Genomic DNA, 144,179 nt, shown 5'->3' with positions numbered 1-144,179 from the left:
AAGTATTTTTATGAGAAACCATCGATATTCAAGCTGTTGCAATTGTTTAATAATGAAAATTCGAAAGATATGTGTAACCTCGGCAAAATTTACTATAGTATGAAATTAAGAAACGATATAATGTAATTAACTTTAGATGTTATTCTTTTGATTCTTTTCCCCTTTACTTACATGTATGTCATTTTTCATATATATATGTATGTACTACGGTCTCCTTTAAAATACCCTCTTCTGTACTTTACTGCATGTATGTTTAATTTGTATAATATGATGAGCTGCAAAGCTTAAAGAAATAAAGAATGAATGACTTCAAATGACGTGTCTTTTATGTAATTAGCAGACATAACCTATCAAATTCAAGGTCTAATTTATAGTTCAAGCTAAGAAAATGGTGATCAGTGTTTTAGTTACATTATAAAGTCTAAGTTTGGTATAAAATGAACTGCAAAAATCAAACATTACTGATATTCCGACCAAAGTAGATAAAACAACTGGTCTATGATAAACTTGTAAACCATCTGTTATTTCCTGAGAAGGTAAGTGAAAATTCATAATCTACAAAATTGACAACACTGCTTTTAAAAAGGTATTGGATCGTCAAGTCTTATTATTTGATATTTCCTACCACTAAGCATTTAGTTGAATAAGGATCAAGAAAAGAAGACAACCAAGGGACCTCATCGCTCAACTGAGCAACAAAAGCCATAGCTAAAACAAATCAGCTTAATGGTATCAAATACAAATAATGAAAATATTGGGTCCATGATTTGAGCAAATTTGAATCGTTTTATTACCCGAGGATGCTTCTATACAAGTTACAGCTTGTCTGGCAAATTCTGGTGTTTTTTTTTTCAGAAGAATATCTAAAAAGTTTTTCTCTTTTTCTTACTAAGAACAATTTCAACAAACTGTTGTTGAGAAAAAGATTTAAATCTTTTTATTCCGGTTTTTCTATTGTATAAAAATTCAGCCCCTCCATATTGCAGCTCCATCCCAACCTTGAGGATTATGATTTGAATAGACGTAGACCTTCACTACCTTAAAATCACCTTTACCAAAGGATACTTTGTGCCAAGTTTGGTTGAAATTTGCTCAGAGCTTCTGGAAAAGAAGTCGACATTTCAAACATTTTAAAGACAGACGGAGAGAAGGGCGGACAACTGACAACTGGTGATCAGAAAAGCTCACCTATACTTCAAGTGAGTATAAAAAATGGAATATTGCTTGCATTTCAACACTTCAATATTTTTTAGAAACATTCAATGATTAGATTGAATAAAGACATAAATGATGATCGAAGACACAATAAGATATTACAGAAACATTTTAAAGATAAGTTTAAACAACTTAATCTTGAACTTAGATATGTATTGTTACCAAAGTTACACTGTGTCTATAGATGTAGAGTAACGCTGCTTTATGAAGCAAATAATCAAACGCTAAATGCATATTTATCAGACGGTTAATATTAAAAATCTTTTCTTTGCCTGGACTGGTAGCAAAAGTCATAGTTCGGATTGGCAACTGATAGGCAATTGTTATCTAAAGATGCTGCTATGCTATCGTCCTTGTTATCGCGATCTGGAACATACTTCCTGCTTTTTCTAACTGTAGAATAAGAAACATCTTCCAGCTTTGTAGACGTTGCATATCTTTCATCTTCCCTTTCTGATACACCTTGTTTTGGACGACTGCAATGTAAATGGTCATACACTCCCTCTTCATTTTCTACATAGATATCATCATTACGAACATCGTTCGTTGTAGTTGTGAAGGTGACGTCATTTTGTGTCTGGTTAGCCCCAAATACAACCATCATATCAGTATAGGTATTACTGACGGTCTGGGACGTTTGTGGTAGCTGAAGATCTATCTGGGAATCACGATACTTCCTTTCACAAAAAGTAGGATAACATTAAATATGCAGGATTATGGCTACAAATCAATGTTCAGTATATATACAAATCAATGTTCAGTATATATATATATATATATATATATATATATATATATATATATATATATATAACACATCAAATTATGAGGACATTTAATGAATAACAATTAGATACGATTTTAAGTGTAAAAAATATCCAAAGGGCTGTAAGTAGCAACAGTCACCATGTTAAACATTGAACTAATGCAACCATACAAAAGTACTTATTTCAAAGGTGTTTCTAGATTTAAAAATCTAATGCTTTTTTTTCAATGAACGAAGGTCTGATAGAAATATTGATATAGATATTATAAATATCGATATAACTCACCCTTTGTGCTTATTTTTGTAGAACCAGAGGAAAAGAACAAGAGAAGACAATGCAAATACGGGAATCAACAAACCGACAATGGGTCCAACAGTATCTAAAGAGTATTCAGTTCTGATAACAATGTTTGATAACATGCAAATATTTAGCTCACGTACACAAACATTCATCATCTTATTAAAATATCATTAAATTAATCCAGATTTAGAAGTTTTTTGTCTCGGTATAAATATTTGAATAAGATCGATAACGTTTTCAATGAAAATGCAATCTTGAATTGATTTATCAAACGAGACATTTATTCTGAAAATTTTAAATATATTTTAAGATTTTAAATTCTATAATAATTCTGATTTTTTATTTGGTATACTGTCATTGCTAACTCTCATCTCTATCAGTTAACTGATATAAAATTAATATAACTAAAATGTATTTCTTGCTTTATAACTGATAAAAATAGATTTGAAAATGGATGATTTTTTTAATAATAATTTTTTTGGAGTTATATAACATGTGGAATCTCATAAGTGAATCAATAAAAGAAACCCACGCATACTGTTATTACCGGTACTTGACGCCGTTGCTTTGTCAACTGATGAAGGCGAATGAGAAGAATGTTGAAATGGAATTAACGACGAAACCTCATGAGGATATTTTGAGCTGAGTTCAGATGATTGGACTGAAGTAGTCGAGGTGTCTTCAGATGAATGGACTATTTCTTCAGATGAAAGGACTATTTCTTCAGATGAAAGGACTTCAGATGTTAAGGTGACTTCAGATGATTGTTCCAATGTGGTGGATGTGACCTCTGATTCGTTATAAATAGTGATCATCTCTGTAGAAGTTTTAGTTGGGTTGACACGGGAAAACATTTTATTTCCTGTGTGTTTGTTAATACGAGAATCAAATCCAAAAAACCCTCAAAAACCACCAAAAAAACCCTAACAAAAACATAAAAGTAGTACCATTTTCCCAAAGTTTATTTCATAAGGCAATGATATATTAAGTGTAATTCAGTTGATTTTTTAAAATATATTTCACTGTGTTAATATCAGGGATAAAAACAACAGTAACGGATAATTATGCCAGTGCCAAAGTGGCGTTTTTGCAATCGCTTAAGAAGAAGTGTCATAAAAATCTATAAATTTCAAATGATGCAAAATTCATAATATTATATTCTTCGTTATCATGACCCGCAAAAGGTATTGTACTGAGTCGTTGTATACATGCATAGACAGTAGCAATGTTTATTATTTCCTTGCAAAAGTCCATTGTCTAGAGAGCATATAATCATTTTTGTTTTTAGTGTATGTCACCTGACAGGTAAGATGTATACTTTTAAAAATTAATATCCCATAGGAAAATAATTCCTATAAGAGAAATATTTTTTCAACAGGAAATATTGAAAATCTTAGGATTTTCTGAAAATCTTATAGGAATTTTATTTCTTATAAGAGAAAAGTATTTCCTGTCAGAATTTGATTAAGGTAGGTAGTTTTCCTAAAGGAAATTAAGATTTCCTATCGTATTTCAAAATCCTGTGGGAATGTTGTTCAAATTCTATAGGAATTATAATTCCTAGAGGAAGTAATCTTATTCCAGTAAGAAATTCCAAATATCCGAAAGGAAAATTGTTTTTGCTATGGGAAAAATATTTTCCCTGTAGGAATTTATTTCTTAAAGATAAATTTCTCACCTGACAGGTGATATACCTAAAAGGTGGTTATGCACTCTTTAAGCAATGGTCTATCATATAGCATATTTGAATTTTGCGATACATGCAGCTTTGACGGGTGCAAAATGCCACCTTGGCACTGGCATATTAGACCAATCCACACTTTACAAAAGTGTTGTCCTTTGGCCGCTATCTTTGGGGAAAACCCATAGGTTTCTCATATTAGCCTTTGTAGTCTAGAGGTTTGTAACGTTGTGACTTGGCAATAAAATTCCGTTTCCGTTGTGTATTTTGAATGCCCCAGGATGGGGCAACCCACACATCGAAAGAATAAATTTAATTCAACAAGATTTTATTACAGGACGCCCAAATATTTGGTAGCATAAAGAAGGAAAAAGTTTGGTTTTTCCCTTTTGACCTTTGGGTTGACCCCGCAAAGGGAAACAACCAAAATGGGGATTGGACTATTTTCCGGCACAGTGTTCAATGAAACTGCTCCACACAATGTGTTAAAAACTGATCTGGAATCTTTACGGTATGTGGACAAGTTACTTTGCATTCCAGTTATTATTTTGTCGTAAGAGGATACGCCTGTAAAAAAAAACTAATTCACATTTTTTCAAAGTTATATATTCAATAACAAAGGACTATATGCAGTATTATGCGTTTCTCGTCCACAAAAAATAAGGTTGAAGATAGTTGAAATATTGAAAATCGGTACGTAAAAACGTATTACCCCAGTGACGTCATAATGTAGAAATGACGTCAAAAAGATTGTCTTAAAGTACCTTTTTTTTTTTTTACTATGTCGTGTATGATTATATGAACAAATCGCACTTGAGCAAACATGCGCTCTATAGTTCCAAAGGCACATTATGATAGAAATGGCTATTACAATATTTTCGTTGGTTTGCTAACTTGCGGGAATTAGCCAACATAAGTTACGTCATAGACAAATAGCTTCTTCATATTGAGGACTTCAGTTCACTGGGATATGAAGTTGGTTGGTCACATGATCAAATCCTGTGAAGCCCGAAGGGCTCTCAGTAGACTTGATCACGTACCAACCAACTTCATATCCTGCGGAACTTTTAAACAATGCTGTTTATTACTTATATTTACGTTTGAAAAAGACAAATCGTTCAAAACTGTTAAAATAACCGAGATTTTTTGTTTACAATAATCCAAGCGACAAGCGATAAGCGCATGCTATGATCATTGTGACGTCACGAAAACGTTCATACAGAATTGAACGTTTTCGCGTTTCTATAGGCCCATATCCAAATGTAAATAGATCAAGATAAATGTGAGACATCCTCTGTACATTCAAAATACACGGATACTGTCTTGAAATATCAGCTATATTTCGGAGAGGGTAAGAAAACGTGACAGAGGGCGAGGCTTGTAGCTTTTATTTTAAGACAGTTATCATGTATTTTGTTTATCCTGCTACATGCGCAGCCTGTGCGTCTGTCTTTTTGAAAACACCCTGGAAAAAAATACACGAAATATACTGTTTTGTTTAATTAAAAAGCTTGATGTTCTTGAAATTACACAATTTATCTGTTTTTCAAAAGTTTTACTTTGATTCTCGCGAGAAGGTATCCAGTTTAGTGAGATCGAACGCCATTGATGAATTGCATTGAGGGGTAAATTAACTGACGCTGAAAAATTCTGTCGGATCAATGTGTAAGAAATCCACTGTGACGTCATTCGAAAGGACGATAACTCTGTTAGTCTTATGTAATGGAATTATGTTGTGTCAGCAGTATATTTACAGTGCATATACATAGCTTTTTATCTTGTTTTCGTGAGAGTGTGAAAAAGGACACCACATTTACAGGGAACCGCTGATCCGATAAAACATTGCATTACTGTTCCGAGTAACTGACGCCAACAAAATCTGTTGAATCAATGTACATCTAGTCCGAATTTTCTATTCACACGTGCCTTGCCGGTAGAGCTCGCTTTGCTCGCCGGCACTTTGCTATAATATCACATTTTGCGTCTCAAAATACTTTTCCTATTTAGCCTTATGGATTTTTGATATGGTTGACAGTTTGTTAATGTCATTTTTTATTAGACAAATTTTGCTGCATATATGCAGTTGAAACCCTGACGCCATTGCCTAAACGATTCAAAAAGAATGTACTAGGTTAATGGTATATTGGCGCATTGACAGAATATAGTTTTGGTTTATCGGGTTACCTTCATTAAATTGATTAAAAGAGTAGTTGCAAGATAAATATAAAAACATGGTTACTGTCTTGAGATGTAAGCTATATTTGGGCGAGGGTAGGAAAACGTGACAGAAGGCGAGGCTTGCCCAGCCCTCTTCAAGTTTTCGACCCGAGCCCAAATATCGTTTAAATTTCAAGACAGTTATCATGTATATTATTTATCCTGCAACATCACATTTTGCGTCCCAAACGAGCTTTATTAGACAAATTTTGCTGATGTCTGCAGTTAAAACCATTACGCTTTGGCGTAAACGAAGCAAGAAAGATGACGTTACAATGCATTTGAACGTCGGTTAATGCAAGAGGCTATATTGGGGCATTGACCGAATATAGCTTTGGTTATTGGGTTACCTTTATTCGGTAAATGCAAGGGGTAGTTGCAGGATAAAATGTTTTATGAACTTTTGATTCTGATACGATACAATTAAAAATTTGGTTAAAATGGGGGGAGGGGGGGGGGGCAAATTTTTAACAATATCATTTAGATCTGGTTCAGTTTTACGCATGAATCTAGTTTAATGATTGTTACTTGTCCTTTTACAATTATTCAGTACCTAATGGTTAAATTTTACTGGTACATATACAAACATGGATCTCTAATTGTGAATACAAACCATTGTATTTTTGACAAATGATCGGGAGGTGTTGCTCACAGTCTGTATTACTGAAGGTCAAATTGCCGTTATCCTCTTTCATCTCATAACAATTATCTTCCATCGCAACTTGGAAAAAAAGTTTCGATTTAATGATTTTCAGCAAAAATCCTACCAGATATATGTTTTACAAATGAAACAAAAGACTTTTCTCAAAAAGTCTTTAACTTAGGCTATGTTGTCTGTGTCAAAGCAGAATTGTTTTACACACTGTATTATTTGTGAACTAGTTATTGAGAAAACGAATGAAAAATGTTGAATTTACCACACATTCCTAAGGGTTCTCCATCACAGCCAAAATCACTTACGTTTGCATCGGGGATTTTATCTCTGTTTGAACAAATCAAACAAAATCCATCTGATCCTTTATTTTCAATCGCATCTACAGTAAAGGAGAAGTAAATGAGTTATTATACCCGAAGCATCTTGTTCTGTGTTCTTATTATTTGATGGTTATTTCTACTTATATATTCAGTAAAATACACAATTGTTTACCTTTCTAAGTTTAAGATGAACAGACTCGGTAGTATTTATTAACAGCGTGATATATCTTTAAAACATTTAAATATAGAACTTATTTTACACACGAGGATGATCCTAACAGGTCGAATATATTTGAAGTATTTGAAAAAAAATCTTTCCATATTCATAAGCAGACAAAACTAGCCGTGTCCTGATGTGAGAAACTATGTAAAACATTTTAATGCGGAATACAATAAAACAAGCTTATAACGAAGTGCCAGGGACGGGCAATTTAACTTCGTTATAATCGTAATTCGATATATCCGTCAAGTTTACAACATGAAATGGAGACTTGGGGATGAAATCCACTTCGCTGTAAGCGTCAATTCATTATAAGCGTGTTCGCTATAACCGTGTTTTACTGTATATGCTACACTAAATATTCTAAATACTCTCGGTGATCTGTTTGAAGTTCTTTTGCGTGCATTTACTAGTTATTACGCAAAGGTTATTTCGCGTACCAAATGCACAGGTTAAGCAACATATATTTAAATAACATTTCCTTGTTTTAAAGGTAACATTCCCTCGAAACAAAATATTAATTTTAAAGGGTCTCTAAATAAACTTTCTATATCTCGAACAATGTGTATTTATTTGAGGTTAGTTTGACGTTCCAAGCGTTTTCGGTTACAGATAATATTCCAGTTTAAGATATCATTTTCAAACAATTATGACTGGCTCATCATTAGGATTGCCTTAAGAATTGTTAAACAGATACTGAGTTGATACAAATACAATCAAAACTCTAAATGCAATTTTCTAAACGGATATAGCTTAAATATAAGACGACGACAAAGTTTGCTCTCATTCAGGAAAGAGTTGTACTGTTTCTCCAAGTAGAGGAGATCCTTCCAAGGGGAATCATTTGACAAGGGGGAGGGGGGGATTGAATGAGAGAAAATCCTATGTTGTAACATAGGAATCTGAAAACTTGGTGCTATTTTAGTGTCGATGTAAAAAGAAGGCCTATAAAACAACAAGTAGGATTATCTTAAAACAGACTCCAATTGAAAACTAAATATTAAAGTAAACTGTAAGAGGGCTAGATGGTCATGGCCATTTCTAGATAATATTTATCTCCTTAAAAAGAAGAGCTCTAAATTAAGATATAGCAAAATATTAAAATTTACTAAATGATAATGTAAAGCTGAACAAATCAAATCTAAAAATGTAATTAAAATTTGATAGTTAATTTGTAGACCACCTAGCCTCTTATAAGAATAAACAAAATTACAATACTTGCATTCTGTGTATACGCTGTAAAAATATTCGCTTCTGCATTGTTGATCTAAAGAGCACGACTCATCGCACTCAATACTATACGAGATAAATTCTTGAATATTGCAGAAGCAGAAACAGACACTCCGAGATTCCTTAAAATATATAACGTACATGTAGTTACATGTATATACTGTATATAAATGCACCGATAAAATGTGTGTCCTTATATTCCAATGTACAAATGACTTATCTTTTGAGTCATTATTTTTTTTAAATATATAGTCTCATAACTGCAGATTAAGGTTCTCCGATCTTCAGCCTCAAAGTATTTTTTCATCATAACATTTTATTTACCCTTTAAACTTTATAAATGATTAATGAATGAATTAAATATTTATTTGTTTTATACGATATAAAATGGTTTGGGACAGTTTACCCTTTATAAACCTAGAAGCGGTTTATAAAAAAGCGTTAACTGTTTCAAACCATTTTATATCGTATAAAACTAATAAATATTGAATTCATTGCTTATAATTTAATTTTTTTACTCTTCATTGTTGATAGAAACGGTCATTTGACTTTTAAAATGACGTAAAATTGTACAAAATTCAAACGTAACGTCAGGCGTTTTGATACGTTTTTGACGTTAGTCTTACTATGACGTAGGCAACATTCTTTATACGATATAATATATTTTTTTAGCCAATCAGAAAGTGCGTTACAGCCAGAATTAAATTATAATAAATTAAAAAGAAATGTGTTGATGGTATCCATGCATTTAACGAAGTAATTGCAATTTTGGCCACGATACAAATGTAAATATGTAAATGTAAATAGATGTAAATATTTAATGTAATAAATAACGTATACAAGTTTTGATCAAATTAGAACAAAACAAAACGGTTGTACTGGTGCATCGATGGCTCGAACCCCTTTACCTCTAGGTAGTTGGTCTCCTTGGAGCCAGTAAGCCAAGCAGTTCGTTGAATGGCTTCGTGTAATATTAACACTTCGAGACTAATTTTTTCTATATAAAAGGCAGATTAAGACGAGTCGAGAAAACAAATGCTGGTTGATAAGCAGATAGAATTTTTCAATATTTTTAGGTGTTAAATATTTAAGCATTAAATCGTTATTTTGGAAAGATATAGTCTCATAACTGCAGCGGTGTTTGCATACAAATTGAGTAACGCGCGTTATGATTTAATTCTAACATTTTTCTAAAAAAAAACTTTTTCTCTTGTCTGCAAATGCGATTTATAATTTTAAAATCCTATTTCATCCTTAGGGTAAGTTCATATAAAAGAAAGAGCCACATGCATGAACTTTGATTTTCGCATGTTGCTTTGCTTTTACAGCGTTCGACGTGTGTGACGTCATAATAATGTCACAGGGATGCAATTGAATATAACTTAGTATTTAGTAAATTATTTATTTATTCATTCATCCATCCATACATTTCATTATTAACTCATTCATGGTTTACTCGTGATAGACTGGTATTCGTGTTCTGTCACGTGATTGTGTTATTTTGGGTTGTGATTCACCATATACGGTAATAGCTACAATATGTCTATAGGCCTATTTGGAAGTAGTAAAACATGTTTTTATGGGTGTGTTTGGTCAGTGGGCAAGTGTGAGTGATAGCACTTAATTTATAATGTTTTGCACCATGATTCTAGAACATTACTCGTTTGCCATCAGACAGCGACAGTTTTACGACTTGTCTGTTTAAATAGTTTGAAACTGTCATTATAGTTTCATCATATTACGTTTAAGTTCTATTGAAGGCAAATTTGGTAAGAAATACTTTCTTTTATTATAAAAATGCATGCGTCAATTGTATGAATGTTTTCATTTCAGGTCACCTTCTCATCATTATCATTGTCATTCATCATAATAAAGTAACGTTGAAAAACTGAGCCATGCATTCTTTTATTTATTTTTTACGAGGAGTAACGACCCCGTGACAATGAAACAGTTTTTAAAACCTTTCAGTACCCTGTGTTTGGTACAGTGTTATCAATGCAGTAGCTTTCCATACATTTTTCATGCAAAAAATATATGGAATGTTAATATTTATATTTATTATATCAGTTTTATTTGATAAGAATTTCTGAATAAAGTCGTTTCAGGATGATTTGATATTAACGTACGTTACCTTAAGAGCAAAATATATTGATTCGTTTTTTCCACAATTGATATAATCCTTACGACACTCCAGGTAACATCCTTCTATAGTGTTATTGGCAATTTGCGTCGGTGGTTGTCTGTGGTTTTGGGGTGCAATTTTAATGTCATAACAGCCTATAAAACAAAATTTCTACTCTTAAAATGCTTATAATGATATTGCTTAATATTGCTGTTTGAATTCGATATAAAATTGTAAACTAGACATTGTATTAATCATTTTTTTTTATATTCATCATTCTTAATGCAAGGTACCATAACAATCATGCATGCCATTTATATTGTTTGATCAACAGTTCCCTAAATCAATTTTAGTCAGCCTGCCTTCATACAATATGTCGCTGATACAACACTAATATCTTATACATGTTTTGAGCAGAAATTTTGCATCTCGTCGTCTAGATTATTTCTCTGTCAATTTAGACCGATATAATAATTAAAAAAATTACCTGGATTCTTCCTAAAGTTTGCCTATACTAGACAAAGAGGGTGTTGCAGAAAGGCGGGGTTTTTCCCTAAGCGAGAGAAGGACATTTTAATACCCGTAACGCATTAAAAGTCCACAGCTTTGCAGACTAATATATTTACACTGCGGGTAGGCCATATAAGAATGCAACATACACAGTATTTCATGCGCATTTTTTATTGAACACGGCTACCGCCAATCGATCTTTACAGATACCTTTAGAAATATTACTTTAATTTCTCTATTTTGATGTTAAATATATCTATGGGCCAGCGTGTTGAAAAATTCTTTGGAGCTAAATGAATAAATCAGATTCCTACTCTTCAAAAACATTTGAGTTTGCTCCTGATTGTTATTTAAACATTGCATGTTTAAAGTATGAAGATAAAATCTTAGTCTATAGATTAACACGTGGAACAAACTTATCCGTACATATTGTTATCTACATATTTATTCAAGGCTGATTAATACATTTTTGTATTTTTTTTTTACTTTAAACCTGTGCATATATTTTTAAAACCGGTATATTTGTACAGGTACATTTAAACATGGCATATTGTTCTAAAGCAAATACAAAAAAAAGATTCTTCGCTTTGAAATCTCGCGTTTTGTGGTAGATCTATACGGTATAACAATAAAAAAATAAGTACACATGTTATATATTACATTGGCAAACGTTTTATTAACTCTATTTCGAAATTAATCGATATCACAGTATTACCTTTTTATAATATTTTCTTTAAAAAAAACCCCACAAAAACAACGATTCCAGAATTCGAACTCAAACAAAAATGTTCGTCTATGGCAGAATTCGGCCATCCTGCGTAACCACTCGACTAATCCATACCTGATGTAATTGGCAAAAAGTTAATACACCTTTCTTGAATTTCGTAAGTATTCATGTGTTTTTCAAAAAGTTAGATTGTTTAAAAAATATGCCTTTTTGAAACAAAAATCGGAAATGGCAGTTTTCAAGAAAAAGTCTTGTTCTTGATGTTCACGTCATATTAATTTTGGTACAAGGAGGCAGTTTTTCACAGTAATGAGGATTCCCGTTTTAAAAAGCATCCAATATTTGACATTTTTCTGCGGAGCCATTTTATTGATCATTATTTATTGATCTTATAAAAATTGGTTCCAAGTCTACAGAACTATTTCTACATATCTTCATAGATAACGTAGCATGTTAATAGTGATTTACATTGAATTCCATTACTTTAATTTTGTCATTATATCTGCAACACCTTAGGGAAACTAGCATAGGAAATGAAACACTCTCTTTATTAAACTTAGTCAAAATGGTCTTAAGACTAGAATATGTTTCATGGCATTCAGAAAAAAAGAATAATCATAATGTTTTCAACAGCATAATTTTCAATAAACTTTTCAGGCACTGTCCTCATTTACCTATATCTGCAATCCATGGAGTATCATTTCCATATACGGACGACCACATCGGTCGTGTGAGTAATTTTATTCGTGATCCGGAATCATTTAAATTGTTTAGTCTTATGAGAGAACCGTTGCCAGTAAGGCAGTGCTCTTGAAGGGTTGCCCGAGTTAGATTTGATGTACTAGGTTGACTATCTGTAAAAATGTTAAAAACTTAATTAAACGGTGATGATGCCTAAATATTTAAAAATTTCTTTTAAATTATATTTACTTGAAGTTTGAAATATAGAATTCCAAAAAAAAATCTGGAAAAAATGAACTTACTTGTCAACTGAAATATTAAAAATATCGTGGTAAATATCAAAATGTTCCATTCTCCAGTCATATTCACGTGCATATAAGAATTATTCATTTCCTAGTAAAAGGCAGCTGTTCACTAAGTTTATAGCATATATTGTTCAATTCTACTGAAACATTTCCTGTTAGATGTGTGTTATCGCTACAAAGTAAAAACAGGCGACACCAAATGATTAACAACAAACAGAAGTAACGACACCCCCGCCAACTGGAATAATGTTTTAACAATATACTTATTGTACCAAGACTCGCGATCGATGACTTCAATTTCCTAACCCTGATTACATGTACATGCATACCCACTTGATTTGGGCTTCAATTTCCTGTTAATTTAGTTACGATTCTTTCTTTGTCGCTTGGGCTTCAATTGTTTTGGGGTGTTTTGTTGTTGTGTTGTTGCTGCTGGTGTTAAAGAAATGAATATGCTTAGAATTTGGCCAGATATGCAACAATTGGTAGTGGGTATCTTACAAAAGACGGTATACAAATAAAAAAATGTTGTCAATATTGAACATGACTGTTGTACACATTGCTTGACAAAATTTGTAACCCAAACATCGAACACGTTTATATTATATACAAATAAATGTATTCGTATTATAAAGGTAAATGGCAAATACAGTCACGGTTAACACGCTTACCAAAATGAACATCCCATGACACTGGTGATTCTGACAAAAATCACACCAGGCCACAACAACCAATTATAATATGGAAGATAAATCGCATTTTTTAAATCATATACGGAAGTATTTTCATTACATAGTTATATACGGATGTATTTTCATTACATAATTATAGTATTAAAAGAGATTAAATCTGTTCTAATGATGGCAACCGAAACTTTTAGGGAAACAATGAAAATTTATTGAAGAAAAAAGGTAGTTACCGACAAATTTATTCATAACTTGGTTAATTTTTCCGACGAAAAGCGAGCTAAAGTTCAAAAAGTTTATTTCCTTGAATCACAATATTTTATCGTACCATCACAACACCTTAACATAAGCTGCATGTGATTGGCAGCTTCTTTAGACATTTTAATTATTGAAAACTTTACTGATCTATTCAAGAATCTTTTTTGTATGATAAATACATGATGATTTTTTTTACCTTTCCATTGATTGAAGGAAAATAATAAACTATCTATATAAATTCAACCTTCCCTGATTCATTTAGATATACAAAATTTGATCCATAATTGAATATAATGATATAATATATTGCTTATCTTTGCCGCTGTATTTTAGGAAAAAATGACAAAAATGTCCATATTTGCATATAATTATAAATTTTAAATTAAAAAAAAGATAAAACTTAAAATCCAATAATGCAGTTTTTTTTATTTCAATTTTGAAGAATATGTTAAGGAAAAAATAAGACAAAGTATATACAAAAAAATGAAAAAAAAAATGGTTCAACATTACATCATATTAATGTTTAAAGTGTTAATTTCCGCGTTTGCGCGGGGTATCATCTAGTAATTGAAAAAGAATCACATTTGTCTAATGTCATAGAACTTTTTGATATTGATATTAATTATTGATATTCAGTTTTTTTGTCCTAAATGTTTAATACGGTCGTACTAGTGATAAGCTTCTGGATTACAATTGTTTTCTGTTGTAGGTTCTATGATATGATAAACATTTTGTAGATTGGAATCGATGGATGTATATTGCTCTGACGTAAATTCCTCCAAATGAGTTTCATATTTATCGTTTTCTCTGTGTGATTTTGCATGCATTTGACATCTAAAATAAAACGAAATTAAGACCATTTTATAAAAATAACACTTTAAAATATCGATATAAGGATTGTTTAAACTGTTTTGCTCAGAACACGACTTTCAAAAATACAATGACGAAATAAGAATTTAATCGTATATCTAGGCATGACATAAAGATAAACGAGGGATGCTTAATTGAAGGAAAAGAAATTTGAAAGAATAAATCTATTAACGTAACGTATTTTTGAGATCCACCTTTTACGCATTACTCCATAGTACACCACAAAGAAATACACAACACTTGTTGCGATGCTGAGACTGGAAGCTCCAGTGATGATTAATACATTGGCATCTGAGAGAATAAAACATATTTATGAGCATGCTATTTTTCTGTACATACAAGATTATTTTTAAAGATATAGTGACAAAATTTAAAGTAATAGTAACTTGTTATATGAAGATCATATAAAGTGAATGTTTAGCGATTAAGAATAAGGGAGTTATCTAGGGAGTTAAATATCCCTTTTTTAATTGCTAAAACTGTATATCAATATAGTCTTAATTTAGCGATTAAGAATAAGGGAGTTATCTAGGGAGTTAAATAACCCTTTTTTAATTGCTAAAACTGTATATCAATATAGTCATAATTAACCGTTTTTTCATTAGATTATCAAAACTTCTGCACCAATCAAATGTTTTAATATTCTTTTGTTTGTTTTTATTTCTCAAAGCTATCGATCAAAAATCTAACGTCACAGAAAACACAGAAAAAGCTTAATGATAAAGAGAATCGCTCTATGTTATATTAATCAACTGCTTATTGGATGAAAAGGAGTTATGTTCTTTACATAGCTGATATAGTACAATAAGACTAAAGATGAAAGATTCACTTACTGGTTATAATTACAGGTCTAGGGTTGCAGGTGGAGAAATTTGCTGCAACCGTTGTGATGTTTGTCATTCGATCGTTGGTGTCTGATAATATATGTAAAGTATTCAACCAAGCATTTTTGTCTTTAAAATGCCAAATATTGAGTTTCTTCACAAATCATATATTTAAAAAAACGCATTTGCATAAGAAATCAATTAACAAGATGCCCATGGGCCACATCGCTCACCTGAGCAGCAATGGCGAACTACATTGACTTAACACACTTTACGGTCAGACTCGACCTATCTTCCATTATTTTCTATTTTTTCCTATCTCCACAATGTGTAGATTTCCACCAAGTAATTCCATAATTATATTTTCCTGTTATGTGATACTTTATTTATTTAGATATAAAGTGTTCAATTGAAAATATATACTATGACTTTATTTATAAGCATTCAAATGCATTTTGCATGCTATTTTAAGGAAATTCTAAATATTATAGCTCTAAAAATAGCCTGGTAATAAACCTTAAATTTTTTGGAATTAACAGGTTTAAATGTTAATAAATAAGGAATAATTTATCAAGGAAAATAATATTAAATTGAAGAACGTCTCGTGTGTCCTTAAATAATTATGAACTGTAAAATTTAATATTTAGCAAAGTTAAGTACCATGATAATTTTCTGATCTAAAACTCAATATCTTATAAAGGGGTAGGGGTAAAAATATATTGTGATATATTAATTATATATAACACCGGTATATTATTTCCTACAGTTTTTGCACATATGTGAACAGTATTAGCTCATTTAAGATTTAAAAAAATCATACATTTCCTAAGACGTATATCAGTTAAAAAATCAGCGCCTACCTTATTGTGTGTAATCATAATTTGAACGTTTTGAATCTACACAATTAAAGGATGCCAACATTTTATTTCATTAATATGTTGTCTTAGAGGCTATGCTATGAATATTTATTTTATATGATGAAAATACTGGAAAAGGTAGTTACCATTTACCTGCAAGATTTCTTGTTTGGTATATTGGTATTTATGAAAAAAAATATCGAAATTAAATTAGTGTAATTATCATTTTCCACATCTAAGTGAATATTTTGTGTGTGTTTATTTAAGATGCCAAACTCTATGAATATACCATGCAGATGAGATACATTTCGTTTTCACAGCTGATATATCATATGTGAAAGTTAACAAAGATTGACGGACAGAGAATCGCCAGCTAGTCTGGAAAGCAGTACGCAGTGTTTGAACTCTGTGGCAAAAGTTGCTAAGACTACATTAAAAAACTTAATTGGTCTTCTCTTAAATAATTGTTTACCTGATGTAAACTTGTGTGACGTTTAATATCCTTACTCACTTGATCGATGAAAACATTTGACTGGAAAATGTTGTCACATGATGTGTTAAAAAGCTATATAATTTAATGTATTGTCAGGCATACAGGTATCAGTTCTGTACTAAGGCCCATTAATTATTTCATATTCCCTCAAAAACAACAAACGGCTACAAACCAAGATGATTTTCTGCTGCAATATTTTCTTTAAAATAATGATAATGCACGGATATCCTCATAATTATAATGTGTCAGAACTGTTAAAAAGTTTTTATTTACTCGTTTGAAAAATACCAAAATTGTTGCAGATTTCAAATAATTTATCAAATGAGAAAGGACCCCAGAAAGTAGTTATAGCACATCATCCCTTTGATTTTTCTGTACACACGTATATAATGTTTACCAAGACAATTCCAATGATCAACAAACATTTCAGCGTCAGTCGTAGAATGATAGGCAACTTTTAAAAACTTATCCAATTTGTTAAATTTCATTTTATTTAATGCATTCATACATTATATAGATAAATGTTTTGTAATTGAGTAAGCCAGGTGACACAAAATCAGTTTATGCACTGTGTATTTTGGAAAAATTAGTCCTACCCTATGACAACAGTTTTTAGTTTTGAAGATAACTGTAAACAAACGGTTTTGCATTAATTTGGCAGAGTTATTAAATAATTACAAGTTACCTTCTTATTGTAGTATCATCAAGAAATGTAATGATTATCGATTGTAATTTTCAATGCACGGTATAAGTGTTTGCATCACCCGTATTTATAACCTCTAAAGATAAGACAGTCGCGGGTGATTAATCACCACAGGGTTTAACTGAGGCTGTGAAAACGTCTTTTCAAATTCATAAACATCTTTTAATTGTCTTTGGATTTAATTTACACGATTATGTACTCGGAATACATGGCTACTTCAAATTCTCTTTCGGAGGAAATTCCGGCGAAGTTACCGATCAAAAATCGATTATTTCAATCAAAGTCGCTCCCTTGTTTGATCCTTGTTGACACAATTAGAAATTAATAAACAATAAAAACAGAGGGAAATGAACTTTAGTACGTTGTTAATGCATCAGATTTTATCATTTTCGCGGGTAAACAATTAATTGCCTATTTACCGAAGTTTATGTTCCAAAGACATGGCGATTGTTTCCCAAGTTAAAAAGCAAAATGAAACGAAAAATTCAAAACAAGCTAAAACCACCCTCACAAGTAAAAATGACAACGCGTTGAAATATTTAACCTCAATTAACTTCACAATAATCGGCACCAATGTTATTTCCATGTTTCATAGATTATATTCGCACGTGAACTGTTGCACAACAAACTGCCAGCTTCAAACAAAGAACCTCTTTTTTGAGATGCGGTAGACTGGCGATGCCTGTCATAAGACCAGTCTATCGCAATGAATTGCCAGTCTACAATATATGGAATAACGAGCCATTCTTTATTAGTATTTTCGCAATTATCTCAAATTTGGAACAGAATTCGCGTATAATTTTTGCAATTTATATTTTCCTTTCCCTAAGGATGATTTATGCTAAATTACGTTAAGATTAACTCAGTTGTTCTTGAGAAGAATATTTTTTAAAATACACCCCCTTTTTTACAGTTTCGAGGTTTTCTCCGCTTTGAATACAATCTGGCCTTTTATTTTTGCAATTTATATTCACCTTCTTATAAGGATGATTTGTGCCAAATTTGGTTAAATTTGGCCAAGTGGTTTTAGAGAAGAAGATCAAAATGTAAAAAGTTTACAGACGGACAGACAGACGGACAGATAGACGGATAGACAGACGGACAGACGGACAACGGGTGATCAGAAAAGCTCACTTGAGCTTTCAGCTCAGGTGAGCTAAAAAACTATGATAATTACATCTTTTTTGTTCAAGGTAGTACATCGAAACGAACTATAATGAGATTGTTTAATTCAAAATTAGACAAATATTGACAGATGCAATTTCTTGAATTTTATGCAGTCATTTTTTTCTATCAGATTTGTTTTACATGAAAGCAAAATATGTAAAATGAATAAAATCATAGAATGTCTTACATATCAGAAATAATGCTAATTTCATATGTGAAATATTCTTCGTGCAAAAAGTGTACAGAAGTCAGAGCAGTATTTAAAGATTTGAAACACAATTATTATGATTGTTTTAAAAGTATCTTTAAGTGTTCAGTGTCTAGTCAAATTTAGTGGGTATTCGCGCGTCAGTTTGTAATTTTTGATCAAATATTACATGAAAAATACAAACCATAATATGCCCGAGAAACGAATTTTTTTTTTTGGGGGGGGGGGGGTACAACTTATACGTTACAAGATGTTATAAGACGTTGGACTGTAATACACATTTTGGGCAATGAATATCCGAAAACTCTCACTGAAACAGGCAGTAAGTACATGTAGTATTCATGCATGTCATGTTATTTACATTGTCTAACATTTAAATTTAAGCAGCCTTGTTCTGTATCAGTTTGCATTCACTGAAGTGTATTATAACTGACATACATGTATACTGCTGTTCACAAAACCGTCGTTGGAAAATTGACTAAAATTTTTCTGTACGGTACAATTTCAATTAAATGTACTGTGAAGTGGGAAGCCTACAAACGCCAGAGATTAGTTTTGTGACCAACGAACTTAACGTTAACACTCCATGGAAGTTTTTTGTTATCTTTTATTTGTTTAGCAATGATACATTCTGTAACGGTTTTTTTTTGTTTTATGCATCAGTCTGATTAACGAGTGGAACCTTTATAGACTTGCAGTACACAAGTTATTTATCTACAGATAATTTTAGAGTAGTTATTGAATTATACTTACCGTTTTGTTTTACACAAACTAGTGGAAGCTGTTGTGTACAGTGTAGTTTACTGTAATTCAAATTGTCGTTCTTCTTTTTTATGCCATAACAAACATCTTCCTTTTCAGCTTGAAAAAAAGTTTCATTTAAATTTTTTAGCACACAAAATTCGACAATATTGACTATAACTGCAAGAAAATAAATGATCAGCAAAAAATTATGATTTAAAAATTAAATGGGGTCTCAGACGTTAAGATATATATGTATTAGAAATAGAATTAATTTAATATTTGATTAAATTAAATCATTTATTTTTTTTACTTTAAGCGTCTTATAAAAATATATTTAATACAGCAATGTGTGTTTTATATGGAAATCTAAAATTTATAATGTAAAAATACAAGACTTGTACACAGTCTTACACAAGACTAATATTTGTAAAGAGGTTTAAAAATGTTACAGTTCATTTTAAGCAATTAATGGTAATGATGTTGTTAAAATTAAGGTCCTCGGAAGTGTTTTTATGAGAAAGAGCTGAAACAAAAAAAAACATTGATTTTTTCAAGAGTGGATTAAAGTAAACAACCATGTTGAACACAAAATTCTTAATGTTTCTGTATGGTACAGCTCCTGTATTACAGTGAATAATAAATCTTTACAAATATTAGGTACAAAAAGGATATTAGATTAGTTGGACGTTTTTGATCTGATAACCTTAGTTTTCTTACATAATTATATTTCATTACAACATTAATGCAATTTGCCTACAGAATACAATCCTAAGGTGGTTACATTTGTTTATATTAATGTGAAATAAAGTACATTATAATTAAAGTACTTTCACCGGTTTAGATTTTTTGAGTTTTGGAATATTTAACCGAAACACGTTTAATATTCTTTTCGGAAAGATAAAGTTTTAAAATTCCAGGCGGGATTCGAACTGAAGACTCGCAAATTTGTAGTGAACCCTTAAACCCACTGCGCCACGCTGTTTGGAGAAAACTTTGGGAACGAAACTATATATAGAATTATCCTTGATTTTATTGTTTAATTTGGTAAATAGTATGTCACAACATGGAAGTGTCCCTTACAACCTTAACGGTGTAATTGGTGTTGTTTCTAAGTCTTTACAATTGCTTTCTGTTGAAAAAACAAATGTTTAAAACTTAATTTCCCTTTTCAATTTTTTACGAATCGAATGTATTTTGAAATCATATGATTTAACCTTTTGAACGAAAAATATATAATCAAACTTTGAACAATACTGATGTTGTTCCTTCTGCTATTGAAAGGTAGAATAATGAATGTTGCACCTTTTGTTAAATAGGGACTGAAAAACAAATATATTGTTTTTAATTTGTGATAAAATATTACTTGTGTAGAACAACCTTAGCAAGTTTATACATTAAAAGACAATGAAATGACATTGAAAAGTTTTAATGTTAATGGTGTATTGTTTGATGAACACTCCCAAAACAGTGATAGCAAAGTTGTAAATCTAATTATAATTAATTCAAAACAAAACATAGTTGTATGTCTGCAACAGAATGAGATTCCACAATTGGTCGAGCAACTGCATTATATGAGTTTAAATACAAAGTAGAAAAATATGTATCAGCTAAAAAATCCAGCTTTCTCAATTTGAAACATGTTGGGCATCCCGAAAAAATTGTTTGATAAGAATGTTTAAGCCAATTATGATATGCAAGTAAAAAAAACCTTATGCCTAGTAATTATAGATTTTCATGAATGAGTGGGAAATGGAAGGTGAATCATATATGTAAAACAGTGATATTAAATAACAAAAATTATGTGCTATATTCCTACAGTAATACATCTATATGTATGTTAAATGAATACAAAACGCTTTTAGATTACACTTACGTAGATATGGGACTGTAATGTAACTTCTGAAGCAAATTGTAAACAAAGTATTTCTTAAGATATTATTAAGGAAGGAGTCTTTTTGTTATCAAACATACTTCTTATAATAAGAAATTCATGAAATTTTGACATAGTAAAGCAGACCATATAACCAAGTTGTTCATTGTGTTTAAACAAATTGACCTCCTTGTTTCTTTTTCCTCAACTTAAAGGATGATAAAAATGAATGTAGTATTTTGAAGTTATGTAGACATCTGTTTAAAATATGAAGATTCTATTCTTCACTGAAATGAAAGAATATCAGAATGTCTATCAGCTTATGCTACTAAAGGGAATAAATATTGAAACAAAAATTGATATTGCTTAGCCTGCATTTCCTCTAACTTTCTTAAATTTTGAAGATATTTTGATTATTTTTCTATGCTTCCAGTATTAAAATATTTCTGATTTTAAGGTATTATAAAGACTTTGTATATAGAAATAAATTGACAGACAAGCTAAATATTGACCATTTAATAAGAGAGAAAAACTGATTTTATTGATTTTTTCACACAAATCAATGTATAGAATGAGCGCTTCAAAAGCTTATAAAAATGTAATTTGACAGGCAAATCATATGTTAAAAACATATTCTGAAAACCAAGTATCATATTATTAGTTCACATTAGTTTTAGGAAGGAGTCTTCTCGCAATCAAACATACTTCTTATAATAAGAAACTCATGAAATTTTGACACAGTCAAACGTATCATATAACCAAATGATTCTATCAGTTTAATCAAATTTGACCTTTATGTTTTTGCATAAAGGTCAGGTCAAGGTCACTACCTTTTTCCTCAACATAAAGGATGATAAAAATAAGTATAGCTCTTTGTAGTTCTGTAGGCATTTGTTTAAGATTTTAAGATTCTATTCTATAATGAAATGATAGAATATCAGAATGTCTATCAGCTTATACTACTAAATTGGAATAAATATTTATACTAAAATTGACATTTCTAAGTCCGCTTTTCCTCTAATTTTCTTCAATTTTGAAACATTTTGATTATTTTTTTATGCTTCCAATAATAAAATATTTCTGATTTTTATGTGTTATGAAGACTTTATACAAAGATAATCCAATATATTGACCATTTGATAAGAGAGAAAAACTGATTTTAGTGATTTTTTCACAAAAATCAATGTACAGATTGGGCGCTTTCAAAAGCTTATAAAAATATAATTTGATAGGCAAATTATATTTTTAAGACATATTCTGAAACACAAGTATCATATCATTAGTTGACATTAGTAAATAATCCAACAATAATGTTATTGTTTTTAAAATGCTAAAATAGACTCATTAATATGTAGCAATTCTAGATCTGAATTGCGAAACATGTGAAATTTTCCTACGCCAATATTACGCCAAAAATATAGTCCTTGTTAGATTCTAAACATTGATTCCTTTTTCTATGCAAAGATGTACGATAGTAAAAAAGAAAGTAAATAATACTATTTTAATTTCCTTTCATCTTGATTTAATGAACAATTAATCAAATTTACGTTTGACAAGTCGAAAACCAGAAAAGACTCCTTCCTTAAAAAAAAAACAACCTTTATGTTATTGTTTTAAAAATGCTCAAACAGACTCATAAATCTACAGCAATTCTGAATTGCCAAACATGTGATATTTTCCTACTCCAATATTCGGCCAAAAATATAGTCCATGTTTTACTCTAAAAATTGATTACTGTTTCTATGCTAAATTGTATGATAGTAAAAAAGAAAGAAAATATACTATTTAATTTCCTTTCATCTTGATTTAATTAACAATTTATCAAACTTACGTTTGAAATGTCGAAAACCAGAAAAGACTCCTTCCTTAAAGCAAAGTTTCTATTTCAAAATCCTTGATTCGTTTATAATTTTAGTGTATTGAGAAAATCATTCATGACATTAATAAAAAAAACCCAAATAAACAATTTGATTCGACGTTATAGTCTTGATTATCACAAATTGTTGCAGGATATAATTTATCCGATATTTATTCTTTTTTCGTATGGGTATCTGATACAACTATTTCAGAATATTTTCATGTACAAAAACATCTCATTCCATTCTCACTTTTTCGTAAGAAATAGTTCCCTGTTTTGTATATCACTACCGTTGGTTCTGTAGGAATAAATGTAATAAAACAAGTATTGTATATGTTTCAGATTAATTTTGTAAGCATCGGCAGGAATCACTGTATGAACCAATGATTCCCTTTAAACAAGACACTGATCACGTGACTATCATTGCAATAATGCTTTGATATGCTAACTCTATTATGACGTCATAATTGATATGATTGTATGATGTTATGATGTCATTTGTCTATTATGACGTCAAACATGATTTGATACATCTTTTCCCCGTACTTTACGGCTCTAAAGTAGTCAGTTTTACAACATGAGTCGGGAAAAGTTTAACATTTTCAGTTTTAGAAAGGTAAATGTACAAAATCATAAGCGGTTAATATATTCAAATTTATAATCTGATTATTATTCTGTTTGTGTTGATTAATAAATATAAAGACAGTATTGCTTTTTGGATGGTTTAAACAGAAAGTATCACAAAGAGTCATAATTCAAGAATAAGGGATAGGGGTGATTCCTTCTGTAGTATCTTGCTTGAATGCCAACATGTTTTTTTAAATTAATGGTTATAATTTGCAAATTAATGCCTTCAAAAAAATAATTATTGCAGAAAATTAAAATTGTCAAAAATAATTCATAATGCCAGAAAGGGGGACAATTCCTATCAAAAAGTCTCCCTTGCAAGATAAGATATCGCATATATATATATATATATATATATATATATATATATATATATATATATATATATATATATATATATATATATATAATATATATATATATATATATATATATATATATATATATATATATATATATATATATATATATATATATATATATATATGCGATAGAGGACATCTTAATAATAATGTGTTTAAAAAAACCATGCAAAATATTCATTGACAAATGATTTTACACTGCAACGCCCTGTTTCCTCTTAAAATAATGATACAAAGAACCTTCTTCGCTATCTGGCCGTTTAATGATAAATTAGGATAAAGAGGTGAAAAAAAAAAGAAAATTATCAAAATTGTATAGTATTAAATGATAATGATACATGTACCACACAGTCCAAAAGGTTCATCGCATCCAAAATCATTGGTGTTTAAATCTATTTCAGAACAAACCAAACAAAATCCACCTGGTCTTGTTTTCTCCATCATATCTGCAATAATGAGCAAATTGAAAGAGCAATAATCGATCATGATATTGTACACATGTTATTTACATTATTTCATGAGCATTTCTAAAAAAAAAATTGAGGTGTTTGGTGAGAATACAAATTTTGATTCTAAAGGTATCCGATCCATAATAGCCGATGAATTGGGGTGTATGACAGATATGTATGGGCTAAATACCCAGTATACTTGGCAGTTTTTCATGTATTATTATGAAAAAGTGGAATATGTCCTAATAATTGACCTCTTCTTGTTATCGAAGAGTTGTCCTCCATAAAATTCCAAAAAATATCTATACGGTATAAAATTTGTTCTTACTAGTTTTCCCACTCCTTATGATTAAATACGTCTTTCCACCAGATCATTTATTGATACACTTAATATTTCCTTATTTTATTTTTAAAAAACGTGCTTGTCCCTATAGACCTTAATACAATCTTCATTAATTAATTACTGCTTAGTTCATGATATTTTTAAAAATGTCTTTCGGTTAATCTTTTTTCTACTCTAAAATGCTCTGAACTAATATAAGAGTATTCAATACATGATTGATATTCAAGGCTAGAATAATTAGGTCCTTATGTGGATCGGAATCCTGAAGTCCAAATATGTTCCCAAAACAGATTTGATTTTTCTTAAATTGCTTTTTATCATTTTATTAAAGTTATACTTTATCAAATAGAGCTGCATTGCACTGTAGCACCATGGGAAATTTGACTTGGTTACAGTACTGTTTCATCAATACAAAAAAACCCCAACTTTTTGTGCGCAATTAATATACAGAATTTTGTATGGACAGAACTGTAGCTGCTCGGTCCGTCAACCCAAATTTATCATGGAGCGATAGTTCTGTAGCAATGTTTTATAAAAAATAACTGCAGCGGCACATGTATTAAACGTCGTCTATTTTTTTTTGTTTGAACTAATTACCATTGGCGAAATCATCGAAACAAATTCTTCATTTAGGTCAGATTAGGTCAGATTAATAGATTTATTAATGCAATATATATCAGTTGCTTTAATACAAAAAATACATTGAAATATAAAAATATTTTTCTATAGTGTGCAATGTAATAAATGAAAAGATTTGTCTTACATTCTGTGTATGCGTTGAAATAGTTTTCAGAGCGGCAAGCAGCATCAGAAGAGCAGGACTCATTGCAATTGCTGCTGTTCGCGAGAATTATCTGGATTTTGCAGATGCAGAAACATATGGACTCCTTAAAATTGATTGATAATGTCAATGAATATGTACCGTAGATATTATGGCATCAGTTAAATATTATAAGAATTTTAATGCACTAGATAAATTTTTCATTTCAAGTTTAACTGAATATTATTTTCAAATTAAAGGCTACTTCTGATTCTTACTCTGCGAACGCCGGTTAAAGAGACTATTGTGTATACAAGTCGGCAAAATTAATCTGCTGAATTTTTATAAATATACAGTTTTAATATCATTTTATTCTAGGTGTTGATCATTTAAACATGCATCAATTTTTTTTTATATGAGGAATGTTATTGTCTAGATTAACTTACATAAGGATTGTCTGTAACGTTACCTTAATAACAAAATTCATTGGTTTGTTTTGTCCGCAGCTGATGTTCTTTTGACACTCCAAGTAACAACCCTCTACAGTGTTATTTAGAATATGCAGCAGGCGTTGTATTAGTTCTAAGGGCATAGTTGCAATCTCAAAACAGCCTATTAAATCAATACACTTTTAATGATATAGGATGTAAGTCACTCAATAGAATTTACTATCTTTCCGACTGGGTTTTTTAATCTGCATTCTTCCTATTGCTTGACTGGATATACATTTGTAAACCTTTTTTTTCTGATTGACAATTGACTAGGTTGGAATAAAATTATATATTTTCACATACTGAAAAGAGTAATCATAATTTTAAATGAATTTATTGTTCAGTAAAAAAACAACTATTAAGTCTCCGTGTTCATTTACCTATATATGCAATCCACGTAGTATAAATATATCCTAATTCTAATCCCTCTCGTCGTGGTCAGAGTAATGGTTAAGTATTGGGCTGAAATTGTTACCCCTTTCAACAAACAAGCTCAAATTATAATTAAACCATTCATTCGTTACACCCTCTCCTATTCTTCCCAATACTCAAAACTAAACAAAACACAACATATTAACTTGTCATTATATTTAATTATCAACATAGCATTTGAAAAGCTGCATATACAAATTTATTACTACACAAAATTGATAAATTTGATGATTGATATCCACTCATAAAATACAAACATAGAATGAATATACTTTACAGCCCTTAATACATCATTATCATCATAAATCATCTTAACATATTAAATACTTGGAATACACAAAATTGCTCACAAAACATATAAACAATCAACTCTCAATCATAAAGGTTTTAAGCTCATATTCTCCCCAAAACTAAAATATCTTATCCTGATCTCTACAAAAATGGTTTTAAATTTGAATCATCTCCAAATTTTAAGAATTTTCTCTCAGCGTCTCCTTCCCGAGATGCAACCCCTGCCAGTGCTGTCCCTATGACTCCCCTATCAGCAATCTTTGAAATTCTAGAGTATCTTTCGAAAGTGGATTTTGTAGCCCAACCGATATGGTTCATAATAACTCCAGAAGATTGATCCAACCCTGACAAAGCTAAGGATATTGTACAACCTGATCTTAAACTATGTGGAGTTTCCCCTTGATCCACACCTAACACTGCAAGGTAGTGTTTCAATCTAGTATAAACTACTGACGAGGATAAAGGTGCATCCAAAATCTCCTTACCCGAACGGCTCAAAGGCCTGAACAAGTAACCAGAAGAAATGTCAATGCCTAATGACTTCACTCCTACAGCATATGTTTCTAAACCATGCACAGGACACACAGATTTATCATGAATTCTAAATATAGTAAACTGATTCACCTGACCGTTTGACAAAGTTTTTCCTACCATATGAGAAAAAAGCAAACCTTCATTATCTGGCAGACACTTCACCTCTTGGGCAATACATTGTCCTAAATCATTTGCTCGATCTCCTGCAAAAAACTGAATTTTGAAAAAAGCCTGATCCCTCAAGTAAATAAACCTCTTATCCACCCCCAGACTTCCTGACTGCAGATTTTCATCAATATAACAACAAATAGCTTTTAATTTTGACAAAAATAAAGGTTTTACCTGTTTTGGAACAATGTGTGCTATTGACTGCTCTTTTTTGATTGCCTTCAAATATTTCTTTACCATAGGGGCACATGCAGGATTACCCCCATTCAAATTCCTATCCCAATCTTTTCCCAACCCTAAATCCTCAAATACTGTTTTCAACTGACCGATCAAAGACTGAACTGTTCCAAAAGCTAATCTCTTTGGACATGAACATTCACTAACATCAGACATCTTCCCTAAATATCCACAATGAATATCATGAACCTTTGTTTTCCCTTTCTTATCTTTAAATATCAAAAACATTTGCACATGATACGGGGTAGTCTGCAAAATATCCACATAAAATTGTTCTCTGACGAACTTATTGAATTCTTTCCCTAAAGATGACAGTTTTTTTAGCATAACTAGAATTATCTACCAAAGAATACAAATACTGGAGACGGTTTTCACTAAAATAATCAAAACTCTTCAAATTTCTTGTAAGTGAAGACCTTTCATCCTGTGTAACCTCCACCTACAACGAAAAAGATAACCTTCCTGCAATTAACTTCCACTTTAGACCTACCTTATCTAAAACAAAACCTTGTTTTGAAGGTAATTTTAGGACCCCTGTATCTCCCTTATTCCCAAGAACAATAAAAGACTCTACATATAACCAGAATAACGGCCACCATACTGGAGTGGGGACAATCTCAGGAACTACAACTGTGCACTTTCTAACCCTCTGACTCTCTAAGAATTTCAACAACACAGATATTAAACAAAATGGAGGAAAAACATATGGGTTGTCCTCTAAGGACACATCCTGTGAGAAGACATTAATCCCACTTGACAATGGAGATGGACCTTGTGTAAAATGCCTTAACTTATCACCTCTCTCATTCAGCATCACATTTGAATCCAGAGCCATCAAATCTACCGAATGAGGGCCATATGCTAACTGAATCTCAGACCATGATTTTTCAGATAACTGACAATCCTGAAATGAAAGAGACCTAGAAGGCCCATCTGCCGCATTATCTCCTGATCGAATGAAATGCAACTTCAAATCTACATTATTTTTCTCTGTGAAAACAAAAATGCTCTTCATAATATTGTTAAACCTGACATCCTTACCTCCCTGATTTTCCCAAACATGAACCAGAGCCTTATTATCTACATATGCATCAACCCTGTGATTCTCTACCTGCTTACCCAAAGACAACAAAGCATTCAATAAAGCATCTCCCTCTTTAAGATGGATAGGTCTTTTATCATCTATGCCCAAGAAATCTCCAAACGACTCTTTCTGACTAAAAACTAAAGATCCCCACTTATAACCTGACGAATCTGTTGCTAAACTAATCTGTAAATGCCTTTCACTTCTCCAAGAAACAAAACCATTCCAGTTGTCTAAAAATTTCCAAAATTCAATCTCCTCTCTTAAAGCCCCTACCACCTCTATTCTCCTTGAATTTCTTTCCGCCATCCCAATAGCCCTATGAACCTCCCTAGAATAAAGCCTGGAAGCAGGAACGACTAAAACAAACGAAATACATTTCCCTGCAAACCGTTGAAGGGTTTTTATGTCTACACTATCCTCACTCAAAATGAAATCTCTCAACTCAGCAAACCTATTTCTCTTCTCATCAGGGAGCAAAAATGCTAATTTCTGAGAGTCAATCAATAGACCTAAATACTTCAGAATTTTTGTCGGAATCAGAACACATTTTTCAAGAGCCAAAAAATACCCTAATCTTACTAACAACTGGCACACAATATAAATGCTTCTAAGTACTAGAAGATTTTGATTCGTAAACAAAGACTTTCCATGCCACTCTGAAATCATACGGTCATCAATGTACTGAAGGCAAGGTACACCCAATCGCCTACAATAAGCTGTAGCAAAATAGCCTAATTTCTGATATATGTATGCACTCAACTTAAAACCAACTGGAATTGTATTATACACAAAAAACCAACCGCCAAATTGAAAACCAAAATAAGACTTTGACCTTTCACTAACCCTCACATGGTCATACCCAGACTTGTCATCTACAGATGCCATAAAATGATTCCTACCAACTAATCTTGGAACTTCCTTCAATGTATCAAGCTGAAAAGGCTTATCCATTACCCATAAATTCAAAAATCTTTCGTCGTGACAAAGTCTAGGTTTTGTATGTTCTACTGTAAGTGGAAGTATCAGATGAGGTGGAACACAATCCCCAACCTTACCCCAAACCAAAATTGTACCACTTTTAATCTTCTCAATAATAGTAGAAGAAATAAACCCCCCGAAATGTCTACAACTAGACGAGTTTGGAAAATATGCTTCAGGTGGGGTTGCACAATCATAATTTTTTCCCTTGAAATTTCCCTTAAATTTCCTAAAATAATGTTCTACATTAACCCCCTCTCTTAACCACTTTCTTGCTTCCTCATCCAAACCCATTCTCTCCCACTCATCCAAATGATTATGAATATTTCCTGCAACAAATTGTCTTGGATCTCTAAAATATATATCTTGTAAATCTACTTCTAAATCATTTTCAACAATACTCTCTGCTAACAAAACATTCTCTGGAGGCAAAACAAACTCTCCTCTGTAATTCACCCAACACTTAGAAATATCCAAATCTCTTCGAGGTATATCTAAAGGAGAAAATTCTAAAGCTTCTTTCTCCCACTCTGGAATATGAGGATGAAAATGAAACCTCTTACATCTCATGGACTCACTCTAAAACATAACAGAAATATTACAGAGAAAAGTTTATTCTACCCCCAGCCGCGTGAAATAATTCACTGAAAGGTTAGTACCTTTGGCAAGAGGTAAATAAACAACAAAATTTGGAAAACAAAGTCTTCTCATGCAAATTTCCATAACTTTCCAACATTATTAAACATCTTATTCCTTTTTTATTTTTGGACATGCTGCAACAAAATGACCCTTTTCTTTACAAAAATAACATACCCTTGGGTTAGAATTTTGACCATTTCGAGCTCTGTTACCCCTGTTGTATAGCAGTTTTTTCCCCATAGTAGCTTTTCCCCCCGGAAAACCTACTATATAGTAGCCTTTCCCCTCAGGGGGAAAAGCCACTATATAGTAGCTTTTCCCCCATAGTAGGGTTTCTCCCTCACGTTTTTGGTTCAGATTTTATACAAAATATTAATGGAAACCCAGAAAGGATTAAAATCAATGTTTCTACACTCCCAGGTTGCATATATCTGCATTCATCTGTACAGGTTAAGTTTCGTTTTGCCGATTTATCATTTTTTATAGACAATGCTGAAAATTGAACATGTGTGTAATAGAATTATACATAGAACTTAATTTAGGTAATTAATTGAAAAAAGTACTTGGTTTTACAAAATATACACTTATATGCATAATTCTGTGTTCTGAATTTGTAAGTGAAAAATGTTTTGAGAATTTTTTAATACACAATGTAAATCTATCAGTCCGTCTGTCTGTTTGTGCACATTTTATCCAGGCTAAACATCGATCTGTTGTAGAGAAATTTTGTTTCCGATTTTCAGAGCCCGATGTTTAAAATTCTATTATATTCTTTAGGGCCCTATATCTCATAAACTAGAGATGACCACATCACCATATTTTCACAGTGGCAGTGGTTTACCACTTGTAGATGACTTTGAAAATTTCAGCCCTCAGGATAGGGGCCCTCGATGTTTCAAGGCCCGATGTTTAAAACCCTATTATAATGATTGAATAGTAAGCGTTCTGTAAGTGGGGGCCATAATCTCAAATTCTAGAGATGACCACTAACCATATCTTTACAGTGGTAGTGGTAAACCACTAGTAGATGACCCTGAAAATTTTAGCCCCCATGGTAGGGGCCCTTGATCTTTCGGAACCCGATGTTTGAAATCCAATTATAATGAATAGTGTATTTTCTAGGGCCCCTTATCTCAAACACTAAAGATGACCACATCACCATATTTTTACAATCATTTGAAAGTAAAAACATCATTTAAAAATACACACTCACTCACATATTTCTTTATCAAAATGGTTGAAAATTCCGGTTAATTCTGCTTTTCTTTTTAAATTTACGAACAAAAATTTTAAAAAAGGTACGCAGGTAAATTCATTATTCTTCAAAACATTTAATCATTTCATAAGATGACTAATGATATAATAAATAACTAGATAAATAAATCAATAAGAAGATGGGGGAATTAGATGGCGCAAATGCCCATTCGGTTTAGTAGTGAAATACAATTTTGAATTTATTTTTTCCCAATTAAATCGATTAATATATATTATAATACAAGTTTGCAAAAACACAATTTCTAACTATATTCAGTTTTAAATATATTTTAAAACAAAAAGATAAGAAAAAAAATATTGCCAGAAATGTTTGTGGTATCGAACCCATAACATAAAAACCCTAGATATATAAGGTTAGCTTATGTCAGGTACTCTAACCACTGACCATTTCAGACACAACAAAGTGGGCTGTTTTAACATTATGTGTGACTTTGACCACGAATTTACGGACTTCTATTATTTTTTCAAAGCGGTAAGTTGTTGGGATACAAAAGTATATTTTTAATGCATAATGGGTCATCTCTCCACATTTTTGTTGATTGAAATCGGTTTGTTTTCCAATAGACCTTAATTACACTATGAGAAAAATATGGAGCACAGACCCACTCTATAAAAGAAAATGCCTTGAGGTAATAAAGAATTGCAATATTTGCAGGCTGTGATAAGTATACGCCTGTTTGAGTCAACATATTCCAAGTATTGAAAATGTTTATAGGTTAAAAAGCAATTATATGAAAAACGTATATTGTTTTAAAAAAATGTTTGAAAAAATATCAGCTCGATTAATTGATATTTTGATTTTTCAGTAGCTTGTCCGACCGTGTATGGGCATTTTACACGCCTTATCCATCCATCTTCTTTTTTTTCATAAAAGTAGCAACCGAAAAACAAAAATAAATACCCAACAAAAGCGCACTTGATATACGACTTTTTTTTACTTGCCAACTGATTAGAAGAACAAGCTTATATTTAAAAGAATAAGTCAGCTCATCGCAAAAAATGTGTTAGTTTTTATTTCTAATTACCCTTGTTTCATTGTTCGAAGAAATAATATGGTACACAAGTAAATCTTTATTGCAAAAATATGAAATAAATAAATTAAGTACTAGTATACGATTTTTAGGTAAGTGAATTGTATATCTTGTTTTATATGGCATCGTTTTCAAAATTGTATATTTATAAATCACGTTGCAAAATAAAAAAGCGGAAAAATTAGCACGTAGTGAATTATGATATATACATAAGGTTAGTTCGGGCTCCATTTCACATTTTCCAAAGTAACCAGCAAAGATACCGACTTTGTTCTGTTTTTTAAGCCATTTCATTTTTTGAAAAAATATTTACATCATAAGACCTCGCGTTTCGTTAAAAATGTGCTTAAAAACGTGAATATGAATATGCGTGACTTTAAAACAAAATTGTAAATACTAACTTTACACATGCCTTTAATACTATATCAATTATAATACCCCTTTGTTTATATCAGGGGTGAAAAAAACCATGTATTTTATTCTGTGTATTAATAAATGCCATAATTATCCTTTACTATAAGAAATTAATATCATATCAGTTATTGTAAATTATTGCCAAGAATGGTCCGCCATAAACATGACCGGAATGTAAAAAAGGGGGAAAATCTACTATATAGTAGGTTTTCCGTGGGGGTAATCTGGCTATAAAAAGGGGGAAACCCCACTATATAGTCAGCTTTCCGTGGGGGAAAAACTGCTATATAGCCATTTTTCCGGGGGGAAAAACTGCTATATAGCCATTTTTCCGGGGGGAAAGTTGGCTAGGGGGAAAAGGCACTATATAACACCCCCTCTCCCCTGCCCAAAACCTATGTAACCTGGCATTGGCATAGGAGGAACAAACCCCAAAGGGAAATTATTATACATTGGAGCTAGATAAGGAAAAGATGGAACATTACTAACATTGGTTTCCTTAACCTTCTCTTTCTCATTTTCTTTATCATATTTTTTTCCCTTAACCCATTCAGCAATGGCGGTAGAAATCTTTCTATCTTCACTAGACCCTATCAGTTTCAAACATAAGCCACATACATCCTCACTTTCTTCAAAACGCCTGCATGCCTGAAGAGCTTTATTAAAAAAAACTCTGCATCCTTATGCCCCTCACACTTTGCAACATCAACCAGCATCTTCAGTGATGCGATAAGAACATGCGACGGTGTCAACTTCGGTCAAGCTGCCAAAAGGCGTACCTGTCGGATTGCATCATCCACCTTCTGTTCTCCTGACTTAGACTTCAACACCGATACGTTCTGCTCCAATCCTTTCAGTCTATCTTCAAGATTGGCCGCACTATCCCCGTTACCAGTACAAGGACCTACATAAACCACAAACTCACTTCAATGCACTTTTATTCACAAAATCATCAGAATATAATTCAACATATAAACCTTACTTACCACTGCTACCAGCAGCAGATGGCGCTATCTCCGTCAAAACCTGACCCTTGGGTGCTCCCACATTATTTGCATGCAAAATTGAAAAATGCATAATCTTCCTAACCAAATCCACTGACTCCTCCTGACTCAGGATGATCAACAAAGACTGGATTGTCTCCCCTGTAAGTCTGTTGAATTCTACTTTCAACTCTTCCAACGAATATTTCTCTAATGGATGATCCTTCTTCAACCGTGCGAATGTATCTATCTGCATCCCAGGTTGATTAGACTTCAATTCCATAATCACCGGCAACAAGCTCTTCCCCAATAATGAATGCTTTGGCTTCAACACCAAGGTCATCTACAACATAATTACACAAATTATTCCCACAATAAAAGTTTCAATATAATTTTTTTTTTTTTTTTTAACATGCACTTACTAAATAAAACACACACCTAGCACGTCAATAAAAGCTCTAATATGTATATCTCCATATAAAATAACAAAACCGCATACATAAACAGACATGTGCAGACCAAGTAAATGCGAACCCCATGCAGCCGGCTAAAACCGCGCATGAAAAACGTGCTACATAACACTGTACCTATAAGAATCGCTAGCCCCTTCTCAAACCTCTCTTAACACTATTAAACAAACACAAAGTTTGTAAAATTCACACACAAATAACAGAATAACACCCTGTATATCTACAAAAAACTCTAATATGTATGTCCCAATATCAGTTAACAGAACTGACTACGTAAAATAGACACGTGCACGCCAAGTACATGCCAACACCCAGTTGGCTAAAACCGCGCATGAAAAACGTGCTACATAAAACTGTACCAATAAGATTCGATATCACGTTCTCAAACCTCTCATACTATTAAAAGCCAATATTAAACAAACACCAAGTTTGCAAAATGCTTACACACACAGAATAATAAACGCACACCCAGTACGTCTACAAAATTCTAATTACCAAATACGTAAAACAGACACGTTATGTACACCAAGTACATGCCAACACCCAGTTGGCAAAACCAAACGTTCTTCAGTAAAACTGTGACATAAAATCGCTAGCACGTTCTCAAATCTTTCATAAAAACTATTAAAAACAAACACTAAGTTTTTAAAATGCCTACATAAAACGCACCCCAAACACGTATGCAAAACTTAACTAAGTTATAAACAACCAAAATATATATACTATATTTACAGTTTTACACACATAGAATGAAATTAACCAATAGCCAACGCATATAATAGGTTACAAATATAACATTACAGATAATTACCTCGAGAATTTTAAAGGAAACTCCTGGCCGGCAAAAAGCAAGCAAAGCGTCCGCTCTGATCGATGCGTCTCACACGAATGATTATTCACTGACCACTTCTCGTGGGATTTGACTTACGATATACTTCTCATCTACAGTTGACCATATTCGTTGTACGAGTAAGTCTGTCGATGATGATCTGGTGCCATTTAGATTGTTGAAACTTACAAGTAATTCGTTACGAGCTCTTCAGTGTTCATTAGCAGTCGCCCAAATACGTTTCAACGTGCTGGATTGACTATCTGTAAAGTATTAGAACATACTTTAATTTAGACTATGTCTTTATATATCTAAAAGTTATACAAAAATTACATATAATTATGCATGTATCTATACATGTATATACAGAGAATACAAAAAGAAATCTCTCAAGATGAAACTTACTTGTAACATGAAAAACTATCACAATTGTGGCAATTATCAAAATGTTTAATTCTCCAGTCATTATGATATTAAATTCCGCATGCAATTTAGTTATTTCATAGCGTAAAATAGCTTATCCATCCAAGTTTACATCCAATCAATTTCTGATTCAACTCAATTAATTTAATATGGAAGTTAATGAATTAATGTGATTAAACAAGCATTTCCTGATAATTGGTTGTAAACGCTACGAATTAGGCACGAGCCATAGCTTCGAAATTATTTCCAGAGCAGTGTCCTTCTGACATTAAATAAAATCATTTATATTTATCATATATTACTTATTGTAATACAAAAAAAAAAGCGGCAAAATAAATTTTGACAAAAATAATGACCATATCGCATGCCCCTTTAAATATATTGCTTTTTAAACATATTTTGTTGTTTTTTAAGGTGGGTGACTGCAAGACCAGTTTTGTGCAGTAATTTTGTTATCTAAAATGTCAATTTACGGACGTATTTTCATAACATAATCAACTTAATGTGAGATATCTAAACCAATCAACATGAGGGCAACCAAACATTTCAGGAATAAAATGAAGATTTGTGGAAGAAAATAAATATTTACAGCATATTTATATGTATTTAAGTTGATTTTTTCGATAAGAAACAGGAAATTATTTTTTTATTTCCTTGCATTACAAAAATTCTCTATCAACTGGGTTCAAAAGTTTGCACCAATCCATTCGTGTTCCTTAAAGAGGTTTGCTTTTCTGGTTTAAGTAGCCATTTTGGGTCATCTTTAGTCTGAAAATTCCGCACCACATATTATTCTAGTAGTATATTTATATTTTACAATGACAAATAAACGCTATTGAATAAAATTGTTTAAATACGATTACGTTTTTACAGGGTTTAGTAAGGGACTATATTTTATAGCGGAAAAGGTTTTCAAGAAGAAAATGAACAATTTTCATAACTCATTAGTTTTAGAGTACTGTTTCTTTAGGTTCATAATTTTCAGCGCAGACCAAACTTCTATATAGTTTGTGTATAATCATAATGATATATTCATGATGCTCTGAAAAACATTTTTGAACAATATTTTGATATTTCTAACGACATAATTTGGCATATTCCGCTTATATGTCATAGAAGTTAAGAAAAATTAAATCTAATTTTGGCCTAAAATTAGCTTATTTCATGCTATCTCAAATTTTTGAGACGTGATCCCTACTTTGTTTTCTTTTACCTTTGACTTGTATATTATTTTCATAGTCACTACATGTGTTCAACTTCATACTATATCAAAATCATAACTAAATATTAGCTCAAACTATAAATATGTGTTTGATTTCTTCAAATAATCAATTTCCATGTCAAATTTTAGCAAACATTTTAGAAATTTTTTACATATTTCTTTGTATAATTCAACACCAATGATTGATCTTTTTGAATAATACATTGCACATTTGGATTTTGATAACCTACTCGTGACTTCAACATAACTGCAAATTCATATATGTACACCGCCTTGATTAAAATTTAATAACGTCTCTTCTTTCAAAATATCCTTTGGGATAAACATTGAACAACCAGTCAGCAAAACAACAGTATGATAATTATTAATAAGAAAAAAACCCCAAAGATTGTTTCAATTTTAATTGGAATCATATACATGTTGATAAAAGTTACAAATTATTCAGCAAAGAAAAAACTAACATTATTACAATACAATTAACTGAAAACATTGGTTGTAGAAAATAGAAATTCATTATTCATTTATGTGAGAAATGATTTTTTATTATCATAGTTCCTTATATACAATTTCCAACAAACATAGGCTTACTTTACCAATCGATATTTGATGTTATGAAATTGAATATTGTTCATCTTCAAAATCATTTTTCATGTAAACTAAAAAGACATCGACGAAAAAAGGGCTCATGGAACAAGTGCTCGAAGTAGAGTAACATAACGCTATAAGGAAACATAATTCAAATCATAAGATATAAATGTAGTCTTAAAAGGTGATTTACATGGTAAACAAGGACCAACAAATCTGAGTGGTACTAACTGCTTTAATGATGTCGGTGAGTGAGTTAAACAGTTATCAAAATATACAACATGTAAGGGCGTGTTAGGTAATTTTTAAATTTTCGCAGGGGCCTTTTGATCAATATAACCAATTGTTTCTTGCTCTCGGATAAGTATTATCGTAATTTGTATCCCCTTCTGATCGACAACCGTGCCCGTCATATATTCCTAAAACGACGCTGTTATATTCATCGTCCACAACGGAAGAAGCCTTCCCAATTTGTCCTGCCGTAGAATAGAAACAATCCACATCGGTAGCAGTTCCATATCTCTCTTCTTCTTGTGATTTGGTCAGTTTAGGCCGTATAGAATGTAAATGGTCATACTGTCCTTCATCTTTTTCCACATAGATATTCTCTGTTTCCATAGAAATTCTTTTCTGGTTTTCATATACCGGTATTTGCGTACTGCTGTAGGCGTCGTCATTCTGTTTCCGGTCAGATTCAGACCTAGTAATTACGTTATCTTGGATGATGTTATCGACAGTCGCGAGACAATTCTTTGGCTGTTGACTCAACGAATTTTGCATTCTGCTGTCATTAGAGAAAAAAAAAACATTATTTAAGCTTATGTAACTTAATATTGTATGTAAAGCGACATAAATATCTCCTTTGACTACCTACATAGACGTGAAACAAAGTTATATTTGCACATCAACAAAAATTTAAAAAGAAAACGCCTATTAGAACTCTCAGACTTAATAAATCCACATATGGACACATATCTGATGAAAACCACTATTGTTGCTACAATGTAGTAGTGAATTCATTATAAAAACTCAAATGATTAATTTTTACGCGGCGCTTGAACACAACCATTGCTATTGTAATTCGATACCAATACTCTGTAAATATGAAGATACAGGGGTCTTGGCACGTACATGTATGTGTATGATCCCCGATTTTCTTTATACAAAAAATGATAATTTTTGTTTTTCGTGTATAATAACCTACACTTTGATATTCTCTAAGTTTAAGAATATTTCAGCAACACAGAATATTGCGGTTATAGAAGTATACAGACCATAGAAATTATTTAATTTTTTCACTTTCAAACAAGTGATAGCAATGGCCATATTTTGGTAAAGCCAAAGTTACTTAATATCGTGCGCATAAAGGTTAATTTCATCCCTTACATTTATATCATTTAGAAATTGTAATTTTTCCATATTTAGTTTAGATTTATATAGCAACGGAGAAAAAAAGCAACAATTTCATGACTATTGCTCTTTTATAAATCTTAATGCATAAAACTATCAAAATAGAAAAAAAATGTGACTTTATGTGGCCACCAAGTTTGGTTATTTTAGAAAATTAGTATTTAGAGTTATTTAAGGGGTAGTACCAATTTTCGGTTAGACTAACCTATGGCGATGGTTTTGAAAGTTCCAGGCGAACAGCACCACCATAGAAACTATGAGGATAGTAAACAATATTCCAACGATGGCATCTTAATAAAAGTTGAGGAAATAATGTTTTACGTATGCATATTTTATTTAAGCATCGGATATCAGAGACTATATGTGAAATCGATACATGTCTTTTCAACAACAAACATTGTTTATTTGCTTTACTTTAATTGATGTAATAATTATATGTATATGCAGTGTTAAGTTTTTATATATGTCCGATGGTTTAAACCCTACAGAGTATTTTTTCTCCAATTTTTGTAAGAGGTAACTGATTTTTTTAACCCTTGCATTAAACATACTGACATACTGATAAAGAAATCAGTTATAAGTGGCATTCCGGTAAAACTCGAGTGGGGATGGGAGGGGGAAGGGGGTAGGGGAGTATTATAGTCTTTATTACGGTTTGTCAGTCATTCTGTCCTCCGCCTCGTTTTCCATACTTTTTTGGTCATGGTTTCGCGAAATAATTTTTAACTTCAGATGCAGCTTAATAATGATGCCCTACAGATAAAGTTTGACTTTTGTTATTTTTAAGCAAAATGTATTAATGTATATTTTCTTTTAATATGACTGTCTCATTTAAGATAGGGTTATTGCTAGAGAACACCACACTTTATTTTGCAGATCCTACTGTAACATTACATCAAACATATTAACTATCACTCATCATGTACGGCTTTCGGCGTTAATGTTATAAATTATGATCGGTTTAGTGCTACATCGGTGCGTCGATTTATCCAAATAAACGAAAAAGGACCTAAAGTAATGAAAAAATTAAATTGGAACGGCCCGTTTTCATTATTAATCCGCTTTTCCTTTTTAAATAAATTCCTCAGATTTTGGTCAAACCTATTTAGCAATTAAAACGAAAAACGTTTTTGATTCAGGGTAGAGGTGTCGGTAGGAAACACCATTACAATGTACATGCATGTGTTGTCTATCCAATACTCTCAGATTGCTTGTTCCATTCGCTAGTCATATAAATCAGGTTAAAGAAGGTATCATTTTAAAAACCTCCCCCTCCCATACCTATTGGTAAAAAAATCAGTAACAGGCACGAAGCATCGTTTTTGTAATTAGTTGGGGGGAGGGGGGTCGCGTAGCCTAGATTATCTATAAATTTCCTGTATTGATTTCGTTATTTCGTTTCATTTTTTACATACTCCCAAGAAAGCGGGAGGGAAGCAACTCCATCATAATTCACATCTTTATATGTCAATTTACAAAATTGTTGCTGCGATAAAAAGTGGGAAAAGGAGGGCCCATTGCCCCCCCCCCCCCCCCCCCCCGACGCTACGTCCCTGAGTAATCGTTTGCACATATAAAAATCAAAGTACTGAAGTACTGACGGGAGTTGATTTTATCGATTGTTATTTATTTTAAAATCAACGATATGTCATTTTGCATGGCAAGTAAATTCCTATAAGTATTTGAATTACGCACATTCTTATAATATAAATCCTACAGGAATTTTGTGAAAATCCAATATCAATCATGTTGTGTAATATTCAAAGAATTATTCCATCAAACTACGTATTAGCAATCAAAATAGTTATGAGAAATTGTATGGATCCAAGCAAAATTGAACTCTACTCTCGTTCAACCAGACTCTCAGCTGCATCCGTTAATCTCCGACAAGCAAGAGAGACTCTATGCTTGTCAAAGATTTACGGAGACAGCCGAGCGTCTGGTTGAACGAGACTATATTATACTCTGCCGTAGGAATACATAAAATGTACGACTAAAAATATTTAAATTGTTCGTACCATTTAAAATCTGACTATTTACAAGGTATCTATAAATGAGTTTCCTTGAAGAACAATGCTTAAGAACTCATCACATCGAATTTATTGATTAGAACTAAATGTTGTCAGCGGTGTTGATTTGTGCTTAGGTCCAAACACTGTTTCACTTTCGGTTTGTCTGAGTGACTGCATAGGAGAGTTGATTAAAATCAACTCCCAAAAATGCAAACTTTTACAGTTGAATAATATGTTACCTTTTGTCGGTGTATGGTTAGTGAAATCTCTTGTGGCTGGTATGGTTTTCAGGCGCTTGTTTGTGTCTGTTTATAATATGATAAAATAGACTTTTTGTTGATTGAAATGCTTTAGTAATCATTTGTAATGATCAACCAGAGAGCCAGTCGTAGAGTTAGATCTCACAATTTGTAATAAAAACAAAATAAAAACAGATCTCACAATTTGTAATAAAAACAAGGCTTGTTCCATGTCTTGTATAAATTTTCTCAAAACTAGTTTTTCTATCTGTTCAGTTGTTTTGAACAAAAATAAACAGTTCGTGTGTTTGTCACATTCAATTTAGGTCCAAGCCTGGAATATTTTTTAACATTCATAATGTAAACAAAAATAAAGGGAGCTCTGTATCTTGTTTATAACTCGATGACCGACACTCAAAATTTGAGAGACTATTAGAAATGCTTATCCCAAGTCATCTGCATCGTTTAGAGAAAATCTATTTGAACTCTTTAGAACAAGATAGAAAATACAATTCATGCTTGTTTTCTATATGACCTCCAGAATTGTAGAAATACACCTGTCATAAAAAGCATGTCTGTGATTTTTTGGTATACTTAGATTGTATGCAAATGTAGAGATCGTTTGAAGATGATCTCTTATCGATACCCGTAGGACCCTGAAGAGTGAAAGAAGTAGGTGTGGTTTTAATCAGACTGTGAAGCATCGTAAACATTGAAAACGGAAAATATAAATTTTCACAGAAATCGTAAACATGAAGTGTTAAGTCTTAATTACATGTGTGATTCATCTGTAAATAATTAGTTTATGTGTATGAGTACTTGCATGCTAAATTGATTTGTTATATTATTTATTGAATGAATAATTCATTGACAATAATAGTATTATAACTGAAGTACTATTAATTGTTATTTTAACACTTTTTAAAACTTTAAATCCATGATACGTTTGATGCATGTTACATGTTATAAAAAAAAAATAGAAAATGGAAAATTACCGACTGTCGATTCATATTTGGAGAAATGTGATGTGGCTGTCTCTGTAGTTAAACGATGTGAGTCCGTTTCTATTGAAAACAGGACGAAATTATGTAGTAATTCTTATTCAGCACTTATCACTTACATGTACATGTACCTGCAATAATGTAGCCCTCTCCGATTTTTATATCAGATGTTTATTACAATTCCATAAGATCTCTGTATTGGTGCAAAATTAATTTTTTCATGCGGCTGACTTCGGTCTGAAAAGATCGTTTTTATATTTGACTTCCTCTAGATATAATAATTTTAGATCAGGTTGAACAAATTAACCGTATATAAATCAAAGCCATATAAAACACATCAGCATGTTTACCAGTCTTCTCTTTCAGCAGCCATGACAGTTCTCGCGTGATTTAATGGGATTTACGTTTGAATTATTGATGGGCTTGATAACGTGAATGTCAGGGTAAATAAGCAATCTTACCTCGTTCTATCACTAAACCATAATTTAAGGAAATAGTATATAATGGGAAATTCGTTAATTATGTTTTAAAAAAGGGGAATTCCTGTATTCAGTTCAAGATCCGCTCCTAAATTCTCATTGGTTGTCCAAAAATAAAACCGATCAAGTCGGTAAACATGGCGGACAAATTCAACTTGCGTTTTTGACAAAAACGAAAAATAACCGATACATGGACTATACTTGATATTTTTGGATAAATTTATGCCATAAACAACTACAATGTTTGAGTTCAGGTAAGAAATGCAAATGTTTTTGTCATTTATAAACGATTTGGGCCAAAATCGTTTCGGAAGTGAATCACTCCCGCACTTGCACCATTACGGAGATCCTATGGAGTTGTAGCCCCCCCCCCCCCAAAGCGAGCGAGGGTTACATTATTGCAGCTACTTATCATTATGTGTAAGTATTATGTCGAATTTACAGTTACGCAGGTCAAATTGAAACATGATATGCATAACAAATAACTTTTGTTAAACTACTAAATGTAACCAGGCAATATCAAATTAAATAATACTTTTATGGTACTTTTATCGTAAAATATCACAAAGTAACTTTAACGATAAAAAATGGTATATTACCGTCGGTTGATTCATAGTCGGAGAAATGTAATGTGGCTGCCTCTGTAAATTAAACAAAAGTTTTAGTTTTCGTTCTGCCAAAAACACTGTCTGTTTAGGTGTATTATAGATTTATAGTTACTGTACTCAAATCAAATTCAAAAAAGAATATGTGAAAATAAAACGTGTAACTTAAGTACGTTTAAAAAGTTAATGTTACTTTTACTTATAGATGGTAAATTATTTACCGTTGGTCGATATATAGTCAGAGAAATTTGTTTTGGTCTCTTCGGTAGTTGTCCAATTTAATTCTGCGTCTGTTAATATAAATTTTGAAATTTTCATTCGATCAATTGAACGCTAGTTATAAAACACGTATACGACAAGTAAATTGAAATAGACACACGGGTCAATTTTTGATCACTGATTTAGTAATGTGATACATACACGACGATTCACTTATTGATAGTCTTATTCATACAAATAATTAGTAAGCGAAATACAAGAACATTTTTATTTGACTTAATGTTTATACGATTGGACCCCTCCGTAGGGCAGCCATTTTCAAACAACGTGTTTGATGGCATTAATAAACTAGAAAATTCTACTCAGTCATTTTAACCATTATAATATCATTTGAGTCTAAATAGCCCCCCCCCCCCCCAAAAAAAAAAAAAACAATAAATAAACAAAAAAAACACAAAAAAAACAAACAAACAAACAAACAAAAACCCAAAGAAACTCCAAAATACAAAAAAGACACCCAAAAATCAAAGGTATGTTTCTTGTAAATTACATCATCCTTTCTGAAACTTATGTTCAAGCACAGTAGAGGTATAGGTGAATATCATGATCTTTTGGTCGTATCATACGAAACTTTACTAAAACGTACAAGAATATGGAAATGGGTATGTTTTACTTACATTAAAAAAATCCTATTTCCCTCCCCAAAGTACATTAAATAATTGTATACATTAATTACTAGTAGTTAAAATAAAATATATAGTTTTGGTTGTATTTTTCATTGCATATTTTGTGTTATTTACATATTAAATCAGTTATGTTGAATACATTCTTGTTATTATAAAAACGACAATTTTTTCCCACTGGAGCCATTATTAGTAGTATGAGTTAAACATTGCCTCAATGTTTGTTCAAATCTTATAGGTTCTTTTTTCGTAGACTTTTCTAATCTCAACACGTATGAGTCCCTTTTTTGTCCTTTCTTGACCCAATAAGTCCTTAATTAGCACCTTGTAAAAATTGCACTGTACTTTCAGATTTAATAGTGTATTTTAAAGCATATGAAATTAACCCTGCATCAGATGTTTGATATATTGTTATTTGATTCAATATGTGACGTGACTTGCATTTAATGAACGAATTTAAAAATACAATGTGAAGAAACATATTCTGCATAATTTTTTATGTATAATTTTGATAACTGTCAGCATTGTACATACCTGTCAACATGAAAAACAACTGCACCGTGGTGAAAGTCAGGGTTCTCATCTTCCTTGACTGTGTCATTTTCATGTTTATGCATGTTACTTAGATTTTATTTCCTTCCTGATCAAATAATCGTATGGTCAAAAACAATGTTATCAAATCGTTTGACGTGAATCAACTGTCATAACAACAGTCTAAAGTAATAGCAAGTTCTGTTTAATAAGTGATAGTTTTTTTTCTTTTAGATGAAAAAAGATTTTATATATGTTAGAGTTGTAATTTATCCACTATACATTATCAAGAAGCATTCTTAGAATATTGCATAAGCGATGTATGTCCCCTGCCAGCATCTCCAATTTTTTTCAAGAGAGGTCCTTTAATGTGCTACATGTAAATAGGTTTTGATAAAATCCGGACGAAGATATTTGAACATCTATTATTATTTATTCGCGACAGTTTCGCATTTATTCGCGAAGGTTTCGCGTCATATCGCGAAGGTAGCGCGTTTATCTGCGAAAGTTTCCCGTTTCTTCGCAAAAGTTTCGCGTTTATTCGCGAAAAAAAAATTTACCTAGGAAATGAGCTTAATGGGCTTTCGTATTATATAAATCAAAACATAACCTTAAAATTGTATAATTATAATTGACTAAACTTATTCTAATTCACAGCTCGACTAATTATTTTGATATACATGTAAAACCGCCAAGCTCGGCGTTAATTTATGTCGGGCGATAAAAAATATATAACGATTTGAACAATGATATCATCAAATATATATCAAATGATATTTAAAATTGTTAAAATGCAAACGTTGATGCCTCATTTTGTATAATACATTGCTCATAAGAATGTGAGAAGTGCGATGCATTATTTCGTTTGAAAATCAAATCTAAGATTTTAAAGATTTCCCACATTTGAATTTATATTAATTTGTATGAAGTTTTATCAGATTAATCTATATCTATATAAAAAAATATTATTTTGTTTCTTTTTAAAACTAAAATATGTTTGTTTTCAATCATAGTTCTTCATAAGAGTTATTGTTACGTGTTATATCGCGTTTATTCGTGATTTTTTTTTACCTACGAAAATGAGCTCAATGGGCTTTCTTATGAAAATGATTTAACGTCCCAACATTTAAAAAAAAACCTATAACACTCCACCCCCTCCCCCTAAGAAAACGAAGAAAAGTATAGAGAAATCCTGGAATAAACTATATAGGAGAATTTAGTTACAATAACGAGGTAAAATACGAGTCATCACAAATTTTTTCAAAACATGAAATCTAAATCTTATATTTAGAATGAAATATCGAACGCAAAAGATAGGAAACCATTTTGAATTAAAATGTATTATTTATGTGCCTTCTTCAAAGAATTTCTTTGCAAAGCAGGCTTTTCTGTTGAATATAAATCAACAGAAATATAGTGGATGTCTTTAAAACAAACAACACTTTGCAACTACAAGTCATTATTGATAACAGCAAAAAGTGACAATTATTTTTTCCTTACGGAACTTAATATAGAAGCAACGCAACAATATCACGGCTAACAGGACATAAAAGGTTATTAAAGTAACGTTCTATTCTATATCATTGCAAAAGTTAATCAGTTTAAATCGTTGAAAGTGATAAATAACGCTTTATTTGGTTTTATAAAGCCATAATTCCATAATATCATTTCGTTACTGTTTGTTGAAGGTTTTTTTGTGCTTCGAATAAATTTTCCGGTGGATATTTTTTAAGGAAAGGCGTATGAGTTGTTCTACAAGTTTTAGACTAGGTGCATAATGCGCATGCTTGGCGTCAAATACATGAACCTGTTCTTTACCCTTCGTATGTTTCGTACTGATTGTGTATGGAATATACATGGTCCAAACGTGATAGCTGTTAACCAATGATTTCCGTATAATTTAGCAGGAGGTAAGATATTATTAGTATAATGGTTTGTAGTTGACCTAATATGGTTTATACGTGGTCAGTAAATTCCACATGGAATTTACTGACCACGTATTCACCATATTAATTAGGTCAACTACAAACCATGTAACGAGTAAATCTTACCGACTGCCTTTGTATGAATGGCAAAAAATGAATATTAATAACAATAAAAAGATAGGTTTTTAATTTAAAGTTTTTATTTGTGTAGAACAAGAACATGAAGTCCTAATACTCTAAGAATGACGTCATAATGCTCAAAGAGAGTAATATTTTCTACTGACTATGTATGGAATATGTACATGGTCTTCAAGTGAATGCTGTTATCCAATAATATTGCTAGATTTTAGCAGGAGGTAAGATATATACTGTTTTACCTTTGTGTTTCTCTTTTTCCGTCTGTGTGTCTCAGTCCGTAACAAATTTTCGTCAAATATTTCTCAGCAACTATTCAACGCAGATGCTTTGCTAAGGCATGTCTTATTGTGAGATACATTTTTGTACCAATCGGAAATTCAAATTCTTGTTGAATGATCACTTTGGTTTTTTAAGCCTAATTTCCAAACAAATTTGCGTCACAGATTTTTAAGCAACAGTTACTATCAATTGCAGATGCTTAGAATTTTAACACACTCTTTGTTTAGGGATGCTATGTGATGGGATTCATTTTTTTTTAAATTGACGTTAACTTCCTATTTAATGACGACTTTTGCTTATGTTTATACATGTATTTACATCAGAGCGGTGGTAACACTAGTGAACATTGGCTCACAGAGATCTTGTTGTAACAGATCACCAAAAGTTAGTATTAATGACTAATATACAAACATCAAGAACCAAACAGGAGAGTTATTTATTCATCACAGATAACAACGACATAACATCTAAATACGGTTGTGACATAATTTAACGCCAACTGCTGTCATACGACGCTGCAATGCTATTAATAATACTCGTTATCACGTTCTAGAATAGACTTCCTGCTTTTTCTAACTGTAGAATAAGTTACATCTTCCAGCTGAGAAGAAGTTGCATATCTTTCATCTTCCCGTTCTGATACACCTTGTTTTGGACGACTGGAATGTAAATGATCATACTCTCCTTCTTCATTTTCTACATAGATATCATCATTACGAACATCATTCATTGTAGTTGAAGTTGTGACGACGACTTCATTCTGGTTCTGGTTTGTTCCAGATACAAGCATCATGTCAGAATATATATTATTGACTGTCGGGGACGACTGTGGTTGCTGAACATCATTCTGGGAATCAGGTAACTTGCTATCACAAAAGTTAGTTACCATTTTTAGAATATACATAATACATGTATTGAGTAACGATTGTAAAGTGTTCATACCATCAGGGACGTATATAATAAGATAAGTAGTAGGTATAAACGTCCCAATACCAAAGGAATAATCACAATATTGGCAAATGCAATGATAACTTTACAGTTTTTGAGTGTAAAAACCAACTTCAAAACGTTTTAAGAAACAAAGATGTATTAAAAGTAACCATTGTCGATACATTCATTCAAACTAGTACATGTTTATTCAGGAATCTAGTTTTTAAAATCTTCATTCGGCTTTTAGTGGACAATTTAGCATTAGCATTTTGTATCTCAATAGGACTCACCGTTTACGCTTTTTAATGTAAAACCACAAGAGAAGAGCCGAAGAGGTCAATGCAAAGACAGCAACAAACAGACCAACAATGGCTCCAACAAAATCTAAAAAGGGACGCTACTGCTAATAACATTGTAAAACAATTGCAAGCAAGCTAAAACATATATGATGTTTCATAATTTATTTTCCCGTTGATGAAACCATATTGCTCAAAACATTTCTATAAAATATTGAATAAATAATTTTCTGGTGGTAATACAAGAGGTAACCGTTTACCAAAAAAAACAACAAAAAAACCAAAACAAAAACAAAAAACCAAAAAAAAAATTACATATAACCATGATATTGTTAAAAAAATATCCTAGCTGCAGGTCTATAGCTCCTGGTCTGAAAAAATTCGGATGGACGTCCTGGAAGCTACATTACCACCCATTGTAAAAATTGTGTATTAATGGCACATAAAAATATGCGCTTGACTTGGACCGATTGACCTTATTTATACGCAAATTCTCTCAAAATGAATACCTTTAAATTCTTCATTCTTGGAGTTCAGCTCAGGAAATTTGACTGTTGTGGTCGCTGCAACTTCAAATGATGGTAGTTTAGATGACGAGACGTCTTCAGATGATCGGTCCATAGTGGTCAAAGTGCACTCTGATCCGTTATATCGAATGTATGAATCTGAATAACATTCGTACTTTAATTTACTTTATATATATATATATATATATATATATATATATATATATATATATATATATATATATATATATATATATATATATGTCCGTTTTTAAAACAAGGCAGCTCGATTGACTTCAGAGGAAAACAATTTCGCATAAATTCGGACATGTCACGTCAATCCAAAAATTTAATATATACCATTATATGTGATGTTTGCAACAAATTTTATATCGGCGAAACATGGACTACATTAAGAACAAGAATCTGGGTGCATAAACAGCAAATTAAAGAGCCAGAGTACCGGAAAATAAAACTCAGCGAGCACATCGATGTATGCGGAGGCGGGCAATTTAAAGTGTTTCCTTTTTATAAACTTTTTACAGAGAGTGCAACGGAAAGAAAAGAAAAAGAAAAACATTTTATTCAAACTTTAAAACCTTGCCTCAACAGACTGCTATAATTACGCGGCAATATCCCTCTACAACGTAAACTTTAACTATGACGTCATTGTATTGTAGACGTCACCAAGTAACGTAATTATTTTAAAAACGTCTGAAGATTGAATGAAAGCGCTAACGTTTTACTCTGTGTTGTCTTTCATTTTTCAAATTTTCTTTATATATATATATATATATATATATATATATATATATATATATATATATATATATATATATATATATATACATGTACACACACACACACACATTTTTTTCGATATAGCGATGATTATAATACGGATTATTCAAAACTTTTTTTTAAAAAGTATTTACTTATAATAACAAGATATCTGTGAGCCAATGCTCACTAGTGATACCCCTGCTCTGATGCGAATATGCAAAATAAGCAAAGTCGACATTTAACAGAGAGCTGGCATCCGATTGGTACAGAAATATATCCCACAATATGGCATGCCTAAACAAATAGTGTGTTAAAATTTCAAGCATCAGCGATAAATAGCTGCTGAGAAATCTTTGAGGAAAATTTGTTTGAAAATTTTGGCAAAAATAAACAAAGTACTCAATTAACACGAAGTTGACGTTCGATTGGTACAAAAATATATCCCACGATATGGCATGCCTTAACAAACACTGTGTAAAAATTTCAAGCATCTGCGATAAATAGCTGCTGAGAAATCTTTGACAAAAATTTGTTTGAAAATTTTGGCTAAAAATAAACAGAGTCATTATTTAACAGGAAGTTGACGCCCGATTGGTACAAAAATATATCCCACAATATGGCATGCCAAAACAAATAGTGTGTTAATTTTAAGCATCTGCGATAAACAGTTGCTGAGAATTCTGTGACGGAAATTGGTTTGAAAATTTTGGCTAAAAATAAGCAATGACGTCATTTAACAGGAAGTTGACGTCCGATTGGTTCAAAAATATATCCCACAATATGGCATGCCTTAACAAACACTGTGTAAAAATATCAAGCATCTACAATAAATAGTTGCTGAGATAAATGCGACAGAAATTTTCGTTACGGACGGACAGACAGACAAACAGACAGACAGACACACAAGGGTAAAACAGTATACCCCCTCTCCTTCGGAGCGGGGGTATAACAAATTGAAGGTATCGATTAATTTTATACATCAATCTCATTATAAATAATCAGTAGTACTACTACCAGTGAATCAGACATGCAGTAAATAACTATATTTATACATAAGTACTTGTGCATACTAACCATTATAACCACAATACAGTGGAAGCTGTTGTGTACAGTCCGTATAACTTAAGTTCAAACTGGCGCGGAAGTCTTTTATGCAATTACATCTTTTTTCCATTTCGACTTGAAAAAAAAGAATCACAAAAATATCTACGTTACAGAAGCAGTTTTTTAAATGAAACTAAAGATATCATTAAAGCACAAATTCGATTTCTTCAGTTTTTTAATCGATGAACATTCTTCTCTAATTTGTAAGCATTTTACTTTTTAAGGGGGCGGGGGTAGTTGTAAATAATTAACTTGAATAAATGAATGCTAGAACTCGGCGCATTATAAACTAAAACAGAGGTACTTGGGTACAGAAACACCCCTTCCCCTCCAAACCCCCACCACCAGGTATCAACACCCCAGGGACCTTACTCATTTTTTTTAAATCAAATTTCCCTTTCATTATATATTCATTAACTAATGTATACATTCATTGCATAAATTACTTAGAATAAACATTTTGAAGAAAAAAAACCATACCCCTCTATATATAATACAAAGTTGCATATCGTTGCAAACTTCGTCTGCCAGCCTAGAGGTACTGCCGATGAATATTTGTTGAAATGTACCATCAAACTACATTTACCGGTAAAAAAGGGTGACCTCAAGTCGGAGCCCGATAATACCATTCACTGAATATCCATCTTCAACCAACGGAAGTAAAAAAAGAGTAAAGTCCCGGGGTCTACGTATTTGGGGGTGGGGTGAAGGGGGGGGGGGGGTGGTGAAATGTGAGGGTGGTCGATCTTGTCACGTATATCACGTATACTGCATTTTATATGACAGACTCGTTATATAGCTTTTGGTCTACTATAAACAAATGGGCTTACAGGCATTGACGGTCACCAAAGTATCATAGCCCAGCCCCTTAGTCTGCAAGTCAGAGGGTGTTATTTCCAGATTCATTTTGGAGTCTCAATCTTAATTCAAAACTCCTCTGACTGTTACTTCTGTCAATTTTAAATAATTCACCTTAAAGTTTTCTAGTTTATAATGTAACATTGTTTACAGACCAACAGCAATAGGTTACCCAATTGTCTCAAGAGACCTAAAATACATAGCAATAGTTGTCACCCTCCTTAATAAAAAGCCTCCAATTTTAAACATTTAAAGCATTTAAAACAATTATGACAATTACAGTGAAAGTACAGAAATACATATTTAAATTTGACTTATCACTATGTTGCCATATTGGCACAACCCAAAGTACACGAATCCCTAATTTAGGAGCCATGCAAGCACAAGGGTATATTGACGTGCATTTATTAATTATATATTGTCACTTTGTTGCTATATTGGCACTACCCAAAGTGCCTGGATCCCTGACACAGGAGCCATACAAGCAAAGGGCTTATTTGCTCCACCTTAGGGCCTGAACCTCTGATCCATGGGCCATTAATTTCCCAATGTTGGCAGAAAGCTTCATGAAAATCACAACCATGCATTTAATTTTTTCTCAGTTGTGTGGGAGTAGAGAGGAATATTTTTGCATATTAGGCCCCATCTATGACCCCAGAGGTGGTAAAGTTGAAAATTCCTCTTTTCATATAGATGCTTTAAACTAGAGACGGTAATAGTTGGGCTTATAGTTTTCAAGAAGAAATTAAAAACGTAAAATTGTTAATGCACGACGCACCGACGCACATAGACCGATAGCCATAGGTGACACAGGTGACACACAAATCAAACTTTAGATTTGCTTTACTGTTCAAAGCGAAAAAGTATTCATGAGCCCAGAAAAATAAAGACTGTCCCAATATTTATTTATAATGACACAAAAGGACATAGCTAAACATGCTAGATAAGGATAAATTGTGCTCTCACTTTGTATAAATTTCTGTTCAGAAGGTTTATTTTAGAGGGAATTAATGGGATATCCAAGGGACCCTTCAGCCAATTCCATATCCCCGGAAGAGGCGTTCGAAGTCTAACCTGGTTTTTTTATATATCATAATGATGAATTATTATACGCGGAAGACGTCCTTCATGATGTAACAACATCTAATTAAACCAACTTGGGTTGATTTATGATGGAGCGAACATTAAAGGGGCATGGTCACGATTTTGGTCAAATTCTATTTTTCTGTTTTAATTATTTACAATGCTTTAGAAATGCATTTCAACTGACTAAATGAAATTGGAGAGTCAATAGTGAAGTTATAAGCAAGATACAGGGCTCACAATTCTTTGTCATGTAAACAAGGCTCGTGCCCTGTTTTGTTTACATTAGTTCAATATACCGGTAAAAGTTCTTTTCAAGCTGATTTTTCCATCTTCTTATTCAATCAAAGCATAAATAAACATATCTTAACGTTTACAACATTCATTTTTTGTCTAAAACTGGAGTTTTCACTTCAATGTTTCAAATGTAAACAAAGGCTTAGTTTACATAGCAAAGAATTGCAAGCTCTGTAACTCGCGTCTAACTCCACGAATGACACTTAAATTTTGGTTGCCTATTAAAAATGCCTTACTGAAGCTTTGTAAACATTAAAATCGGGAAAATAATTTTTGACCAAAATCGTGACCATACCCATTTAAGGTAAATAGAATTATCTTAAACTTCAGTCGGAGAATAGTTTAATGCGTTCTGTAAAATATAAAAAAAATCAACACTTGCATTCCATGTACACTCTGAAGGAGTTATCAGTATTGCACTTAACATCAGAGGAACAAGACCTGTTGCACGTGCTACTTGGCGAGATAATTCCATGAATACTGCAGACGCAAACACAGAGGGAACCCTAAAAGTTGAAAAAACATCCACCATATTTATGATCCTTGATAACAGTGTAAATTGATAACCTTAATTTGCATATGAAAGATATCTGCAATTTTATTCTGCTGAATGTTTTCATGTAAATTTTATAGAAAATATTACAAACTTTATCAAAAATGAATCCAAATCTAAATAACCTATAAATCTATTAAATGTCTCAAATATGTAGTGAAACTTTATATAAACTGATAATGAAAGACTGATACTAGTATGTGACATTACCTTAAGAGCAAAATATATTGGTTCGTTTTGTCTAGAGGTACAATTCTCCTTTTGACATTCCAGGTAACATCCATCTTCGGTGCGTTCTTGAAGTCGGTTATTGTTTGGAAGTCGGTTATTGTTTGGAATTCGGAAATAACCATTGCATAAAATTGGAAACTCAAAACAGCCTTTGAATGAAGATAAATAAAGCTTGGTTGCAAATCGCTCTCTTTATAGAACCATATTTTCTCTTGAGTCAGCTGATATAAATAGTTCACTAAGTTGAGTCAAGAATTTAATGGATAAAAGTGGTCTTTTTATACCGTTTCCTCTTCAATTAATTAATTAACATCGATGAATGCAAAAATTCTAAATAAGAAAAAGTAAAATATTTTAGTAAATACTCGCACTTCAATTATAAGCTGGTCGTTTATCGTTATTAATGCATACAATCGAATCGATGGAATTTCAAATATATTGACTGTTACACGGTTGACTTAATATAGTTTACTATTTTTGTGAACACGACTTAAATGAGCAGTATATAATAATTTGTACATGTAATTTACAAGAAATTTTTATTTTGTCTCTAGTATGTGGTCCATTTTATCCTTTCGACTGAATTCTTTGTTCTAAAATCCTCCTAAAGCTTGATTTAAAGTTTGAATTGACGTAATTCGAATAGTCAGACATGTGAGTTAGTACCACTGAGCAATTGTGAAAATATACTTGGACTCAAAATAATTATTTGTGTAAGATTCATGGGTACATGTATGTTTCGTAACATTCAGGGTAAAAGCCCATTTAAAACGAATTTAGGAATAATCTTATTGTTTAAACATTTATTCAGCTACTGGTTTTGATTACCTATATAAGCAATCCATGGAGTATATTTACCATCTACCGACGAACACAATGGTCGTATAAGTAATTCTGTTAATGAATCAGAATTACTGTTTACAGTTGAACCGACACCAGTTCTGCAGTTTTCAATTAGTGTTGCCCAAGTTCGATTCAAATTGCTAGGTTGACTATCTGTAAGATTTAAAAAACAGATTTTAATTTTGATACGGTTTTCTGATGTCTACAAAAAATTTCATTATTAATTGTAGTGAGACAAAAACTTACAAAATAAAACTTACTTGTCAAATAAAACATCAACGTAATCGTGTTGAATGTAAAAATACTCGATTTTTCAGCCATTATCACAGGACTTTTAGAATTATTACTTCCTGGTTAAAAAAAAGCTTATTATCAGGTTTTTACGCAAATCAATATAGTTAAACCCAGTGTTTTCGACGATGGCGGTGTCTGGATGTGCTCATTTATTTGTTTGATTTTCAATATACTTCACGTTATGCAGGTGTTATCGCTGCAATTAAAAAAAGACTTCTATTTAAATAGACATATTTTCCAAGCTAGCATAAAATTTTCCTGATAAAACGCACGTTCTTTTTTGAAAGAAGGCATTCCACAACACATGCGTAATCGCTTCCCAGTCTACCGTTGCGTAGACATTTTATTCTACATTTAATATGAATTTTACATTTATTTCTTTTCTGCTTCAATTCAGATCTTGCTTATCATCGTCTCAAGTATTTCAAATTTTTATTTATGGTCGTTTAAAGCCTGTGCTTAATTTTCTTCAAGGGAAAGTGTTTACGAAAAGTCGTGATATGTCGATTACATAGTTTCCTTCTTGTCGTGCTAATCTAAACGTTCTTTACTGACAATTTTATGTATTTTGAATCATGTAAATATTTAATGATATTCATTTCAACGAACAAAGACAAGGATACGAAAACACAAGCCAGCAATTTTTTTGTAATAGATAAACCATACATTTTACCCCCCCCCCCTCCTTCGAAGAAGGGAGGGTATATTGCTTTGCTGCTGTCTGTCGGGCGTTCGGTCGGTCCACCAACAGTTTCCGTTCATTTTCTTCGCAGAGGATGAACATATTGAACATATTGAAACCAAATTTAATTTCAATATGTTCATCCTCTGCGAAGAAAATTAGCAGACTGACTCTAAAAATAATTGGAATTTTTAAACGTCCAAGGGGCAAAACTTTGTTGAAAATGCTCGATCGTACCCAGTATCGAAATAGATATTATCATGATTAAACTGCATACCAAATTTCAATCATACAGGTATTAGGATAATAACTAGGTCAAGTTGAATTTTGGGTACGATCGAGCAATTTAATACAGAGTTACGCCCCTTGGACGTAGAAAAATTCCAATTATTTTCAGTTTCCGCTCATTTTCTTCGCAGAGGATGAACATATTGAAATAAAATTTAGTATTCAGGTTTATCAAGATAATATCTAGGTCAAGTTGAATATTGGGTACGATCGAGCAGTTTCATGCAGAGTTATGCCCCTTAGTCTTATAAAAGTTTCAATTTTTTCATTTTCTGTTCATTTTCTATGCAGATGTGTCAATTATTTGCAGTTTCCATTCAGTTTCTTCACAGATGTTTTAAAAGGGGGGGGGGGGTGGGGGTGGGCAAAAGTGTTTCACAAACATTTCTTGTTATACTGTGGTGTTGTGTAAATTATACCATGGTTTTGTTCATGTCCCCGGATTTAACTTCACGAGTCGAAGTAATCACATAAATGTTAAAACCATGTATGATGTATAATATACATCCAAGTGTTTTTTACTTTCGTATCTTGTTAAGAATTTCAAATTTTTAAAGGACTACATCCCATTATTACCAGATTTTCTCTAGGAAATGGACAAGGGAGAAATTGTACAGTAGCTGTAAAATGTATTTACTGTATTATGTCGAATATAATCTTTAAACTGTATTTACTGTATTTTATCTAGTATTATAAGAAGTTGTGTATTTGTAATATGCACCCCACCTTCTCTCACACACTTTGGGCTTGAAAATTGCATGTAGTGAAAAAATGTAGTTTGGATAATATGCGCAAAGACAATTGACTCAAGTTTTCTATGAATATACATATTTATTTATACATAAATCATTTATCACATAGAAGATTTTCTCTTGAAAGCATAGGCTTAAATTAAATAAACAATCATAATGCTGTGAAAACAAACAGGTATTGACCTTAAGGACATAACAATTTACATTTTTTGTATGTAAATGATTTACGATTTTGACCAATACCTAATGGAAAGAAACCCCAACAACAAAACAATAAAATGAATTTTTTTCGAAGTTCGATTGTATACAAAATTTTCTCGTGGACCAGATATTTAAGACTGCAAAGTGTGTCAGGTTGAATCTTGTGATATTTCATAATGGCTATCTGCTGTTGCATTTAGGGGTGTACTAGTGGGGTCTAGAAGGATTGGATTTAGAGTTGATTGAAGCAATGGTGTGCCTGGATTAGCGATAGTGTCTGACGAGGATTGAAGCACTGGTAGATCATTACTATAGTTGTCAGAATTGTCATCAAATGTATCATTTACAAAAATTGACAAATCTTTTGATAGATTGTCATTTTCCTTTTTTAGTTTCAAAAGTTCTGTCTTTAGTCTAGAAACTTCTTGTTTCAACTGATAGTTTTGAGAAGATACATGAGCAAGCTTCTTCCTTGTTTCTATTATAGCATTGTTCAGTTTTTCTGCATTTGTATCAATTTGTTCAGTTCTACGGAGAACCTCCTCCATTGCAATTTCAGGTGTATATTTTTCACGTTGCATTCTTGCAAAAATCCCAGTTATCTGAAGGGTTGAGGATTTAATTTCTTCCATCTTAAACTAAAAAGAAATCTAAGTGGTAGAAATATATTTGTTATGTGTACATAAAGGATTTTAAAATGATGAAGGGAACCCTTCCTAGTAAGGTTTTTACTTAAAACCAAATTATTCAAATCAATGTGAAATGATCTGTCTTCGGATACATGTATATAATATGTCACTTTCATCTAAAAAGTTGAGACAATTGCCTTACAATAGTCGCGGTGAAAAAGGATGTACATTTCCCAATAATAAAAGCGCTATTCTTCCTTAGGAAATGTAAATCTCTTCTGAGTCTTTTTAATAAAATCACTTCCGCTGTACATACATGTTATCTCGATATTCAAGACCTGCCATATGCACCTTTTTCTTGCCCAAAAGACCTTGCCCAAATTTCCCATTGTATTGTATTATTTTCTTTGGTTTTGTATAATTTTCAATTTGTATTCTTTATATTTTATTTGTATAATTGTAAAACTTTTATTTTGTGTTATATAATTTTTGTGTTGTATCTTCGGGACAGTTTACTTTTGTTTGATACGAAGGATTTCATCGGTTAAATATCAACATAATGAACTTTGTAATGCGCGAGGCGTTCCGGGATGTTACACAACTCAAGGGTATCGGAGCTAAATAGAAGACTTTGTCCTGTACGTACGGAGGAATAGTGCCGTACGTTAACGATACACGTTACATGTGTTGGCAAATTTATCGACGTTGAATTCATAAAATAGGGATCATTTGTCAAGGTGTATCCATAAGATTAACATTAATTTTGCTCCATCTACATGTTTATGTAACTGAACCCTTCAGTGACATTTCCCTATTTCAGCACTGTTATCTAAATCCTTGCTTGTTATACATGTATTCATGGTAATACGGCGAAATTAAGGACCGCAGGTTTTTATATTACCACAATCTAGTGAAGTATTTATTGGTTGCCATATCATTATGTTGACATGCAACCTATAGATAGGAGATGTGACATAATCACAAGTCTTTAAAATTTTCAACATCAGTATGTGGTCTTGGCCAATGTGTATCATGCACTTGCTAACAAAAATCTTAAAGGACATTATCTGAAAAGTCAACATTATTACTTGACAAGTCATCTTCACTAAATGATACGTCAGCATATTTATGTTAACAACAAATGTACGTGCAACTTTATTCATTTTTTCAACAAGAAGCAGGACACAATTTAGATGATTTATTTCCTTGCATCAAACATTATCTAGAGATTTTTTATCCTTGCAAACAAATACTTAACTTATCTTAATGTAAACCTTTTGCCCAAAAAACCCAGATAAAAAACATTTATTATTAAAACTCAGTTTGATTTATTGATAGGCTACTTTAAATTCTTCTGTCAATTCTTAAAACAGGACGTGTTACCATAACACTTACAGTCTTGTGGGGATTTTCAGGTTGCATTATTAATTATCCTTTTTTAAAACAAGGTATTTAGTAATTATTTCTAAGAGAGCACATTATAAAATGCATATAGATTGTTTGTTTAAGTAGGGGCACCAAAAAACTACATCAAAAAATCAATTTTATTATGTTACTAACTTATGTCAACAGTACAAACACAATATTTTCTGGTGGTATTAAAAATATTTAGGACCAAATATGCACGTCTGTCGTTGGCAACGTAACAGTTAAAGCAAATAATAACCTACTTACCTCTTGCCAATAAATAACTGTTCATTCTGTTACATAACAATGTTATCGTCTCAAAAAACGTATTTTTCCTTCACTGTTTAGTAATCAAATTAATAGTCAGCATTGGTTTAAAGAAAGGACTGTCGCTGTTATGGGGAATTCGGATTAACAGACGATAGACCTACAGTCAATTACTGCGCATTACAACGCGCGGACTCTTCGTTCTACTAGTATTTCTTAACAGCCTGAAGATTAGTTTAATTCCAAATTAAAATTAACATAATACCCCTTAAACCGTACCTTACAGTGTCTCAACTATCTTATCTGATTTCAGGTAAAACCTCCAGTAAAATTTCCCCGGAATGTTTTGACATGAAATATTTCCACATAAACAAGATGGGGAAAAAGATTAAAATCAACGCACGTTTTTGTGGACCGTAATTATATTATTAAGTTCCCGTAAAACTATTTGTTTGTGTATTTCAATGCCAGTGTAACCACGTTAACTCTTTGGATAAAGCAGATGAGCCACTCGTATTGGATTTTATCTACTATTATAATACTTACTCACAGTAAAGGTACTTGAATTTGATTATTATGTATCTGTAGATAGGATATATTCGTATAAATGTATGATTACAGGAATCTACTTACGTCAAGTTGCAAGGCGCGGATCACCAAATAACAAGAGAGGCGTCGAATTAGATCTGATGATACATGTATATACCTTGCAAATGTAAGTAATTGCTATGATCATTAAGTTGAATTTATTCCTTTCAAAACAGTTAATAAAACCAAAGCTATTTTTTGGAATAATAATAACTAAACAACGTTTATTTTTTTTAAATGTGTATTGAGGAACAAAAAACAAACTTTTATGTTTTAGTTCTAAGTCGTCAGTTTCAGAGAGTGGTAATTCAATGAATTCAGACACATACAATTCCCGGAGAACATATTTGAAAACTGTTGAATTTTCTAACTTATTTAAAATTATATTATAATTACTAAGTAGAATTCTTTATACATTTTTTTAATCTTAACACAATTTAAAAAGACAAATTATCATACAACTTGTCTTTCACTCTACCTAGTAATTACTCCTTAAAATATTCATTTGTTGGTTATAAACATGTACGTTAACAAAATAAGCACGCCTTTAAAATACTATGGTACAAACAATTATAAAACATGATGATAAAAATTAAATATTCCCAGATAAGTGACTCCACATAAAAACAATGATAGCTTGAAATCTATTTAAAAGTATTTTCACAAACGCATCTCAATTTCTTTTCAAAAATTGAATATCGTATAAAAATGATTATCAATACTGTAACAGTGAAGTTTCCCTGATATATGAACTAGAATTCAACACAAATCGCACATAATACAAAAGTTCTTTGTATCACCTGAGTACAACACAACAATATAAAGGATGAGTAATTTTTTAAAAAGCCAAAAATAAATAAATAAAATATCAATTAAAAACATTTGAAGGCGTTGAATTTTGTTTAAAATATGTTGCAGAGTGACCAAGAATCAACAATAATTGGTAAGGTTAAAAGCATATATGCTACTATTTATGCAGTTGATTAGTGGACTGAACAATAATCAAATTGTCAATTTTTGCAAGCTAAATCAGGAAAGAGGATCAGAAAATATCAAATGAGAAAAAGTAATTCACTCATCATTTTACAATTACAACAGATAAATAGATATATGCTTAATAAGTAATCATAGATGCATGTAATTATGGAATGTTTACATTAGTACATTTATAGATATAGCAATCGGTTTCTCGCTCTGGCTGGTAAATGTGATCGTAGTTAGGATTTTCTGTTGAAATACAACTATTCCCGTTGTATTCCGGTAACACAATGCTGTTGTATGGATCATCAAGATTTAGAGAAGACTTCCTGGCTTGTCCTGACGTCGAATAGGATTCATCCAAACAGGAAGAATCTCCATATCTATCTCCTTCTATGAACGACACTTGTTTCTGCCGACTTGAATGTAAACAATCATATTGCCCATCATCCTTCTGTACATATATATCTTCTGTTTTCGACGATAAATGTTTTTGGTTTTCATATATTTTAAGTTGGTTACTGCAGGTGACGTTATTCTGCTGCCGGTCAGATTCAGGCCTTGTTATTACGTCGTCATAGGTAACGTTATTAACTGCTGTTATGCAGTTTTGTAGCTTTTGAGCACGTCTACAATTGTGAGATCGGCTGTATTAGTTTAGTGCGACACATTTTAAACCATTTCAAAAATTACGAATTACAGGCAATACCTCATTAAAAGACGCATGCTTGTTGTACGAAATGACATGTTTAGACATGCAGTTAAGGAGCCTGGATGCTCAACAATTTACTCATATGATATACTCTTATTTATAGATTATAGATCTCTTAAGGTTAATAAATTGAATATTTCCTTAAAGTATAAAATACAGAGCTCCTAGAGATAAATGTGGTCATAAAATGACGACGAACATCCAGTCTCTTAAATTTATATTCAAAAGAAAAAATATCCGTGACTAGTACAGGTTTTTTTATAATAATAATAATGATGATTTATTACAGGTATAATGCAGTACATTTAATTTAGCATCTCGCTTAATTTATGATTATAGCTTAATAAGCACCTCAGTTTATCATAAAATAATTTGCAGTCGCTTAAAAGTACATGTATGCCTGTCCACTAAAACTTCTACCAAATATTTTGACAAACCTTTTAACCTGCAAACTGTTTAATTTTACACCCACTGAAAATGAACTATACGACACTATGTAGTAGACAGTATACCTTTTTCGAAAATACCACACCAAACAACCAAAAAATAACGCTGTGAAGATAGTAAAGAGTAGACCAACCGTAGCCACTAGGATATCTGGAAAAGATGTAAAAAAAAAAAAAAACCCACACATATGAATTTCATATTTTGTGTTATAAATCTTTGAATGTATCATTATTTTTCAATTAAAAAAAGGTAAATTACCTATTTTTTCAGTTAGTAGCCATTAAATGAGGATTTAGGAAATTGAAAAGTGTGTCTCAAAATTTCATACCACGATTCAGATTTTCTTAATTGTGAAATAATTGCCGATTAAAAAAAATTACATGAGGTTAATGATCAATTATTTTAGATATGATTTCTATTAATGACTTTCAGCATTTCTTAATTTTATTGCATTTCATTTCACACAATAATCAAAAGAAAGAAGTATGATAAAACCAACAGAAAATCTTCAAAAGCTTTTTGACCAACTGATAATTTTTTTTATTTTAGTGCTGGCAGTAATTTTTTAGATGGAAAACGGAATTTTAAAAAATAGTCCGAATTTTCTGTATGCCTCAATGCTATTTTTATTCGAGTGTAATTCCATTAAATGATAAAATATCCATTGGTATGTCAATATGTATTCATTTTTAGATTCTTAATGTCTTAAGAACAAAGTTTTCTCATGACAAATATTGAATTTTAAGAGAAAATTTGTTCTCAATTTCTGTATGATATTTGTTATTCTAATATATAGGTCCTTTTTACTGTTAATGTATTTTTTTTTAAATTAAGACAGGTTATACTACTGTTGCTAAATGTATAGCTGGAACCAACTGTAGCTGATGTCGTGGTTTTCTGGTAGTCATCGCCTGATGATAAAATAAATGTACACATGTTTTATGAACGAAATATTGCAAATATACTTGACATATCTCATTTCATATGAAAAAGAACTTGATTTGATTACTTCATGACTATCTGATTTGGGGGGTTTATCATGTTGACTCATTGAGTCATGAAAATATAAGCATAGAATATACCAACAAATCATCAGGATTAAAATGTGTCAAATTATCTAATCTATAGTGGAATAATTCCATTTTAAAAGAAATTATTTTAAAACAGCATAATACGTGTCGTGTTTGCAATTTTGAAAACTCTCGAAATTGAAAATACAATTTATAACTAACAAATGCGTTCAGCTCTGACTGTAATTAAGTTCACAACAAATTAAAGCTTATACAATCTAATATGTACATGTACCTATTTTATACTTTCTAATCCCAGTCCAGGTGACCGTTTTCTGACACACTATGTCCGTGTTTCCTGTTATGTGTCTGTTCTTCATTTTGCAGTTATTCCAGTAAGAATTGAAAGTTCCATTAAAAGGTAAAGAAGACTTCAGAGAATCGTCAGACACTTATCCGAAAAAAAATCAAATTTAATTAAAGATTACTCATGCACAAAAATTTACTTTGAACTTAAAATTTACTTTGAACTATTTTAAAGCTACTTGAATTCGTTTTTTACAATTTCAGGCATTAGTTTAAACGATAAATAATTTTGATTTTCTAGTAGCTTTATACGAGGGTCAATCAAAAAATACGAAGACAATGTGGCTCTCTATCATATATTTTTCATGAAAGTCATACTTCACAGAATAATCTGTGCACCAACACTTATGTTATTGATATGCAAATTTTTAGTCCATTTGATGAAACGGTATTTTTGTTGCCCCTTTTTAACAACAACATGTTTTGTCACCACGGCGCACGGTAACGTTCAAAACATGACGTCAAGATTAAACACGCACCAGTTTATAGATAAACCCCATCTTTTTATCACGCTTAGTCTCTTGTGCCTTTCTCCTTACAATTTAAAATGGCATTGAACCACTTCACATCTTATTTGCACACATTTGTTCGAGAATCATAAGTAAGTTCTTTAAAGTTTTCATTTTCTAACCCTGTATCTCTTAGTTTACAGTAAGGATAACCCTGAACGCCGGTTGACGTTACTTATTTTTTTACCAAATACTTACAGATATTCTACTCTCTTTCGGACAGTTTGATATTCAAAATACCACCCCTATAAAATTTATTACAGTTAAACACAAACTTGCAAATAATTGTTGACTTATTTTTTGCACCATTGAGCATTTTCACAGCTTGTATCGTCCTTTTCCTAAGTTAAATCTGTTTTGTTAGTACTTCTCGTTGCGCCGTGACGCCCGGCGACGTCGATATTTTTAGTCAATTCTAAAGAGGACTATCTGCTTTAGTTACTGATATCTGTTCGAAAAAACAATATATCCCGTCATTATTTGGAACATAGAATACCATGGTTATACTTAATTTGAGGTTTCAATATTATTTGGTTTATAGCCCGATTTATAGAGATATTACTTTCAACATTATATGGTTTATTGTTGACATAACACAAATTTTGACCATGCGCCGTGACCTCATTTCTGCAGGATTAGATTCTTAATAATTCTTAGAAGTAAAGGAATTTTTTAAATTTTTTTCTTGCAAATTGTTTGAAATTATTGTTAAATTATGTCTACCAAATTCAGTAATGATATGACGTTAAGTAACATAGCTATGACAAAAGTCTTCGTATTTTTTGATTGACCCTCGTAGATGACGCTATTAATGGTTGAGAGTGAATTGTTTTAAATTTGATCAAAGTACTTATCTAATAAAAAAAACTAATTGGGAAGTATCTTAATGTTAATTCAAAATTTTAAAATGGGATAAGTACCACAAAATCCTGTTGCATTTGTTCCGCATTCGGAGCCACAAATTATTATTACTGAACTGATATTTAAACATATTAAACATAATCCTGGTAATGGTCTCCCCTGATGTTCATCTGCAAGGAAAGAATAATTTTATTTAATATTAGTGTTTTTCACCAAATTGTTTATTTTATCTCATTTCATTTAGGAGATCTACAACCATAGCACATCAGTCGTAAATGACTTAAACTCAAAAATATTTTTCATCTGGTATCCCATACCACCTTTAGTGTACCACGAATGGAAAGTGTAAAGCGTAGATCTTTGCTAAACATTTTCGTTGTTAAAGCATTGCTACATGTAAAGTGTAAGTATGTATACTAGGTATATTGTTTTTAAAAAGAGATAAAGTTTTATTCAAAACTGTCTTTTCAAAACCAAACGAAGAAACATGAAATAATTCCTTAGAAACTGAATACTTGCATTCTTCGTAAGCACTGAAGTGATCCTGACCGCCACATTCACCGTCCTCGAATGGAGAAGGTGAGCAAGTAAGGTTACATCGGTTACTCTGATCTAGGTCACTACGAATCGGTGCATTGCAAAAACAAAAGCAGTGGGACATCTACAAGTGAATATAGTTATAGCCTATATAGTGTACATTTGCAGTGCTCTTGTCTGTCATAAAACTACAAATCGATCTTATAATGGGTGGTCCAATACATTTCATCAATGACCTTTTTTTTAGTATTTAATGGTATTATTGCTGAGGTTTATATTAATATGATAAGTACTAGTAATAAGGAAATATTATCTATCTTAATGTATCATAAAGCCTTATTTGATTTTATCCCATTCGACCGTATTTGATCATCTCACATTATTCAGGAGAATGATTTCTTATTCCTCAAAAAATTATAAATTAAATAGAAAATAGTGAATTGTCTGTGTTTGAACATGACCAATACAAGATGACGTTTCACAGTTTTTGGTTTTGTTTTGTTTTGTTTTTTTTTGGTTTTGTTTTTTGTGTACTATTTTTGCTTTATCTGTTCGATATTATTAAAAGAACATTACAGGCACCTAAAGTTAATTATTTTTCTTGAAATGAAAGAGTTACCCGTATTCCAAATCATTACACAGTATAGATATTTTTGATATAGAAGAAACTTTGAGACCTACATGTAATCCAAACAGAACATTTGCGTTACTTTCACAATGATTACTTCTCATGGCTTTCATTTTGCATTCCCAATAGCAATTCCCGACTGTGTTGTTGTGTACCATCAAATGATCTTTGTGTTGGTTTGTTGATAATGTTGAAATCTGATAACAACCTGTTATAAGGACGAGAAAATCTGAAACTACTTAACCAAAATGTTTATTCATCTTCATATTGAATACATGTACACATTACTTTAAAAACGAAAATTGAGATAAACACATACTATATGTAATTAAAACAAGAAGTCCTTCAGAAGGAATGTTCATCATGTAATATTATTGATCAGCTTCATGTTAATGTAATGCACGTGGAAGCTTAACATGCAATAAACATGAAAAACTGGAAATATCGCACCGTTTTGTTGATTTTCGAAATACCGAGGAATGAAGAAACTTAACTTCTTCTAGGCTTAGTGTATTAAATTTTCTGAAATTCTAATGCATTTCAAGAAAAAGTTATTTAAATCATATTACTGTATAAATGTTTAAATCTCAAGGTAAACAATTACAATATTTTCTTTTGTAATCCACATGTAATTTAAGATTTACTGTTATAAGGACGTATATATATGGTTACTGATAGTAGCCGTCACTGCTGAGTAAACAAATCGTGCGAGGCGCACTGCGTGCGCAAATAATGAAATATGCCGGATGTCCTAGTACATGTAGTATATGAACACAACTGTGATCGCCCAAAGCTGATCATATTAATACCGGTATTGTTTGCAGAAAAACATTGAAGAAAAACACAGTATGAGATAAAACAAAACGCGTAGTTTGACCCCCCCCCTCCCATTAAACAGTTCCCTTTTTACTGTCCCTACTCATTTACAGATACATGTACCTCTATAAGCAATCCAAGGTGTGTATTTTCTATTCAGTAATGACTGGGTTGCAATTGGTAGCTGTGTCGTTGTGTTTAGGCGGGGACTCCGTGCATCGCTCTGTCTTACGTGGAAATAGTCACGAGACATGCATTCTAATTTGGCACTTTCTGACTTTGCCTTCGTTTCTCCGATATCCCCTTGACATCCAATGTTATCTAATATATATTTGTTGAACGTAATACATTCAAATTAATCTTCACATGTTCGATACGCTATTATGTAATCATACAGGCTATACAAAGGTTTACTTTACAAAGCATATGGTAAAAATTATTATTAGTTTTTTACTTACCAATTAACGTTAAAATAAACAGTATCATCGCTAACAGTAGGGTTAGGGTGCTCATTTTGGTGTGATAGGGCTTTAATGTGTTTTCCTCTTTTTGTGTCACCAGAAGTTTTTTTGTTTCCCTATCCAATACATTATGTAGAAACTAAAAAATGTTATCAGATAGTATCAGCTGAATTAACATCCCTACGTACATTTGATTAAGTATGATAATAATTGATGCTTTATGGCCTTCCTGACAGTTTTATTTTTTCCTTTCGATAAAAATGTTTTGATGTGTATTGGTATCATTGCGCTTTGCGAAGTTCTTGTTTTTTGTTTAGATTAAAAAAGTGAAGAGGTGTTTATTTGATACCATTGGTAAATACAATATAATTACTAGTTACTTTAAAATGTTGGTTTTTTTACATGAGCGGATCAAGAAATCGTTACCAAGGATGTGGGGGATCCAAAGGCAATATTTTTTCCCGAAAGGGGGTGTGGGGGTGGTCAAGGCATATTTTTATAAAAACATGAATATTTAAAAAAAATATTCAAGGACAATTTTTCACTATAAAAGAAGAGTTAAACAAAGATTCATCAACATCTCCGTGGCAATACAGAATACTGCCCAACGAAAGACCTTATTGTTTTCATACTGTTTCTTATTATTAAGGTCTACCGTTTCCAGCGGAAGCCCTTATTGTTTTCGTACTGTTTATTAAGGTCTTTCGTTTCCAGCGGAAGATCTTATTGTTTTCACACTGTTTACTATTTTTTGTCCAAACTTTGTGCACGCAATTTCTTGAAAACTAAACCAAATTCCTTTTGAGGGTCGACTGGGAATTCACGGGGGTTCATCCCCACCAAATATGAAGGTCCAAATATGGGATACATGGTGTTATCCAGAACCTTGAAAGATATCCCATTATAATTGTATAATACGAAATTTACTTTTTTTGCCATGCTAGATAAGCCTGTTAATGGCCGTGTAAACCCAATTCCTTTTGAGGATCGACTAGGCATTCCTGGGGGCCCATCCCCACCAAATATGACGGCCAAAATATGGGATACAAGGTGTAAGCCAGTCCTTTGAAAGATACCCCCAATGCAACAGAATATGATGATTGTCTTACCTTCTTGTCAGGCTAGCTAATCATGCCAATGTTCAGGTCAGGTCAGCAAGTAATAATTTTTTACTTTACAACTGTTTCTTATAATTAAAAGGGAAGTTTATATGGATTTTTCAATTAACGTTTATTAGCATATGTTTACGGCAATTTGAATAGCGAACCGACAACAGAATTTTATTCGCTATTCAAATACTGAATAGCGAAAAGCGAATAGAACTCCAACTTCTGAATGCCAATGCCATAAACATAATGACGATAACACAGGATATAATGATGTTAGCAATGTATATAATAGTGTTTCCCCTCTATAAAATACATTTGCTTTTAATTACTATTTAATAGAAACGTTACACCAATCAATACCATATACAATTGACATAAAAACAGCTATACATATGTTCTGTAAAAAATATTTTCATTGCTGTCTTATTCAAAACCATTTATAAAAATAGTAGTAGTAATCGTAATTTTTTTTCTTTGTATGATTTCAAATTTAAAACGTTTGCTTTTTAGTTATTACCTTTTAATATCTTATAATTTAATACAATTAATTCTTTTATATTCTTTCAATTAATTTTATAGTTGATAAGACAAGATAAACAAGGTTCACCCTTCCCCCAAAAGTCATAAATAAAACTGTTGGTAAAACAAAAATTACTTGTTCTAATTGCTCTTTACATTATTTAAGTCTTACACAAAAAATATTGTAAGATAATTATTTCATTATAAACAACAAATATCTAATTAATTTTAACCATTTTTTATTTTTACTTCTTCAAAATGACAATTTTAGCAGATTATGCAAAAAAATCAAGAATAAAGCACACAGAAATATAATACATTTTTTCAGCTTTACGTCGTAGTTCCATTAAAAAACTAATTGCAAACAAGAGGCCCATGGGCCACATCGCTGACCTGAACAACAGTTCCTTGTAATATTCTATTTTGTAGCAAAATTATGCTATTTCTAATTAAACTTTGAACCCCTTCCTGGGATCTCAGTATTCGTCCAGGGTTTATGGTTGGCTTAAATAATTTAGAATCTACACTATTTGGGGATCTTTGCATATTAACCTCACAGACTGGAGCATTAATTGTAGTTCTCGAAGAAGATATTTAAAACATTTTCTCTAAATCTCTATGTAAAAACCATTCATGGACCCTTATATTAGTCCGGGGGTCACGGGATTTTATAATTTATAATCTACACTATTTGAGAATGCTTAGTAGTAATTAGACAAATTGAAGCATTGTAGTTCTCGAGCAGAATATTTTTTAAATATTTTCCCTATATATTTCTATGTTAAACTTTGAACCCCTCCTGGGGCCCAAGTATTAGTCCGGGGGTCACGATTTTAAAAAAATGCATCTACATTATTCAAGGATGCACGCATAATAATCTCACAAATTGTAGAATTGTAGTTCTCAAGAAAAAAAATTTAAACATTTTTTTATATTCTTTAAATTAATATTTGAACCCCTCTTGGGGTCCCAGCATTAGTCTAGGTGCCAGAGCCTAAACAATTTGGAATCTACCCTATTTCAGGATACTTGCATAGGTATCTGACAAATTGTAACTCTGTAGTACTCGAGAAGAAGATTTTGAAACATTTTCCCTATATTTTTCTATGTTAAACTTTGAACATCTCTTTGGGCCCAAATTTTAGTCCGGGGTCACGATTTTACCAATTTATAATCTACAATAGCCAAGAATGCTTGCATAGTAATCCTACAAACTGTTGCACTGTAGATCTCGAGAAGAAGATATTTTAACATTTTCCCTATATATTTCTATGTTAAACTTTGAACCCCTTTTGTGACCCCAGTATAAATCTAGGGTCACGGCTTCCAAAATTTAGAATCTTCATAACTTGAAGTTACTGCTTAAAATTATAAGCATTTTCCCTATACAATGTATACTTCTATGTGAAACTTTTCTAGGGGCCCTACTGTTGGTCCTGAGATCACGGCTTTTACAATTTAGATTCTTCAGTATTTGAGGATCCTTGCATAGTTCTCGAGAAGATTTTTAAACATGTTTCCTATATATGTCGTTGTTAAACTTTGAACCCCTCTTAATGCCCCTGTAAAAGTCCGGGGGTAACGATTTCAACAATTTATAATTTTCATTTTCCAAAGATGCATGCATAGTAATATCCCAAACTATTGGATTTTAGTTCTTTATAAGAAGATTTTTAAACATTTTTCCTATACATGTATATTTCTATATTAAGATTTAAACCCCGTCTGGGGCCCAAGTGTTGGTCAAGGGGTCACGTTTTTAACAATTTAGAATTTTCACTATAGATACAAGCTTTTGTGTAAATATTGGCATTTTGGTGCATTGGTTCTTGTACATTCTAATGAACATTTTTCTTATCTATTTCTATGTATAAATTTGAACCTGGAGCCCCAGTTTTGACCCCGGTGTCACGATTTTTACAATTTAGAATTTTCACTGTATATTCAAGCTTTTGTATAAATATTGGAATTTCTCATGTAATGGTTCTTGAGAAGAACATTTTTAAAGACACACTCAATGCTCGTTGTTAGCAATTATCCCCCTTTTAAAAGAGGTTTAATCCTTTATTTTTAATAATTTTGAATCCGCTTTCCATAAGGATGTTTTATAACAAGTTTGGTTAAATGTGGCCTAGTGGTTTTAGAGAAGAAGTAAAATAAGAAAAATTTTTACAGACAGACAGACGGACGGACGACGACGACGGACAACGGGTGATCAGAAAAGCCCACTTTTGAACCTTCGATTCAGGTGAGCTAAAAACTGAAACCAACCATTGTCTATTTTGTCACAGAACTATGATATACTGCTGGTTGTTTTCTTGTCCTGTATTTTGAATATGGTCATATAACTTATAGTTTCTAGTTTCAGGTACTAGTGTATGGTACACGTGATGTGGATCAGAATCGGTCTTGGATTTGGTGTGTCCTGAAGTATTCGAAAAAGTAGGGTGTCCAATATTGTTGTGCTCTACATATCTGGGTACATTCTTTTCAGAACTGAAAAATTTAAAGAAAAAAGGCTATTACATCTTACATCTTCACATCAATATCTGCCATAACGTCGACTTTGTATGGTAACAACTTATTGTTGACATGCCAATCATGTTCAATAGTTCGTGTATCGTGGGTGATCGTCGTTCGTGTAACGTGCAGAATCGTGCACATGCGTGTATCAGAAAAATGGTTTGCGTTTTACGGTGCGTGATCGTGCAGGTTTTTTTTCGTTTTGTAATTTTGTCATTTTTTAAGGAATGTTAAGACTTATTCTGAAACAATGACGAGTAGTTTCTAAAACAACGAAACAATGTGAATATAATTCTTTTTATAGAAGAATATTGATATTAACATAAATGTATCATGACAGTGCTGCTCTTTTTAAGTTAATCTATCATTCGTCGTTAAATAGTAAGTACTTCAACAACTCATTTAATCGTTTGATCGGTCGAGTCAGTTATTATTATTCCCTAATTTTGGTTTCAAATGAAAATACGATACGCATTCCTCTCCGTTACTTTCAAATTGTAATCATTCATTGAAATTAAAATTTATTGATACGTTTTAATATTTAGATGAATAAAATTCAGTCAACTAGTACCGTACATACATTTACATGTATATGGAAATATGCATATGGATGTGTAAAATCAAAATCTTTTGAACACAGTTACAAAACCTGTATCTTGCACAATTAAATCGTACGTATGGGAATCGGATTACATAAACATCAATTCGTATGTAAATAATTTCGTATAGTTTATGCATTATCTTCTTTCTATTACACATACTTTTTTTAACTTATAATAATTCATATTCGTTGAGGAGTCGAAACAATTTAATTGGTGTATGGATCATTTCATATCGTTTATTTGTAAAACTAAAATGGCTACTGGCTGCATGCTACTGTACATGCCGGTTTTCAATAAAACATAAGCATATTGTAATACAATTTAAAGCAATACGTTTTCTTTAAAATTCTAATCTTAAAAAATTAATTTAATTATGCGTGTTAAATGGTGTATAATGGTCCTATAAATTGTTCGTTTGCATGTTTTTATCGTTCGTGTATCGGAAAAATTCAGTAAGTCAGTGATCATTCGTATCCTGCGTAATTGGTCGTGAATCGTGCGTAATCGTTAGTATATCAGAATCGTGTGTGTCATTTGTAAACAGTAACGTTGCTCAAACTACGTACTGTCCTTTCTGATATATTTCATTTTATCAAATAAAATATACAAGATGACTAATATATCAGAAAGGACATTACGTTTAATTTTGTTATTATGTGTTGACCCTCATTTGTTTTATTACTAAGAGTTCTTATGTTCTGGTCAGTTTGCCAGTGGCTATATAAGAGGTTAATAAGGTTTGTCTTGCATAGCATGCGTTTGTGTTGTTTCTACGCGAATTTCAAATATTATACATAACATGTCGAATCAGCGCTGAAAAGCGTTGATAAGTTCACGAAATATTTTTAAATTTGCTTGTTAGATTAGATATTTGTAAAAAAAAAAAAAAAAAAAAAAAAAAAAAAAAATCCTTTTTGGTACCACTCACCTCCTTAGGAGCACTCTCTTGTACAACATAAGAAAAACCACAAAACATGTTGCTAGTATAGTACCAGAAACGCCGATAATTATCACAACATGATCTGGGAAATAAATTAAAACGCATTTTATTTTTATATGTAACAAAACGATTCAGCAAGTTAAATTTTCAAACAAACCATATGCATAGAAATAGTTTCTATTGAGAACAGATAAGAGTATCAACTAACTGCGATTTTCAAGTTAATGATACTAATGGCGTATTTTACTGATAGATGAGATGATACCGTTGGTTGATGTGTGGATGGGTCCTATATTATGAATCTGTATGTCAATATTAATTCATTTTATAGATACTTAGTGTCTTAAGAACAAATATTAATAACGACATTGGACTTTAAAAGAATCCGATGTCGAGAACTTGAACCAAGTTAACAACATCCTTAATATAGCCATGTGCACAGTTGCGCTGAGCAAAGCTTTTCTTAAGTTTTTAATTTCTTAAATTCATCATTTTATCATCTAAGTTTAAAAAAAAAAAACTAAAACAGAGTATATTACTGTTGTTTGGAGAATAGATGGAGCCAACTGCAGCTGGTGTAGTAGTTATCTGATAATCAGCATCTGATAATAAATTAAAAACAAATTAATGTGTAAGTTTTTTGGACGGAATTTGGTGAATAAAGTATTGCAAGTATACTTGAAATTACTCATTTAATCTAGAAAAAGAATTTGATCTGTTTAATTAATTGCTATTTGATTTAGGGGGTATTTCATTATGACCCCTTGATACATAAAAATACCAACAAATCATCAGAATTAAAATGTGCTGTCTAATTATCTAATAAATGGTGGACTAATTTCATTTGAAACGAAACTATTTTTATAACGGTATATGACGTGTTATGTTTGCCATTAAAAACTCAGAAAATTGACAATATGATTTATACATGTAAATAGAAAAATGCGTTCATTTATTATTATAAGTAAGTTTACATCGTATAAACTAAACACTTTACTTGTACCAATTTTATACTTTCTAATCCCAGTCCATGTGGCCGTTTTCTGACACACTATGTCCGTGTTTCCCGTTATGTATCTGCTCTTCGTTTTGCAGTTATTCCAGTAAGAATTCATTGTGCCGTTAAAATGTGTAGTAGAGTTCAAAGAATTGTCGGACACTAATCCGGAATAATAAAAACGATTAAACTTTAAAACCATAAAAATTGTTTTACTTGGAACAAGACCGAAGTTACTTTAAAAATCATATCAATTCAAATGTAAGTTTCAATGAAATGAAATATTGATTTTCTTGCGGTCTTATGGATATTGTTATCAATAATTGAGAGCAAATGATATTTCATTCTGTCCGAAGTATTTACCCATAGAATAAAAAAGCAGAAATAAATTGATGGTAATTCGAAAAACATTTGTAGTACCACAGACTCCTGTTGCATTTGTATCACATTTGGTACCACTAATTGTTATGGTATTAGAACTGCTTTTCGAACAAATCAAACACAATCCTGCTAATGGTCCTCCCTGAGGGTTATCTGCAATGGAAGACCCAAATTTAAAATGGGTTTTTAGATCTATTCACCAAATTGTTTATTGTTCAAATTTTTCATTTCATTTGGGAGTGATTTAACCAGTCGTAATTGATCAAATCGAAAATATGTTTACGGTTTAATGTCTTTAAGAACAACTCGTATTTAATTTTTTAACTTTGCAGAAACGTCTATCACTGCAAGGACTTCCGATCTTAAGAAAGGAGTCTTTTCGTTATCAAACATACTTCTTATAATAAGAAATTCATGAAATTTTGACAGAGTCAAACGGATCATATTACAAAATGATTCTATCAGTTTTATCAAATTTGACCTTTTTGTTTTCGCATAACAGCAGGTCAAAGTCACTACCTTTTTCCTCAACGTAAAGGATGATAAAAACAAGTGTAGCTTTTTGTAGTTCTGTAGTCATTTATTTAAGATATGAAGATTCTATTCTTCAATGAAATGATAGAACATTAGAATGTCTATCAGCTTATACTACTAAATTGGAATAACTATTTATACTAAAACTGATATTGCTTAGCCCGCATTTCCTCTAATTTTCTTAAATTTTGAGGGGATTTTTATTATTTTTTCATGCTTCCAATAATAAAATATTTATGATTTTTATGTATAATAAAGACTTTATAAAAAGATATAAATTGACAGAAAAGCTAATATATTGACTATTTAATCAATAAGAGAGAAAAACTGATTTTAGTGATTTTTTCACAAAAATCAGTGTAAAGAAGGGCACTTTAAAAAGCCTACAAAAATGTAGTTTGATAGGCAAATCATATTTTAAACACATATTCTGAAACCCAAGTATCGTATCATTAGTTTACATTAGTGAAAAAATCCAACATTAATGTTATTGTTTTTAAAATGCTAAACCAAACTCATTAATCTGCAGCAATTCTGAATTGCGCAATATGTGATATTTTCCTACGCCAATATTACGCCAAAAATATAGTCCTTGTTAGATTCTAAACTTTGATTACTTTTTCTATGCCAAGTTGTACGATAATAAAAAAGAAAGATTATACTCTATTATAATTTCCTTTTATCTTGATTTAATGAACAATTAATCAATTTTACGTTTGACAAATCGAAAACCATAAAAGACTCCATTCTTAACGTTTTGTGCAGTGCTCAACACAACACAGGAAACTACCTTGTTTTTCTTTACATGCATCTATGTGTGTCACAGATAGAACTTTTATCAGAAATTGAGCATACATGTATGTCTTACATGTAGCTTAACATTGTCACCATTCAGATAGCTTTTTACAGAGTACATGTAAGATTAATAGAAAAATTATTGCTTTGAAGAAAGGAATAGCAACAAGACCTGCATTTTACGAAGGTAAATTAAAAATTCTAAGAAATTCAATACTTGCATTCCTCGTAAGCACTGAAGTGACCCTGACCGCCACATTCACCGTCCTCAAAAGAAGAAAGTGAACAGGACATGTTACATCTGTCACTATGGTCAAGGTCACTAGGAACTGGTGCGTTGCAAAAACAGAAACAGATGGACTTCTACAAATGAATTTAATTATACATGTATATTAAAATTAAGTGAATATAGTTATAGCATAAACATCATAAATTACATAATAATACAGTACATGCAATGTGTTTGAAAATGAACCAAAGCAAGATGACGTCATGGGCTGTTCTGATAAAGATTACTTTATTGAGGGCATCGCCATAATTTCACATAAGATTTCGTATTGGCACAATTACATGTATGTCCGTGGTTGGTGTTTTCATCACTCTTTGCTCTGTATTTTGATATTCATACATATATAAGTAAATAGATTTGTGTTCAATCTACATTTTCTCACTGAAATGAAAAAATCCAGAAATTTTCATTGAAACACCCCCTCTATCGCTCCAGGGTTCAATGCATAGCTAAAAATATAAATGTCTGCCGAGATTTGTCATTGCAAACGACATGAAATTATCTAGATGATAATGTTAAGAAAATTGTGCGAAGCGATAGTAAGATTTTCCAATATAAATCCATGTTAATATGTTCATTTGTGTAAATATCTTCGAAAAAGATAGGGGAATTATGCCCGAGAGTGAATATAACTGTACTTTGAAAAAAGTTATGTGTATTTTATAAGAGAAAAAAAAAACATAATGAAAACAAGAGTCTTGAACTGTGAAATTCGAATCATCGAATCGGTATTTAAGAAGAAAAAATACCGGTATATCTTTATTAAATAAACAATACGAATGTTTTAATAAAAATGAAATACTTCGAGACCTACTTGTAATCCAAACAGAACATCTGTGATATTCCCACATGAATTATTTTTCATGGCTTTCATTTTACATTCCCGATAACAATTTCCCACAGTGTTGTTGTTTATCACCAATTCATTTGTTGTTTGGTTTGTTGGTAATGTCGAAATCTGATAACAACCTGTTTAAGTAGAAGCAAAAGTTAAACACATTTACCCAATCTTTACTTTCATATTTAACTTTAGTGTATTGTAATATTGAAGCCTTAAATAGAAGAAATACAGATACATATATGCGTTTCAAACTAATTACATTAAATAATGTTTTGGGGTTTCTATGACTTAAAGACTTCAGTATAGGAATGATTGTTCATATGCTTTACAAAAATGATTTGCTCATCAGCTAAAACACATACAATATAACTGTACTTATAAAAAATCATAGACTTTACAGGTAAAGTACATCATAAAATTTCATTTGTAAATCACGTGAAGAACGAAACCAGTGTTAATTGATGGACAGGAGTAAAAACAACATTGTGGCATAAAAAGCACATGCTATTACCACATACTAGCACATTTATTCATTAAAAAGTTCTTTCCTTTATCTTTGTCTTTCTCATGTTCACATATACCTCTATAAGCTATCCAGGGTGTGTAGTTTCCTTTCATTGATGACTGAGCTGGTAGCTGTACCGTTGTTTTAAGGTGGGAATTTCGTATATTGTCCTGTCTGATATCGCAAGGTTTACTTGATTTCTCTGACTTTTCCTTCGAATTGAATGCTTTGATATCTCCTTGGCATTCAATTTTACCTGTATTTTATAGCACATATTAACTATGATTGGTTTGTGTTATTCCGCCAACCTTCATGCAAAACCATAATCTAAACATGGTCGATGCTTAATATCATTTAATCGTCTGTGAGAAATATTAGTTTTACAGAGCAAGAGATACAAAATGTATTGTATTTCATACTTACCCGTCATGTTGCAAATAAAAAGCACCATGGTCAAGATTAGGGTGGTCATCTTTTTGTGTCATAAGATCCTTACTTGCTTCTTTAACAAAATACATTTTATAGAACAAAAGAAAACTCTTATCTAAACCTGTGATGTAAATTTGCATCCCTATATTTGATTAAATATAAAGTGATCTTTCATTTCCTTGTTCACAGTTTTTTTTTAAAATCTTTTTGATGAAAAAGTGTTTTTGCGCACAAGTGCTTGTGTCATTTCTATTTGCATTGTTAAATCTCTGTTGACTCTGTCGCCATGATAATTTCCTAATGCTTATTTAGATACTTTCATTGGTGCGTATTCATCTCAACAACTTATTACCTACTTTTCTAGTTGGTTTACTGTATAAAAAGACAATATACAGATTTCTCCAGAAACCAAGGAAATAAATAAAGTAAAGAAAAGGAGAGAGATCACAATGAAACAAGAATAGAATTCCTGGGTCCCCCGCCAGTCAAGCAGTATACAAGTATACTGTATATTGGAATATTTTCGAACATTCAGGGCTGTTCCGGAATTAAATGTGTGGGGTGGTTGGGAGGAACATTTTTTACCCCCACCACCAATTTTCCCCCTATTTTTCCTGTCGCAAATATATCCAAAATACTACAATCTAAAGGAACTTGACCAAAGTATTAGTGGTATAAACATTTGGTATAAATTTTATCAAAATCCGTCAAAATTTGTAGGCATGAGAGCGCTTACAAAAAAGTGTAATAAATCCGTCACAAAGTCCCATCACTCCAACAAAAAGTATCAACCAATGCTGATTTTCGAACTTGACCAAGGTAATAGTGGTATAAACATTTGGTTTAAATTTAATGAAAATCCGTCATAATTTGTAGGCATGAGAGCGCTTACAAAAAAGTGTGACGGACGGAAACACGGACACACGGACCCACGGACCCACGGACGGGCGCCTGGCATTTCTATGTCCCCGCTCCGCGTTGCGGCGGGGGACAAAAAGAATTATATTTGAATTGCTCTAGATATAGGATTCTAGTCTTACACAACAGTATTTCTCGAACCATTAAATGGTACATGACAGTTTGTTATTGGCATTTTTCACATGAAGATTTCATTATACGCGTCACATATACAAAGACAATCTAGATTCCTCCTGAAACCAAGGAAATAAATAATGAAAAGAAAATGATATCACTTTGGAAAAAAATATCTTTTTGAATTGTTTTAGATATAAGATGCCTTACACAAAAGGAATCATAGTAGATATTTACAGGTTTTATGATGATAATACACCTTTAATAACATTGAAACATCTGCTTACTTGTCACTAATTTTATTACTTCCTCAAATATACATGTACCTCGCATAACAGAGCATTGCAAGTACACTTAAAACAGAAAACAACATTATTTTGATAAACCAAAAAGTATATCGAATACTTAGTTTCATTTTCACGTCATAGTTTCCTAATTACGAAATCCCAGAACAAAACAAATTCAATATATTTGTCCAGACTAAATGTCAATGAACTTTTACAAACTTTGGGCCGTTTTCTTGTTCCGATTTCTGAATATGGTCGTAGAAATGGTTGTTTCTACAATTAGGTACTATAGTTTGATACCAATTTTGCGCCTTAGAATCAGCCTTGGATCTGGGTTGTCCTGGGGTATTTGAATTAGTTATTTGTCCAATATTGTCGAGATGTACATGTGATGTTCGAGACTTTCGACACCTTGAATTGAAAAAAAATATAAGAACCCTCTTCTATCTTATCTACAGTTTCAATATGTAAATCAAAAGATAAACTCCTTATTCATCATACATCTTATGGATGGCATTACTCTTGTTAAGTTGACAAAAGACAAAAATTAACTTGTCGGAAACTTTACATAAATTGTATTATTTGCTGTAAATGACAATACTTTTAAAAAAGAGACAGATTATGAAATTTACTGTAGGGGCCTAATGATTAGAATTTTTAAAAACATTGACACGTCTCAGTTAAATTTACCTCTCACGCAGCACTCTATAGTATAGCAGAAGAAAAACGCACACTGCTATAGTGGTACCAGAGACACTTAGTATAATCACAAGAGTATCTGGGAGAAAATTTATAAAATCATTTACGACTCAAAAAAGTTAATTTCGAAACAGAACTAATGAGCAATAAGTTGTATGCATTTTAAAATCTCACTAATTCTTAATTTTCAAATTTATGATACTTTATTCGCAATATCCGACAAAATTATACAATTACTAAATGTACTACATTGTAGCTAGGATAGATGGTCGATTACCTTTAGTCAGTGTGAGGCTGGGGGACTCTGCCACGACAGATGTTTTCTCCGCTTTGAATAAAGATCGGTCTTTCATTTCTGCAATTTATATTTGACTTCTCATAAGGATGTTTTGTGCTAAATTTGGTTGAAATTGGCCCAGCGGTTTTAGAGAAGTTCAAAATGTAAAAAGTTTACAGACGGACAGACGGACGTCGGACAAAATGTGACCAGAATAGCTCACTTGAGCTTTCAGCTCAGGTGAGCTAAAAATAGTAAGACGATGGGGGAATAAGATGGCGCAAATGCCCATTCGGTTTAGTTGTAAAATACAATTTTGAATTTATTTTTTTTCAATTAAATCTATTCAAATATATTATTATACAAGTTAACAAAAGCACAATTTCTAACTATATAGTTTTTAATATATTTAACCAAAGATAAGAAAAAAAAAATATTGCCTGAAATGTTTGTGGCATCGAACCCATAACATAAAAACCCTAGATATATAAGGTTAGCTTAAGTCAGGTACTCTAACCCATGAGCCATTTCAGACACAACAAAGTAGGTTGTTTCAATATTATGTGTGACTTTGACCACGAATTTACGGACTTGTATTATTTTTTCAAAAGGATACAAAATGATAATTTTAATGTATAGTGGGTCATCGCTCCACGTTTTTGTTAATTGAAATCGGTTTGTTTTCCAACAGACCTTATTTAGACTATGAGAAAAATATGGAGCACAGACCCACTATATAAAAGAAAATGCCTTCTAAAAAATGACAGTATTTGCAGGATTTGATACGTATAAGCCTGTTTGAGTCAACATATTCCAAGTATTGAACATATTTATAGGTTAAAAATCAATGATATGTTAAATATATATTGCTTTAAATGATTTTTTAAAAAAAGTATCACATTTATTGATGTTTTAATTTTTCAGTAGCTTGTCCGACCGTGTATGGGCATTTTACACGCCTTATCCACCCATTTTTTTTTTTAATTTACGTATAAAAAAACTGCTGATCATATAAGGAAAATGGATTTGCCCCCTCCCCCCCTCAGGAACATGAAATAAAATAAAAATACCATTTAGCAGCTAAAGAGCTAAAGGCATAATATACGCATTTTCCGGGGTTTTTTTTCTTTTTGATTGTGAATATTTGTTTTGAATGATGCTGCCACGCACCCTTTTAAAAACGTTCCTGGAAATTACCGTAAATATAGTGAATAAAATAAATGTCAGCATTCATCCAAAAAAGAGCAAGTTACAACTGTTTCCTATCTCTGAAGAAATGCCCCCGTTTGCTCTGCAAGATTTTGAGAAGATTTTGGTATTTATATTTCAGCAGATTTACAATAACTACTTGAGTAATTCCCCCTTGGTGTGACGTCAAAGTTCACGTCGGTCATATGTCGTCTGTTTTCTTGAAAACACCCTGGAAAAAACTACACGAAATCTACTGTTTTGTTTACTTAAAAAGCATGATGTTCTTAAAATTACACAATTTATCTGTTTTTCAAAAGTTTTACTTTGATTCTCGCGAGAAGGAATCCAGTTTAGTGAGATCAAACGCCATTGATTCTGTCGGATCAATGTGTAAGACATCTATTGTGACGTCATTCGAAAGGACGATAACTCCGTTAGTCTTATGTAATGGAATTACGTTGTGTCAGCACTATATTTATAATGCATGTACATAGCTTTTTATCTTGTTCTCGTGAGAGTGTGAAATGGGACACCACATTTACAGGGAACCGCTGATCCGATAAAACATTGCATTACTGGTCAGAGTAACTGACGCCAAAAAAATCCGTTGAATCAATGTGCATCTAGTCCGAATTTTTTATTTACACGCGCCTTGCCGGTAGAGCTCGCTTTGCTCGCCGGCATTTTGCTATAATATCACATTTTGCGTCTCAAAATACAATTCGTATTTAGCTTTTTAGATTTTTGATATGGTTGACAGTTTGTTATCGTCATTTTTCATTGGACAAATTTTGCTGCATATATGCAGTTGAAACCATGACGCCATTGCCTAAACGATTCAAAAAGATGACGTCAGAATGATTTTGAACGTCAGTTCAATGTACTAATGGTTTATTGGCGCATTGACAGAATATAGTTTTGGTTTATCGGGTTACCTTTATTAAATTTATTAAAAGGTTAGTTGCAAGATAAATATAAAAACATGGTTACTATCTTGAAATGTAAGCTATATTTGGCCGAGGGAAAGAAAAAGTGACAGAGGGCGAGGCTTGCCCAGCCCTCTTCAAGTTTTCGACCCGAGCCCAAATATCGCTTAAATTTCAAGACAGTTACATGTATCATGTATATTATTTATCCTGCAACATCACTTTTTGCGTCCCAAACGAGCTTTATTAGGCAAATTTCGCTGCATGTCTGCAGTTGAAACCATTACGCTTTGGCGTAAACGAAGCAAGAAAGATGACGTCACAAAGCATTTGAACGTTGGTTAAATGCATGAGGCTATATTGGGGCATTGACCGAATAAAGCTTTGCTTCTTGGATCACCTTCATTCGGTAAATGGAAGGGGTAGTTACAGGATAAAATGTTTTATGAACATTTGATTCTGATACGATACAATTAAAAATTTGGTTAAAATGGGGGATGGGGCAAATTTTTAACAATATTATTTAGATCTGGTTTAGTTTTACGCATGAGTCTAGTTTAATGATTGTTACTTGTCCCTTTACAAATATTCAGTACCTAATGGTTAAATTTTACTGGTACGTGTACAAACATGGATCTCTAATTGCGAATACAAACCATTATATTTTTGACAAATAATTGGGAGGTGTTGCTCACAGTCAGTATTACTGAAGGTCAAATTGCCGTTATCCTCTTTCATCTCATAACAATTATCTTCCATCGCAACTTGGAAAAAAAGTTTCGATTTAATGATTTTCAGCAAAACTCCTACCAGATAATGTTTTACAAATGAAACAAAATACTTTTCTCAAAAATTCTTTAACTTAGGCTATGTTGTCTGTGTCAAAGCAGAATTGTATTACACACCGTATTATTAGTGAACTAGTTATTGAAAAAACGAATGAAATATGCTGAATTTACCACACATTCCTAAGGGTTCTCCATCACAGCCAAAATCACTTACGTTTGCATCGGGGATTTTATCTCTGTTTGAACAAATCAAACAAAATCCATCTGATCCTTTATTTTCAATCGCATCTACAGAAAAGGAGAAGTAAATGAGTTATTATACCCGAAGCATCTTGTTCTGTGTTCTTATTATTTGATGGTTATTTCTACTTATATATTCAGTAAAATACACAATTGTTTACCTTTCTAAGTTTAAGATGAACAGACTCGGTAGTATTTATTATCGTCTTAATATATCTTTAAAAAAAATAAATACAGAACTTATTTTACACACGAGGATGATCCTAACAGGTCGAATGCACATTGTCTTTTATAAGACGAAATAGTAGAGAAATATTTGAGAAAAAAAAATCTTTCCATATTCATAAACAAACAAAACTAGCCCTGTCCTGATGTGAGAAACTATGTAAAACATTTTACTGTGGAATATATGCTACACTTAATATTCTAAATACTCTCGGTGATCTGTTTGAAGTTCTTTTGCGTGCATTTACCAGTTATTACACAAAGGTTATTTCGCGTACTAAATGCACAGGTTGAGCAACATATATTTAAATTATAACATTTCCTTTTTTAAAGATAATATTCCCTCGGAAAAAAATATTAATTTTAAAGGGTCTCTAAAGATTATATATGTTTGTGTATTTAATTGAGTTTGGTTTGACGTTACATGCGTTTTCGGTTACAGATAATATTTCAGTTTAAGATATCATTTTGAAACAATTATGACTGGCTCATCATTAGGATTACCTTAAGAACTGTTAAACAGATACTGAGTTGATACAAATACAATCAAAACTCTAAATGCATTTTTCTAGACGGGTATAGCTTAAATATAAGACGACGACAAAGTTTGCTCTTATTCAGGAAGAAGTTGTACTGGAACAGTTTCTCCAAGTAGAGGAGATCCTTCCAAGGGGAATCATTTGACAAGGGAGGGGGGATTGAATGAGAGAAAAGCCTATGTCATAGCACAGGAATCTGTTAACTTGGTGGTATGTTTGTGTCGATGTAAAAAGAAGGCCTATGAAACAACAAGTAGGATTATCTTAAAACAGACTCCAATTGAAAACTAAATATTAAAGTATACTGTAAGAGGGCTAGATTGTCATGGCCATTTCTAGATAATATTTATCTCCTTAAAAAGAAGAGCTCTAAATCAAGATTTAGCAAAATATTCAAATTCACTTTATGATAATGTATAGCTTAACAAATCATATCTAATAATTTAATTAAAATTTGATAGTTAATTTGTAGACCACCTAGCCTCTTATAAGAATAAACAAAATTACAATACTTGCATTCTGTGTATACGCTGTAGTAATTTTTGCTTCTGCATTGTTGATCCAAAGAGCACGACTTATCGCACTCATTACTATGCGAGATAAGTTCTTGAATATTGCAGAAGCAGAAGCAGAAACTCCGAGATTCCTTAAAATATATAATGTACATGTAGTTACATATAAATACTGTATATAAATGCACCGATAAAATGTGTGTCCTTATATTCCAATGTACAAATGACTTAGCTTTTGAGTGATGATTTTTTTAAATATATAGTCTCATAACTGCTGATTAAGGTTCTTCGATCTTCAGCCTCAAAGTATTCTTTTCGTCATAAAATGTTATTTACCCTTAAAACTTTATAAATGAAATAAATTAAAAAAAGAAATGTGTTGATGGTATCCATGCATTTTACGAGGTAATTGCAATTTTGGCCACGATAAATATAATGGAATAAATAACGTATACAAGTTTTGATCAAATTAGAACAAAACAAAACGGTTGTACTGGTGCATCGGTGGCTCGAACCCCTTTACCTCTAGGTAGTTGGTCTCCTTGGAACCAGTAAGCCAAGCAGTTCGTTCAATGGCTTCGCGTAATATTAACACTAAGTCTTCAAGACAAATAAATTTTTCTATATAAAAGGCAGATTAAGACGAGTCTAGCAATCAAATGCTGGTTGATAAGCAGGTAGAATTTCTCAATGTTTTCTAGGTGTTAAATATTTAAGCATTAAATCATTATTTTTTTGAAAGATATACTAGTCTCATAACTGCAGCAGTGTGTGCATACAAATTGAGAGACGCGCATTATGATTTAATTCTTATATTTACATTTTTCTAAAAAAAAAACCCTCTTTTTCTCTTGTCTGCAAATGCAATTTATACCTTTAAAATCCTATTTCATCCTTAGGGTAAGTACATATAAAAGAAAGAGCCATTGTAAGAGCCACATTCGTGAACTTCGATTTTCGCTTGTTGCTTTGCTTTTACAGCGTTCGACGTGTGTGACGTCATAATAATGTCACAGGGATGCAATTGAAAATAATTTAGTATTTAGAAAATCATTTATTTACTCGTTCATTCATCCATACATTTCATTATAAACTCATTCATGGTTTACTCGTGATAGACTGGTATTCGTGTTCTGTCACGTGATTGTGTTATTTTGGGTTGTGTTTCACCATATACGGTAATAGCTACAATATATCTATAGGCCTATTTGGAAGTGGTAAAACAGGTTTTTATGAGTGTGTATGGTCAGTGCGCAAGTGTGAGTGATAGCATTTAATTTATAATGTTTTGCACCATGATTTTAGAACATAACTCGTTTGCCATCAGACAGCGACAGTTTTACGACTTGTTTGTTTAAATAGTTTGAAATTGTCAGTATAGTTTCATCATATTACGTTTAAGTTCTACTGAAGGAAAATTTGGTGAGAAATACTTTTTTTAATTGTTTTAGTCCTAAAGTTTAAATATTATAAAAATGCATGCGTCAATTGTATGAATGTTTTCATTTCAGGTCACCTTCTCATCATTATCATTGTCATTCATCATAATAAAGTAACGTTGAAAAACTTAACCATGCATCCTTTTATTTATTTTGAACGAGGAGTAATGACCCCGAGACAATAAAACTTCGACATTTTTAAAAACCTGTGTGTGGTACAGTGTTATCACTGCAGAAGCTTTCCACACATATTATATGCAAAAAATATATGGAATGTAAATATTTATAATTATTATATCAGTTTTATTTAATAGTAAATAGAACCAAGAATTTCTGAATAAAGTCGTTAGAGGATGATTTGAAATTAACGTTACCTTAAGAGCAAAATATATTGATTCGTTTTTTCCACAATTGATATAATCCTTATGACACTCCAGGTAACATCCTTCTATAGTGTTGGCAGTTTGCTTCTGGGGTTGTTTGTGGTATTTGGGTACAGTTCCAATGTCATAACAGCCTATAAAACAACATTTCTAATCTTATAATGATATTGCTTTTAATTGCTCTTTGAATTCGATATAAAATAAAGTAGACACTGTATTGATCAGGTTTTAGCTCACCTGAGCTGAAAGCTCACGTGAGCTATTCTGATCACATTACGTCCGTCTGTCCGTCCGTCTGTAGACTTTTCACATTTTGAACTTCTTCTCTAAAACCACTGGGCCAACTTAACCAAATTTGGCACAAATCATCCCTATAGAAAGGTGATTATAAATTGCAGAAATGAAAGACCGATCTATATTTAAAACCTCGAAACTGTAGAAAAGGGGGGGGGGTGCATTTTAAAAAATCTTCTTCTCAAGAACTACTGAGTCAAATTCAACGTAATTTTGCATAAATAATCCTTATGGAAAGGAAAATATAAATTGCAAAATTTATCGGCGCATTCTGTTTCAAATTTGAGTAATTTATGGAAATAAAAATAGAGATAATCGCGGTCTATCAGTTTATAACTTCGGATTGGGTATTCCATATCGTAAACGAAAGTTCTTTGTTTGAAGCAGTCATGTTTGAATGTTGACGCATGACAAACGGGTCAAACTGACAAAGGTTGTGCAACAGTTTACGTGCGGAGGGATACCTGAAACATGCTAAACATATTTGTGCCGATTTCGTGAAGTGAATTGAGGTGAAATCTTTCAATGCATTGACATTTTCACTCGTGACCGTGTTTTTACGTTGTTTTGAATTTCGTTTATGCTTTTTAACTTGAGGGGAAATATAGCCTGTATTTTGGAACTTTTACGTATTGAATCAAATATAGACTTCAGTAAATCAGACAGTTAATTGTTTACCTGCACAAAATGAGCAAAATCTGATGCACTAACAACATTTTATATTATAAATACTATACGTACATTCTATTGGTAATTCGGTACGATCTCTACGTATTGGTTAATTATAGTGCAACGTGCTTTGTTAAGATGCTTTGCATTTTCAGTCTAAACGGAGATCGTTTTTGCTGCTAGAAATATATAGGTATATATATTATATATCATGAAAAATGAATTGTGCTCTTTCTTTGTTTTAGTGCATGTTTTGTGAACTCTTGTGAACAAAAAACTGACTCAAACCAAACAGAATTTTGAGTTCTGTATCTTGCTTATAATTCTGCGATTGACGCTGAAATTTCGATGTATCACTAGAAATGTCTCACTAAACGTTAAATACTTGTACAGAAAAATTAAAAGGATGATATGCTGTAATAACTTTTAACTTTTACGATGAATCTACACCAACTTTGTTGGTTTTTCAGACACAATTAAATAAAAACAACCTCTTTAAAACAGTTTAAAACATTACTTTTACGGGGATAAATGTATTGTCGCTATTCTTAAGAAAAAAATTACAGCGGAAAATCATCTTGATTTGTAGCCATTTGTTAATGTTGATTTTGAATAAAGATGAAAATAAAGGATGGGCCTTAGTAAAATAGAGCGATATGCCTGTCAAAACATTGCAGTCTGAGGCTCATTGAGAGGGGTGGGGGGGGCTAGACCTTATCAGAAATCTTGATAAGCAAAAAGGAAAAAAAAATGAAAACTGCTATGTCTGACTTTGCCAAAAAAAGTATATCACATGATAACATTTTCACATGATAACATTTTCATTCGAGTGTATTCATCGATCAATTGAGTAAGGTTATAAAACGTCGCACGAGTTCACTCCTGGTAAACAACAATCGTTTATAATGTGGAAGACCAATCAAATTTTTGAATGTTCTTAATTTGAGCGCCTTGAGGAACAATTTTCTTCTTTCACGTGTAGAATGTTTTTTTTAAATAAAATACAATAACTAGCTAGTACAATGTAGTTGAAGATGAATATGTACCTATATATATGCATATTCTCATATATAATTTGATCGTTTTATAAAGTGAAGGGGCAGAACTAAAATAAAGGAAATTGGAGTTAACAGTGTACCCCTACCAAAAATTTAGTTATAGATCTTGCATAGGATCTTTTTTTTTTGGTAAAACTGGTATTTCATAAGGGTACAATGTCAAAGATTAAGTGTAGAAAATAAGTGTAATTGGATACAGTTTATTTTATGGTATTCTTTTTTGTTTTTCTACCGAGGGGCCATATGGCACAGTATCCTTTGTACACCCATATAAAGCCATTGTTGCTCAGGTGAGCGATGTGGCCCCATGGGCCTCTTGTTTTTATATTTATCATTCTTAACGCAAGGTATCAAAACAATCATGCATGCCATTTATATTGTTTGATCAACAGTTCCCTTATTCAAATTTAGTAAGCCCGCCTTCATACATTACAACACTAATATCTTATACATGTTTTGAGCAGAAAATCTGCATCTCGTCGTCTAGTTTATTTCTCTGTCCTTTTAGACCGATATAATAATTTTAAAAAAAAACATATCTGGATTTTTCCTAAAGTTTGCCTATACTAGACAAAGAGGGTGTTGCAGAAAGGCGGGGTATTCCCCAAAGCGACCCGTAACGCATGAAAAGTCCACAGCTATGCAGACGAATATATTTACACTGCGGGCAGGCAATATAAGAATGCAACATACACAATATTTTATGCGCATTTTTTATTGAACACGGCGACCGCCACCCAATCTTTATAGATACCTATAGAAAGATTACTATAATTTCTCTATTTTGATGTTAAAATAAAACATAAAACAGTTTGATTTCTATGGGTTAGCGTGTTAAAAAATTGGTATAATTGAATAAATCAGATTCCGACTATTCAAAAACATTTGAGTTTGCTCTTGATTGTTATTTAATCATTGCATCATTGCATTGTTTCAAGTACGAAGATAAAATCTGGAACAAACTTATCCGTACATATTTTAATCTACATATTTATTCAAGACTGATCAATACTTTTTTGAATGTTTTTTTTTACCTTAAACCTGTGCATATATTTTTAAAACCGGCATATTTGTACAGGTACCTTCAAACACGGCATGTTGTCCTTAATCAAACACACAAACTTTTTCTGAAAAAAAGATTCGTCGTTTTGAAATCTCTCGTTCAGTAGTAGATCTATACAGTATAACAATAAAAAAGATAAGTACCTAAGTTATATATTACATTGACAAACGTTTTATTAACTTTATTTCGAAATTAATCGATATCACAGTATTACCTTTTTATAATATTTTCTATTTAAACCCCCCCCCCCCCAAAAAAAAAAACAACAACGCTTCCAGGATTCAAACTCAAACAAAAATGTTCGTCAATGGCAGAATTCGACCATCCTGCGTAACCACTCGACTAATCCATACCTGATGTTATTGGCAAAAATTTAATACACCTTTCTTGAATTTCGTAAGTATTCTTGTGTTTTTCAAAAAGTTATATTTTTTAAAAAATATGCCTTTTTAAAACAAAAATCGGAAATGGCAGTTTTCAAGAAAATGTCTTGTTCTTGATGTTTCCGTCATATTAATTTTGGTTCAAGGAGGCAGTTTTTCACAGTAATGAGGATTCCCCTTTTAAAAAGCATCCAATATGTGACATTTTTCTTCGGAACCATTTTATTGATCATTATTTATTGATCTTATAAAAATTGGTTCCAAGTCTCCAGAAATATTACTACATATCTTTATAGATAACGTTGCATGTTAATAGTGATTTACATTGAATTCTATTACTTTAATTTTAATCATAATATCTGCAACACCTTTAGGGAAACTAGCATAGGAAATGAAACACTCTCTTTATTAATTTTCGATAGAGAATGTTTCATGACATTCAGAAAAAAAAGAATAATCATAATGTTTTCAACAACATAATTTTCAATCAACTTTTCAGGCACTCTCCTCATTTACCTATATCTGCAATCCATGGAGTATTATTCCCATCTATGGACGACCACATCGGTCGTGTGAGTAATTCTATTAGTGATCCGGAATCATTTAAATTCTTTAGTCTTATCAGAGAACCGTTGCCAGTAAGGCAGTACTCTTGAAGGGTTGCCTGAGTTAGATTTGATGTATTAGGTTGACTATCTGTAAAAATGGCCAAAGCTTAATTAAATGGTGGTGATGCCCAAATATCTAAAGAGTTCTTTTTAATTATATTTACTTGAAGTTAGAAATATAGAATTCCAAAAAACATCTTGCAAAATCGAACTTACTTGTCAACTGAAATATTGAAAATATCGTGGTAAATATCAAAATGTTCCATTGTCTAGTCATATTCACGTGCACATAAGAATTATTCATTTCCTAGTGAAAGGCAGCTGTTCACTAAGTTTAAAGCATATATTGTTCAATTCAATGTCCTATTGAAACATTTCCTGTTAGATGTGTGTTATCGCTACAAAGTAAAAACAGACGGCACCAATTGATTAACAACAAAGAGAAGTAAATCCGACCCCCCCCCCCCCCCCGGAATAATGTTTAAACAATATACTCATGTGAAATTGTACCGAGACTCACGATCGGTGACTGCAATATCCTAACCCTGATAACATGTATACCCACTTCAATATGAAAAAAGAAGCCGTTCTGCAACACTTGTTTAAATCGAATCCTTTTGTATAATTATAATTTTCTGTAATATTCTATAATTTTCTATAATAATTTCTATAATAATTAGAAATATGATATTTCTATGCCGACATTCTTGATTTGGGCTTCAATTTCCTGTTAATTTAATTACAATTCTTTCTTTGTCGCATGTGCTTCAATTGTTTGGGGGTGTTTTGTTGTTGTGTTGTTGCTGCTGGTGTTAAAGAAATGGAGATACTTAGAATTTGGCCAGATATGCAACAATTGGTGGTGCGTATCTTACAGAAGACGTTATACAAATAAAAAAATGTTGTCAATATTGAACATGACTATTGTACACATTGCTTGACAAAATGTTTAACCCAACCATCGAACACGTTTATATTATATACCAATAAATGTATTTGTATTATAAAGGTAAATGGCAAATACAGTCACGTATAAGACGCTTACCAAAATGAACATCCCATGACACTGGTGATTCTGACAAAAATCACACCAGGCCCAACAACCAATTATAATATGTAAGACAAACCGGATTTTTAACAATCTTAATTTGCCGTCTTATTTCTAATCAAGATAAATTAATGCTAGAATATAAAATTGCATTTTTTAAGGTATTTAGATTGAGAGAGGACGAGAAGGTATCAAAAGCGACTTCTGTGGAATAATTCTGTTGTTCTTAAGTACAAATATACGGAAGTATTTTCATTACATAATTGGAGTGTTAAAAGAGATTAAATCTGTCCTAATGATGGTAACCGAAACTTTAGGGAAACAATGAAAATTGTTTGAAGAAAAAAAAGGTAGTTACCGACAAATTTATTCATAACCTGATAAATTTTTCCGACGAGAAGCGGTCTAAAGTTCAAAAAGTGTATTTCCTTGAATCACAATATTTTATCGTACCATCACAACACCATAACATAAGCTGCATGTGATTGACAGCTTCTTTAGACATTTGAATTATTGAAAACTTTACTGATCTATTCAAAAATCTTTTTTGTATAATAATTACATGATAATTTTTTTTTACCTTTCCATTGATTGAAGGAAAATAATAGACTATCGAGCAACCTTCCCTGATTCATTTAGATATACAAAGTTTGATCCATAATTGAATATAATGATATAATATCTTGCTTACCATTGCCGCTATATTTTAGAAAAAAAATGACAAAAATTTCCATATTTGCACATAATTATCAATTTTAAGTTAAAAAAAAAAGAAGATAAAGCTTAAACTCCAACAATGCAGTTTTTTTATTTCAATTTTGAAGAATATGTTAAGGAAAGATTAAGACAAAGTATATACAAAAAATGAACAAAAAAATATGGTTCAACATATTAAGCAATATATCATATTAATGTTTAAAGTGTTAATTTCCGCGCTTGCGCGGGGTATCATCTAGTAATTGAAAAAAGAATCACATTTGCTTAATGTCATAGAACTTTTCCATATTGATATTCAGTTTATTTGTCCTAAATGTTTAATACGGTCGTGCTAGTGATAAGCTTCTGGATTACAATTGTTTTCCGTTGTAAGTTCTATGATATGATAAACATTGTGTAGATTGGAATCGATGGATGTATATTGCTCTGACGTAAATTCCTCCAAATGAGTTTCATATTTATCGTTTTCTCTGTGTGATTTTGCATGCATTTGACATCTAAAATAAAACGAAATTAAGACCGTTTTATCTCTAAAAATAACACTTTAAAATATCGATATAAGGATTGTTTAAACTGTTTTGCTCAGAACACGAATTTCAAAAATACAATAACGAAATAAGAATTAAATCGTATATCTAGGCATGAAATAAAGATAAACGAGGGATGCTTAATTGAAGGAAAAGAAATTTGAAAGAATAAATCTATTAACGTAACGTATTTTTGACATCCACCTTTTACGCATTACTCCATGGTACACCACAAAGAAAAACACAACACTTGTTGGGATGCTGAGACTGGAAGCTCCAATGATGATTAATACATTGGCATCTGAGAGAATAAAACATATTTATTAGCATGCTATTTTTTCTGTACATACAAGATTATTTTTGAAGATATAATGACCAAATTTTTAAGTAATAGTAACCTGTTATATGTAGATCATATAAAGTGAATGTTTAGCGATTAAGAATAAGAGAGTGAAGTAATTAACCACTTCCTAATTGTTAAAACTGTATATTTAAATATTCTAAATTAACTGTTTTTTCATTTGTTTATCAAAACTTCTGCACCAATTAAATGTTTTAATATTCTTTTGCTTGTTTTTATTTCTCAAAGCTATCAATCAAAAATCTAACGTCACAGAAAATAAAGAAAAGTTTTAATGGTAAAGAGAATCGCTCTATGTTATATTAATCAACTGCTTATTGGATGAAAAAGGGGTTATGTTTTTAACATAGCTGATATAGTACAATGATACTAGAGATGAAAGATTCACTTACTGGTGACAGGTCTAGGGTTGCAAGTGGAGAAATTTGCTGCAACCGTTGTGATGTTTGTCATTCGATCGTTGGTGTCTGATAATATATGTAAAGTATTCAACCTAGCATTTTTGTCTTTAAAAATGCCAAATATTGAGTTTCTACACAAATCATATATTTAAAAAAACGCATTTGCATAAAAAATCAATTAAAAAACTATGATAATGACAGCTTTTTTGTTCAAGGTTGTACATCGAAACGAACTGTAATGAGATTGTTTAATTCAAAATTAGACAAATATTGACAGATGCAATTTCTTGAATTTTATACAGTCATTTTTTTCTATCATATTTGTTTTACCTGAATGCAAAATATGTAAAATGAATAAAATCATAGAATATTTTACATATCAGAAATAATGCTAATTTTAGATGTGAAATATTCTTCGTGCAAAAAGGGTACAGAAGTCAGAGCAGTATTTAAACATTTGAAACACAATTATTATGATTGTTTTAAAGGTATCTTTAAGCGTTCAATGTCTAGTCAAATTTAGTGGGTATTCGCACGTCAGTTTGCAATTTTTGATCAAATATTACACGAAAAATACAAACCATAATATGCTCGAGAAACGATTTTTTTTTCGGGGGGGGGGGGGGGGGTTACAACTTATACGTTACAAGATGTTATAAGACGTTGGACTGTAATACACATTTTGGGCAATGAATATCCGAAAACTCTCACTGAAACAGGCAGTAAGTACATGTAGTATTCATGCATGTCATGTTATTGACATTGTCTAACATTTAAACTTATGCAACCTTGTTCTGTATCAGTTTGCATTCACTGAAGTGTATTATAACTGACATACATGTATACTGCTGTTCACAAAACCGTCGTTGGAAAATTGACTGAAATTTGTCTGTACGGTACCTGTTTTAATTAAATGTATTGTGAAGTGGGAAGCCTACAAACGCCAGAGATTAGTTTTGTGACCAACGAACCTAACGTTAACACTCCATGGACGTTTTTTGTTATCTTTTATTTGTTTAGCAATGATACATTCTGTAACTTTTTGTTTTGTTTTTATGCATCAGTCTGATTAACGAGTAGATACTTTATAGACTTGCAGTACACAAGTTATTTAGCTACAGACAATTTTAGAGTAGTTATTGAATTATACTTACCGTTTTGTTTTACACAAACAAATGGAAGCTGTTGTGTACAGTGTAGTTTACTGTAATTCAGATTGTCGTTCTTCTTTTTAATGCCATAACAAACATCTTCCCTTTCAGCTTGAAAAGAAAATGTTTCATTTAAATTTTTTAGCATACAAAATTCGACAATATTGACTATAACTGCAAGAAAATAAATGATCAGCAAAAAGATAAGATATTAAATTAAATGGGGTCTCAGACGTTAAGATATATATGTATTAGAAATAGAATTAATTTAATCTTTGATTAAATTAAATCATTTTTTTTTTTTTTTTTACTTCAAGCGTCTAATAAAAATATATTTAATACAGCAATGTGTGTTTTATATAGAAATCTAAAATTTAAAAGGTAAAAATACAAGACTTGTACACAGTCTTACACAAGACTAATATTTGTAAAGAGGTTTAAAAATGATACAGTTCATTTTAAGCAATTAATGGTAATAATGTTGTTAAATTAAGGTCCTCGGAAGTGCTTTTATGAGAAAGAGCTGAAACAAAAAAAAAACCATTGATTTTTGCAGGAATGGATTAAAGTAAAAAACCATGTTGAACACAAAATTCTTAATGTTTCAGTATGGTACAGCTCCTGTATTACATTGAATAATATCTTTACAAATATTAGGTACAAAAAGGATATTAGATTAGTTTGACGTTTTTGATCTGATAACGTTAGTTTTCTTACATAATTATATTTCATTACAACATTAATGCAATTTGCCTATAGAATACAATCCTAAGGTGGTTACATTTGTTTATATTAATGTGAAATAAAGTACATTATAATCAAAGTACTTTCCCCGGTTTAGATTTTTTTTAATTTTGGAATATTTAACCGAAAACCGTTTAATTTTTTTTTTCGGAAAGATAAAGTTTTAAAATTCCAAGCGGGATTCGAACTGATGACTTGCAAACTTTGGGAACGAAACTATATATAGAATTATCCTTGATTTTATTGTTTAATTTGGTAAATAGTATGTCACAACATGGAAGTGTCCCTTACCACCCTAACGGTGTAATTGGTGTTGTTTCTAAGTCTTTAAAATTTCTTTCTGTTGAAAAGACAAATGTTTAAAACTTAATTTCCCTTTTTATATTTTTTACGAATGGAATGTATTTTGAAATCATATGATTTAACCTTTTGAACGAAAAATATATAATCAAACTTTGAACAATACTGATGTTGTTCCTTCTGCTATTGAAAGGTAGAATAATGAATGTTGCACCTTTTGTTAAGAAGGGACTGAAAGAAACAAATGTATTGTTTTTAATTTGTGATAAAATATTTCTTGTGTAGAACAACCTTAGCAAGTTTATACATTAAAAGACAATGAAATGACAATGAAAAGTTTTAATGTTAATGGTGTATTGTTTGATGAACACTTGCAAAACAGTGATAGCAAAGTTGTAAATCTAATTATAATTAATTCAAAACAAAACATAGTTGTATTTTTGCAACAGAATGAGATTCCACCATTTGTCGAGCAATTGCATTATACGAGTTTAAATACAAAGTAGAAAAAATATGTATCAGCTTAAATATCCAGCTTTCTCACATTAAAGCATGTTAGGCATCCCGGAATAATTGTTTGATAAGAATGTTTAAGCCAATTATGATATGCAAGTAAAAAAAACCTTATGCCTAGTAATTATAGATTTGTATGAATGAGTGGGAAATGGAAGGTGAATCATAAAAAGTGATATTAAATAACAAAGATTATGTGCGATAGTCCTACAGTAATACATCTATATGTCTGTTAAATGAATACAAAAAGCTTTGAGATTACACTTACGTAGATATGGGACTGTAATGTAACTTCTGAAGAATAATGTAAACAAAGTGTTTCTTAAGATATTATTAAGGAAGGAGTCTTCTTGTTATCAAACATACTTTTTATAATAAGAAATTCATGAAATTTTGACACAGTCAAATAGATCATATAACCAAATGATTCTGTGTGTTTAATCAAGTTTGACCTCCTTGTTTCTTTTTCCTCAACTTAATGCCCCAGTCACACATTCACGGATCAACTCCACGGTTCTACTACGGAATATTTTCCACGGTTGACACCGGAAAATCTAATGATACGGAGTTAGTACGGATGGATACAAATTGATACATTCGAATTACTACGGATTTATACGAAGTTTAAACGGACTTCTACGTTCTAAAACGTTTTAGTAAGTTTTTCTAAGGAAGTACTACGGTGGTTTCATCCGCAGTGGAATTTTGAACATGTTCAAAAATTGTCGCAGCTATACAAGTATTGTTACGTTTGGATACGATAACAGACGGAAAAGCCACGTGTCAATACATATCGCCACGAATGATTCCGGATCGCTTCCGTAGCTTATCCGGCATTTAATCCGTGAATGTGTGACTGGGGCATTAAGGATGATGAAAATAAATGTAGTTCTTTGCAGTTATGTAGACATCTGTTTAAAATATGAAGATTTTATTCTTCACTGAAATGATAGATTATCAGAATGTCTATCAGCTTATGCTACAAAAGGGAATAAATATTGAAACTAAAATTGATATTGCTTAGCCCGCATTTCCTCTAATTTTCTTAAATTTTGAAGATATTTTGATTATTTTTTTATGCTTCGAATATCAAAATATTTCTGATTTTAAGGTACTTTAAAGACTTTAAATATAGAAATAAATTGACAGACAAGCTTAATATTGACCGTTTAATAAGAGAGAAAAACTTATTTTAGTGATTTTTTCACACAAATCAATGTATGGAATGAGCGCTTCAAAAACTGATAAAAATATAATTTGACAGGCAAATCATATGTTAAAAACATATTCTGAAAAACCAAGTATCATATTATTAGTTCACACTAGTTTAAAAAATCCAACCTTTATCTTATTGTTTTAAAAATGCTCAAACAGACTCATAAATCTACAGCATTTCAGAATTTCGAAACATGTGATATTTTCCTACGCCAATATTCGGCCAGAAATATAGTAAATGTTTTATTCTAAAAATTTATTACTGTTTCTATGCCAAGTTGTACGATAGTAAAAAAGAAAGAAAATATACTATTTAATTTCCTTTCATTTAAGAAATAAAGTACGAGTTTTCGTGAAAGTTGCAGAATAACCTCCGAGGTCGAGGAAAGTTGTTTTGAAAGATAAAAGCCGAGGCTTTTATATTTCAAACAACATTTCGAGACCGAGGAAGTTATCCTGCAACATTCACGATAACAAGAACTTTTTCTCTATTCTACAAACAGCCCAGTATTTCTACAGATCGTTTCTCCTTTAGAGTGACGATCTAGGTCATTTTGACGGCTGTTCCGTGTAATCCCAACGATTTTGTTAGTAATGTTTACATGTGTATCGATAAAAGGAATCGCATGCAGACGACAGAATTTTTCTTTGGATTTTTAATACTCTTCACTTATTTATAAAATATCTTTGAATCATGTCCCTTATATTTAAAGGGCACTTTAATACGATTATTACTACTACACGTGATATATTTTTATGTAAAAACACGCAGTGAAAATGTGATAGGGAGGTCTTAGGAACAGCCGCATTGATCTCTTAAAAATAAACATCTGAGGCAATACACATCGTTTTAACTGGAACTAACATGTGAAATTGACATGGTTTTAAAAAAAATTAGGATTTGAAGTTGTTTGTTCAGGATCAGTGCGAGACAAATAGGTATTTCTGATCTGATAAATTACTGATGACGTTCGTGGTATATTGGAGAATAATGTCCGCGGCATCTCTTTGATCTCGGCAATAACTGTAGTAGAATTTGATTTAAGTAACAATTTATTTTTGAAATGTCGAAAACCAGAAAAGACTCCTTCCTTAAAGCAAAGTTTCTATTTCAAAGACCTTGATTCTTTTTTAATTTTAGTGTATTGAGAAAATCATTCATGACAATAATAAAAAATAACAAATATTTATTTAAAAAAAAACAAAACAAAAATACCAATTTGATTCAACGTTATAGTCTTGATTATCACAAATTGTTGCAGGATATGATTTATCCGATATTTATTCTTTTACGTATGGGTATCTGATACAACTATTTCAAAATATTTTCATGTACAAAAACATCTTATTCCATTCTCTTTTTTTCGTAAGAAATAGTTCCCTGTTTTGGGTATCCGTTGGTTCTGTAGGAATAAATGTAATAAAACAAGTATTGTTTATGTTAGAGATTAATTTTGTAAGCATCGGCAGGAATCACTGTATGAACCAATGATTTCCTTTTAAACAGCACACTGATCACGTGACTATCATTGCAATTATGCTTTGATATGCCAACTCTATTATGACGTCATAATTGACATGATTGTATGATGTTATGATGTCATTTGTCTATTATGACGTCAAACATGATTTGATACATCTTTTCCCCGTACTTTACGGCTCTAAAGTAGTCAGTTTTACAACATGAGTCGGGAAAAGTTTAACATTTTCAGTTTTAGAAAGGTAAATGTACAAAATCATAAGCGGTTAATATATTCAAATTTATAATCTGATTATTATTCTGTTTGTGTTGATTAATAAATATAAAGACAGTATTGCTTTTTGGATGGTTTAAACAGAAAGTATCACAAAGAGTCATAATTCAAGAATAAGGGATAGGGGTGATTCCTTCTGTAGTATCTCGCTTGAATGCCAACATGTTTTTTTAAATTAATGGTTATAATTTGCAAATAAATGCCTTCAAATAAATAATTATTGCAGAAAATTAAAATTGTCAAAAATAATTCATAATGCCAGAAAGGGGGACAATTCCTATCAAAAAGTCTCCCTTGCAAGATAAGTAAGTAGTCATAAAAATTATATATATATATATATATATATATATATATATATATATATATATATATATATATATATATATATGCGATAGAGGACATCTTAATAATAATGTGTTTAAAAAAACCATGCAAAATATTCATTGACAAATGATTTTACACTGCAACGCCCTGTTTCCTCTTAAAATAATGATACAAAGAACCTTCTTCGCTATCTGGCCGTTTAATGATAAATTAGGATAAAGAGGTGAAAAAAAAAAGAAAATTATCAAAATTGTATAGTATTAAATGATAATGATACATGTACCACACAGTCCAAAAGGTTCATCGCATCCAAAATCATTGGTGTTTAAATCTATTTCAGAACAAACCAAACAAAATCCACCTGGTCTTGTTTTCTCCATCATATCTGCAATAATGAGCAAATTGAAAGAGCAATAATCGATCATGATATTGTACACATGTTATTTACATTATTTCATGAGCATTTCTAAAAAAAAAAATTGAGGTGTTTGGTGAGAATACAAATTTTGATTCTAAAGGTATCCGATCCATAATAGCCGATGAATTGGGGTGTATGACAGATATGTATGGGCTTAATACCCAGTATACTTGGCAGTTTTTCATGTATCATTATGAAAAAGTGGAATATGTCCTAATAATTGACCTCTTCTTGTTATCGAAGAGTTGTCCTCCAGAAAATTCCAAAAAATATCTATACGGTATAAAATTTGTTCTTACTAGTTTTCCTACTCCTTATGATTAAATACGTCTTTCCACCAGATCATTTATTGATACACTTAATATTTCCTTATTTTATTTTAAAAAAACGTGCTTGTCCCTATAGACCTTAATACAATCTTCATTAATTAATTACTGCTTAGTTCATGATATTTTTAAAAATGTCTTTCGGTTAATCTTTTTTCTACTCTAAAATGCTCTGAACTAATATAAGAGTATTCAATACATGATTGATATTCAAGGTTAGAATAATTAGGTCCTTATGTGGATCGGAATCCTGAAGTCCAAATATGTTCCCAAAACAGATTTGATTTTTCTTAAATTGCTTTTTATCATTTTATTAAAGTTATACTTTATCAAATAGAGCTGCATTGCACTGTAGCACCATGGATGGGAAATTTGACTTGGTTACAGTACTGTTTCATCAATACAAAAAAAAAAACCCAACTTTTTGTGCGCAATTAATATACAGAATTTTGTATGGACAGAACTGTAGCTGCTCGGTCCGTCAACCCAAATTTATCATGGAGCTATAGTTCTGTAGCAATGTTTTATAAAAAATAACTGCAGCGGCACATGTATTAAACATCGTCTATTTTTTTTTGGTTTGAACTAATTACCATTGGCGAAATCATCGAAACAAATTCTTCATTTAGGTCAGATTAGGTCAGATTAATAGATTTATTAATGCAATATATATCAGTTGCTTTAATACAAAAAATACATTGAAATATAAAAATATTTTCCTATAGTGTGCAATGTAATAAATGAAAAGGATATGTCTTACATTCTGTGTATGCGTTGAAATAGTTTTCAGAGCGGCAAGCAGCATCAGAAGAGCAGGACTCATTGCAATCGCTGCTGTTCGCGAGAATTATCTGGATTTTGCAGATGCAGAAACATATGGACTCCTTAAATTTGATTGATGATGTCAATGAATATGTACCGTAGATATTATGGCATCAGTTAAATATCATAAGAATTTTAATGCACTAGATAAATTTTTCATTTCAAGTTTGAATGAATAATTATTATTTTTAAATTAAAATTAAAGGCTACTTCTGATTCTTACTCTGCGGACGCCGGTTAAAGAGACTATATATTGTGTATACAAGTCTGCAAAATTAATCTGCTGAATTTTCATAAATGTACAGTTTTAATATCATTTTATTCTAGGTGTTGATCATTTAAACATGTATCAATTTTTTTTATATGAGGAATTTTATTGTCTAGATTAACTTACATCAGGATTGTCTGTAACGTTACCTTAATAACAAAATTCATTGGTTCGTTTTGTCCGCAGCTGATGTTCTTTTGACACTCCAAGTAACAACCCTCTACAGTGTTATTTAGAATATGCAGCAGGCGTTGTATTAGTTCTAAGGGCATAGTTGCAATCTCAAAACAGCCTATTAAATCAATACACTTTTAATGATATAGGCTGTAAGTCGCTCAATTGAATTTACTATTTTCCGACTGGATATTTTAATCTGGATTATTCCTATTGCTTGACTGGATATACATTTGTAAACCTTTTTTGGATCTAATGGACAATTGACTTGGTAGGAAAAAAATACATGTTTAGACATGCTGAAAAGAGTAATCATAATGTTAAATGAATTAACTGTTCAGTAAAAAACAAGTATTAAGTTTCCGTCTTCATTTACCTATATATGCAATCCACGTAGTATACATCTCATCTACATTTGACCATATTCGTCGTACGGGTAAGTCTGTCGACAATGATCTGGTGTCATTTAGATTGTTGAAACTTACAAGTACTTCGTTACGAGCTCTGCAGTGTTCATTAGCAGTCGCCCAAATACGTTTCAACGTGCTTGGTTGACTATCTGTATAGTATTAGAACATTCATTAATTTAGACTGTGTCTTTATATTATAATAACTAACAGTTATACAAAAATTGCATATAATTATGCATGTATCTATACATGTATATACAGAGAATACAAAAAGAAATCTTTCAAGATGGAACTTACTTGTCACATGAAAAACTATCACAATCGTGGCAATTATCAAAATATTTAATTCTCCTGTCATTATGATATTAAATTCCGCATGCAATTTAGTTACTTCATAGCGTAAAATAGCTTATCAACATCCAAGTTTACATCCAATCAATTTCTGATTCAACCCAATTAATGTCATATGGAAGTTAATGCATTTATGTGATTAAACAAACATTTCCTGATAATTGGTTGTAAACGCTACGAATTAGACACGAGTCATAGCTTCGAAATTATTTCCAGAACAGTGTCCTTCTGACATTAAATAAAATCATATATATTTATCATATATTACTTATTGTAATACAAAAAAAAACCGCGGAAAAATAAATTTTGAAAAAAATAATGACCATATCGCATGCCCCTTTAAACGTATTGCTTTTTAAACATATTTTTTGTTTTTTAAGGTGGGTGACTGCAAGACCAGTTTTGTGCAGTAATTTTGTTATCTAAAATGTCAATTTACGGACGTATTTTCATAACATAATCAACTTAATACGAGATATCTAAACCAATCAACATGAGGGCAACCAAACATTTCAGGAATAAAATGAAGATTTGTGGAAGAAAATAGATATTTACAGCATATTTATATGTATTTAAGTTGATTTTTTCGATAAGAAACAGGAAATTATTTTTTTATTTCCTTGCATTACAAAAATTCTCTATCAACTGGGTTCAAAAGTTTGCACCAATCCATTCGTGTTCCTTAAAGAGGTTTGCTTTTCTGGTTTAAGTAGCCATTTTGGGTCATCTTTAGTCTGAAAATTCCGCACCACATATTATTCTAGTAGTATATTTATATTTTACAATGACAAATAAACGCTATTGAATAAAATTGTTTAAATACGATTACGTTTTTACAGGGTTTAGTAAGGGACTATATTTTATAGCGGAAAATGTCTTCAAGAAGAAAATGAACAATTTTCATAACTCATTAGTTTTAGAGTACTGTTTCTTTAGGTTCATAATTTTCAGCGCAGACCAAACTTCTATATAGTTTGTGTATAATCATAATGATATATTCATGATGCTCTGAAAAACATTTTTGAACAATATTTTGATATTTCTAACGACATAATTTGGCATATTCAGCTTATATGTCATAGAAGTTAAGAAAAATTAAATCTAATTTTGGCCTAAAATTAGCTTATTTCATGCTATCTCAAATTTTTGAGACGTGATCCCTACTTTGTTTTCTTTTACCTTTGACTTGTATATTATTTTCATAGTCACTACATGTGTTCAACTTCATACTATATCAAAATCATAACTAAATATTAGCTCAAACTATAAATATGTGTTTGATTTCTTCAAATAATCAATTTCCATGTCAAATTTTAGCAAACATTTTAGAAATTTTTTACATATTTCTTTGTATAATTCAACACCAATGATTGATATTTTTGAATAATACATTGCACATTTGGATTTTGATAACCTACTCGTGACTTCAACATAACTGCAAATTCATATATGTACACCGCCTTGATTAAAATTTAATAACGTCTCTTCTTTCAAAATATCCTTTGGGATAAACATTGAACAACCAGTCAGCAAAACAAAAGTATGATAATTATTAATAAGAAAAAAACCCCAAAGATTGTTTCAATTTTAATTGGAATCATATACATGTTGATAAAAGTTACAAATTATTCAGCAAAGAAAAAACTAACATTATTACAATACAATTAACTGAAAACATTGGTTGTAGAAAATAGAAATTCATTATTCATTTATGTGAGAAATGATTTTTTATTATCATAGTTCCTTATATACAATTTCCAACAAACATAGGCTTACTTTACCAATCGATATTTGATGTTATGAAATTGAATATTGTTCATCTTCAAAATCATTTTTCATGTAAACTAAAAAGACATCGACGAAAAAAGGGCTCATGGAACAAGTGCTCGAAGTAGAGTAACATAACGCTATAAGGAAACATAATTCAAATCATAAGAAATAAATGTAGTCTTAAAAGGTGATTTACATGGTAAACAAGGACCAACAAATCTGAGTGGTACTAACTGCTTTAATGATGTCGGTGAGTGAGTTAAACAGTTATCAAAATATACAACACGTGAGGGCGGGTTAGGTAATTTTTAAATTTTCGCAGGGGCCTTTTGATCAATATAACCAATTGTTTCTTGCTCTCGGATAAGTATTATCGTAATTTGTATCCTCTTCTGATCTACAACCGTTTTCGTCATATATTCCTATAACGACGCTGTTATATTCATCGTCCACAACGGAAGAAGCCTTCCTTATTTGTCCTGCCGTAGAATAGAAACAATCCACATCGGAAGCAGTTCCATATCTCTCTTCTTCTTGTGATTCGGTCAGTTTAGGCCGTATAGAATGTAAATGGTCATACTGTCCTTCATCTTTTTCCACATAGATATCCTCTGTTTCCATAGAAATTCTTTTCTGGTTTTCATATACCGGTATTTGCGTACTGCTGTAGGCGTCGTCATTCTGTTTCCGGTCAGATTCAGACCTAGTAATTACGTTATCTTGGATGATGTTATCGACAGTCGCGAGACAATTCTTTGGCTGTTGACTCAACGAATTTTGCATTCTGCTGTCATTAGAGAAAAAAAAAACATTATTTAAGCTTATGCAACTTAATATTGTATGTAAAGCGACATAAATATCTCCTTTGACTACCTACATAGACGTGAAACAAAGTTATATTTGCACATCAACAAAAATTTAAAAAGAAAACGCCTATTAGAACTCTCAGACTTAATAAATCCACATATGGACGCATATCTGACGAAAACCACTATTGTTGCTAGTAGTGAATTCATTATAAAAACTCAAATGATTAATTTTTACGCGGCGCTTGAACACAACCATTGCTATTGTAATTCGATACCAATACTCTGTAAATATGAAGATACAGGGGTCTTGGCACGTACATGTATGTGTATGATCCCCGATTTTCTTTATACAAAAAATGATAATTTTTGTTTTTCGTGTATAATAACCTACACTTTGATATTCTCTAAGTTTAAGAATATTTCAGCAACACAGAATATTGCGGTTATAGAAGTATACAGACCATAGAAATTATTTAAATTTTTCACTTTCAAACAAGTGATAGCAATGGCCATATTTTGGTAAAGCCAAAGTTACTTAATATCGTGCGCATAAAGGTTAATTTCATCCCTTACATTTATATCATTTAGAAATTGTAATTTTTCCATATTTAGTTTAGATTTATATAGCAACGGAGAAAAAAAGCAACAATTTCATGACTATTGCTCTTTTATAAATCTTAATGCATAAAACTATCAAAATAGAAAAAAAATGTGACTTTATGTGGCCACCAAGTTTGGTTATTTTAGAAAATTAGTATTTAGAGTTATTTAAGGGGTAGTACCAATTTTCGGTTAGACTTACCTATGGCGATGGTTTTGAAAGTTCCAGGCGAACAGCACCACCATAGAAACTATGAGGATAGTAAACAATATTCCAACGATGGCATCTTAATAAAAGTTGAGGAAATAATGTTTTACGTATGCATATTTTATTTAAGCATCGGATATCAGAGACTATATGTGAAATCGATACAAGTCTTTTCAACAACAAACATTGTTTATTTGCTTTACTTTAATTGATGTAATAGTGATATGTATATGCAGTGTTAAGTTTTTATATATGTCCGATGGTTTAAACCCTACAGAGTATTTTTTCTCCAATTTTTGTAAGAGGTAACCGATTTTTTTAACCCTTGCATTAAACATACTGACATACTGATAAAGAAATCAGTTATAAGTGGCATTCCGGTAAAACTCGAGTGGGGATGGGAGGGGGGAGGGGGTGGAGGAGTATTATAGTCTTTATTACGGTTTGTCAGTCATTCTGTCCTCCACCTCGTTTTCCATACTTTTTTGGTCATGGTTTCGCGAAATAATTTTTAACTTCAGATGCAGCTTAATAATGATGCCCTACAGATAAAGTTTGACTTTTGTTATTTTTAAGCAAAATGTATTAATGTATATTTTCTTTTAATATGACTGTCTCATTTAAGATAGGGTTATTGCTAGAGAACACCACACTTTATTTTGCAGATCCTACTGTAACATTACATCAAACATATTAACTATCATTCATCATGTACGGCTTTCGGCGTTAATGTTATAAATTATGATCGGTTTAGTACTACATCGGTGCGTCGATTTATCCAAATAAACCGAAAAAGGACCTAAAGTAATGAAGAAATTAAATTGGAACGGCCCGTTTTCATTATTAATCCGCTTTTCCTTTTTGAAAAAATTCCTCAGATTTTGTCCAAACCTATTTAGCAATTAAAACGAAAAACGTTTTTGATTCAGGGTAGAGGTGTCGGTAGGAAACACCATTACAATGTACATGCATGTGTTGTCTATCCAATACTCTCAGATTCCTTGTTCCATTCGCTAGTCATATAAATCAGGTTAAAGAAGGTATCATTTTAAAAACCTCCCCCTCCCATACCTATTGGTAAAAAAAAATCAGTAACAGGCGCGAAGCATCCTTTTTGTAATTAGTTGGGGGGAGGGGGGTCGCGTAGCCTAGATTATCTATAAATTTCCTGTATTGATTTCGTTATTTCGTTTCATTTTTTACATACTCCCAAGAAAGTCGGAGGGAAGCAACTCCATCACAATTCACATCTTTATATGTGATTTACAAAATTTTTGCTGCGATAAAAAGTGGGGGAAGGAGGGCCCATTGCCCCCCCCCCCCCCCCCCCCCCCGACGCTACGTCCCTGAGTAATCGTTTGCACATCTAAAAATCAAAGTACTGAAGTACTGACGGGAATTGATTTTATCGATTGTTATATATTTTAAAATCAACGATATGCCATTTTGCATGGCAAGTAAATTCCTATAAGTATTTGAATTACGCACATTCTTATAATATAAATCCTACAGGAATTTTGTGAAAATCCAATATCAATCATGTTGTGTAATATTCAAAGAATTATTCCATCAAACTACGTATTAGTAATCAAAATAGTTATGAGAAATTGTATGGATCCAAGCAAAATTGAACTCTACTCTCGTTCAACCAGACTCTCAGCTGTATCCGTTAATCTCCGACAAGCAAGAGAGACTCTATGCTTGTCGGAGATTTACGGAGACAGCCGAGCGTCTGGTTGAACGAGACTATATTATACTCTGCCGTAGGAATACATAAAATGTACGACTAAACATATTTAAATTGTTCGTACCATTTAAAATCTGACTATTTACAAGGTATCTATAAATGAGTTTCCTTGAAGAACAATGCTTAAGAACTCATTACATCGAATTTATTGATTAGAACTAAATGTTGTCAGCGGTGTTGATTTGTGCTTAGGTCCAAACACTGTTTCACTTTCGGTTTGTCTGAGTGACTGCATAGGAGAGTTGATTAAAATCAACTCCCAAAAATGCAAACTTTTACAGTTGAATAATATGTTACCTTTTGTCGGTGTATGGTTAGTGAAATCTCTTGTGGCTGGTATGGTTTTCAGGCGCTTGTTTGTGTCTGTTTATAATATGATAAAATGGACTTTTTGTTGATTGAAATGCTGTAGTAATCATTTGTAATGATCAACCAGAGAGCCAGTCGTAGAGTTAGATCTCACAATTTGTAATAAAAACAAAATAAAAACAGATCTCACAATTTGTAATAAAAACAAGGCGTGTTCCATATCTTGTATAAATTTTCTCAAAACTAGCTTTTCTATCTGTTCAGTTGTTTTGAACAAAAATAAACAGTTCGTGTGTTTGTCACATTCAATTTAGGTCCAAGCCTGGAATATTTTTCAACATTCATAATGTAAACAAAAATAAAGGGAGCTCTGTATCTTGTTTATAACTCGATGACCGACACTCAAAATTTGAGAGACTATTAGAAATGCTTATCATAAGTCATCTGCATCGTTTAGAGAAAATCTATTTGAACTCTTTAGAACAAGATAGAAAATATAATTCATGCTTGTTTTCTATGTGACCTCCAGCATTGTAGAATTATAAAACAGATAAAGCATGTCTGTGATTTGTTGGTATACTTAGATTGTATGCAAATGTAGAGATCGTTTGAAGATGATCTCCTATCGATACCTGTAGGACCCTTAAAAGTGAAAGAAGTAGGATGGTTTTAATCAGACTGTGAAGCATTGTAAACATTAAAAACGGAAATATAAATTTTCACCGAAATCGTGAACATGCCCCCTTAATTAAATATATTTGGGAATCAACAGTAAATAAATAGTTGATGTGTATCAGTACTTGCTTAATTATTTTTTTTATATTATTTTTTGAATGAATAAGTCATCGATAATAATAGTATTACATGTATAACTGAAATACTATTAATTGTTAACACTTTTTTAAACTTTAAATCCATGATACGTTTGATGCATGTTACATGTTATAAGAAAATAGAAAATGGAAAATTACCGACTGTCGATTCATAGTTGGAGAAATGTGATGTGGCTGTCTCTGTAGTTAAACGATGCGAGTCCGTTTCTATTGAAAACAGGACGAACTGATGTAGTACTTCTTATTCAGCACTTATCACTTACATGTACCTGCAATAATGTAGCCCTCTCCGATTTTTTAAATATCTGATGTTTACTGGAGATGGCTGCAATTCCATAGGATCTCCGTAATGGTGCAAAATTAAATTTTTCATGCGACTGACTTCGGTTTAAAAATATCGTTTTTATTTTTGACTTCCTCTAGATATAATGATTTTTTTTGTTCAGGTTGAACAAATTAACCGTATATAAGTCAAAACCAAATAAAACACATCAGCATGTTTACCAGTCGTCTTTTTCAGCAGCCATGACAGTTCTAGTGTGGTTTTATTGGATTTACGCTTGAATTGAATTGATGGGCTTGATAACATGAATGTCAGTGTAAATAAGCGATCTTACCTCGTTCTATCACTAAAACATCATTTAAGGAAATGGTATATAATTGAAAATTCATATCTACCGCGTAAATTTTGTTTAAAAAAGGGGAATTCCTATATTCAGTTCAAGATCTGCTCCTGAATGCTCATTGGCTGTTCAAAAATAAAACCGATCAAGGTCTGTAAACATGGCGGACAAATTCAACTTGCGTTGATGACATACACGAACAAGTATTCCTTTTAAAGGAATGATCGGCATGAAATACCATTGGTCAACTCTGTTAATATATTATACGCTACATGCAGTAAAATATATATTAATAACACCGTTTTAATGATTTCCGAAATGGCAAGGCATTAATGAACTTTACACTTAATAGGCGAATCATACTTCCGACTAATATTTTTACGCATATGTAACACCCCCCCCCCCCCCCCCCCCCGTGATTTGAATCATTATGTATGTAACCCTATAAATGTTTTATTTTCAGGGTAAAATGATAAGAGTAACGTTTATAGTAATCTACATCTATTTATAGATTTAAATAAGGTTGTCATTGCATAGTAAATAAAATAGTGCAAGGCGCAATGCGTGCGCAAATAGTTAAATTTGCCAGATGCCTCATATGGATCGCCACAACTGTGATCGGCCGAAGCCGATCACAATAATGAAGATGTCCATCAAAATTATCGATAAGATATTGTGAAAGCATTTGAAAAGAGGTCAGGGAAGAGGATTATAACATTTAATGGAGTTATCTTCCCTTGCTTCTTCATAATGAAGTTATCTTCCTTGGCTTATTTAGTAATTAATGAAGCCGATCACAAAAAATAACCGATATATGGACAATACTTGATATTTTTGGATACATTTATGCCATAAACAACTACAATGTTTGAGTTCAGGTAAGAAATGCAAATGGTATTGTCATTTATATACGATTTGAGCCGAAATCGTTGCGGGAGTGAATCACTCCCGCACTTGCAACATTACTGAGATCCTATTGAGTTGTAGCCCAAAACCCCCCTCCAAAAAAAAAAAAAAAATCGGGAGAGAGGGTTACATTATTACAGCGATTTATCACTACGTGTAAGTGTTATGTCGAATTTACAGTTACGCAGGTCAAATTGAAACTGAATATGCATAACAAATAACTTTAGTTAAACTACTAAATGTAACCAGGCAATTTCAAATAAATAATACTTTAATGGTACTTTTATCGTAAAATATCACAAAGTAACTCTAACGATTAAAAATGGTATATTACCGTCGGTTGATTCATAGTCGGAGAAATGTGATGTCGCTGCCTCTGTAAATTAAACAAAAGTTTTAGTTTTCTTTCTGCCAAAAACGCTGTCTGTTTAGGTGTATTATAGATTTATAGTACGTTAAAAAAGTAAATGTTACTTTTACTTATAGATGGTAAATTATTTACCGTTGGTCGATATATAGTCAGAGAAATTTGTTTTGGCCTCTTCGGTAGTTGTCCAATTTAATTCTGCGTCTGTTAATATAAATTTTGAAATTTTCATTCAATCGATCAATTGAACGCTAGTTATAAAACATGTATACGACAAGTAAATTGAAATAGACACACAGGTCAATTTTTTATCACTGATTTAGTAATGTGATACATACACGACGATTCACTTATTGAGAGTCGTATTTATACAAATAATTAGTAAGCGATATACAAGAAAATTTTATATAACTTATTGTTTATACGATTGGACCCCTCCGTAGGGCAGCCATTTTCAAACAACGTGTTTGATTGCATTAATAAACTAGAAAATTCTACTTAGTCATTTTAACCATTATAATATCATTTAAGTCTAAATAGCCCCCCCCCCCCCAAAAAAAAAAAAAACCAAACAAAAAACAAACAAACAAAAAAACAAACAAACAAAAAACAAACAAAAACCCAAAGAAACTCCAAAATACAAAAAAACCCAAAAAATCAAAGGTATGTTTCTTGTAAATTACATCATCCTTTCCGAAACTTATGTTCAAGCACAGTAGAGGTATAAGTGAATATCATGATTGAACTATGTATATTTGGTGTTGAAGGATCTTTTGGTCTTTTTACTTAACATTAAAAAAATCCTATTTCCCTCCCCAAAGTACATTTAATAAATTGTATACATTTATTACTACTAGTTAAAATAAAATATATAGTTTTGGTTGTATTTTTCATTGCATATTTTGTTATTTACATATTAAATCAGTTATGTTGAATACATTCTTGTTATTATAAAAAACGACAATTTTTTCCCATTGGAGCTTTTATTAGTGGGTATGAGTTAAACATGGCCTCAATGTTTATTAAAATTTTATAGGTTCTTTTTTCGTAGACTCAAAAGCTTTTCTAATCTCAACACGTATGAATCCCTTTTTTGTCCTTTCTTGACCCAATAGGTCCTTAATTAGCACCTTGTAAAAATTGCACTGTAGTTTCAGATTTAATAGTGTATTTTAAAGCATATGAAATTAACCCTTCATCAGATGTTTGATATATTGTTATTTGATTCAACATGAGACGTGACTTGCATTTAATGAACGAATTTAAAAATTCAATGTGAAGAAACATATTCTGCATAATTTTTTATGTATAATTTTGATAACTGTCAGCATTGTACATACCTGTCAACATGAAAAACAACTGCACCGTGGTGAAAGTCAGGGTTCTCATCTTCCTTGACTGTGTCATTTTCATGTTCATACATGTTACTTAGATTTTATTTCCTTCCTGATCAAATAATCGTATGGTCAAAAACAATGTTATCAAATCGTTTGACGTGAATCAACTGTCATAACAACAGTTTAAAGTAATAGCAAGTTTTGTTTATAATAAGTGATAGTTTTGTTTTCTTTTAGATGAAAAAAGATTTTATATATGTTAGAGTTGCAATTTATCCACTATACAGTATCAAGAAGCATTCTTAGAATATTGCATAAGCAATATATGTCCCCTGCCAGCACCTCCAATTTTTTTCAAGAGAGGTCCTTTAATGTGCTACATGTAAATAGGTTTTGATAAAATCCGGACGAAGATATTTGAATATCTATTATTATTTATTCGCGACAGTTTCGCGTTTATCCGCGAAAGTTTCCCGTTTATTCGCAAAAGTTTCGCGTTTATTCGCGAAAAAAAAACTACCTACGGAAATGAGCTCAATGGGCTTTCGTATTATATAAATCAAAACATTACCTTAAAAATGTATAATTATAATTGACTAAATTTATTCTAATTCACAGCTCGACTAATGTTTTTGATATACATGTAAAACCGTCAAGCTTGGCGTTATTTTATGTCGGGGCGAGAAAAAATATATAACGTTTTGAACAATGATATCAAACATATATCAAATGATATTTAAAATTGTTAAAATGCAAACGTTGTTGCCTCATTTTGTATAATACAGTCCTCATGAGAATGTGAGAAGTGCGATGCATTATTTCGTTTGAAAATCAAGATTTTAAAGATTTCCCACATTTGAATTTATATTAATTTGTATGAAGTTTTATCAGATTAATCTATATCTATATAAAAAAATATTATTTTGTTTCTTTTTAAAAAATAAAATAAGTTTGTTTTCAATTATAGTTCTTCATAAGAGTTCTTGTTACGTGTTATATCGCGTTTATTCGCGAATTTTTTTTTACCTACGAAAATGAGCTCAATGGGCTTTCTTACGAACATGATTTAACGTCCCAACATTTAAAAAAAATTATAACACCCCCACCCCCTCCCCCTAAGGAAACGAAGAAAAATATAGAGAAATCCTGGAATAAACTATATAGGAGAATTTAGTTACAATAACGAGGTGAAATACGAGTCATCACAAATTTATTCAAAACATGAAATCTAAATCTTATATTTAGAATGAAATATCGAACGCAAAAGATAGGAAACCATTTTGAATTAAAATGTATTATTTATGTCCCTTCTTCAAAGAATTTCTTCGCTAAGCAGGCTTATCTGTTGAATATATATAAATCAACAGAAATATAGTGGATGTCTTTAAAACAAACAACACTTTGCAACTACAAGTCATTATTGATAACAGCAAAAAGTGACAATTATTTTTCCTTACGGAACTTAATATAGAAGCAACACACAATATCACGGCTAACAGGACATAAAAGGTTATTAAAGTAACGTACTATTCTATATCATTGCAAAAGTTTATCAGTTTAAATCGTTGAAAGTGATAAATAACGTTTTATTGGGTTTTATAAAGCCATAATTCCATAATATCATTTCGTTACTATTTGTTGCAGGGTTTTTTTTGTGCTTCGAATAAATTTTCCGGTGGATATTTTTTAAGGAAAGGCGTATGAGTTGTTCGATAAGTTTTAGACTAGGTGCATAATGCGCATGCTTGGCGTCAAATACATGAACCTGTACTTTACCCTTCGTATGTTTCGTACTGATTGTGTATGGAATATACATGGTCCACACCTGACAGCTGTTAACCAATGATTTCCTTATAATTTAGCAGGAGTAAGATATTATTAGTGACATGGTTTGTAGTTGACCTAATATGGTTTATACGTGGTCAGTAAATTCCACATGGAATTTACTGACCACGTATTCACCATATTAGGTCAACTACAAACCATGTAACGAGTAAATCTTACCGACTGCCTTTGTATGAATGGCAAAAAATGAATATTAATAACAATAAAAAGATAGGTTTTTAAAGTTTTTATTTGGGTAGAACAAGAAAATGAAGTCCTAATACCCTAAGAATGACGTCATAATGCACAAAGGGAGTAAAAATTTCTACAGACTATGTATTGAATATGTACATGGTCTTTACGTGAATGCTGTTAGCCAATAATATTGCTAGATTTTAGCAGGAGGTAAGATATATACTGTTTTACCTTTGTGTTTCTCTTTTTCCGTCTGTGTGTCTCAGTCCATGACAAATTTTCGTCAAATATTTCTCAGCAACTATTCATCACAGATGCTTTGCTAAGGCATGTCTTATTGTGAGATATATTTTTTTACCAATCGGAAATTCAAATTCCTGTTGAATGACCACTTTGGGTTTTTTAAGCCTAATTTCCAAACAAATTTGCGTCACAGATTTTTAAGCAACAGTTACTATCAATTGCAGATGCTTGGAATTTTAACACACTCTTTGTTTAGGGAGGCTATATGATGGGATTCATTTTTTTAAAAAATTGATGTTAACTTCCTATTAAATGACGACTTTTGCTTATTTTTATATTTACATCAGAGCGGTGGTAACACTAGTGAACATTGACTCACAGAGATCTTGTTGTTACAGATCACCAAAAGTTAGTATTAATGACTAATATACAGACATCAAGAACTAAACAGGGGAGTTGTTTATTCATCACAGATAACAACGACATAACATCTAAATACGGTTGTGACATAAAAATTTAGAATCTCTAAAGTGTAGATTGGGAACTTAACGGCGACTGTTGTCATAAGACGCTGCAATGCTATTAATAATACTCGTTATCACGTTTTGGAATAGACTTCCTGCTTTTTCTAACTGTAGAATAAGTTTTATCTTCCAGCTGAGTAGAAGTTGCATATCTTTCATCTTCAATTTCTGATGCACCTTGTTTTAGACCACTGGTATGTAAATGGTCATACTCTCCCTCTTCATTTTCTACATAGATACTAGTATCATCATTACGAACATCGTTCTTTGAAGTTGTAGTTGAAGTTTGGACGACGACTTCATTCTGGTTCCGGTTTGTTCCATATACAAGCATCATGTCAGTAAACATATTATTGACTGTCTGGGACGACTGTGGTTGCTGAACATCATTCTGGGAATCAGGTAACTCGCTATCACAAAAGTTAGTTACCATTTTTAGAATATTATTATACATAATACATGTATTGAGTAACGATTGTAAAGTGTTCTTACCATCAGGGACGTGTATAAGAAGGATAGTAGTTAGTATAAACGTCCCCGATACCAAAGGGATAATCACAATAATTGGCAAATGCAATGATAACTTTACAGTTTTAGAGTGTAAAAACCAACTTCAAAACGTTTTTAAGAAACAAAGATGTATTAAAAATAACCAATGCCGAAACATTCATTCAAAGTGGTACATGTTAACTGGAATCTAGATTTTAAAATCTTCATTCGGCTTTTAATGGAAAATTTATTTAGCATTCTGGATCTCATTAGGACTCACCGTTTACGCTTTTTAATGTTAAACCACAAGAGAAGAGCCAAAGAGGTCAATGCAAAGACAGCAACACACAAACCAACAATGGCTCCAACAGAATCTAAAAAGGGACGCTACTGCTAATAACATTGTAAAAAAATTGCAAGCAAGCTAAAACATATATGATGTTTTATAATTTGTTGTCTCGTTGATGAAACCATATTGTTCAAAACAAATTTATGAAATATTGAATAAATCATTTTCTGGTGGTTTACAAGAGGAAACCGTTTAAATAAAAAAACAACGTCAAGAAACGAAAAACCAAAAACAAATTACATATAACCATGATATTGTTAAAAATATATCCTAGCTGCAGGTCTATAGCTCCTGGTCTGAAAAAATTCGGATGGACGTCCTTGAAGCTACATTACCACCCATTTTATAGATTGTGTATTAATGGCACATAAAAATATGCGCTTGACTGAAACCTATTGACCTTATTTATTCGCAAATTCTCTGAAAACAATGAATACCTTTAAATTCTTCATTTTTGGAGTTAAGTTCAAAAGATTTGACTGTTGTGGTCGCTGCAACTTCAAATAATGGTAGTTTAGATGACGAGACGTCTTCAGATGATCGGTCCACAGTGGTCAAAGTGCACTCTGATCCGTTATATCGAATGTTTGAAACTGAATAACATTCGTACTTTAATTAACTCTCTTTCTCTCTCTCTCTCTCTCTATATATATATATATATTTTTTTCCCCCAATATACATGTACCAATGATTATAATACGGATTATTCAAAACTTGTTTTATAAAAAAGTATTTACTTATAATAACAAATTGAAGGTATCGATTTATTTTAAGCATCAATCTCATTATTAATAATCAGTATTACTACTACATGTACCAGTCAATCAGACATGCAGTATATAACCATATTTATACATGTTAACTTGTGCATACTAACCATTATTACCACAATAAAATGGAAGCTGTTGTGTACAGTCTGTATAACTTAAGTTCAAACTGGTGTGAACGTCTTTTATGCATTTACATCTTTTTTCCATTTCAACTTGAAAAAAAAAATCACAAAATTATCTACGTTACAGAAGCACTTTTGTAAATGAAACAGAAGATATCATTAAAGCAAACATTCGATTTTACCAGTTTTTAGTCTATGATGATTATTCTCTAATTTGTAAGCATTTTACTTTTTAAGGGGGTGGGGTAGTTGTAAATAATTAACTTGAAAAAATGAATGCTAGAACTCGGCGCATTATAAACTAAAACAGAAGTATTTGAGGACAGGAACACCCCTCCCCCTCCATCCCCCACCCCAAAGTATCAACACCCCAGGGACTTTACTCATTTTTTAAAAATCAAATTTCCCTTTCATGATATATCTATAAACTAATGTATACATTCATTGCATAAATTATTTAGAATAAACATTTTGAAAAAAAACCATACCCCTCTATATATAATGCTAAGTTGCATATAGTTGCAAACTTCGTCTGCCAGCTTAGAGGTACTGCCGATGAATATTTGTTGAAATCTACCATCAAACTACATTTACCGGTAAAAACGGTGACCTCAAGTCGTAGCCCGATAATACCATTCACTGAATATCCATCTTCAACAAACGGAAGTAAAAAAAGAGTAAAGTCCCGGGGTCTACGTATTTGGGGGTGGGGTGAGGGGGGGGGGTGAAAGTTGAGGGTGGTCGACCCTGTCCTCAAGTACCTGTGAACTAAAATATCAAACTTAAGATAACTGACCTTAAAAATAGAACCCAATTAAATATCTCAAAATGTGAACCTATTAACTTATTTATATTGTATTCTGAAGGAATATACTTTTTTGTCAACGTCATAAAAGTACATTCAAATGTGTAAATTCATGAACATACGTGTACTCTTTGTAATGTCACTAGCTTCTCTCGACACCCTCCCCCATTTACATACAATGTTAATACTTACAAAAGATTTATAAATATGCATAAGAAAATATACCCTTATACTAATATTAAATAACTCCAGTTCTCAATTAATACTTATGAGTAATCTATTACATTTGTCAATATGATACTTTTATTCAACTTATCATACTGCCAAAATTGTGGATATTGTTGATTGTTGATATCTTACGAGTATATCACATATACTGCATTTTAAATGACAGACTCATTATATAGCTTTTGGTCTACTATAAACAAATGGCTTACATACATTGACGGTCACCAAAGTATCATAGCCCAGCCCCCTAGACTGCAAGTCAGAGGGTGTCATTTTCAGATTCATTTTGGAGTCTCAATCTTAATTGAAAACTCCTCTGACTGTTACTTCTGTCAATTTTAAATAATTCACCTTTAAGTTTTCTAGTTAATAATATAACATTGTTTACAGACCAACAGCAATAGGTAACCCGATTGTCTCAAGAGACCTAAAATATACACATTCATTACATAGCCATAGTTGTTACTCTCCTTAATAAAAAGCATCCAAATTTAAAATATTTAAAGCATTAAAAACAATTATGACAATTACAGTGAAATTACAGAAATACATATTTAAATTTGACTTATCTCTATGTTGCTATATTGGCCCAACCCAAAGTACTCGAATCCCTAATTCAGGAGCCATGCAAGCACAAGGGTATATTGTCGTGCATTTTTTAATTATATATTGTCAATTTGGTGCTATATTGGCCCTACCCAAAGTACACAAATCCCTAATTCAGGAGCCATGCAAGCACAAGGGTATATTACCGTGCATTTATTTATTATATATTGTCACTTTGTTGCTATATTTGGTATATTAGCCCTACCCAAAGTACACAAATCCCTAATTCAGGAGCTATGCAAGCACAAGGGTATATTGCCGTGCATTTATTTATTATATAGTCACTTTGTTGCTATATTGGCCCTACCCAAAGTGCCTGGATCCCTGATCCAGGAGCTATGCAAGCAAAGGGCTTTATTTCCGTGCATTTATATATATATATATATATATTTGCTCCACCTTAGGGCCTGAACCTCTGATCCATGGGCCATTAATTTCCCAATGTTGGCAGAAAGCTTCATGAAAATCACAACCATGCATTTAATTTTTTCTCAGTTGTGTGGGAGTAGAGAGGAATATTTTTGCATATTAGGCCCCATCCATGACTCCAGAGGTGGTAAAGTTTTGAATTTCACAATGGAAATTCCTCTTTTCGTATAGATGCTTTAAACTAGAGACGGTAATAGTTTGGCTTATAGTTTTCAAGAAGAAATTAAAAATGTGAAATTGTTAATGCACAACGCACAGACGCACGAAGACTGATAGCCATAGGTCATTCGAGTGAATCAGTTGACCAACAAATCATACTTTAGATTTGTTTTACTGTTCAAAGAGAAAAAAGTAGTCCAGAGCCAAGAAAAATAAAGAAAATTTCATTTATAATGGCACAAAAGGACATAGCTAAACATGCTAGACAAGGATAAATTGTGTTCTTACTTAGTTTAAATTATTGTTCAGAAGGTTTCTTTTAGTGGGAGTTCATGGGATATTCAAGGGACCTTTCAGCCAATTCCATATCACCGGGGAAGGCGTTCGAAGTCTAACCTGGTTTTTTTTTTATCTATGAGGAATTATTATACGCAAAAAACGTCCATGATGATGTAATTAACAAAATTGGGTTGATTTATGATGAGTGAACATAAATAGAATTAACTTAAAATTAAACTTCAGTCGGAGAAAATTTTAATGCGTGCTGTAAAATATATATTTATAAAAAAAACCACTTGCATTCCATGTACACTCTGAAGTAGTTATCAGTACTGCACTTAACATCAGAAGAACAAGACATGTGGAACGTGATACTTGGCGAGATAAGTCCTTGAATATTGCAGACGCAAACACAACGGGAACCCTGAAAAACCCCAGCATATTTATATTATTTATAATCCTTGATACATGTAACAGTGTAAATTGATAACTTTAAAGGGACATGGTCACGATTTTGGTCAAAATTAATTCTTATGTTTACAATGAAATTGACGATTTTAATGTTTACAATGCTTTAGTAAGGAATTTTAATAAGGCAGCCAAATTTTGAGTGTCATTGGTTGAGTTATAAGCGAGTTACAGAGCTTACAATTCTTTGCTATGTAAACAAAGCTTTTGTTTACACTTTGAATGTTGAAGTGAAAATTATAGTTTTAGACACAAAATGAATGTGTTAATTGTTAGGAACTGTTTATTTATGCTTAATATGGATAAGAAGGTCGATGATTCAGTTTGAAGAAAGATTTTTACTGGTATCTTGAGCCTATGAAAACATAAACAGGGCACGAGCCTTGTTTACATGATAAAGAATTGCGAGCCCTGTATCTTGCTAAAAACTCAACGACTGGCACCCAAATTTAATTGGATCATTAGTAATGCATTGCTAAAGCGTTGTTAATAATAAAAACAAAAATAAAATCAAAATCGTGACCATGCCCCTTTAGTTTGCATATGACATATATATCTGCAATTTTATTCTGCTTAATGTTTTCATGTAAATTTTATAGAAGATATAACAAACTTGATCAAAATTAAATCTAAATCTGAATAACCTATAAATATATTAAATGTCTCAAATATGTAGTGCGATTGAAACTTTACATGAACTGATAATGAAAGACTGATATGTAACATTACCTTAAGAGCAAAATAAACTGGTTCATTTTGTCTAGAGATACAATTCTCCTTTTGACATTCCAGGTAACACCCATCTACAGTGCGTTCTTGAAGTCGGTTTTTTGGGGGAAAATATTCAGGGTTTAAAATTGGAAAATCAAAGCAGCCTTTGAATAAAGATATGTAAAGATTGGTTGCAAATCGCTCTCTGAATTTACCACAAATTAAACTGCGACGAATCGTAGGGCAATCAGTATTATTCAGCTGAAAATGTACATTTCTTTTTAGAACTATATTTTCTCTTGAGTCAGCTGATAAGTATATTTCACCCAGTTAAATGAAGAATTTAATGGATAAAAGTGGCCTCTTTTAATACCATTTCCTCTTCAATTATTAATCATTAACATCGATGAATGCAAAAATTCTAAATAAGATAAATATTTTAGTAAATACTCGCACTTCAGTTATAAGCTGGTCATTGTTATTAATGCATAACATCGAATCAATGGAATTTCAAATATATTGACTGTAAAAAGATTGACTTAATAGAATTTACTATTTTTCTGAACAGACTTAAATGAGTAGTATATAATAATTTGTACATGTAGTTTACCAGAAATTTACATCTTGTCTCTAGTATGTGGTCCATTGTGTCCTTTTGTTCTTAATTCCTCCTAAAGCTTGATTTAAAGTTTGAATTGACGTTATTCGAATAGTTGGACATGTGAGTTAGTACCACTTAGCAATTGTGAAAATATACTTCGAATCAAAATAATTATTTGGGTAAGATTCATGGGTATGTTTCGTAACATTCAGGGGGAAAGGAATAATTTTATTGTTTAAACATTTATTCAGCTACTGGTTTTGATTACCCATATAAGCAATCCATGGAGTATATTTCACATCAACCGACAAACACAATGGTCGTATAAGTAATTCTGTTAATGAATCAGAATTATTGTTTGCAATTGAGCCGACTCTAGTTCTGCAGTGTTCAATAAGTGTTGCCCAAGTTCGATTCAAATTGCTAGGTTGACTATCTGTAAGATTTAAAGAAAGGTTTTTAATTTTGATAGGTTTTCTAAAAAAATAATTGATTATTGATTGTAGTTAGACAAAAACTTACAAAATAAAACTTACTTGTCAAATAAGACATCAACGTAATCGTGTTGAATATAAAAATACTCGACTTTTCAGCCATTATCACAGGACTGTTAGAATTATTCACTTCCTGGTAAAAAAAAAAAGCTCATCATCGAGTTTTTATGCAAATCAATATAGTTAAACCCAGTGTTTCCGACGATGGTGGTGTCAGGATGTTCTCATTTATTTGTTTGATTTTTAACACACTTCACGTTATACAGGTGTTATCACTGCAATTCAGAATGGCCTACTATTTAAATAGACATATTTTCCAAGCTAACATGGAATTTTCCTGATAAAACGCACGTTCTGTTTTTAAATAAGGCATTCCACAACACATGCTTAATCGCTTCCCAGTCTACCGTTGCGTAGACATTTTATTCTACATTTAATATGTAAATATTTAATGATATTCATTTCATTTTTGTAATAGATAAACCATACATTTTAGCCCCCCCCCCCTTTCGAAGAAGGGAGGGTATATTGCTTTGCTGCTGTCTGTCGGTCGGTCCACCAACAGTTTCCGTTTATTTTCTTCGCAGAGGATGAACATATTGAAACCAAATTTCATTTCAATATGTTCATCCTCTACGAAGAAAATGAGCAGACTGACACTAAAAATAATTGGAATATTTTTACGTCCAAGAAGCATAACTCTGTCGAAAATGCTCGATCGTACCCAATATCGAAATTGACCTAGTTATTATCATGATTAAACTGTATACCAAAATTCAATCATACAGGTTAAAAGATAATATCTAGGTCAAGTTGAATTTGGGTACGATCGAGCAATTTGATACAGAGTTATGCCCCTTGGACGTAGAAAATTTCCAATTATTTTCAGTTTCCGCTCATTTTCTTCGCCGAGGATGAACATATTCAAATGAAATTTAATATACAGGTTTGTCAAGATAATATCTAGGTCAAGTTCAATATTGGGTACGATCGAGCAGTTTAATACAGAGTTATGCCCTTTGGACTTATACAAATTTCAATTATTTTCAGTTTCTGTTCATTTTCTTTGCAGATATATCAATTTGCAGTTTCTATTCAGTTTCTTCACAGATGTTTCAAAAGGAGAAGGGGGGGGGGGTGTGTTTTTCAAACATTTCTTGTTGTACTGTGGTGTTGTGTAAATTAAACCATGGTTTTGTTCATGTCCCCGGATTTAACCTTACGAGACGAAGTAATCCAATAAATGTTAAAAACCATATATGATGTATAATATACATCAAAGTGTTTTTAATGTCGTATCTTGTTAAGATTTTCAATTTTTTAAAGGACTACACCCCATTATAACTGATTTTCTCTAGGAAATGGACAAAGGAGAAATTGTACAATAGCTGTAAAATGTATTTACTGTATTTTGTCGAATATAATCTTTAAAATGTATTTACTGTATTTTATCGAGTATAATAAGAAGTTGTGTACATGTAATATGCACCCCACCTTCTCGTACACACACACACACACACACTTTGGGCTTGAAAATTACATGTAGTGAAAAAATGTAGTTTGGATAATATGCGCAAAGACAATTGACTCAAGTTTCTATGATTATACATATTTATTTAAACATAAATTAAATAAACAATCATAATGCTGTGAAAACAAACAGGTATTGACCTTAAGGATATAACAATTTACATTTTTTATGTAAATGATTTACGATTACGACCATTACCTAATGGAAAGAAAACCCAACAACAAAACATTAAAACGAATTTTTTCAAAGTTCGTTTGCATACAAATTGTTCTCGTGGACCAGGTATTTAAGACTGCAAAATGTGTCATGTTGAATCTTGTGATGTTTCATAATGGCTATCTGCTGTTGCATTTAGGGGTGTACTAGTGGGATCTAACAAGGGTGGATTTGATGTTGATTGTAGCAATGGTGTGCCTGGGTTAGCAATAGTGTCTGACGAGGATTGAAGCACTGGTAGATCATCACTATAGTTGTCAGAATTGTCATCAAATGTATCATTTACAAAATTTGACAAATCTTTTGATAGATCGTCATTTTCCTTCTTTAGTTTCAAAAGTTCTGTCTTTAGTCTAGAAATTTCTTGTTTTAACTGGTAGTTTTGAGAATATACATGAGCAAGCTTCTTCCTTGTGTCTATTATAGTATTATTCAGTTTTTCTGCATTTGTATCAATTTGTTCAGTTCTACGGAGAACTTCCTCCATTGCGATGTCAGGTGTATATTTTTCACGTTGCATTCTTGCAAAAATCCCAGTAATCTGAAGTGTTGAGGATTTAATTTCTTCCATCTTAAACTACAAGGAAATCCAAGTGGTAGAAAGATATTTGTTATGTGTACATAAAGGATTTTAAAACGATGAAGGGAACCCTTACTAGTAATGTTTTTACTTAAAACCAAATTATTCAAATCAATGTGAAATGATCTGTCTTCGGATACATGTATATAATATGTCACTTTCATCTAAAAAGTTGAGACAATTGCATAACAATAGTCGCGGTCAAAAAATATACATTTCCCAATAAAGCGCTTATCTTCCTTAAGAAATGAAAATCTCTTCTAAGTTTGTATTTTAAATAAAATCACTTCCGCTGTACATACATGTTATCTCGATATTCAAGACCTGTCATATGCAATTTTTTTCTTTAAGTGATCTTGAACTTGCCCAAAAAATCTTGCCCAAATACCTCATTGTATTGTATTATTTCCATTTGTATTGTATAATTTTCTATTTCTTTTATATGAATTTTATTTGTATTGTATAATTTTCAATTTGTATTCTTTATATTTTATTTGTATTGTAAAACGTTTTATTTGTATTATATGATTTTTGATTTGTGTTGTATCTTCGGGACAGTTTAGTTTTGTTTGATACGAAGGATTTCATCGGTTAAATATCATCATAGTGAACTCTGTAATGCGCGAGGCGTTCCGGGATGATACACAACTCGAGGGTATCAGAGCTAAATAGAAGACTTTGTCCTGTACGTACGGAGGAATAGTGCCGTACGTTAACGATGCACGTTACATGTGTTGCCAAATTTATCGACGTTGAATTAATTCAGATAATAGGGATCATTTGTCAATGTGTATCCATAAGATTAACATTAATTTGCACCACCTACATGTTTATGTAACTGAACCCTTCAGTGACATTTCCCTATTTTAAATCCTTGCTTGTTATACATGTATTAATGGTAATGCGGCGAAATTAAGGACCGCAGGATTTTATATTACCACGATCTAGCGAAGTATTTATTGGTTACCATATCATTATGTTGACATGCAACCTATAGATATGAGATGTGACATAATCATAAGTCTTTTAAATTTTCAACATCAATATGTGGCCTGTGGCAACGCACTTTGAAAAAATTACGCACTTTGAAAAAAAATTTCAAAGTGCGTCAAATTTAGGACCAAATCAACGCACTTTGAAAAAAAATTTCAAAGTGCGTTAAATTTTGGACCAAGTTAACCCACTTTGAAATTTTTTTTCAAAGTGCGCAAAGATGGTACATCAATTTTTTTTAGTATCGACACTCTTAACGCGCTTTGAAAAAAATGTATAAATCACAAATTCTGGAGTTGAATTTCTAATTTGTTGATAGTATGATGATTTTTTTAACACTGGTGAATCTTTAATTTACCGTATTTGAGAACGGGGATGGGGTTGGGATGGGGTGGGGGTGGGGGTTATCCAAAGATACCGGTCAATCACCAGTGCATCATGCATTTACTTGATTACATGTACAGGAAGAAGGACCCCTACCCCTCATTTTTCCTTCCAAAACATATGATATTCAGCAACTAAAACGCTTTAAAGCGGAAAAAGAAATATGCTCTGTTGTAAATTAAGTACATGGAGTGATATTAAAAAAACGAGCTGGCCAAACAATAATTTCTCCATTGGTATGTTAAAAGAATCTAATATACGAGTTTTATCATTCTAATTTTGTTTTCTTATCAAATAAATCACTTCAAAATAAAAAGAAATTACATTAACAAACATTAAATTATTATAAACTTAAAATGAGCATTAGGGTGTGGTTTTTTTTTTCTCGCTCTGATCTTCTAAAAGATCGTATTGTTTTTTATAATCATAACTAATGTATCCTTTTATCATATTATGTTTGTTTACAAGCACATGCAATAAGCCAGTTTAAATACGTTATACATTGATCTCCATTATCAATATATCAATATAATTATACAAATCACATTCGTTCTTGTAAGCTCAGTATACCAAATAAGAAGTAAATTTGCTGCATACTCAAAATAGAAAAATGCAGTTGCTAAGCGATGAAGTTTATGTCATATTTGGATAATTCAAATCTCCCGAATTGTTCTTTGTGTGTAAATTGTTGATATTGTCTTATGCGAAAAAAAATTCTCATCTACAAACTGTTTATCAAGTTAGCTGAGAATGCAACGAGTTCTTTTTCAAATTAAACTGCACAAGGTTAAAACAATCATTTATTGTATATAAAAGTATCAATTATTTTGACTAAACCCTGAACAATTTCTTTTTCAAAGTGCGTTAATATCGACGATATCAACGCACTTTGAAAAAAAATAAATTTTTTTCAAAGTGCGTTGACTTGGTCCCAAATTTAACGCACTTTGAAATTTTTTTTCAAAGTGCGTAATTTTTCAAAGTGCGTTGTAACATGGCCTTGGCCAATGTGTATCATGCACTTGCTAAGAAAAATCTTTAAAGACATTGTCTGAAAAGGCAACAGTATAACTTGATAAGTCAACTTCACTAAATGATACGTCAACATATTTATGTTAACAAGAAATGGACGTGCAACTTTATTCTTTTTTTCAACAAGAAGCAGGACACAATTTAGATGATTTATTTCCTTGCATCAAACATTATCTAAAGATTTTTTATCCTTGTAAACAAACACTCAACTTATCTTAAGGTAAACTTTTGGCCCGAAAAACCCAGACTATCACATGAAAGGAATTCTTAACATTAAATTGATGTTTTGATAGGCTACTTCAAATTCTTCTGTCAATTCTTAAAACAGGGCTTGTGTGGATTTTAGGTTCCAATATTAATTATCCTTTTTTAAAACAAGGTATTAGTAATTATTTCTAAGAGAGCACATTATTAAATGCATATAGAATGTTTGTTAAAAGTAGGGACACAAAATACTACATTAAAATTCTTCCATCCAAATTTTCAAATTTGTTATTCAGATAATCAATTTTATTATGTTACTAACTTATGACAACAAATACAATATTTTCTGGTGGTACTTAAAACATTTAGGACCAAATATGCACGTCTGTCGTTGACAACGTAACAGTTAAAGCAAATAATAACCTACTTACCTCTTGCCTACAAATAACCGTTCTATCTGTTACATAACGTTTAACAATGTTATCGTCTCAAAAAACGTATTTTGTTTCGGTTTAAAGAAAGGACTGTCGCTGTTATGGGGAATTCGGGTTAACAGACGATAGACCTACAGTCAATTACTGCGCATTACAACGCGCGGACTCTTCGTTCTACTAGTTTCTTAACACAGCCTGAAGATTAGTTTAGTTCCAAATTAAAATTAACATAATACCCCTTAAAACGTACCTTACAGTGTCTCAACTATATTATCTGATTTCATGTAAAACCTCCAGTAAAATGTCCTCGGAATGTTTTGACATGAAATATTTCCACATAAGCAAGATAGGGAAAAAAGATTAAAATCAACGCACGTTTTTGTAGACCGTAATTATATTATTAAGTTCCCGTAAAACTATTTGTTTTTGTATTTCAATGCCATTGTAACCACGTTTACTTTAGATAAAGCAGATGAGCCACTCGTATTGGTTTTTATCTACTATACTTACTCACAGTAAGATACTTGAATTTGATTATTATGTATCTATAGATAGGATAAATACAAAATGTACGTATAAATGCAAGATTATAGGAATCTACTTACGTCAAGTTGCAGGGCGCGGATCACCAAATAACAAAAGAGGCGTCGAGTTAGATCTGATGATACATGTATAAACCTTGCATATACGTAATTGCTATGATCATTTAGTTGAATTTATTCCTTTCAAAACAGTTAATAAAACCAAAGCTATTTTTCGGAATAATAATAACCAAACAACGTTTATTTTTTAAAAAATGTATATTGAGGAACAAAAAGACAAACTCTTATGTTTTAGTTCTACGTCGTCAGTTTCAGAGAGTGGTAATTCAATAAATTCAGACACATACATTTCCCGGAGAACTTAATTGAAAACTGTGGAATTTTCTAACTTGTTTAAAATTATATTATAATTACTAAGTAGAGTTTTTTATACATTTTTAAAAGCTTAACACAATTTAAAAAGACAAATTATCATACAACATGTTTTTTACTCTACCTAGTAATTACTCTTAAAAATATTCATTTGTTGGTTATAAACATGTACGTTAACAAAATAAGCACGCCTTTAAAATACTATAGTACAAACAATTATAAAACATGCTGATAAAAATTAAATATCCCTAGATAAGAGACTCCACATAAAAACAATGACATCAACTTGAAATCCATTTAAAAGTATTTTCACAGACGCATCTCAATTTCCATTCAAAAATTGAATATCGTATAAAAATGATTATCAATACTGTAACAGTGAAATTCCCCTGATATATGAACTAGAATTCAACACAAATCGCACATAATACAAAAGTTCTTTATGTCACCTGAGTACAACACAATAACATAAAGGATCAGTAATTTTTTTAAAAGCCAAAAATAAATTAATAAATAAATAAAATTTCAATTAAAAAACATTTGAATGGGTTGAATTTTGTTTAAAATATGTTACAAGGTGACCAAGAATCAACAATAATTGGTAAGGTTAAAAACATATATGCTAGTATTTATGCAGTTAATTAGTGGGCTGAACAATAATCAAATTGTCAATTTTTGCAAACTAAATCAGGAAAGAGGGTCAGCTGGGGCGAAGAAAATAGCAAATGAGAAAAAAAGTATTTAACTCATCATTTTACAATTACAACAAATAAATAGATTTATGCTTAATAAGTAATCCTAGATGCATGTAATTATGGAATGTTTACATTAGTACATTTATAGATGTAGCAATCGGTTTCTCGCTCTGGCTGGTAAATGTGATCGTAGTTAGGATTTTCTGTTAATAAACAACTATTCCCGTGGTATCCCGGTAACACAATGCTGTTGTATGGATCATCAAGATTTAGAGAGGACTTCCTAGCTTGTCCTGACGTCGAATAGGATTCATCCAAACTGGAAGAATCTCCATATCTATCTCCTTCTATGAACGACACTTGTTTCTGCCGACTTGAATGTAAACAATCATATTGCCCATCATCCTTCTGTACATATATATCTTCTGTTTTCGACGATAAACGTTTTTGGTCTTCATATAATTTTGTTTGGCTACTGCAAGTGGCGCTATTCTGCTTCCGGTCAGATTCAGGCCTTGTTATGACGTCGTCATAGGTAATGTTATTGACTGTTGTTATGCAGTTTTGTGGCTTTTGAACACGTCTACAAGTGTGCGATAGGCTGTATTTATAAGATATAAGAACAAGGCGAAACGTTTTAAGACATTTCAACAACTACGTAATGCAGGTAATGCCTCATTGGATGATGCAAGCTAGTTGTACGAAATGACATGTTTAGACATGCAGTTGAGGAGCCTGGATGCTCAACAATTTACTTATATAATATACTTTAGTATACTTTCAAAACTTAACTTTTTGAGATTATATATATTTCATAATTTTAGCCGTAATCTAGATACATGTAGATATTTAGCGAAGAAAATATTTCAGGGTTAAAAATTGAATATTTCCCTTTGAAAATAATTTAATATACATAGATCTCAAGGAGATTAATATTGTTTAAAATAAGCACAGGCATCCAGTTTCTTAAATCAATATCAAAAGATAAAATAACGTTGACTAGTACTACACAACGGGCTTTTAATAACGTTAATGGTGATTTACTATACAACAGTTCATTGAATTTAAAAGCCCGCTTAAATTATGATAGCTTGATTAACATTTCAGTTTGTTATATACTGATTTGCAGTCTCTTGAATTTATGTCTGTCCACAAAAAAAATTCTGCCAAACCTTTTAGCAAACCTTTGCAAACTGTCAAATTATACGTGATATTTACTATACGATATTGTATAGTGTATAGTATACCTTTTTCGAAAATACCAGACCAAACCACCGATAGAAAACACTATGATGATAGTAAAGAGTAGTCCAACTGTGGCCACAAGAATATCTGAAAAATGTACAGTTGACATAGATGATTGCTTAACTCGATTAACTAGATAAAAGCACATGACTGCACAGTTATGCCAAAAAAGCTTTACTGTATGTTATCTATGATTTTAATATGTTAGTTAATTAACGTTTTAACTCATATATTTAAAGACATGTTGTATTACTGTTGCTTGGTGTATAGCTGGGTCCAACTGTAGCTGATGAAGTAGTTATCTGATAGCTGTCAGTCTCTGATGGTAATGAAATATTGTTTAAATGTATGCATGTTTTAATGACGCAATCTGATAAAGGAATTAATGAAAAATATATACTAGATCAGGTAGTAAAGTTTAATGGAATTTGATTTTATCATCTATTGATTGTTCGTTTTAGGTGATATTCCCTTCTGACCCTCTAATATATAAGGAACCTATTGTACCAGCATACCATCATTAATCGATATTTCGTTAAAATTTTCATCTATAGTGCATTAGTTCTATTCCAAAGAATTATTTTTATAAATATATATAAGGTGTATTTTTCCTTAAAAATGAAAATAAATTACTATAACCTATAGTTTAAAAAAATGCGTCCAGCTATAATTATTAAAAGAAAGTTTACATCGTATAAACGCACAAACACTTTATTTGTACCAATTTTATACTTTCTAATCCCAGTCCACGTGGGCGTTTTCTGACATACTATGTCCGTGTTTCCCGTTATGTATCTGCTCATCGTTTTGCAGTTACTCCAGTAAGAATTCATTGTGCCGTTAAAATGTGTAGTAGAGTTCAAAGAATCGTCGGACACTAATCCGGAATAATAAAGATTATTAAACTTTGAAACCATAAAAATTGTTTTACTTTGAACAGGACTGAAGTTACTTTTAAAAATCATATCAATTCAAATATAAGTTTCAATGAAATGAAATATTGATTTTCTTGCAGTTTTATGGATATTGTTTTTAATAATTTCGTTCTGTCCGAAGTCTTTACCTATTAAAAAAACCAGAAATAAATTGATGGTAATTCAGAAAACATTTGTAGTACCACAAACTCCTGTTGCATTTGTATCACATTCGGTGTCGCCAATTGTTATAGTATTAGAACTGCTTTTCGAACAAATCAAACACAATCCTGCTAATGGTCCTCCATGAGGGTTATCTGCAATGGAAGACCAAAATTTTAAATGGGTTTTTAGATCTATTCACCAAATTGTTTATTGTTCAAATTTTTCATCTCATTTGAGAGTGATTTAACCAGTCGTAATTGATCAAATCGAAAATATGTTTACAGTTAAATGTCTTTAAGTACAACTCGTATGTAATTTTTTAACTTTGCAGAAACATCTATCACTGCAAGGACTTCCGATCTTTACGTTTTGTGCAGTGCTCAACACAACACAGGAAACTTCCTTGTTTTTCTTTACATGCATCTAGGTGTGTCACAGATAGAACTTTTATCAGAAATTGAGCGTACATGTATGTCTTACATGTAGCTTAACATTGTCACTATTCAGATAGCTTTATACATAGTACATGTAAGATTAATAGAAAAAATACTGCTTTGAAGAAAGCAATAGCAACAAGACTTGCATTTTACGAAGGTAAATTAAATATTCTAAGAAATTCAATACTTGCATTCTTCGTAAGCACTGAAGTGACCCTGACCGCCACATTCACCGTCCTCGAAAGAAGAAGGTGAACAGGACATGTTACATCTGATACTATGGTCAAGGTCACTAGGAACTGGTGCGTTGCAAAAACAGAAACAGATGGACTTCTACAAATGAATTTAGTTCTACATACTAAAATTAAGTGAATATAGTTATAGCATAAACATTATAAATTAAATAATAATACAGTACATGTAATGTGTTTGAAAATGAACCAAAGCAAGATGACGTCATACAGTATGGGCTGTTCTGATAGAGATTACTTTATTGAGTGCATCTCCATGATTTCACGTAAGATTTCGTATATCTGTATTTTGATATTCATACATGTATAAGTAAATAGATTTGTGTTCAATCTACATTTTCTCACTGAAATGAAAAAAATCCAGAAATTCTCATTGAAACACCCCCTCTATCGCTCCAGGGTTCAATACATAGCTAAAAATATAAATGTCTGCCGAGATTTGTCATTGCAAACGACATTAAATTATCCAGATGATAATGTTAAGAAAATTGTGCGAAGATTTTCCAATATAAATCCATGTTAATATGTTCATTTGTGTAAATATCTTCGGAAAAGAAAGGGGGCGTGTAAAAAAAAAATTCTTGAAAATTTTGCCCGAGAGTGAATATAACTGTACTTTGAAAAAAGTTATGTGTATTTTATAAGAGAAAAAAAACAAAATGAAAACAAGAGTCTTGAACTGTGAAATTCGAATAATCGAATCAGATGTATGACTTGTTTGTATTTAAGAAAAAAAAATACCGGTATATATTTATAACATGTAATACTAATACGAATGTTTTAATAAAAATAAAATACTTCAACACCTACTTGTAATCCAAACAGAACATCTGTGATATTCCCACATGAATTATTTTTCAAGACTTTCATTTTACATTCCCGATAACAATTTCCCACCGTGTTGTTGTTTATAAGCAGTTCATTTGTTGTTTTTGGTAATGTCGAAATCTGATAACAACCTGTTACAGTAATAGCAAAAGTTATAAACATATTTAATCTGATATAATATATAATGTAATATTGAAGCCTAAAAAAATTAAAGTAAAGTACACCATATAATATTTACATTTGTAAATCACATGAAGAACAAAACCACTGTTAATTGATTGACAGGAGTAAAAAAAACAACAACATTGTGGCATTAAAAGCATTAACTATTACCACATACCAGCACATTGTAATACGTTTACATTTTTTCATTACAAAAATACAAAGCTTTCTCCTCTCTATTTCAGTCTTTCTCATGTTCGCAGATACCTCTATAAGCAATCCAAGGTGTGTAGTTTCCTGTCGTTAATGACTGGGCTGGTAGCTGTACCTTTGTCATATGGCGGGGATTTCGTATATTGTCCTGTTTGCTGAGCATATCGCAAGGTTTACTTGATTTTTCTGACATTTCCATCGAATTGAATGCTTTGATATTTCCTTGGCATTCAATTTTACCTGTATTTTATAGCACATATATTTACATTATCCTGTGTCTTTGCCTGTGATAACACTACGTATCGATTTTGTACAATATAACTCATAAAGCCAAAATGAGGCACCAGCGGGTTTCGCTTATTTATATTTAAATATTTAATCGTAAGATGGTTTAAACTTATATAAATATAAGTAATAAGAAATCATTCTTTGAATATTATGAGGTGATAATTTCGGCGTGATCAAATCCATCTTAAAGCCCTTCGGGCTTTATTGGATTTGATCACGCCCCGACCAAAATTATCACCTCATAATACTCAAAGAATGATTCCTTATTCCTTATACCTAACTATGACTGAATTGTGTTATTCCGCCAACCTTCATGCAAAACCGTAATCTTAACATGATGCTTAATATCATTTAATCGTCTTTAAAAATTATTAATTTTACAGAGCAAGAGATATAAGATGTATTGTATTTTATACTTACCCGTCATGTTGCAAATAAAAAGCACAATGGTCAAGATTAGGGTGGTCATCTTTTGTGTCATAAGATCCTTATTTGCTCCCTTAACAAAATACATTTCATAGAACAAAACAAAAATCTTATCTAAACTTGTGATGTAAATTTGCATATCTATATTTGTTTAAACATTAATAAATAGTTTTCTTTCATTCCCTTGTCCACAGTTATTTTATCTTTTTAATGAAAAAGTGTCCATTTGCACACCAGTACTTGTGTCATTTCTATTTGCCTAGTTAAATCTCTGTTGACTCTGTCACCATGATAATTTCCTTTTGCTTATTTGAATACTTTCATTGGTGCTAATTCATCTAAACAATTTATCACTTACTTTTATTAAATTCAAAATATTTGCTTTTAACCTAGTTACATGTACCTTATTGTCACTTAGATTTCAATTTAAATTCAATAAATATCTATCTCTCAAACCATTTCATGGTACATGATCCATGAAAGTGTAAGTGTCACATATAAAAACGTAAGACAATATATAGCTATAGATTCCTCCAGAAACCAAGGAAATAATAAAAGTGAAGAAAATGAGATCACATTGGGGGAAAATACCTGCTTGAATAGTTTAAGATGTATTTAAAGATGTCCCACACAGGAGGAATAGTAGATAATTACAGTTTTTCTGATGATAATATCGTCACCTTAAATAACATCCAAATATCTGATATCTTGTAAATAATTTTATTACTTTCACAAAAATATTTCACATTACATAGCATTGCAAGTACACTTAAAACAGAAAACTACATGATTATAATAAACCAAAAAGTATATATAAAATTTAGTTTAAGTTTCACGTCATAGTTTCCTAATTATCTTATTATAAATACCCAGAACAAACCAAATCCAATGCAAGTGTCATTGAACTATTACAAACTTTGGGCCGCTTTCTTGTTCCGATTTGTGAATAGGGTCGTAGCAATGGTCGTTTCCACAATTAGGTACTATAGTTTGGTACCTATTTTGCGCCTTAGAATCAGCCTTGGATCTTGATTGTCCTTGGGTATTTAAATGAGTAATTTGTCCAATATTGTCGAGATGTACATGTGATGTTCCAGGCTTTCGACACCTTGCATTGAAAAAAACATATTAGAACCTTTTTTTAATCTACAAATTCAATATGTAAATCAAAAGATAAACTTTCTTATCATCGTACATCTTATGGATGGCATTACTCTTGTTAAGTTGACAAAAATTAACGCGTCGGACACTTTACATAAATTGTATTATTTGCTGTAAATGACAATACTTTTAAAAAAGAAACAAATTATGAAATTTCCGGTAAAATTTACCTCTCACGCAACACTCTATAGTATAGCAGAAGAAAAACGCATACTGCTATGGTGGTCCCGGAGACACTTAGTATAATCACAAGAGTATCTGGGGGAAATTTAAAAAATCATTTACGACTCAAAAAAGTTTAATTTCGAAACAGAACTAATGAGCAATAAGTTGTATGCATTTTTAAATCTCACTAATTTTTGATTTTCAAATTTATGATACTCTATTCGCAATTCCTGACTTATAAAATTACTTCATGTACTACATTGTACCTAGGATAAATGGTCGGTTACCTTTAGTCAGTGTGAGGCTGGGGGACTCTGCCTTGACAGCTGTGGTACCGTTCCCGTAGTTGTCCGTGTCTATTGATATATTACTGATATTACTGCAATCGATACTGACAAGTACAGAGAGAGAGAGAGAGAGATAGAGAGAGAGAGAGAGAGAGAGAGAGAGAGAGAGAGGGGTGGGGGAAACGAACTCTTTATTCAATGTACATGTAGCTTACATGTAAAAACAAAGCTCTGCTATTACCTTTTAAAGTCTTTTAAAGTCGTTTAAAGGGACTTGGACACGATTTTAGATCACAATTTTTTATTTTAATTTTTAGATATAAAATGATTCACTTGCACAATTTGAATGATTGACCAAAATATTCATGTTATAATTTAAGTTATAAGAGAGATACACAGGTAAGAATTAACTGTTGTGTAATCAAAGCTTGAGTCTTATTTTTGTTTACAAATAATGTAAAGTATAGAATTGCCATATTTTTTACTAAAAAAACTCGTAAAAAAGGCAAGCTTGTTCAATGTGTTTATAAAACATATTATCAATAAAAGAAAGCAACATTTGATTGAAACATATAACAAAAAACACATATATAAACAATAACAAGGATCGAGCTTTGTTTACAAAACAAAGAACTTCAAACTCTGTATCTTGCTTATAACTCTGGTTTCTGACTTTTAAATTTGAAGATCGGCGAAGAAGGCGTGTAAACTGCCTATATAAGGATAAATTAGATACTATAGAATTAAAATATCAACAAATCTTATAATTTCTTTCTAAATTATTGAAAATAATGTATATTTACCATAACATTGATTTATAACCCTTAAAAATGTTAAATATTTAGAATAAATTGATTTGAATTGGCGTATGCGTGTCAAAACCTCCAAATAGCATCATCTTTAGAACTTCAATGCCTTTTCTTTTATAGAATGGGTCTGAGCTCCATATTTTTGTCATAGTCTATATAAGGTTTAAAGGAAATCAAAACGATTTCAATCAACGAAAACGTGGAGAGATGACCCACTATACTTTAAAAATGTCACTTTGTATCACAACAATTGAACATTTTAGAAAAATAATACAAGTCCGTAAATGGGTGGTTAAAGTTGCATATAGCATTTAACAATGGAGTTTCTTGTGACTGAAATAGCTCAGTGGTTAGAGCACCAGACATTGTGTAACATTACAGAGCTAGGGTGTTTAGGCTGTGGGTTCGCTTCCACCAAACATTTTTTCTTATTGTTTGTAAAAATATTCAAAACTGAATATAGTTAGAAATTGTGCTTTTGTAAACTTGTATCATAACATTTTTAAGAATATTTAGTTAGAAAAAATTTAAATTTGAAATTGTATATTATGACTAAACAAAATGGGCATTTGCGCTGTCTTGTTCCCCATTCTTCTTTTGATAAAGCACTCAAAATACCCATATTAACCGTTCTAAACATAAACAAGAGGCCCATGGGGCCACATCGCTCACCTGAGCAACAATGGCTTGATATGGGTGTTAAAAGGATATTGTGCCATATGGCCCCTTGGTAGAAAAACAAAAAAGAATACCATAAAGTAAACTGTATCCAAATTTTACACTTATTTTCCTACACTTAATCTTTGACATTGAACCCTTATGAAATACCATTTTTACCAAAAACAAGATCCTATGCAGGATATATAACTAAATTTTTGGTAGGGGTACACTGTTAACTTCCAATTCCCTTTATTTTAGTTCTGTCCCCTCACTTTATAAAACGATCAAATTATATATGAGAATATGCATATCTATAGTTACATATTCATCTTCAACTACATTGTACTAGCTAGTTATTGTATTTTATTTAAAAAAATCATTTAAAAAATCCTATATGTGAAAGAAGAAAATAGTACCTCAAGGCGCTCAAATTAAAAACATTCAAAAATTTAATTGGTCTTCATCATTATAGACGATTGTTGTTTACCAGGCGTGAACTCGTGTGACGTTTTATAACCTTACTCACTTGATCGATGAATACACTCGAAAGAAAATTTTGTCATGTGATATGTTAAAGAGCTATTACATGTATAATCAATGCATAGGCGTCAGAACTGGGTGGAGGGGGCTGGCCGTACTAAAAATATTTTTTTTTTGCTCGTCAAGATTGCTAATAAGGTCTAGCCCCCCCCCCCCCCCCCCCCGTCCCCTCTCAATGAGCCTCAGACTGCAATGTTTTGACAGGCATATCGCTCTATATTACTAAGGCCCCACCCTTTATTTTCATCTTTATTCAAAATCGACGTTCACAAATGGCTACAAATCAAGATGATTTTCCGCTTCAATTTTTTCTTAAGAATACCGATAATACATTTATCCCCGTAACAGCAATGTTTTAAACTGTTTTAAAGAGGTCGTTTTTATTTAATTGTGTCTGAAAACCAAAAAAGATGGTGTAGATTAAGCGTATAAGGAGGGGGCCCCAAAACCAAAAAGTTGTTACAGCATATCATCCTTTTAATTTTTCTGTGCAAGTATTTAGCGTTTAGTGAGACATTTCTAGTGATAAATCAAAATTTCAGCGTCAATCGTAGAATTTTAAGCAAGATACCTAACTCACAATTCAGCTTGGTTTGAGTCAATTTTTTGTTCACAAGAGTTAATTACATTCAACTTAAGATTTTTAAACTTGCCATTTCCAATTCAGAATGAACAAATACATGGCCTCAGTTCTGTGAGCAAAGCTCTGTATCTTGCTTATAATTCGAAACTTGACACAGCTGAAACAGACGAAACATGCACTAAAACAAAGAAAGAGCACAATTCATTTTTCATATTATACATATACCTATATATTTTTAGCAGCAAAAACAATCTCCGTTAGACTGTAAATGCAAAGCATCTTAACAAAACACGTTGCATTATAATCAACCATAACGTAGAGATCGTACCGAATTACTAACTGAATGTATAGTATTTATAATATATGTTGTTAGTGCATCAGATTTTTCTCATTTTGCGCAGGTAAACAATTAAATGTCTGATATACCGAAGTCTATATTTGATTTGATACGTAAAAATTCCAAAATACAGGCGATATTTTCCCTCAAGTTAATAAGCATATTAAACGAAATTCAAAACAACGTAAAACCACAGTCACGAGTGAAAATGTCAACGCATTGAAAGATTTAACCTCAATTTAATTCACAAAATTGGCACAAATATATTTAGCATGTTTCAAGTATCCCTTCGCACGTAAACTGTTGCACAACAAGCAAATTCATCTTTGTCAGTTTGAACCGTTTGTCATGCGTCAACATTCAAACATGGCTGCTTTTTATACAAAGAACTTTTGTTTTCGATATAGAATAGCGAACCCGAAGTTATAAACTGATTGGCCGCCATTATCTCTTTATTTTTATTTTTGTAAGTTGCTCATTTGAAACAGAATTCGCCGATAATTTTTGCAATTTATATTGTCCTGTCCATAAGGATTATTTATGGAAAATTACGTTGAATTTGACTCTGTAGTTCTTGAGAAGAAGATTTTTTAAAATGCACCCCCTTTTTCTACAGTTTCGATGTTTTCTCCGTTTTAAATAAAGATCAGTCTTTCATTTCTGCAATTTATAATCAACTTTCTGTAGGGATGCTTTGTGCCAAATTTGGTTGAAATTGGCCAAGTGGTTTTAGAGAAGAAGTTAACAATGTGAAAAGTTTACAGACGGACGGACAGACGCACGACGGACAAAAGGTGATTCACTAATACTAGTATATACATGTACGTCCCTGGCCTTGGTTTCTCTTAAAGGTTTTCAAATATTCATCACTACTGTTGGGTAATAGAGTATTTATCTTAATTTATCTTCACCATTCTTTATCAGATAAAAGAACAATTCATGTGAATTATGTTTTTTTTTCTCTGAATTCTCCAATTACTGAGACAATAAAACGATATACCTATATTGTATTTCCTTATCCCAGTCCATGTAGACTCACTTTGACACACAATGTGAGTGTTTCCTGTAATAAATTTGTTATTCTGTTTGCAGGTATTCTAATAGGCGTTAAAAGTTCCATTGAAGAGTGAACTAGAATTAACAGAATCACCTGACACTGTCAAAAAAGAAAAGGAATTAAAAAAATTTACCGGTATATTATAACTATGCCAATAAAACTTAAGATATGATGGATAATGATACGAAATTGTAAAACATAAAAATTCTAGTGGTCCTTGCTTTATGAAATTCATATTCCCTTTGAAATTTTGGGAAATTATTTGCATCGCATTATACAAAACGATAGTTTTAATTCAATAATAAAATAGCGTTTAATTAGTTTTTTGGTTAAAAATCATTATATGCTCTTGAATATATAATCATGTATTCACGTACCACATAATCCTAAAGCATTTCCGTTGCATTCGACTCCACGAACAGTTATTTGTGAAATATTTTTGTTTCCGTGGGTAAGTCTACAATACAAATATTTGTACAAATCAAACTTTTATTAAGAACAAGTTGCTTGTTATACATCCGATTCAGAGATACATTATCATCGGTTGCATTTTGTGAACGGCTTCGGCCGATCACAGTTGTGTCCATATAAGGCATCCGGCAAATTTAACTATTTGCGCACGCACACTATCTTATTTACTTTGCAATGACAACCTTATTTAAATCTATAATTAACGTTACTCTAATCATTTTACTCTGAAAATAAATCATTTATAGGGCTACATACATAACATAATGATTCAAATCACGCTCTTTTTTCACATATGCGTAAGAATATTAGTCGGAAGTATGATTCGCCTACTAAGTGTAAAGTTCATTCATGCCTTGCCGTTTCGGAAATCATTAAAACGGTGTTATATATATATATATATATATATATATATATATGTATTTTACTGCATGTAGCGTATATTATATTAACAGAGTTGACCAATAGTATTTCATGCCGACCATTTCTTTAAAAGGAATACTTGTTTTAAATTTACTGTGTCTACGCATTTTGTAAGCATTTTAAATTCACTCATAAGATCGATGTAGATTTGGTTTACTAGCATTTGTCTAGCACGTGATTGAGAAAGAGTTATTAGCATTAGCTATCATTTTCGAAATTAACAATTATATTGATGTCACGAATAGGGTACATAGGGACACGGAGTGAATTTTTTAGGATCAATATAATAAAATTGAGGCAAAATAATTAATTGTACATACAACGTACAATATATTTATACAAGCATGTATTAAGGATACTGCGTTCTAGGGCATGAAAGGAATTAATTGATAATATTCAAACACAAAACATATGTTGTCGGAAAATTAATGTACAAACATATTAGAATTAATATCTACTAAATCACAGGGTTTATCAATCATAAACGTGTACTTGAATTCTTCGTAAGCACTGAAGTGACCCTGACCGCCACATTCACCGTCCTCAAAAGAAGAAGGTGAGCAGGTAATGTTACATTTGTCACTCTGGTCGAGGTTACCACGAGCTGGACCTTTGCAATAGCAGAAACAGTGGGACTTCTACAATTTAGTGACCACTGTATCATGAATTGTGTCACTAAAGGAGTAATCTGTATACACACACGTATGCTACTGTTATTTTTTAACTAACATTATATCTAATTTACCAACATTCTATTAAAGCAATCGGTTCCTGAACAAAAACATATTTAATATTAACAGTATCAAAAGGTATGTTTCACAAAATATCTTACGATTGTAAAACGGTTTGACTACTGATTACTTATACTAGTTATACGCGAGTACTTAATTCCGCGATTCCGCTGTTTTGTTTTGAACAAATCGCGAGAATATAAAACCGCTATCACCATTCCTTTGTTATAATATTCTATAGTTCAAAACTGTCTGACAAATAAAAGCGAGATTTTAAATTCCTCGAGGGTTGCTTCTCGCGATTTTACGCGGAAATTATTTCCTCGCGCTTAATCAGGAATCTGCAGTATACAATGATACACCATTTAAACTATTCAGTTATTTATTATTGTCCACACTTACAGCATTAAGATTTGCAAAATATGTCTTTCTTTAAATTATTCCTCATAAATTGGTCATTTCAAAATATTTCGTTCGGAAAATTGTAGGTTTTTTTAAATTAAACTTTCATAAAATAAAATAAAATTAATGAATTCAGAAAATTAATTTCAACTCTAATTATATCTTTTGCAACTAGAGCCAACAAAAATTCGAGACTGACCTGCAGTCCAAAATGAATACCTGTTGTGTTTTCACATAGACTATTTTTCAGGGCTTTCATTTTACACTGCCAATAACAGGCCCCCACTGAATTATTGTTAACCATCAAACTACATGTTGACTGATTTGTGGGTAATGTGGAAATCTGGTAACAGCCTATGGTAAATAAAAAGTTGAACAATAAATTAAGCGATCTTATATCTACAATGTAGCTACAATTTGCCTTCAACTCTTCATAATCAATTTGACTCTGAACTTAACAAATCATATTAAACTACTTATTTCACCTTGACCCAAAATTAGGTAGACAGTTTATTTTTAACAAGCTCAAAAAACAAAACTAATCAGACATATTTTTTTCATCATGGTTACTGTTTTATTTCCTCGAAGATTATTATATCTGTACTCAAGACGGAATAGATCAATAAGAATAAGGCAGGAAAAGGTGCAAAGTACAGAAACGGTGATTTGTGTTTGTTCCGTTTACGTGGAATCAAATGAAATTTTGATAGCTTAAAATGTATTTTCAAACTGTTTGTTTGTCCCCTTGTCTAAATGTAATGTAAAAGTGTACATGTAACGAAGTACCAACGATGAAATTTTTTGTGGAAAATCTCTCTCTCTCTCTCTCTCTCTCTCTCTCTCTCTCTCTCTCTCTCTCTCTCTCTGATATATGTACCTCTATAAGCAATCCAGGGAGTATATTTTCCTTTCACTGATGACCAGACAGGAAACTCCTCTGTCGTGTTCATTGGAGGGCCCCTTACATTACGTGCACGTATTCGTACCAGGGAATTGACACGATATCCGCCAAATCCATGAGTTGTTTCCGACTTAGCCTTCATCGCGTTCCTTTGGCATATTAATATGGATGTATGACGTCATTACGTGAAACATGTATACCATCAACTTATATAAACGTCATTCATGTTGTATTGTATGAAGGCGAATGGAAGACTGCATTTTAGAATTAAAAATCCAATGCTTTGCAATGTTAGAAAGCTTACTCATTTAATAGATGTTTAGGATTTGTACATACCCGTGCTAACAAAAACAACGTAGATATTGCTAGAAGGTTCACCATATCTTCGTCTATCTTTTCATAGATATTGCTAGAAGGTTCGCCATATTTTCGTCTATCTTTTCATAGATATTGCTAGTATGTTCGCCATATCTTCGTCTATCTTTTCATATGCATTTATTTTATATCAATGTAAGTTATCAACATGTTATCTATAATGCATTATGATTAATGGTTTATTTCCTTGCAGTTTTACATTTAGGTAAAACCCCTGTCACACCGGAGCTGCGTCCTCACTTTAATAATGTAAAACGCCAAGGTAAAGTTCAGTAGAGTCTCCTCCAGCGCCGTAACAACGCAATATCATCTTCGTACGTCGCGGTGGGATCGCCTTGAACATTTAAGGTCAGTAGCGGGTTTAAAATTTCGCGCCTTCTGCGCAGTGCGTTGCGCATAATATGAATAAAGAGGTTTACATGTCGTAAAACACCAATTAAGGGAAAAGTATTAATTGAGGTTATAAATGTAACAATTTGATTGTTTTTAAAATAATTATTGTAGTTTAAAGAATTTTTAATGAATTAAACCAAAAAAATCTCCCTAGAATGTTGCAAGAAAACACTTCCGGTTTTCGATAGATCGTCAAATTTCTACACATTAAAGAAGAAAACAGGCTATTTTCAGGATGTGCCGCTTTGATGTTATATCAGAGGTGATGACCAGAAAATATAAGATATGGGCATCATTTCTATGTACAGTGTAGCGATTCATCTACGTTCATCGATTCAAAGTCAAGGGCTGAATATGCAATGCTTACAAAACGAGTAACAGGGTAAGTAATGTACATTGTATATTATATGATTAACGACTATCGTGGGCATATCATTATTACCGTAAACAACCCCTAACGCGGGGGAGTCGACAAAAAGTAGGGGGGAGTCGATTCCAACGCATGGGGGAGTCGATTTTCTTCGCTTCGAAGACCGAAGGAATTTAGGTCATGCCTTTTGTAGGTATTTATAAGAAGTAATTCCAAAAAGTATATACCGCACGGAAGACAGCGATAGTCAAACTTTGTGTCGGTCATTTGTCCGAGTGCTCTATGCGTCTAGTAGTCTCAAACACTTCGAAACTATTTGACAGATTTCAAATTCACGGTGATCAGGTGATCAAAATATGCATGATTTGTAAAATATACGACTTACTTTGGGATACAGACAGTTGAAACAGGCGAACAAATGATTAACCTTGTAAGTGCAATAATCAAATCTTAACAAACCTTAGGAGAAAATGAGTAATCAAGACATTTTCTGTTCAGATGTAACGGTAACGTAGGGGAGAGTCGATTTTCGGAAAACAGACCGCATAGGGGAGTAGAAAAATGAAATCCAATTCACTCTATCGGAAATGTTCAACTCATTTTTCCATAGTGAATAGCATTCAGACGAGGTCTATAAAAGTCGACTCCATCTAATAGATAAAATGGTTTTACTTATTCACAGATATTTAAGCAATAAAGACAGGTACATGTACTACTTATGTTTTCCATTCAATTTCGTTTTTTGTTTTCATTTTTATTTAATTGAATTAAAAGAGAAAACATTTATTAAAAGGTATTTTCTTCAATTTCTTTACAGTAACGCGACCCATTGAAACGAACCACACGTGTTTGAACGTATTCGAAAACGTTTAATTGACTTTCAAGAACTACTTTTTAAACCATTGCATAGCTGATCAAATTTTTAAAAATTATTTGAACATCTATATTGATTTTTTTTACATCGGTCATTGATGTCTTTTTGTACTTTAAATGTTGAAATTGCGTGCGTTTTTTCTATCTTGATTGAGCGATTTTGCATTTTAGTAAAGCTACATGGAAAGCACGGACTATAAGTACTTACATGGGCTAAGTTCAAACTTCCAAGTAGCTATATAGTTCTCATTACTATGGTAATCATCTTCATATACGTTAAATGGCTGGTACTTATGTGTAAAAGGGGTGACCTAAATTCCTTCGGCCTTCGAAGCGGAGACAATCGACTCCCTCACGCGTTGGAATCGACTCCCCCCTACTTTTTGTTGACTCCCCGCGTTAGGGGTTGTTTACGGTGATTATTATCGTCTGGAAAATGTACTCATCGAGGGACGGCTCGGGGAAATTTT

At 31.7% G+C, this 144,179-nt stretch overlaps 5 protein-coding genes, 11 long non-coding RNA genes and 1 other non-coding gene across 21 annotated transcripts; all 17 read right to left on the bottom strand.

Annotated features, from left to right (window-relative positions):
• Positions 1 to 994: 994 nt before the first annotated feature.
• Positions 995 to 3,165, bottom strand: LOC136275840 (uncharacterized). Its single transcript, XR_010714336.1, has 3 exons — positions 2,830 to 3,165; positions 2,268 to 2,361; positions 995 to 1,892 (listed from the first exon to the last, which is right to left on the bottom strand). It is a non-coding gene; the product is annotated as an uncharacterized lncRNA (long non-coding RNA).
• A 5,404-nt stretch (positions 3,166 to 8,569) lies between these two features.
• On the bottom strand, positions 8,570 to 13,168 carry LOC136275308 (uncharacterized). Its single transcript, XR_010713875.1, has 4 exons — positions 12,948 to 13,168; positions 12,639 to 12,818; positions 10,737 to 10,882; positions 8,570 to 8,727 (listed from the first exon to the last, which is right to left on the bottom strand). It is a non-coding gene; the product is annotated as an uncharacterized lncRNA (long non-coding RNA).
• Positions 13,169 to 33,984: 20,816 nt separating this feature from the next.
• On the bottom strand, positions 33,985 to 35,603 carry LOC105343597 (uncharacterized). The gene is made up of 2 exons (XM_066085793.1): positions 34,593 to 35,603; positions 33,985 to 34,510 (listed from the first exon to the last, which is right to left on the bottom strand). Exons 1-2 carry the CDS (start codon positions 34,930 to 34,932, stop codon positions 34,365 to 34,367), a joined length of 486 nt encoding a protein of 161 aa, XP_065941865.1. The 5' UTR covers positions 34,933 to 35,603; the 3' UTR covers positions 33,985 to 34,364.
• Positions 35,604 to 37,997: 2,394 nt separating this feature from the next.
• Positions 37,998 to 45,367, bottom strand: LOC136275770 (uncharacterized). The gene is made up of 7 exons (XM_066085700.1): positions 45,301 to 45,367; positions 44,086 to 44,154; positions 43,859 to 43,900; positions 42,775 to 42,843; positions 41,780 to 41,845; positions 39,734 to 39,818; positions 37,998 to 38,902 (listed from the first exon to the last, which is right to left on the bottom strand). Exons 1-7 carry the CDS (start codon positions 45,365 to 45,367, stop codon positions 38,449 to 38,451), a joined length of 852 nt encoding a protein of 283 aa, XP_065941772.1. The 3' UTR covers positions 37,998 to 38,448.
• Positions 45,368 to 48,134: 2,767 nt separating this feature from the next.
• Positions 48,135 to 52,308, bottom strand: LOC105323930 (uncharacterized). 2 transcript variants are annotated; one of them, XM_066085128.1, is made up of 4 exons: positions 51,229 to 52,308; positions 49,375 to 49,503; positions 48,860 to 48,953; positions 48,135 to 48,505 (listed from the first exon to the last, which is right to left on the bottom strand). In XM_066085128.1, the coding sequence occupies exons 1-4, from the start codon at positions 51,326 to 51,328 to the stop codon at positions 48,166 to 48,168; spliced, it is 663 nt and encodes a 220-aa protein (XP_065941200.1). In that variant the 5' UTR covers positions 51,329 to 52,308; the 3' UTR covers positions 48,135 to 48,165. The 2 variants fall into 2 exon arrangements, with proteins under 2 accessions (XP_065941200.1, XP_034320344.2); XM_034464453.2 differs by having other exon boundaries at positions 49,375 to 49,530; positions 51,229 to 52,306.
• Positions 52,309 to 61,127: 8,819 nt separating this feature from the next.
• LOC136275863 (uncharacterized) lies at positions 61,128 to 65,284 on the bottom strand. The gene is made up of 5 exons (XR_010714367.1): positions 65,174 to 65,284; positions 63,674 to 63,829; positions 63,217 to 63,279; positions 62,434 to 62,518; positions 61,128 to 61,838 (listed from the first exon to the last, which is right to left on the bottom strand). It is a non-coding gene; the product is annotated as an uncharacterized lncRNA (long non-coding RNA).
• Positions 65,285 to 65,639: 355 nt separating this feature from the next.
• Positions 65,640 to 67,651, bottom strand: LOC136275862 (uncharacterized). Its single transcript, XR_010714366.1, has 4 exons — positions 67,554 to 67,651; positions 67,219 to 67,416; positions 66,333 to 66,487; positions 65,640 to 65,775 (listed from the first exon to the last, which is right to left on the bottom strand). It is a non-coding gene; the product is annotated as an uncharacterized lncRNA (long non-coding RNA).
• An 8,272-nt stretch (positions 67,652 to 75,923) lies between these two features.
• Positions 75,924 to 78,157, bottom strand: LOC136275292 (uncharacterized). Its single transcript, XR_010713848.1, has 4 exons — positions 78,015 to 78,157; positions 77,668 to 77,847; positions 77,060 to 77,214; positions 75,924 to 76,319 (listed from the first exon to the last, which is right to left on the bottom strand). It is a non-coding gene; the product is annotated as an uncharacterized lncRNA (long non-coding RNA).
• A 1,209-nt stretch (positions 78,158 to 79,366) lies between these two features.
• Positions 79,367 to 83,502, bottom strand: LOC136275550 (uncharacterized). The gene is made up of 5 exons (XM_066085080.1): positions 83,392 to 83,502; positions 83,089 to 83,196; positions 80,316 to 80,393; positions 80,030 to 80,117; positions 79,367 to 79,750 (listed from the first exon to the last, which is right to left on the bottom strand). Exons 1-5 carry the CDS (start codon positions 83,396 to 83,398, stop codon positions 79,540 to 79,542), a joined length of 492 nt encoding a protein of 163 aa, XP_065941152.1. The 5' UTR covers positions 83,399 to 83,502; the 3' UTR covers positions 79,367 to 79,539.
• A 1,244-nt stretch (positions 83,503 to 84,746) lies between these two features.
• On the bottom strand, positions 84,747 to 90,973 carry LOC136275422 (uncharacterized). Its single transcript, XR_010713974.1, has 4 exons — positions 90,850 to 90,973; positions 90,542 to 90,721; positions 86,550 to 86,692; positions 84,747 to 84,870 (listed from the first exon to the last, which is right to left on the bottom strand). It is a non-coding gene; the product is annotated as an uncharacterized lncRNA (long non-coding RNA).
• Positions 90,974 to 104,102: 13,129 nt separating this feature from the next.
• Positions 104,103 to 112,637, bottom strand: LOC105323950 (uncharacterized). 4 transcript variants are annotated; one of them, XM_011423028.4, is made up of 7 exons: positions 111,970 to 112,637; positions 110,765 to 110,833; positions 110,597 to 110,638; positions 108,872 to 108,940; positions 107,889 to 107,954; positions 105,839 to 105,923; positions 104,103 to 105,011 (listed from the first exon to the last, which is right to left on the bottom strand). In XM_011423028.4, the coding sequence occupies exons 1-7, from the start codon at positions 112,046 to 112,048 to the stop codon at positions 104,561 to 104,563; spliced, it is 861 nt and encodes a 286-aa protein (XP_011421330.3). In that variant the 5' UTR covers positions 112,049 to 112,637; the 3' UTR covers positions 104,103 to 104,560. The 4 variants fall into 4 exon arrangements, with proteins under 4 accessions (XP_011421330.3, XP_011421324.3, XP_034320373.2 ...); XM_011423022.4 differs by having other exon boundaries at positions 104,103 to 105,014; positions 111,970 to 112,635; XM_034464482.2 differs by lacking the exon at positions 108,872 to 108,940 and having other exon boundaries at positions 104,103 to 105,014.
• Positions 112,638 to 114,157: 1,520 nt separating this feature from the next.
• On the bottom strand, positions 114,158 to 116,703 carry LOC136275237 (uncharacterized). The gene is made up of 4 exons (XR_010713757.1): positions 116,468 to 116,703; positions 116,028 to 116,183; positions 115,522 to 115,615; positions 114,158 to 115,162 (listed from the first exon to the last, which is right to left on the bottom strand). It is a non-coding gene; the product is annotated as an uncharacterized lncRNA (long non-coding RNA).
• Positions 116,704 to 118,503: 1,800 nt separating this feature from the next.
• Positions 118,504 to 121,493, bottom strand: LOC136275724 (uncharacterized). The gene is made up of 4 exons (XR_010714228.1): positions 121,305 to 121,493; positions 121,037 to 121,204; positions 120,186 to 120,331; positions 118,504 to 119,412 (listed from the first exon to the last, which is right to left on the bottom strand). It is a non-coding gene; the product is annotated as an uncharacterized lncRNA (long non-coding RNA).
• A 7,832-nt stretch (positions 121,494 to 129,325) lies between these two features.
• On the bottom strand, positions 129,326 to 130,724 carry LOC105319232 (uncharacterized). The gene is made up of 4 exons (XR_010713834.1): positions 130,608 to 130,724; positions 130,212 to 130,367; positions 129,744 to 129,809; positions 129,326 to 129,577 (listed from the first exon to the last, which is right to left on the bottom strand). It is a non-coding gene; the product is annotated as an uncharacterized protein (transcript).
• Positions 130,725 to 131,203: 479 nt separating this feature from the next.
• On the bottom strand, positions 131,204 to 133,258 carry LOC117687607 (uncharacterized). Its single transcript, XR_010713833.1, has 4 exons — positions 133,169 to 133,258; positions 132,515 to 132,700; positions 132,068 to 132,216; positions 131,204 to 131,339 (listed from the first exon to the last, which is right to left on the bottom strand). It is a non-coding gene; the product is annotated as an uncharacterized lncRNA (long non-coding RNA).
• A 1,245-nt stretch (positions 133,259 to 134,503) lies between these two features.
• On the bottom strand, positions 134,504 to 139,215 carry LOC105323974 (uncharacterized). The gene is made up of 4 exons (XR_010713761.1): positions 139,151 to 139,215; positions 138,717 to 138,872; positions 134,788 to 134,856; positions 134,504 to 134,593 (listed from the first exon to the last, which is right to left on the bottom strand). It is a non-coding gene; the product is annotated as an uncharacterized lncRNA (long non-coding RNA).
• Positions 139,216 to 140,166: 951 nt separating this feature from the next.
• Positions 140,167 to 141,856, bottom strand: LOC109620514 (uncharacterized). The gene is made up of 3 exons (XR_010713760.1): positions 141,675 to 141,856; positions 140,997 to 141,151; positions 140,167 to 140,302 (listed from the first exon to the last, which is right to left on the bottom strand). It is a non-coding gene; the product is annotated as an uncharacterized lncRNA (long non-coding RNA).
• Between the last annotated feature and the right edge of the window lie 2,323 nt (positions 141,857 to 144,179).

This window comes from Magallana gigas, chromosome 5 (genome assembly GCF_963853765.1).
Source record: "Magallana gigas chromosome 5, xbMagGiga1.1, whole genome shotgun sequence".
Lineage (NCBI taxonomy): Eukaryota > Metazoa > Mollusca > Bivalvia > Ostreida > Ostreidae > Magallana > Magallana gigas.
The sequence above is the reverse complement of the archived record's forward strand: the minus strand, read 5'-3'. Positions and strand labels throughout refer to the sequence as shown.

What these genes read in the sequence shown, in the direction of transcription:
- LOC105343597 (XM_066085793.1), bottom strand. Translation starts at nt 34,932, where the DNA reads ATGACCTTGGTGTTGAAGCCAAAGCATTCATTATTGGGGAAGAGCTTG. An exon ending in ATCTGCTGCTGGTAGCAGTG is followed by an intron (nt 34,511 to 34,592) that starts GTAAGTAAGGTT and finishes TGGTTTATGTAG; the next exon opens with GTCCTTGTACTGGTAACGGG.
- LOC136275770 (XM_066085700.1), bottom strand. Translation starts at nt 45,367, where the DNA reads ATGACACAGTCAAGGAAGATGAGAACCCTGACTTTCACCACGGTGCAG. An exon ending in TGACTATATATCGACCAACG is followed by an intron (nt 43,901 to 44,085) that starts GTAAATAATTTA and finishes TTTAATTTACAG; the next exon opens with AGGCAGCCACATTACATTTC. An exon ending in TTTCAAAACCATCGCCATAG is followed by an intron (nt 38,903 to 39,733) that starts GTTAGTCTAACC and finishes CTCTAATGACAG; the next exon opens with CAGAATGCAAAATTCGTTGA.
- LOC105323930 (XM_034464453.2), bottom strand. Translation starts at nt 51,328, where the DNA reads ATGGAAAAAAGATGTAATTGCATAAAAGACTTCCGCGCCAGTTTGAAC. An exon ending in CAAGAATGAAGAATTTAAAG is followed by an intron (nt 48,954 to 49,374) that starts GTATTCATTTTG and finishes GTCCCTTTTTAG; the next exon opens with ATTTTGTTGGAGCCATTGTT. An exon ending in TACATTAAAAAGCGTAAACG is followed by an intron (nt 48,506 to 48,859) that starts GTGAGTCCTATT and finishes CTTTTGTGATAG; the next exon opens with CAAGTTACCTGATTCCCAGA.
- LOC136275550 (XM_066085080.1), bottom strand. An exon ending in TATTTGTCAAAAATATAATG is followed by an intron (nt 80,394 to 83,088) that starts GTTTGTATTCGC and finishes TATAAATTGCAG; the next exon opens with AAATGAAAGACCGATCTTTA. An exon ending in CAGCCTCACACTGACTAAAG is followed by an intron (nt 80,118 to 80,315) that starts GTAATCGACCAT and finishes ATTTTCTCCCAG; the next exon opens with ATACTCTTGTGATTATACTA.
- LOC105323950 (XM_011423022.4), bottom strand. Translation starts at nt 112,048, where the DNA reads ATGAACATGAAAATGACACAGTCAAGGAAGATGAGAACCCTGACTTTC. An exon ending in TGACTATATATCGACCAACG is followed by an intron (nt 110,639 to 110,764) that starts GTAAATAATTTA and finishes TTTAATTTACAG; the next exon opens with AGGCAGCGACATCACATTTC. An exon ending in CAACTATGAATCGACAGTCG is followed by an intron (nt 107,955 to 108,871) that starts GTAATTTTCCAT and finishes TATTATAAACAG; the next exon opens with ACACAAACAAGCGCCTGAAA.